Source organism: Sinohyriopsis cumingii, chromosome 2, assembly GCF_028554795.1.
Source record: "Sinohyriopsis cumingii isolate HCF-2022 chromosome 2, ASM2855479v2, whole genome shotgun sequence".
Classification (NCBI taxonomy): domain Eukaryota; kingdom Metazoa; phylum Mollusca; class Bivalvia; order Unionida; family Unionidae; genus Sinohyriopsis; species Sinohyriopsis cumingii.
In genome coordinates, this window is record NC_142962.1 from 154507993 (window position 1) to 154652171 (window position 144179).

The window sequence follows — 144179 nt, forward strand, 5'->3', positions numbered from 1 at the left end:
CAACGTGTTGTGGGGAAACACCTCCATGGAACTGTCACTGGGTAAGGTTAAGTAAAATTGGTTTTGGTGACTCATAATTCCAGAGTTCTGTGGCTTTCCGAGGGGTTACTGGACGTCAGAGGCGTGTCTCCGCCCAAAATGGGATTCTGGTTGTGGTTGTTGTTGTTGTTGTTGTTATTGGAGTGGTGACTGGCACTGGCACTGGACACAAGGTTCCCGTGCTTCCCGTTGGAAGAGAATTTGAGGGAGGGATTGGGAAGCAGGCAACCGATGCAACTGCTCAATAAAATGGTCCACAATTGTTTGTCTCCTTGTTGCAAACTCAAATTGGCAATGGCTGCACCGATGACACAATACACCACGAAGATTTGGCAGAAAAAGACGATTTGCGTTTTAGGCACACGTTCTCCACACCACACCCACAAGGGTTGTTTTTGTAAATCTTGCACAGAAGAACTAGGTGAAGGAAGAGTGGTCGACGTAGCTGCGTCTGTGTGAAACGGCATGATGGTCACTTCTTTTTATAGTCGATGACTTGCGAAGCCTCGATCCAAGAATCAAAACTGGGTGGATATCCTTTCCAACGTACTTTGACTTCTTTGACACGTCGTTTGCCCACTTTACGGGTTCTGCGTTCGAGAATGCTTTCGATGTCGTACACGTCGTCTTCTTTTTTAGTGACACGTTGTAACTCGGACAAATAAAACGTTCCTTTGAGCACTTCTCCGTTCATGTCTTCCAATTTATAGACGGCAGGATGACGGCCATGCACTCGTCCAGTGACGCGAAACAATTCGGTCGTCCAGTTAGGTAAGTAACCTTTGTCGAAAGTGCGTTTGGTTTTGCCAATGCGCACCCAATCTCCTACTGCCAAGTCTCCACTTTTCTTGGGGACAGCCCTCGTCGGGGACGTACCAAACAGGCGCTCAAACACCAACACTTCGTTGTCGGGAGTCACGCCTTGCGGGGCACGTCCGATGCTTCGATGGTAAGATTGGTTGTACGCTTGCACCAGGTGCGGTAAGATGTCGATGTACTTCAGAGTGTGGTGATGCGTAAAATATTTCCACATGCGTTCTTTCAAAGTGCGTTGAAAACGTTCCACGATGCTGGCTTTGGTTTCGGGATTCTCGGTGGTAAAAAAATGAATGTCACGTTTCTTTAATTCTTTTTGGAAAGCTTGGTTCAGAAATTCGGTGCCTTTGTCCGTTTGCCATCGAAGAGGGTGACGACAGCTTTGTTTCAACACTCGTTGCAGGGCTCGTACTAACTCGCTGCTCGATTTGGAAGTCAAGGGCACGACCCAGGCAAATTTGGAATAGACATCGATGACACAAAACAAATATTTGTAGCCACGATTGTAACTGGCCAAATGAGAGACATCGACTAAATCGGCTTGCCATTGATGATCGATGCCTTCCACTCGGGTGCGACTTCTGGCAAACTTGCGTCGAATGGGTTTGTGTAAAGTGTAAGTAGCTTGTTCTTGTAACCATCGTTGCACTTGAGGTAAACGGAGACTTTTCAATCGAGTTTTGGCAGCACGATACAATTTTTGAACTCCTGCGTAACCTGCAGGATGCGAGGGATCGTAGTAAATGCTGGCTAAGACTTTTTCCATTTTTTGTGTTCGTATGTTAATAAGACACCCACTCTTGGAGGATGCTACTCTTTTTCTCTTGGGGTACTTTCTTGGATTGCAATGTTTTGCGTGTGCGACCGGCAATAGGTATTGAAGAGGAGGATGTCTGAGCGGGGGATATCGGTTCTTGTTTCACTTCTGTCTTCACTTCTGTCTTCACTTTCTTTTTCTCTTGTGATGAAGAAGGGGTGGCCATCATCTTTTTAATCCATCCAATTCTGGAGGTAGGTGGTGTTCTTAACTTGCGTACTTTTTCTGGTGAAGTTTGAAACCCTTCTTCTTCTTCTTCTTCTTCTTTTCCTTTTTCTGTCTTGGTCACTGGTACTGGTACTGGTGATGGTGCTGGACTTTTCATCAAGGTCTTAAAATCTTTCAGAGTGGGTAGAGCTGTTTCGTCTAAAGCTTTCTGGTGAAAGAGTTGCAGTCGTTGCAAAAGTTGACCGTACTTTTGCGATTTTTCTGTTTCGGACAAATCTTGGCGATCCATCAAGGACTGCAATTCGTGTTGTAACTGGGACATCTCGCTCAAATTGGGATTGGGAGGTAAATGCGGGGTACGTTGTTCTTGCCACCGATGGTATTCCATCCATCGTTTGTAAGGTACTAAAGCTAGTTTTCGTCCTTCCATTGCGTTGTCAGGGGTCGATTCTGAGATCTTGGGACGTCCGAGGGCCTTTTTATCTTGCTCCCACCAGTCCTCCCAACATGGTTCCCAAGACTCCTTTCAGTATGGGGCCTAACAAGAGAGGCAAAATGCCTCCACGTTGGACCAACATCTTCTTCTTTTGACGAATGGGAATTTTCTTTTGAACCATTTGGCGAAGAACGTGACGATGTTTGCTTAAGCATTGTTTCTGGTGTTTGGACAAAGGGATCGTGCCTTTCAAGACGTTCAAACAACATTCGCACACGGTATCGATGACCTCTTTGGAGGCCGATTGAATGAGTTTTTTTCGTAGAGGTGGAGAAGCTTTGGACAGGACAGATAACATGTCCCCATGTTTGACTAAACGTGGTGGTAGTCCTTTCCTTTTCTTTCATTGGGGTTTTCTGGAGGGTGACATCTTTGAGTCTTCAGGAGCACCAAAAACACTGATACCCCGACTTGGTCACAGGTCTTTTTTATACTGGAACGCGTCGCCACTGATTGTCTTTACGTCGTATCAGTTTGAGGACAGGCATGACACGTCGTGCAGGGGTACGTAACGGACTAAATCGAGCCAGTTCTTGCTTGGACAAATCCAGTAAACTTTGTAACATGCCCGATCTTTCTTGGACTTTGATTTTGGGAGAAGGTACTTTGTGAGCAGCAGCCACTGCCACTAAATTGGAGGGTCCTGCCACTGGGGAAGTTCTTTTTGGGGTCATCAACGGAGAAGTTCTTGGTGTGATCAACGTCTCCAAGTACTCTTCAGTTCTTGGTGTCATCAACGGAGAAGTGGATGAACGTGAGGCTGTCGGAGACGCAGTCACCGCCGTGGCAGGTCGTGGTTTGCGAGTGTAAGGTTGCGTCCTGGCCGAAGAAGAAGTGCTTCTCTTGCGACTAGTTTTCTTCTGTGGACTTTTCTTTTTCTGGGGACTTTTTCTCTGTTTCTTTTTCTGGGGGCTTCTTTTCTTTTTCCGGGGTGGTGTCTGGTAAGAGGAGGGTCCCGCCACTGGAGAAGTTCTTTTTGGAGACCTGGTCTTTTTCTTTTTCTTCTTGGGGCTTCTTTGGACATTTTTCTTGGGTATAACTTTGGGGGCATTAGGATCCCATCTTAAGAGAGAGCGAAAGATGACCCCTCCTAGAGTACCGCTCCCTCCAGGTTTCAAAATGATTTGTTTTTTGGTTTGAGTGTCGATGCGGGGATAGGCCAGTTGGACCAAAGGGACATTGTTTCGATCGAAAAAGCGCTTGGTTTGATGAGGAATCTGAATGATTCCTTGGAGTATTTGACGTGCCGTCACCGTGAACCATCGTAAGACTTCTTTGAGACTAGCTTCTAAGACACGAGCTCGTATTTGTGGATTTTTTTCTCGACTGATGCCATACAAGGCACGAATCAATTTGACGGGAAGATGCGACTGAAGGAACGTCATGTTGACGTTGTGTGAGACAGACGAAAAAGGGTCTGAGGTTTTTATAGATTTTTTATGTGGAGTGAAATTAAGTCGAGGACGGAGACGTGTACAGGACAGGCCCTCCGTCTTGGCAATAGTGGTGAAACAAGTGGGTACGAAATCGCAAATCCTCGGGGGTCGTAGGTTTCAAATCGACGAGTAAATAGGCGTGTGGAGTTTGAGTGGCATCGTCGTACGCCTGAGTTAGCCAAGGCGTTCCTAACTGTTTGGCTAAGACTTGCACTTACGATTTATCTCGAGGGCTTTTAAACAAGACCACGTAATGCGCATTGAGACTGATGGTGCGATGGGCTTTACTTTGTTGTAACAAATTTTGAGTGATGTAAACGACACTGGCATTACGATGATGCCCTTTGCGCGTGAACCACAGTTTAATTTCTTCTTCGTCTTCTCCTAACATGTCGTCGAAAATAACCAAATGGGTTTGACGGGAGTCAGAGACGATGCCGTCGTCTTCTTTAGGAATGCCTTCCACAAACACGATGGAATCGCCTTGACTTTCTCGCAAGAGGCTGTACGCCGATTGCCACTCTGTGTAACACAACACGATCCGCTGAGGTGGCCGATCGATCAAATGATGTTTATGTTCGATCAAACGTTTGACGAATTCGGTTTTGCCTGAACCGCTAGGTCCAGCAATGAGCATGTTAAAGGGATGGCGAAGATACAAAGCCTCCCAACTGGCACGATCTAAGTGTTCGTCGATGACTTTGACAGTAGAGGAAGAGGGAGCAGAGACAGCAGAGGTAGCCATAGTGTTAGGAATGTCACTTGTGACACGAAAACAAACAAGACAAGAGTTTATATACTTTTTTTCAGAACACGTTTATTGAATGTTTTCAAACATGAATACGAAAGACAAAATACATAAAAGCCAAAGGCTTAAGTACAAGGATAAAAGGCACATGATAACCATTAACGTGGAATAAAAACAAGTGTCTGTACAACATGTTTTGGGTAATGTTCTAACCAGTTCTATAGTAGGGGGTAAGGTCACACAAGTGTCCTCCCGAAAGGGTCTTTCAGGCCTGTCCACGACTGTCCCGTCCTGGGTGACGGGTTCTTCTGGCACCGTCACTAACACGGGTTGAAAAGTAACTTTTTTCCTTGAAGAACTCTCGTGCATACTGGGCCACTTCTTGGGTCCAAGCCTCAAAATCCCATTCTTTCCAGGCACGGACATCTGTCCAATGTAAGTCACAAGCTACACACACATCGTCATACACGTCTTGGGTAGCTAAAAGTTGACGAATCTTTTTTTCCTGTTGAGGTCGAGAAGTATCCAGATGAAAACGCAAGGCTTTGAGCAAAAGTAGTTTTTCGTGACCATTTAAGGCCATTGAGGTGGTAAGTACTGATCGTAAAGAGTCCACAAAGAATCGGCTGGTAAACGAAATCCCAGAAAACAAGTCACTAAGACACACACCACTTGTCGACGCAAATTGAATGGATACAGTTCTTGTAATAATCGATGGTAATGATCCACGGTTTGAATATGGTCATTGAGTTCCTTCCGCGGAATCTGTTCAATGACATGTGACATAAGTCGTGGCATGGCAGCCTGTTTTTATATTCTCTTTTTTTCGGATGCAATACACGTACTTTCTAGCCAGAGATCTTCGTTCTCCAGTAGGGAATCTAAATCTTGCATACTGTAACCGAAACGTCAGAGTTTGTCTAGATGTTTCGTCTTCCGCTAAGCAGATTCCACGTAACAAATGTTGGTAATCCTTTAACTTGTCTTCCTCAATGCGTTGCACTAGGTGAATGTCGAAGTAACCAAAATTATGAACATGTCGATCATTGGCGACCTCAAAGTTTTGAACAATGTCTGACCATTGAAACAATTTCTGACGAATCAGTTCTCTTATACCATTCAGGTACCAGTGGTTAAAGATCTGGTGACGTAACGGATGCAATTGTTCTTTACGTTTGACTTGTATTTTCACCAGCTCTCGGTAAATCCTTTCTCTCAACTCCTCAGGCAAGCCCAAAATGTTCTCTTGTAAAGTATCCATAAGTATATACACTGTTTTTGGAATCCTTGGGTGGTGGCCAATAGCCTCGTTTACCTTTGTGCCTGATGTAATATCCACTCATAATCAGTCTTCTTATACTTTGGAACAGAGCATAATTTAAAAACGGTTCAATAACTTTGCGTTTGCGTTTCACTTGTATTTTGATCAGTTCTCGGTAAATGCGTTCTCTCAACTCCACAGGCAAAGCACGAATGTTCTCTTGTAAAGTATCCATGAATAGGTCATACTAAATCCTCTTTTGTCTGACACAAGACATGTACTGTTTGCACAGACATGGTTTTAATTCATTGTCGAATCTAAATCGTTTAGTTACTAATTTACACGTTACAATTCGTTCAGAAGTTTCCTCTTTCACTACGTCGACATTGCGTAAAAGATGTTGGTAATTCATTAACTCTTCCTCTGGAATTCGATGCAGTACGTTTACAATGTAGTAGATAGAATCATCCAGAGCAAACCATTCCTTTTTAAAACCAGGGGGTCGTTGATCAATGTCTGTCCAATGGAACACTTTCAACTCAATCAGTCCTTGTATAGCATTCAGGTACCAGTGGTTCAAACACCGGTGACGTAACGGATGCAAATGTTCTTTACGTTTCACTTGTATTTTCACCAGCTCTCGGTAAATGCGTTCTCTCAACTCCACAGGCAAAGCACGAATGTTCTCGTGTAAAGGATCCATGAACAGATTATGGTAAGTTTCTTCAATGTCTCGGTCCCACTAAGGGTAAGTAATGACAATTCGGTGACCATCGAGCATGTTCTACGTAGGCCGAATCTTGTGGCTCCCAGTGGTGAAGTGACACACCGCAACTGAAGCACTTGACTTTATCTCCTTCGCCCAAGTAGAAAAATCCGGCTCTGGCTAATTCTTCGGGGGTCGGTCCTCCCAGATACTTAGGCCATTTTCCTTTGAACGATTGAAGACGATTTTCAAAGTCGCAGTATTCCGACAAACGTACAGGAAACGAATATTCGTCTTTCACAGGTTCGTTTCGATGAGGGTTGGGTGACATGAACAGGAGTTTGCTCAGGGCTGGATGACATCCGTAGGGAGGTAGACGTGAAGGTGAACATTCCTCTTTAAAACGAAACCCAGTAAAATGTCCAAGAGGACGAGCGGCATCGATTTCGCATCCCTCAGGTTTGACACGCACAGCATCACCTTCCATGATAGGGGTAGTGAGAACAAAGTTCCCATGATGCTTTACGGCATCGCTAAGGTCACAGCGTACAGCATCGTACCCATCGCAAGGCTCACAATCGCATTCCACTTCAGAAGCCTCACACTTGAATTGTGCCTTTCTAAACAACTTGTTATGTGTTTCTCTGAAAGTATTCATCTTGTTCGCTTGGTCTTGGTAGTCACAATGAACTATCGATCTTGCCTAGGGTTCCTTTTTATATACAGACCAATACCGACGTGTCCATACGGTAAGGTGAAATGATTGGGAAGTCGAACTCGCTTCTGGTACACGATTTGACAGACTTTTTCCAAGGGCCGACTGACGATGTGGTGAGTGGGTAAACGTACAATCTTGGTCACTTTAAAGTTTCCATCCTCTCCCGATTGCAAGGCTTCTTTCAATACCCCAAAGTTGACCACACGACTGGTACGATAATTCAGAGTCAGTCCTTTCACTTTGCACGTCGTGTGCACTTCTCCTTGTTTGTCCCGGTATTCGTAGCCGTAATTTTTGGGACCGCCATTGACGAAACTTAGAATCTTGTCGTCGGGATGCTCGTCTGTCCAGGCTCCTAAACGGTCTCCTTCGATGTCAGGGTGCTGTTGACTCGGGTGATGGATGTAAATGCAACTGTCCGTGTCAAAGTACAGGACGCGTAATCCTAACAGTTCTAAAGCTTCGTACAATTTTAAGCGAGCATGAGCTGTCACGTAAGCCGCAATGATGACATTTCCAAAAGGGTCGTCTTGTACAAAGTCCAGATCTTCTTCGTAATTGACCAAGATCAAATCCTCTCGAACGACGTCCACGTGTTTCATGTATTTGGTTTTGTCGTGAATCATCTGGAAGTAGCGGGAAGGTTCTGTCAAATATTCCGTCTTGGGTAAACACGGTCGTTGTGCCATTTTACCCCACAAGCAATTTAACATCACTTTGGCAAACGATCACCTGCCTTCGTTTTTATCGATGTGGTCTAAAGAGATGCCTTCTTGTTCATAGTATTTATCTTTGAATTGTATTTGGTCTTCGGGAGTGTGACACCAGGACGGATAGCCGCTGGCTTCTTGCTTCAGTTTCAAAAAGGCATCCACGCAGTCAGCGAAAATGCCTTTCTGACTGGGATAACCCTTGTGGTATTGTTGTGTCTTGGGAAAGTGGCAAATTTCGTACACTTCTAACAGTTGGTATCCCATGTCCAGAGCTTTGAACAATTCTACGCTGACCCAGGTTCCCGTCAAGGCACGTTCTTCCTGGGTGTGCTGACAAGGTTGGTCTTGGTTGCACGTTTCGGCACAAGTACGGCACAAGGGAAACATCAGTTTGCCTTGACAATGGTGAGGTAAGACGGGATGGTATAGGTTCGTGGGAGGCAAATCTTTATACTTGATCAAGCCTTCGTATTGTCGAATGTTTTTCAGATCGATGTGTTCCGTTAACAATTGCGGGTGCCCTACAGGAAAGCGACAATATTTGCACACGTAGGGATACAGAGAACACACCTCCAAGTATTTGATTTCTTCTCCTTTCTCTTCGTCGGCTTGGTACAGCAAACAAGTGGCATTGGTCCTTCCTCCGTACAAACTATCCCTCGGGTTCAGCGGGTCCATGAACTGGTAACTTTCCACGAGACGTTTAAACTCGAAATCGGTTTTCATACGGTGATCGTACTCGTGTTCCCACATTTCCACCACTTGGTATCCTTCCTGTTCCAACTTTAGACGCCGCTGACATGTGTCCTGGTACAAGTCTTCCATGGTTCGTTGTAAAAACTGATTTTTAGTGCTACGGTCAGGGTAACAGACGGGACATCCGTGAAATAAGCAACAGTTAAACTCGTACACGATCTTTGGATTTTCTAAGTCCCAGCCATCGACCGAATACGTTCCGATGGTCTTTTCACCCCCTCCGTTGCGGGCATGCTGAATCCATTTGTCCAGAGCTTTGAACAATTCTACGCTGACCCAGGTTCCCGTGAATCCATTTGTCTTCCTTGTCGCACAAGTAATGTAACCAACGTAGGGCTTTGACCGAGTATTGACGTTTGACAAAGTTGGTCGTTTGAGGGCTGATGACAGCCACGGTGTTTTCAGCCATGAATCGTTGTCGATACACTGAGGAACACGCTTTGGCAATGGTGCAAGCTTCTTTCAAAGCATCAACCCCTCCGTGTTCCATGAACAGTTCTCGAAATTTTCCACAGCAACGCCGTAAAATGTCCACGTCGGAACGACAATACTTTAGCATTTCTTCCTGAAAGTCGAAAGGGTCCGAGGCGTGAGCCTGGTACCAAGCGTAGAAAGCTTCTCGTTGTTCGGTACGCATGTTGTCGGGGTCGTAATAGTGAGCCTCGGGCAAATGGGTAGAACAGCGTGTTGATTGGCTTCCGTATTGAAAAAGTGTGGAAAGTACCCTTTAGCCATTTCTGTCATTCCAAACGTTTTAGGCATTCGACTCAAAGGCATGGCCAAGTAACTCATCGAATCTTTAAACTGCACTTGTCCCACTTGCATGAAAATGATTTTGGCTCCGTTCAAAGTGACTTTAGGACGCTCGGTGCCTTGTTCCGTATAGTATCTCAAAAGAACTGTCCATCGTATCCGGAGAAATTGTGAGCCATCACCGTGGCATGACGATGACAATCTCCGTAACGTTCGATGTCCTCTTGGCTCCACGTCTTGTCGATGGGGTCTAAGACCCATTGGGCAAAATCGGCTAGCGTGTTCGGTCCCCGAAAGATTTTTTCACGTCCTCCGGGAATCTTGCTGCAGTGAGGGCAATGACTGAAAATAGGTTCTTGAATGCACTTCTCGCACGCTCGATGAGCCACGCAGAAATTAGGAATGTGAATGCCAGTCTCTTGCATGCATTCGAAATCGAAAAAGATGAAATTGCCTTTCTTCTTGTGACCGTCCTCTTTCTCTGGTGGAGGTTGGTATTTTTGCACGTAGCATTGGTGTTCCAAGTCTACGATGTGGTGACAAATGTGACATTTTTTCTTTCCTCGACATACGTGTGCCTTGGCAGTATTGGTACATATGCCTTGTCCACACCCGGGGCACAATCTCAGCAGTTGACAAGCGCATTTCTTCTGTGAACCTTGTGTTTTCAAATGTTGTTGGTAACAGGTAGGACTGACAAACGTGCGCAGACAAGTTGAACAAGGCACTGGTCCTTCGCTCAGACAGGGTGGAGAGGCCAAACATCCTGGGCATTTCATTCCACAATGTTTGTGTTGCTCTCGATTATTATAACCACGGTCACATTTCTCACAATAATCAATATATCCCAGGAATCCAGTGATAGCGGTAATGGTATCGAAATGGTCATCGTGATAATAAACATGAATGTATTTTCCGTCCTTAAAATCTTGGCCTCGAAACAACAGAGGCCCGCGCACTTCTTGAGGGTGCACTTTCAAGGTGTAGCGTGGAGCTAGGACATCTTGCAATTTTTGCATTTCAGGAATGCCACAGGGTGTGTCTTTGGACAGGCCAGCTTGTTGCAACAGGAGTTCTGCTTCGTTTCGTTGTTTGGCTCGGTCCGATTGTCGAATAGTTTTCCAGGCTCTTTTCCATTCTACCCTGTCGTTCTTGTTGGCATAGGTTCGTCCCACCACGATGGCACGGGCTAAACACATCTGGTCCTGAGGGTTGTTAATTTGGACGAGACTCTTTTTGGTGCTGCGAAGGTCGTCCACCAATAACATCTTTTTGCGTCCTGTCCCTTGAGGAGGAGAGACGTGGGTCATGTCCAGTGTGGCTTTTCCATCGGTGATGTCAAACTGGTCATTAGATTGTTGCACGTGTTGAATCTTGTCCATGACTTTGGAAGCGGTCAATTCTGCAGGGGTGCTAAACTCGATCCAAACAGGGGATTTCAAACCGTCATGTTGTATGGAAAGTCTCAAGCGATCGTCTTCTTTGGGTTGACATTGTCGCTTGAGTGCGGTGAGCAAAGAATCCCACACCCCAGTGATGAACACTTCTGCTTTCTCTAACGGTACTTCAGCCTTGAAATCTTTAAATTTCACCGTGTATTTGTAAGCCGTGGTTCTAAATTTTTTAGAGGAGCGCTTTTCCGTCTCTCGAATGGAATAGTATTTTTCAGGGTTGACTAGGGGTGGTGAACTTGGTTTAGAGGTTTCAAATTCTGGTTCACTCATGTCCTCTTCAAAATCACTGGCATGAATTTGTGCCAAGACTTCAGCCCTGGTACGAAGCGATAGATCACGTTTCTGCCTCTTACTTTCTTCTTCTTCTTTCTTCTCGAATGAATAGGATCGTTTCATCTTGAGTGCAAAACGTCAAATGACTCAAGTTTAAACACCATAGACTAATTTATAGTCATGGAAGACCAGCGTATATAAAAGGGTGTGTGTCTTGTCCTTTCACTATTCATTTCACTCTCAAGCCGAGCACAACGATGGAAGAGACTAGCCAAATCGAACGTTTCGTCAGAGCTTTCCGAGGGGTCATTAGAAAATTCTCTTCAGACCAGCCCACGGACTACTCTCCTTCCTTTCGAGATAAAAGTCAAGATACTTGCTATATCTGTCAGAAGAAAGGGCATTGGTCTTCAGAGTGTCCAGACCGTCAAAAAAGAACAAAAACAGGGGCTAAAAAAGACAAAAGTCAAGATACCTGTTATTATTGTAAAGAAAAAGGACATTGGTCTCCAGATTGCCCAAAAAAGAAACAAGAGGAGTCAGAAGAAAAGAGGAATTCTTCAGAAGAAGAGAGGAATTCTTCGGAAGAAGAGAGGGATTTTTCAGAGGAAGAAAGCAGACAGGTGAAGAAAAAGAAACAGGAGAAGAAAAGAAGAAGGGAAGAAAGTGAGGAGGAAGAAGAGGAAAAGAGTGTGACGGTGAAGAAATTTAAAAAACAGAGAGACTAAACAAGGAGACAGAAGAAGTCAATGAACTTTTTATTAAAGTGTTGTGTTGTGAATTGTGAATTGGATTGTAACAATGGATAAAAGAATAAATTAATGATATAAGGTAAGTGTCTTTGAGTTATGATTTTAAAATAAGAACGTACACTCACGCACTCATACACAGACACGTACTATAGGGGGTAAAATGGGCTGTTTATTTTATTTTTTTTTTGAGTTATTGGGAAATTGAAATTGTATTTCTTTTCGAGAAATGTGGGTGACCCTGAAAAGGGTCTTTTTATTTTGGTGTAGGGGTGAGTTCAAGCAATCAACTTTAACTGCCTTAAGCCTTTGCCACGGCCAAGGCCTACTTCTGGACTGCGTAATGTTGATGATGATGATTGGGTTGAAATCACTAAGGGTGGTACGGTAGGCTTAGTCACAGGGTTGACGTGTTTAGCTCGGGAAGGTCGTATTCTCTTCGGTCGTAATAAAGAAGTCTGATACATTTGTTTCAGACTCCTTAACTCCGCTAAAATGTCCAACAGTACCGTAACTGTTTGATTTTCACCCTCTTGTTTCTTTGCTGCTACTTCTTCTTGCTGTTGTTGCTGTTGTTTTTTTCTTACCTCTTCTTCTTGCTGCTGCTGTAGGAGAAAAGCTTGTTCCGCTTCCTTTTGTCGTTGTATAAATTTCTCCAATTCTTCTTTCTGTCTCTGTCTAAAATTCTCCACTTGCGGTAATGAAGAAGGTAACGAAGGTTCCGGAACAAATTCTTGCGAGGTAAGAAAATCCACAAAATCCCAATTCACCTCTTCTGAAAGTAAGTCCGGGTTCCCTTGGGCAGTCTCCCCTGCTGGTGCACCCCAATGGATCGTTTTCTGAGTTTCCGTCATGTTGAATCACTGTCGCATAGATTAACTGTACACAAGCGCTAGCGAATCTATATAGACCACGTGACGTCACAGACTGATCTCTTCGGATTGGATGCGGGCTGACTGAATTTTGTCACGCGTGTTCGGATTGGTGAATGAACTCAATCCGTTTCAATCCTTCCTCTACTTATAAATAAGCGCAGTTCACTGCATTGATTCACCTGTTCTCGTCGCTTCAAGATGTGGACCACAGTCGAATCATCCACCCTTGTGTCTTCCATGATGTTTAGGACGGACATGCTCATGTATGTCCGGTCCAAGTGGACCGTTGTCGACAAGTCAGACACCGGTCTGTGGATACGAAGAGTGTACGTAGAAAGACAAGGTTGCCTCAAGAGGACACTGATTTATGGCCCTCGAGTAAGACGCAGCTTGAGGACAAGAAGATGCCGCAGATGCCCTTTATGTTAATGGATACATTAACATAAACCCAAAGGCCCTTTTCAGGGCCACCCATATTTCTCGAAAAGAGAATGACTTTTCAATTGCCTACCCCTTTTTTTAAAAAAATTTAAAAAAAAAAAAAAAAAAAATCCCATGTTCAGTTCCCCCCTTGTCCCTAAATAGACCCACACTTTATTCTCCCATGTTCAATTCCCCTTGAGGCTAAAGTGACCCAAGACTTTTTCCCATGTTCAATTCCCCTTGAGGCTAAAGTGACCCAAGACTATTTCCCATGTTAAATTCCCCTTGAGGCTAAAGTGACCCACGATTTTTCTCCATGTTAAATTTCCATTGAGGCTAAAACGACCCAAGGGGGGTCTGTAATGCTAATTCCCATTGAGGCTAAAGTGACCCTATTCACTACTAACCACCACACAACTACTGCTGATGCAGATATTGCCCCTGCTGTTGTGATGATGAGATGATGATGACGATGATGATGATGATGGAGACGACGATGATGACGATATATATTTTAAAAAGCAAGCAAACTATGACATAAAAATAAAACCAAAAATATATGTATTGCTGTTACATCCTTGCTCTCGGATTTTTTTCTCTCTCGGACATCATGATTTTTCTAATCAATCACCATGCGCACTAGACTTTTACAACTTTGCTAACGACGATACCGCTGATTCTAACTAAATTAATATAAAAATACCAACCGGATAATATTTCGTAATTTTCTGTGCATCTATTTCTGTCCATATTTAAGCATGAGGAGGCGGGTGTTCTTTTTTATGCGTGTGACCAATATTAAATACACATCATGCCAGTAGTATAGGTTTTATGCGTGTGATCAATATTAAATACACATCATGCCAGTAGTATACGTTTTATGCATGTGACCAATATTAAATACACATCATGCCAATATTATACGTTTTATGCGTGTGACCAATATTAAATACACATCATGCTAGTAGTATACGTTTTATGCATGTGACCAATATTAAATACACATCATGCCAGTAGTATACGTTTTACGCGTGTGACCAATATTAAATACACATCATGCCAATAGTATACGTTTTATGCGTGTGATCAATATTAAATACACATCATGCTAGTAGTATACGTTTTATGCATGTGACCAATATTAAATACACATCATGCCAATATTATACGTTTTAAGCGTGTGATCAATATTAAATACACATCATGCCAGTAGTATACGTTTTATGCGTGTGACCAATATTAAATACACATCATGCCAGTAGTATACGTTTTATGCGTGTGACCAATATTAAATACACATCATGCCAATAGTATACGTTTATGCGTGTGACCAATATTAAATACACATCATGCCAATATTATACGTTTTATGCGTGTGACCAATATTAAATACACATCATGCCAGTAGTATACGTTTTATGCGTGTGACCAATATTGAATACACATCATGCCAATATTATACGTTTTATGCGTGTGGCCAATATTAAAAACACATCATGCCAGTAGTATACGTTTTATGCGTGTGGCCAATATTAAATACACATCATGCCAATAGCATACGTTTTATGCGTGTGGCCAATATTAAATACACATCATGCCAGTAGTATACGTTTTATGCGTGTGATCAACATTAAATACACATCATGCCAGTAATATACGTTTTATGCGTGTGACCAACATTAAATACACATCATGCCAGTAATATACGTTTTATGCGTGTGACCAACATTAAATACACATCATGCCAGTAATATACGTTTTATGCGTGTGACCAACATTAAATACACATCATGCCAGTAATATACGTTTTATGCGTGTGACCAACATTAAAAACACATCATGCCAGTAGTATACGTTTTATGCGTGTGACCAATATTAAATACACATCATGCCAATGGTATACGTTTTATGCGTGTGACCACTATTAAATACACATCATGCCAGTAGTATACGTTTTATGCGTGTGACCAATATTAAATACACATCATGCCAGTTGGCTAGATCAACTCGTGCTCAATGTCTACAAGATTTAGTCTCCGGCCTTGGCTGCTTGTCTAAATCACAAAGACACCTCGCTCTCGTGTCTTCGTTTGTTTGTTTGGTGTCTAACACTATTTTTTAACAAATGATAGGCTATACATGGTGGCCAGTATATTTCGTGGATGAAGAAGGCCTGGAAAACCTCCGACCCACGGTAAGCTACTGACAAACTTTCTCACCTAATCACATTGGTACCAAGACTCGAACTCACGCGGATAGAGGCGTGATCTGCGAAATGATCTGTACCTTGCAACCGGGTGGTCTATATCATATAGCCTATACCTTATGGCCAGGTGGTCTATACATAGCAGCTGGTTGGTATATATCCTGTAACCAGGTGGCCTATACCTAGCAACTGGTTGATCTATACCTTGTAGCCATGTGGTCTGCACGTAACAGCTGGTCGGTCTATACCTTATGGCCGGGTGGTTTAGACCTTAGTCTATATATTATAGTCGAGTAGTCTAAAACGTATAGCCTATACGTTATAGTCAGGTGGTCTATACCTTATAGCCGAGTTGTCTATACCTGACATATGGGTAGCTTATACCTTACAGCCAATAGGTCTTACCTTACAGTCGGTTGTCTATATCGTATAGTTTGTTGGTTTATACCTTACAGCCAATAGGTCTTACCTTACAGTCGGTTGTCTATACCGTATAGTTTGTTGGTTTATACCTTACAGCCAATAGGTCTTACCTTACAGTCGGTTGTCTATACCGTATAGTTTGTTGGTTTATACCTTACAGCCAATAGGTCTTACCTTACAGTTGGTTGTCTATATCTTATAGTTGGGTGGTTTATACCTTACAACCTTGCAGTCAGGTGTTCTATACTTTATAGCCGGCAAGTAGATTGTAGCAATTACTGACTCCCGTCAAAGTAACTGTTTCTTGCTATTCACCGTTATAAGTTGCTTGTTAAAATTTGGTACAAAGGAAAGAATAGAAACTGTAGCATTGTGGAGAATGAGACTGATCGTCTATAGCAATTCTCTCTATATGTTATATTTAGCGTTGCGACAACCGCAACGCTTGTGCAATCATTTATCTTGTCAGACATACCGCCACACGTCTTCAGTTTTGACAGTCACCGAGAGAAAACTGAAGAAGAAAAGCACGGCATATCCTAGTTGAGTAGCATAGTCCTCCAGGGTAACGAGCTGAAAACAGCTCTTCGTCGGACCCGGGATATTTTTGGTAAATAATCATTTTTATAGGTTGTGTTTTCAACGCAATCCGTTGAATTGTTACCCTTGGAGTGTGACAAAACAATTACGCAAATAAGGGAATATAGCTGCAACAGGATTTCAAGCCAAGTGAGAGAAAGGTGAGGTTATGCTTGATTTGTTTTATTTTCTCATGTCATTTTGTCCTTTAATATCAATCTTTTGTGATCTTTTATACAATTAAAATCGATTAAATGTTCACAATTTAAATTATTTTCAACGTTAGGTAGAATTATTAAATAAACTTTTGTTTCAATAAAAGATCAACAAGTATAAGTCGTTACAAAAGAATATTGCGAATTTGATTCATACATCACCATTCCTTAAGGACACATAATTTTGCACATACATACATAAGCAATCAAGAAATGGACACATAATCTTGTTCACACTTATACACGCAACAACATACCTATACGGATCTTTTGTAACTGTACCATCCGAGTTCATCACGTTGTCTAGGGACAGTGATTGTCTGGGGACAGTGATCGTCTCTTGAAAGTACGTCTCTACGTTTGTAGAAGAAATTTCCTATTTGAAATCATACTTGTCTTATAGTACGTAAAATTATACACACGTACGCACAACATATCGATTTGTTTATAAAAACCAGGTAACAATAGTATTATATATTTCGCACAGTAACGTCTCTCCATCTGTCTGTCTGTATCTCTCTCGTTTTAAACAATATCAACAGCTACATTATCAAGCGTTCGCAAACAGACGTCGTTGTTGTTATAGGGTTTAACACCATTTTTCAGCACAAGATAGGCTATACATGGCGGCCAGTATAAATCGTTTGAAGAACAACCCGGAAAAATCCCGAAAAGAACCAACGACCCACGAGAAGCTCCTGGCAAGCTTTCTCACGTACCCACATTGGCCGAGCCTGTGACTCAAACCCACGCAGAAAGCGGTGAAATGGCAGTGATCCGTAACGGCAAGCGGTAGTCATAAATAGTACACCTTCTCTGATGAAGATCTTGTCAATTCAATGCAAAGTCGAAAGATAGTTGGCGCTGGGAACATCGTGAAATATGCAGAAGAAGTCCAGTGAACTTGTGTGGTAGTTATTGATTCACTCACCCATGTACTGGACATGGTTCGTTAAGTAGGTCATTAGTATGTTTGGTCACCGGTTTGCTTGCTCATTTGTTGCTGATGTTGTTTCTTCTGGGGGAGGGGGAGGATGTCAAAACACAGTAAGTCTATGGAAGCGAGTTAGTTGTGCAGTGATCTAGCTTGTTAGTTAAATAGCAATTGTGACTCCGTTCATTGGTTATAGTTACCCAGCCAGCTAGTTAGATTTCGTGTAGTTAGTTCATTATATTTGTTTGTTCGCTTCTTTTATATGTGTCAACAAATAAGTGGGTTAGTTGAATATTCCAATAATTTTCGGGGCCCCGAGTAGCCGAGTGGTCTAAAGCGCTGTCCATTACGGATCATTGCCATCTCACCTCTGTCTGCGTGGGTTCGAGTCTCGGATTCGGTCGATGTGGGTATGTGAGAAAGCTTGCCAGTAGCTTCTCGTGGGTCGGTGGTTCTTTCCGGGGTTTTTCCGGGTTCTTCCTCCGCCATTAATACTGGCCGCCATGTACAGTCTATCGTGTGCTGAAAAATTGCGTTAAACCCTGCAACAACAACCAATAATTTTCAATCTACGAGAAAGAACGAAACATGTTTATGCCTTGTTTAAAGAATATGACGCTTAAAGCCTCTCCCCCACGCTTCAGAGAAATGTGACGCTTAAAGCCTCTCCCCACATTTCACTGGATTGTGACGCTTAATGCCTGTCACCAACGCTTCAGAGAAATTTAACGCTTAATTCCTCTCCCCCACGCTTCAGAGAAATGTGACGCTTAAAGCCTCTCCCCACATTTCACTGGAATGTGACGCTTCATGCCTATCACCAACGCTTCACAGAAATTTAACGCTTAATTCCTATCCCCCACGCTTCAGAGAAATGTGATGCTTAATGCATATCCATGACACTTCAGAAGAATGTGATGCTTAATGACTCTGCCCCACGCTTCAGAGAAATGTGATGCTTAATACCTATCCCCCACACATTCAGAGGAATGTGATGCTTAATGCCTATCCCCCACACATTCAGAGGAATGTGATGCTTAATGCCTATCCACCACGCTTCAGATAAATGTGATGCTTAATGCCTCTGTCCCACGCCTCAGAGAAATGTGACGCTTAATGCCTATCCCACACGCTTCAGAGAATGTGACGCTTAATGCACATCTCCTACGTTTCAGGGAAATGTATACACTTAATGCCTATCCCCAACGCTTCAGAGAAATGTGACGCTTGATGCCTATCCCCCACGCTTCAGGGAAATGTGACGCTTAATGCCTATCCCCACCCTTCATAGGAATGTGACGCTTAATGCCCATCCCCAACGCTTCGGAGAAATGTGACGCTTAATGCCTATCCCACACGCTCCAGATAATGTGACGCTTAATGCTCATCTCCTACGTTTCAGGGAAATGTGACGCTTAATGCCTATCTCCCACGCTTCAGAGAAATGTGACGCTTAATGTCTGTCCCCCACATTTCAGAGGAATAAGAAGCTTAATGCCTCTCCCCCAGCTTCAGAGGACTGCGAAGCTTAACGCCTCTCCACCACGCTTCAGAGAAATGTGACGCTTAATGCCTATCCCCCTCGCTTCAGAGGAATGTGACGGCTCACGCCAATTCCCCACGCATCAGAAGAGCAATATATTAAGTCCCGCTATTCAGTTTCGTAAATTGCACAGGATTTGATATTTGAACAAAACGTAATATTCCAGGTTTTTCTCACTTTTTGTCGTTGCTATTTTTAAAAGACCTTTTATATCTTTTGCATTTTTAAGTACTTAAAAACTGTAGAGCGGAACAATAGTTAGCGTATGTACGAAGTCGTGCATTTCACAATTTTTAATTTTAGAATTAATTTTAGTTAGCTCGCCTAACAAAGAAGTCGTGAGAACACAGAGCTTTACCTGTATTCTGACATAAATATTCGTATATTCATTAATCAAATCATTCATGCCTTGCCATGGCGAACCATGAGAGCAAAAGCAGACTTAAAAGTGAAGTAGCAGTCAGAATGCTAAGTAAACGTTAATCAACCAGTCATCCACTGTGATCCCCGACATGAAAATGAAGAACTTAAAATGTGTATTATAATTTTTCCCTCTTGTGTTTGGATACCTTAGAAATATTGGAAAAGGCCACATATCCCCTCTCTTTTGGTGTTGAGCTCTGATCACCTTCATCCATCTTTTAGGAGTACAACTTTATGATTAAATATACGCGCGCCTTTCGTATCGCCTCTCTCTCTCTCTCTCTCTCTCTCTCAGTAATGTTAAAATCTGACTAAAACGTCCCCTTTATAGACCAGCATGCTCTTTTGTATTCCATCTGTTCTTGTGACAGACGAATAAGCGAATAATGCAAGAAGGATTAAGGTTCTATTAAAGAAAATAATATGATTGACAGCTTTACTCAAGTGAAAGTGAAGTCATGTTTTAAAACATAACAACCAAATATTAAATAGATTATAATTTTCTCAGACAGTCATTTAAGAATTCTTTGTGTCAGCAACCAAATGTTTTCAACATATCTGATAACTAATCAAACCATCATAAATGTGTTCTTGTAACACGAATGTCACGTGACAGTAAATTGATCAGATCTACGGCAAAACGTTTAGACAGATAATGGCAAGCTTCCACATTCTAGTGGAGAATAAAAATGGACCTGTAAATGTCTTAGACACAAGCTGATTGCCTTTGTTGTAAGACATGACAGATGACATAGATAATGTGATATTATCATCGCTTCATCAAAACGTGACATGGGGGCGGGGCTGAATTGCATTTGTTCATTTCGTATATGACAGGTTTATACCGTGCCTCGGGATATATGTTAAACACTATACATATATATATATATATATATATATATATATATATATATATATATATATATATATATATATATATATATATATATATATATATATATATATATATATATATTACAATTGATGTATTTAAATTAAATTGCATCCTACAAATAAATTCCGTTTACGGTTAACAGATAATCAAGTACAGATGTCGAATGAAATCCTATTAAATTTCTTAAATATGATATAAAACTAATTTTTTACTCTGGATTTCGCTGACTTCTTATATTCATTAGACTGAAAAATGCATCAACAGAGATAACGTTACATAGTCCGTTCAATGAATGAAATAAAGTAAAAACAGCGTGGTTTTCCACCTATACTGTCTGCAAACTTATCAATCCTATACAGCACATCCAATAATTTGAAATCAGCCTTGGGCACAAGATTTAATATTTTCTGACCGGAATTAATTTTTATGAAAATTTATAATTAGTTCAATATAATCTTGTAATAATTATTAACAGATATGATATTGAAAGTAACCAAATATTCATCTAAAATACAAATTAAAATGCAGCTGTTAGATTTTAATCCCAGGATTCAATATTTTTTTTTGTTCCATCATCGCCAATCTCTCTCTCTCCCTCTTTCTCTCTCTCTCTCTCTTTCTCTCTCTCTCTCTTTATACACACACACACACACACACACACACACACACACACATGAATTTGCCTATGGGCCCCGTGTGGTCTAAAGCGCTCACCGTTACGGATTACTGCCATCTCACTTCTGTCTGCGTGGGTTCGAGTATCTCTGGTTCGGTCAATGTGGGTATGTTAGAAAGCTTGCCAGTAGCGTCTCGGGGGTCGGTGGTTCTTTACGGGGTTTCCTCGGGTTCTTCCTCCACCATTTATTCTGTGCACCATGTATAGCCTATCCTGTGCATAAAATGGCGTTAAACCCTACAACAACAACAACAATTTGCCTATACAAGTAAGGCCTTACATATATGCTGTTTGTATAGTTGGTTTAGCGTACTCAGTGCTTTTGAGGCATTAACCGCTCCTGTGGTCTAGTGGTTAGCGTGTCCGCCTCGAATGCAGAAGGTCACTGGTTCGAACCCCGACCGAGTCATACTAAAGACTTATAAAATTGTGCTAAAAGCGACTTGGCGCTCAGCATTAATAGGTTAATGTTAGGACTGGTCGCCCTGGTGTCAGGATAATGTGGCTGGGTGGGACATGATGCTACATGTCTGCGGCATGATGCCCCAGCGCTAGACATTACTATAAACTGTCACACTGCAGACATTGAAGCGATAAGACTGACAAATTGTTACAGCTACATTAAAAATCCAAATCACACACACACACACACACACACACACACACACACACACACACACACACACACATAGAGGTTTTGCATATATCCACACCATTTGGTACAGTGAAGAAAAAGACATCGACAACGTTTGTTTTGATTTTTGAACTTGCTACAAATTAAATCCTAATATCACCTGTGTCACACTTCCAATAGCATGAACATGGCTTGACCAAATTAGGCAAGGAAAAAGGCATGTCAGAACAAAATGGCTGCATTTTGACTAGCACTAACATTATTAGATTTGAAAGTACTCTTGTAACGTAGACGCTTCTACACAGTGGATTAAGCAAGCATATAAACCGAAATCAAATACCTAAATTAAAATCCCGAGAGTTCAGAGATGAGTACTGTTTAGTTGTTCCGTGGTAAAAAGCCACACGAGATTTTAAGCAATAACGGTTTATTTTACCTCGATTTCACAGCAAAATCTCAGAAAAACTAAAAACCACCCTCGATACCTCAAATGTTTGTGGAGTCTGGTTTTGTTTTGTTGTTGTTTTTCTTTGTTCGAGGACACTTGAGAATGCGAAGAAGACTGTCTACCTTGGACCTCATTGTCTTGCTTGTGTCGAAGTTAGGATTCGTTCGTAGGACCGCAGATATTCGAAGCGAGTTAGTTACAGCACGACAAACCTGTTATGTCTTGGGTGTAATTTGTAATATATTCTTAGTGGTTGGTTCCATTACCTCTGATAGAGTTAGAACGATTTATGAGAAAAACATCCATATAGACTGTTTTGGTGTGTTGTGAATTTAATACGCATTTGTTCAGCTCTACTTTGAATGAAGACATAAGAATCATTGATTACTGGCGGGGGGGGGGAGATAATAATGATTGATTATTGAGAGAGACAATGTCCTTATATCACGCGAAAAGCACGCATTATAATCCGCGAGAGTTACCAACAATCGCCCATGCATTAGGATAGTCGTGAGAAGTGAAGACTGTGACCTCCATCACTAAAATCGTAAAGTCACTGTTGTCACTAAGCTATTGTATACACATCTTTGAGATATATGACAACTGTCAGATATGATTATATTGTAATTAAACGAAAACATACTCGAATATGTGGTACAAAATATATGTACTGCAGTATTGGTTGGTAATCAGGAATTGTGTGGTCGATGATGCAAGTCGTATCGATGTTTGTCATATAATCACCAACGGTACATTGGACTATCCCGATCGTATCTGCGTTATGGTGTTGGCTCAATAGCTCCGAGTAAAATGTGCAACCAATGGATTTGCGAGATTAACTGCGATAATGTTAACGTGGTAACGCAAACCACTCAAACATCAAATACAAGGTCATCTTTCTAAACTCAGGTATGACTCATGCCATCTGCCATGTGTTGGCGATTACTGTCCAAGTCATGCCCATGAACATAGTGTGGGTCTAAGTCATTGCAGATTTTATCGATTGGGTTTGGATTACACCAACGGATAATTTTGCTTACCGAGTAGTGCAGGATAAATGTACGCTGTGGAAGCTGCTTCTACATTAACACTCGAGTGGCATTGCAAACACACTAACCTGACACAACATAATCTGTGGATTGACCGGTTTGTCACCTGGCTATTCAATCTCTGTTTCTTCCCTGATTGTATGTGCAATGTCCTCTGCCATTTTCTTGTTGCCATTTGTCCATGCCGTTGTTCTATATTATATGCCACGAGTCATCATAACAACTCAGGATACTGTAGAAATCTTTGCAAATATCTGAAATTTATTTAATATTTTTAAAGGTATAGCTTTCATTTCTGGTGTTGTCTTTATCCAGATCTGAAGATCTGATATTCTTTTGCTGGCATGAAGTAAGATAGCCATCACTGATTGAACGCTGTCAGTTACTGGACTGTAGATCTTCTTTGATACTGTCAATTACAGGTTGTAGGTCATTCTGTCCATACCAGTCTGTCTCTTTGCAGCTGGACAAGAGCATTTCATATCTGATGTAATTTGGTGGAGCTAATTCCATAAATTTCTTTCACATCTTTTACAGGAATGGCACAATGCAGGCGTTGTATAATTTGTGACAGAAAGTCTGCATGTATTTTTGACACATACTTTTTATGTTTTAAAACGAAATTACTCTACTTTTACTGCCTGTCCCTGGCTTCCAGTCTCTGCTCGGAATTGCCGGTGGATTTTCATTTCTGCCAGTACTATGTCAATAACGATCAAGTAGAATTTATTAACTGTATTTAAACTGATTTGTACCGCCGCGAAAAGCTCTTTAAAAAAAAAAACAGTTATTCGCGCATGCATCTGTGACGAGATTATTTTACCAGCGTCCTGTTGTACGCCGGTTACTATTAACATGACTCCAAAAAGGATTCCGATTGGTGTACATTTTAAAGCTGCCAGAGTTGTGATTCCCGCTACACCCAGACTAAAGGTTGCTGCTGCGGCAATTCCATAAATGGCATCTACGACCACACACAAGCGTTTGTATTTTATGAGCAACAAAGCCGTCTTTCTGATTTCGTCTTGCAGTTGTTCGAATATCTTTTTACGTAGGTAACATTGCGGTTCTGTCATAACTCGTCTATTAATAATATGATAATGTAGTTCGACAGGTCTACCTTGATCAGGTGCAATAACCACATACACTTCTAACCAATTGCTCTTTTTTACTGGTACAACTGTCAATACAATAATAGAACATATCTACCTGATGAATATTTCACACTCCGGCAATGGTGCCTCCTGAGAACGTATCACCTGGTTCATACAAAACCATAATGAGTATACCAGCGAATACTATCTGAAACTATCTTTCTAACTGTTACCCGAAAACGTGCCATCATTCAAAACTGTTTTCTAGTTGGTATTTGTACATTAAGGTGTTCCTCACTGTTGATTTCTAGTTGACCCTTAACACAATTATATTTCAGTGTACATGAGTGTTTTGTTGACACCTTTTTCATGCAGGCATGCATTTCTCAGTGCAACAAAATCACTACTGATGTTGGCATCACTGGTCAGCTGATCCAACACCCCTTCGTCACAACGGTCAGAATCCTTTGCTTATATGCAATAATAAATCTAATCTTAAACACAGACACCAAAGACGGTTAAGTACTCCTCAGGATAAATGTTAAGTTCTTCTAACTGAATTTCATACCAAGCGATTACGGATTTTGATATTTTATATGCGTAAAATTCACCGATGTCCTTTATCTTGATACGCGATATTAGTGTCACAAAATCAAGACCAGGATGCGCATATCATTTACCAACTTCCCAAGCGACAATTTGCTAAACCAATGACGACAGTTTATTTGTCTCCCTTTAAATTAATATTCATTGCAGTTGGTTCCGTCAAGTTACTCAGCGTGGTTATTTGGCCACATGTTTGATATGTTCATCCACGTATTGTTTCATTCCGTCATTGGTGGTATCAACATAGCCTTTGATAAACGCAGCCGAGCCAGCAGAGTATTTGATTCCTCTGACTTGACTGATCGCGGCCAGGTTTTTCTCCACTGCAATTGCAGCATGACAGTAATATCTTGAATGTCCACGTTAGACGTTTTAAGTTTGCCAATGCAATCTTCAGAAACCACAAGCTTGCTCGAGTCAGCATCAAAAACATCCCGACTGGCAAACTCAGTCACATCTCGCTTCGGTGGCATACCTGAACATATCTACATCTGCGCCGCATCGGTAGTCATTGGAGCATCTGTAAATATCTATAGGCATTTAACATACTATTAAGCAATTTTTAATGTGAAATCGATAAGTGTTTCCGGGGTTGGTAAACTCTCGAGAGCATGCAACGACTCAGCAACAAGACGTTTGCATATACCATCCATCAGAGTTTGCGAAAGTAGTCTTGAATATAACAGCGGGTTAGAAGAATCAAGAACTTTATCTGGTGGTGCGAGTCCACAAGAATCAAATCCCAAAAGACGAATGGATGCAATCACGAATGCGACCCAGTGCGTTTTTGGTTATATTGTTGAATCCATGTTAACGATACTAGTTTCCCATGAATGTGGAATCATCGCATGAGAGCCATTGGCCCAGAGTTCATTACATAAAAAGACACGTGGGAAAGGTTTGATTGACTTTGTCATCGCATGTAAATCAAAACTAATCAACAGAGAGGCCACAACCGTAGACGATTTTCGCTCGGGAAACTTTAGTTTCAGTATCTAGAAAATCGACGGCCTTACTTTTTTATACGGCCCGAGAGGCTTAAGCTCCAACCTCCTTCTTCAGAGCAATCCCGGATGCACGCCCGACAGAGCCTAATGCATCCGCACTTGCATCCACAGAAGCTGCAGCCGCCAACAATGTTGGAATGGCTGCGAAGAATGGAAATATTCCACCCTCATTATTCATTGCGGAAACTCTCTGCTGCTGACAATGTAATGCTTATTACAACGCATTCACGTTTGGCAGATTCAAACTGTTGCGCCTGCATCGGTGACAATATCAGTTGGGTGTTACCGGATAGCTTGTCCCGGGAATTTTGCTAATGAGCTCCTGTATGTTTGTTCTTGCGACTGAGATCTTCTAAAGCTGAACTCGGCTCAACGGACAAGGTTGCGCAGATGTGACATTTCATTTAAACGTTGCAAATCCAATTATATATTTCCTACAGTCGCATCAATAGCTCACATGAACCGCTTTAATGCTGTTTAAACGAAGCAAGGGGATTTGAATCACGTATCCTCAGGGTAAGGAATTCCGAAAGGTACATGCTGATAATTTAAAAAAACTTTTTGGTAAGGATGGTTTCCTAATATGGAATTAGGAGTATGTTGGTAGTTATTGATCTGAGAGTTAGTTCGGTATTATATAATCTTAGTTCAGTTAGTTCAGAGATATGAACTGGAGAAAGATCGTGTAAAGTCCTATATGTCATGCTTCCTTTGAAATAAGTCATATTTTGTATAGACAGCCATTGTAGACGTGAAAACAAACCGTTCATGTGGCCTAAGTAATTAGTGCGTCCGCATCCGATGCGGGAGGGCGCGGGTTCGAATCTCAGCTGAGACATGGCAAGGACTTATAAAACTGGTACTAGTTGCTACCTCGCTTGGCGCTCAGCATTAAGAAGTTAGTGTTAGGACTGGTGTCAGAATAATGTGACTTGGTGGGACAAGATGGCACATGTCTGCGGCATGATGTTCCAGTTATAGACATCACTCTAAGCTGCCACATTGCAGACAGCGTATCGATATGATAAAATTGTTAAAGCTATGTTAAGAATCTAAATCACAATCGTCGAAGCGAAAACAAAAATTCGAAGGACACGTAATAGGAAGTTTCTGAAATATTCTGGAGTATGTCAATTCGGGACAGATTATAAATGATTGTTTCCCAATATGGTACAATCATAGTCAATCAGTGGTAGTATATATCAAGAAAAATAAATTTCACTTGACTGGGAAGGTAGAACTGTCGATAGTAATTTCAAAATAATTATTCTATTTACGACATTGTATATATTTGATCGATTTGTACATTCCAGCTGCGACGTTGATAATATCAACACCAAGAAATATTGTGATTTTTAACTTAAAAAATTAAAACCAGATGCGTCTAAGCCATTTTGAATTAGAAGTAAATCCATGTGGTTAGATGCTGCCTTTTTCAGATTGTCATACATTCCGTTTTAACGGCATTAATATCATTCTGTTTCATTAATACCAAGCTGATATGTAGATGATATCGATTTAAAGTTTATTATAATGGAATCAAGAGATTAACCAGATGGAGGCAGTGTTGTGTCGTCTGTCAAATGATAAGTGTTAAAGTGCACTGTATACAAAGCTGCTATTGATAAACATAAAACGATGAGCCCCTAATATAGAGCCTTGAGGAACAGCACTTAAAATATTACTTAAATTGAAAGTATATTAATCGGTGCAAGCAAAATGGGGTCTGTTAGAGAGATACGAAGTGAGCAGAGTAACTGAGTTTAAAGTAAATTTGTAAGCTGAGAGTTCTTTAATGGGCACTGAATTGTATACCAAATATATTTTTGTACAAATCGATGAAGTAAGTTCACCAGATTCAGTCGTTAGTAGCCACTGCAACATAGACTCACAATATTATCTATGTTTTATGCTGTTATTTTTTAAGTTGTTTTACCGTATGGGTTTAGTTAGCTTTCTATGGCAATGGGAGTAAGTGCATTGCCTAAGGGTACTAAAATAGCAGTCGATCCGGTACTCCTGCATGTGTCTATCACACTTACAATTGAGCTACAGCGCCTTTCTCAAGAGATGGTGTTATATAAGCCGTGTGACTCTGCAACTGACAGTTTATGCTACATTGAAGGAGGAAAAAAGAAAACAACTGCAAGAAAACAAAAACTATCTTAAACTTTTAAAAGCTTGAGACAGAAATAGTTGATTTTTGTCTTTGATTTAATTTTCGTTATTTTGTTGGATTTGTTCGGGGACGGGGTAAATTATGTGTCCTTGTTGTTTTATCTCTTTAGTTTCCTTTTCGGTCGTTCATAATCCGATCGCGTAAGAATAGTCTGCCATTTTATCAAGTGCGAATTTTAGCATTGAAGGAATTCCCCAAAACCTTATCACCAGTCTATTTTTCTAACTAAAATATTTGAGCTATCGTCAGTTAATAGGTTGTGGAAAAGGTAAAGATTTAATAAGTAAGTGTTTACATAGCTGAAGAAATATGTAAATCTGAAAGGGAAACAGGAAGACGATTCTCACTGTCTGCTGTAAAATAGACACTCTACCTGTGATTGTTCTCCTTGGAAGTCTTCTCCGATTAATCCGAATCTTGGGAAATGCCAATTTTGATTAACATTCAAGCCTGAAATGTCTCCTGATTGTATCTGTAGAAAAGCGAATTTCATCTTCGAAACTATAAAGAAATATCCAAATAAAACTGTCGAAGCAACTTTGCAAGCTGTTATCATTTGGAGAGAGAGAGACAGACAGACAGACAGACAGACAGAGACAAAGAGAGAGAGAGAGAGAGAGAGAGATTCCGTGTCATTTATTCAGTCGGTGTCACTAACTCAGCAGAGGTTACAAAGTATATAAATCAGAGGGAACATATGATGTATTTCCCCTAAAGGTCTGAACTCTTGTGTTCTCATCATTAACTTTAAACGGGACGAACATTCCTTTGAACATGTAACGTTTTCTTCTTCACCAGCCACTACTGGTCGTATTTAAGAGATTTAGTGCGCTTCAGGTGAAACATTAACCTTACAGCCACTTTATCATGATACATTACGCATTGATGTTGATGTCAATCAACACATGGGACCGACAACTATAAACATTAAATGCTTTCATCTTCTCGGTGACGGTTTGTTTGTGTCCTTTAATTGTATCAGGAAAATTGGCGACAAAACTAAATGTACTGGAATAAAGGTCTTTTATCAAAGTTAGCTACTCATCAGAAAATACTTTTGCTTTTTATTTTGGAAGCTCGACAACTTTAAGGTCAAACAATCTCTCTCTCTCTCTCTCTCTCTCTCTCTCTCACTAAAACGCACACACATACACACTAACAAAAACAAACATAAGCACAGCAAACAGAAATTCAGCTAAGAATTCTCTTTGGATACGTGGTAATATTGAAAGACTTCAGAGTCTAAACTGAGTCTAATTGTCTTCTTGGTGTCGATATTCAGAATTAGACTTTGATGCATCCATTACCATAGCGTAGTGTTGGTATAATGTTCCGATGTTATTTTAATCAATGATATGACCAACTAGATTTAGTTTGCATAACAATTTCAGTGAAATATAAATACCTAAACCGCGAATCGAATTGTTACCCACAATATTTTTCCTAATTTTATAAAAGATTTATTTACATGATATGCAAATTCCAAGACATAGAGATTAGTATTAAAACCCTATAAAACTCTGTTTCTTTATTGTCGTGTACTCCGTTCGTAAGACATATCACATATGAGTCCCAAAAATCATAGATAACAAGTCTACTCAGTGATTTGAGGATCATTATCTTTCAAGATGGCAACCATTGGTTGAAAAGCTTGGATTATGATTTATTACTATGAATATTTTATCTCATGAAAGTCCTACTCACATACAGACCAGACGTCAAGGAAAGTTCTAATAATGTCGAATGATCAACGAAGTACGAACAGCAGGGAATGTTTACAAAGACGCAGAATTCCGCCTATCATTCAGGCGGCCATGACTGAGTTTTAACCCATTGCATGTCTAATAATCATGACAAAGTTGACACAAGAGTCACATATTTTTACTGATCGAGTGAACTCAGAATATTGTTCACGCCTTTAGTGGTACTCCTGTTCAACGCTCTTACCTCTTATTCGTAGTGCGTTAATTTCAAGGGAAGCATTAAACTTTGCTTGTTTCATATAAGTTAACAATATAAGAAAATCACTAATTTATGACAATTTACCAGGCTCTATGTGCAACGTTTCCCTCTATTGAAACATATATCCTTGTTGTTTCAGACAAATATCTACACCGTGTACATTATATTGTACTAAATATCATCAACTGCAGCAGAGAAACATATCACATCGTTTTGTTTCATTCTATGCTATTACTTCCATACCAGGGGCCCCGATTGGCCGAGTGGTCTAAAGCGCTATCCGTTACGGATCACTGCCATCACACCTCTGTTCGAGTCGAGGATTCAGCTAATGTGAGTATGTGAGAAAGCTCGCCAGTAGCTTCTCGTGGGTCGGTGGTTCTTTCCGGGGTTTTCCCGGGTTCTTCCTCCACCATTAATACTGGCCGCCATGTATAGCCTATCATGTGCTGAAAAATGCCGTTAAACCCTACACCACCACCACCACCACCAACAACAACAACAACAACTTCCATACCATGCTGCCACTGATCCAAATCCGCATACCTTCCTCGGAAGAAATCACAATGACGACACAAATTTGTCCGTCGATATATGCAGCATTGTTTTACGGAAAGTACACACTTTTAGTCTCAGATGCCATAGAAAAGATGGGCATGATAACATTTGTTCATTATACTTCTCTCCTGTAAAACCGCTCCGGTGGCCTAGTGGTTAGAACGTCCGCCTCGGATGTGGGAGGTCGTGGGTTCGATCCCCGGCCTAGTCATACCAGAGACTTACAAAAATGGTACTAACAGCTGCCTTGCTTGGCGTTCAGCATTAAGAGGTTAGTGTTAGGACTGGTCGGCCTGGTGTCAGGATAATGTGACTGGGTGAGACATCATGCTACATGTCTGCAGCATGATGCCCCAATGCTAGACATCACTATAAACTGCCACATTGCAGACATCGTAGCGACATGACTAAAAAATTGTTAAAGCTACGTTAAAAATAAAAATCACACACACACTCACACACTCTCCTCTAAAAATAAAAAAAATTATATATATTGGAATAAGACCCTGATAGGGAAGAAAAAGTTTTTTCCCTTGCAAATTTGTAATATTCTAATGCGCAGATTTAGAATATATATTACAGTTCGTTCACTCTTTCTATGGGTCAACAATTAAGTCTTGAAAACTGCATACGTTGTTGCCGCCAAACAATCGGCTTTGGCGTGGATGGGAAGTCACAAGAACATACGCACGCACACGTTAAGTAACTTTACGTGTGTTTCTAAAATATCTGGCAATATAAACTTTGAATAGAAATAATATTGACATCATATTTTCACTTCCAATCAACCAATGAAGGCAAATGGGACAGAGGTCAGTTTATTGAATAAGGGTTTTAGCTAATTTTTATGAATTGTCTTCCGCTTGGTTCTCCATCTCTCTGTTATCTTCGTTCCCAAATAGTACACATATAATAAAAAAATTCAAAGTAGACCGTCATACATAAGGACACACAGAGATTACTGTTCCCCTCCGTGAGTGAATGCCAATATTTTAACTGGAAATGTAGCAAAATTTGCCCATATTTTGCCATGGAAGATTATGAAAGCCAATATCATGGATTCAAAGGTCAAGGCATCATGTCTTAGAGGCAATTGAGATAGGAAAATTGTAATGGCTGCACTGGTCGCCTCATGGTTTCCGTTTCAGATTCAAAACTTTACAGTAAATGTATATTCCCATTTTTACACGAGAAAATAATTAAGCCCGATTGGTTAAGTCCAAGTTCACACAGAATGTTGTACAAAGTTTGAGCGCGAGCACGAAGATTTGAAATCAGATCCTAGTATTATGGAATGTTTAAGCCTTAAACTCCATCCAGAGTACATCGGAAATTATAAACCTGGGGTCTTAAAGCCTGATAAGAGTGCTCCAACAGGTTGAGCCCGAGGGTTAAAGTACATCCAAAATGCTCAGGCAATGTTGTGACTTGTGCATAATTGGCATCTCTTTAAGATCAATTGCGGCATATGATTATTTAAGAATTTGCTTAGAATTTGTGGATTTATTTATCTTTTTCAATTGCATGTGGTGGGAACTGTACTCACTCGTCGCATGCAGTCATTTTGATGTCGGATGGATGTATGCATGTTGAGGCATCGATGACACATCAGCACAATCCTAACTCTTCCTGCAATTGACTAAAAGTTTAATTCTAAATATGTAAAGGTAATAGTAACTAAAATCTTTAGGAAAACAATCCCTTCCAGATAATGATAGCATGTAATCCTACAAGATAAAAGTTAAAAGTATAAATGCTATAATTCTTTTAAATGTATATATTATGATATATACAGTTCAAGAAGCTAAATTCATAAAATGGAGGTTCAGCATTCTTTGCATATAATTTCGTTGTTTCAAATGTCTAAGATTTTTTTTTAGTTTTTCGGTAGTTCAGACAGTTTCTTTATTGAGTTCACACACACAAGCCAAAATAAATTCTTTCTAAAACCTTTGAAGTCAATATTTTCCACAATAAAGTGTTCGTTTAGTGGACGCTGGCAAGTTATGCAGTCTAGTCGAAGCTCGTCCTTCAGGAGATATGTCATAATCAAGTAAGAGTGTACTGCAAACAGATGACATATATTCAACCTCTGCTAGTTTTGTGATTTCCAAGGATGGGTTTGATGTAGGAATGCTTGACTGTGCAGTTTTCGTTCCACATATTTTGTTAGTTGTATTGAAGATTAATATAATAATCAAAGACTGTTTATGGAGTATTCCATTCCGAAATGATGAATATTGGGCACGTTTGGATGCTCTATCGACTCCATCATTACCTTTAATACCAGTGGTTCCAGGCATCCAACAGCACAGCATATTTGTTTTTGTAAGACTTGAGATATTTACTGGTTGTCAAAATTTAAGGTTTGCAAGGCTTTCGGTTTTAAAAAAGAATCCGAAATTACGATGAAATTTGTTAAGTTGCTTTGTTAGAGGTTACGCTGTAGTTTGTTGATTTAAGTATGGCTATAATTTCTACGACAATATAGATGTTGCATCCGGTAACCGGTTCCAGATGGTGTCCACCTTTTGAACTGTCTGTATTCAGGGACGTATGACCATGACAGCAGGCCATACATTCATTGAATTTTAGTCGGCAAAATTTGAGTATTGATTGAGGAGGTTTTGAATAGGCAAATATTAAATATTGTTTTGGAGGCTTTTAATACCTATGGTAGTGATTTGCAAATGGAGAGTTTGCAGTGCTGGCAACATTGATGTATGCTGCTTGCTGATGAGGGCGAATTTATATGCCAAAAGATGGAATGAAATTTTCTTCCGATGGTACAAGCTTTGGTACTTGTGCCTAAGGACGACATCATTTGCGGAATAGTTTGGTAGAATACTGAATACGTGAATTTCTTCTCTCAAAGATAAAACAACGGTTTATTTCCCTCAACATATTCGATTTCCAAAGGTAAGTTATAAATATTTTCAGACGAAATATGAGTCTAAGAACTTCGGGTCTGTTCCGCAGTATGTTTTTGCTACAACTCATGTTTGTCCTTTGTTTACATTTGTCCTTAAAGTATCTAGTGATTGAAGTAAAATTAACTGACACACTCAGACCAAGGATCTGATACTTTTCAAAACAGTTTTTGTTGACTATGAATTTTATGGAATTGACAAGTTCAAGATGTCTAACATTTCAATCCGTTTTCGTTGGCCCATTTGCGAACTCTCGTTCAGCAAATATGTAGCTAAAATTCAAAATTAGTCATACCAAAAACTTATAAAAATAGTACTAGCCGGCTGCCTCGCTTGGCGTTCAGCATTAAGATGTTAGTGTTCGGACTGGTGTCAGAATAAGTTGATTGAGTGGGACAAGGTGACACATGTCTGCGGCATGATGCCCCAGTTGCAGCATCACTATAAACTGCCTCATGGCTGACTCAAAATGTTAAAACTTCAAACGCACATCCACACATACACACACACACACACACACACACACAAACACACACACACACACACACACGCATACTTTTCGGTCTACTGCGGATACAAAATTCGAGCATCTCTTGTGAACAGTCAGTTGTTTGCGCTGTCAGACGATTGTTCGAAGGGTAGGTATGGTCCTTGCCAGGATTGTGTACTGTATCACTCTTTTTTGTTGCCATTATCGCCAGTTTCCCCACCGTTTGTATTGAAAAAGTTTTAAAAATTATTAAGAACTTCAGCTGGTAAATATATTAGAAGTTGACCGTAGATATCATCTGGTCCCATTCATGTGTCATGGTCTCCATCAAGGGAGTATTGTAGTTATCCAAGAGTGACAAATTTAAAAGCAAAGTTTAAAGAAAACCTTTCTTTCAGGTGTTTGATAAGGTTTTGCTCCATTGCCTGATAGCACTGCTGAAAGCATCATCAGATCAAGGCTTGATAGCACTTGCAGGAATGGCTAAAGCATGTTTTAATTGTATCCCCAGCAACATTTTGGAGTAAGTTAGAAATAACAGCATCGGTTCCGCTATGTTTACAAAACGATAAGCTGTCAAATTGTATTTGAAAATGAACTGTACAAATAACATTTGCGGGATTTGTTTTACTTTACATCAGAGACATTCGCGTAGAATGTGCAAGCTAATGCATGTTTGGTTATTGCGAAAATGTTTTGCCCCTACAAAATTCGTGTATTTCGTGTCTTTGCAGGTTGTATCTCCGTCTCTTGGTTCCACTTGGGTCGGTCTCTGGAGTATAAACTTTGTCTCTGTCAATTGGTTCACCAACTTTCTGTCTGGTGCATACTGGTTCTCCTCTTAAAAATATTTTCGTGTTCACCATATATCACATAGTGAAAAGACCTCGCAAATGATTAGAGTTGAGTGGGTTTATATGGGATGTTTAAGCATTTGACTTTGATCGATACAGGCAAACTGGCACAGTCGAACGTATCGGTACATATTTTGTGTGGTATGTAAATTCGTTTCACTAAGATTTTTTAGCCTCTAAGCCATGTAGATCGCACTACGCCTTTACATGCGATCGGAGATTTGTGTGATGATACCTTGATTAATATATTCCAAAAATCACTTTGAACAAAGCAGATTATCAGAATGAGCTTTGGAGTTGTATTCGACAAGTAATTGACCCAAACCAATATTTATTTTTATTTTTTGAAACTCTTTAACTGTTAAGCCTCATCTAGAAGAACTTTCGCAATTACTAACACCGAGAGCTTCACCAACCTTTGATTTTTCAGCAAACTGTACAAGGTGAAATACTGGTCAAATCCCTTAACTCTTTGTTGTTATCGAGTAGCTCGATTATCTACTTGTGATCTTTTTTATTGCCATATTCCTTACTATTGTCTGGTGTTTTATTTATTTCCCATATTGACAGGAAAGTGTTTCGTCTCAAATGCACTCAAGCAGCGTTGAAGTATAACAAGGGAAAACAGGTTCATGCTTATGAATTGTGTGCTAATGCCAGGGATACATGGGATAATGCTTATGAACTGTGTACTAATGCCAGGGATACATGGGATAATACTTATGAATAGCGTGCTAATGCCAGGGATACATAGGTTAATGTTAATGAATTGAGGGCTAATGCCAGGGACACATGGGATAATGCTTATGAATTGTGTGCTAATGCCAGGGATACATGGGATAATGCTTATGAATTGTTTGCTAATGCCAGGGATACATGGTTTAATGCTTATGAATTGAGGGCTAATGCCAGGGATACATGGTTTAATGCTTATGAATTGAGGGCTAATGCCAGGGATACATGGGTTAATGCTTATGAATTGTGTGCTAATGTCAGGGATACATGGGATAATGCTTATGAATTGTGTGCTAATGCCAGTGATACATGGGTTAAGGCTTATGAATTGTGTGCTAATGCCAGGGATATATGGGCTAATGCTTATGAATTGTTTGCTAATGCCAGGGATACATGGAACGATATATTGGAGAAAAGTAGACTTCTTACTATCTTTACCCTCGTTACCGCCATCTGAGGACATGTCTTTCATAATGTTTCACAACAATACATCAGTATATGTTTCTTTAATGGTAATGGCGTACATCAAATGTTGGGAAATATGTTGAAACTGAATTTGTCCTTGATATTTCACGTGAAGCTTGGTGTACTTTACCGATGGATCAAAACGGGCCCAGCTGACCATCTGTCTAGCTGGACTTGATGCCAAAGTAGTGTGTTGCATTGGAGTAGAAATCACCCGGTCCCACCACTGTTCAAATACCAGTGTCCTCTCCTCCACCAACATGAGGCGCAAGCCACATCAAATAAGTTGCCTCCATTGTTCGCCTGCTACCACATGCTGGAAAGCCCGTCAGGATCATTCCACATCTAGCTCTTGCGGTGGCCGATGTTTGATAACAGCTTAAAATAAAAAGTGCACACGTCAGACCAGCACGAACTGGCATGACCATAAAAAAGTAATTTCAGCTCGTACAATTAAAAGATAAAAGAGTTTTAATTGGTTTGCCTTTCATGTACATGTTGATATCATGCATTACAGTAAAGTCCTTTGGCCTTGAAAGAAATCACATTTTAAAAAGCACCCGCAGATGGTGAACATGTGGAATTTATATTATCCAGTGTAGGTCACTGAGAGTGTCACATGTCTTTGATACGACGTATTTATTTATAACGCGAATTGATTAACATTCATTGTGAATGTAAGATTTATATTCCAACTAATGTTTTATGATAGCATGAAGTCAAATGTTAGAACAATATGGTGATTTGTGTTTGAGACTGTCACTTTGTTCTGAACAGGTTATTCATTTGACCGTGTTTCTCCATTAAATCTGTCTGATAACTGCTTTTCGTAAAAATGTATTTCATATTATTCATGAAAGCTCTTTCTAAGATAGCCATTGTCTGAAGTGACCAGACACTGTATACTTTAATAACCGGACATCCTGTACTTTAATAACCAGACACTATATACTTTAATAACCGGACATTGTGTACTTTAATAACCAGGCACTGTATACTTTAATAACCAGACACTGTATACTTTAATAACCAGACATGATATACTTTAATAACCAGACACTGTATACCTTAATAACCAGACATGATATACTTAATAACCAGACATTGTATACTTTAATAACCAGACACTGTGTACTTTAATAACCAGACATTGTATGCTTTAATAACCTGACATTGTTTGTACTTTAATAACCGGACATTGTGTACTTTAATAACCAGACAATGTATACATTAATAACCAGACACTGTATACATTAATAACCAGACACTGTATACTTTAATAACCAGACATTGTATACTTTACTAACCAGACATTGTATGCTTTAATAACCAGACACTGTATACTTTAATAACCAGACATTGTATACTTTAATAGCCAGACATTGTATACTTTAATAACCAGACACTGTATACTTTAATAACCAGACATTGTATACTTTAATAACCAGACACTGTATACGTTAATAACCAGACATTGCATACTTTGATAACCAGACACTTTATACCGGACACTGTGTACTTTAATAACCAGACATTGTGTACTTTAATAACCGGACATTGTGTACTTTAATAACTGGACATTGTGTACTTTAATAACCAGATATTATGTTTTTTAATAACCGGACATTGTGTACTTTAATAACCGGACATTGTGTACTTTAATAAAAGGTTGTAATCGCCAGAATTGTGGCATTTACTTACGTATAGAAAAGTATTAGTTCTTTTTCTTCCGTTGGCACTATTAGCATTCGTCGTGAACAAAACACCATCGAAGTTAAACTGTACTCAATCAACCTTCGTTTGTGTTGCTAATCGATGTAAGCGATTGAATTTGATCACCATGACCTCTATAAACAAGTATTTCATTGTTTTCCTTGTGATGATTCTGATTTAAGTTGAGTATTTGTAAATATTAGGGGCCTCCAAAAACTACTATACTTACATAATGTAAACAGGATAAATGAGTCTGAATTTTCTAACATTTTCAAGGTTATTTAGTTGCATTTTCTTGAATATGTTGACTGACATGACAGCTTGTCGATGACTATCAATATAATAATTTGATTTACTTAGAGCAAATAAACGTTTTAAAGAAATTACTTTTCACTGAATACATTTTTTTAAAAACGCTATTTAAGATTTCTCGAACTATCAAACCGAAAACATAAAGACTCGATTTTAACAAAACAGTAAATCTAATGATTGTTTTGTTAGTAGGTATGAAAAAAGTCTCGAAGAAAGAGGACTATTCTTCACTAAAACGATTCTTTTAAAGAGATCGCCTTTTCTAAATGGCTAAATGGTATGGGAGTCATCTCCTTTCGATAGTCTTCGTACAGGAATAAATTTATAACAGTATTTTTTTTAAATACCGGTATGGAAATCATAACTACAATCTTTTTCTGCGAAAGTGGAATGCATGCTTTTGAGAAGAAGCCTGGTAGAAAATAGAAACACGATATTACGAACGCAAATAATCATAAGGGCGACGTTCTACAATGTAATAAAATACCATAAAAAATAATAATAGCGTAACACGTTGTAGACAGAAACAATGGCGAAATTAAAGTCTAAATGATGAAATATCATACCTCTACTTTAATTATTTTTTTTCAAACTCACCACCGTGCTAGTAGTCTCGAACTAATGCAGGGTTAAACTTCAAAGACAATTTTGCAATTACAACTATTAATTCGAACCATTCATGGAATTTGTGGACTCGCTGTACTACGTATATAGACAAATGGGAACCAGTTTAGAAATGGGAAAAAGATCAATTAGTGTAGGTGTGGCTTTTGGGAGACCAGGAGTTTTGGATGAGAAGTAAAACTTCAGTAGAAAGAATCTTTTCAGAGCGTATCCTATTTGTAATTGAAATATACAGCAACTGATTTGCGTTGAAAACAGGTATTTCAAACACACGGAGATCAAAAGCGTGCAGTGGGACAAATGGCTTTCTCCGCATAGTAATTTGTACCAAGGTGGGTCTATAGCAAGAACTATAGGTTTGATCCTGAGCATTCGGAAATGTAATGTTTTCGACTTTGCAATACCTGGGTATTACTATGGGTTTATTGTGCAGTTCAATAAGTACTCTGTCTCACACGTTTAAAATCAATGAAGAGTGTACTCTCTGATGCGTAACATTACGTCCTCACGAGCTATATAGATAGAGCGGAAAAAGTCCAATTATTTTGTTTGTGTGCGTACAATTGTTGTTGGTTTCTGAGCTAGCTCCTTTGGTGGAGCGTCCGACAGGATCTCTGATTTGTTACCCACCCAGACAGCCCCAGTCAGCTGTAAATGTGTATCCTTAGAAAAGACACCGATATCTCATGATCTGATCAATAATTGTTGAAAGTGCCGCTAACAGAATGTTTTGTTGTATTTCTTTCCTTTTTTCCAAAAGCCGTGAGGAAAAAAATTCATCAACAAGTTGAACTGTAGATCTTGGACCAATTTAACAATTTAAATGGCTGCTAATTGATTTAATGGTCTCGCATCGTATTTCATTTTATTTTGAAAATAATTTCCTTGAAGGCAATCACAATCTTTTCAGTGCCACACTGAAAGCGTCCCCACATCATTTACACATTACCTTGCGGATCTACATGAAACAAAGAGATCATTCTGTCAAAGGCAATGTGGAAATATGTCATGACAGATGTTGATAGTCTGTGCCATGTTTGTTGACAGTGTAACATTGTAAAATCTATCAAAGAGCTTTTCCAACTATAAAACTCCAATTACTTCTCATTCTTCATTAGAACAACAGCAGTAGCTCGACTCACTACTCAAATGACATATCAGACCACAGTAAGGGAATCACTGTCCGGAGTAGCTCGACTCACTACTCAAACGACGTATCAGACCACAGTAAGGGAATCACTGTCCGGAAATGTCTTCAGTATACGAAATAGCCCCGACAAGAACTGACAATCTTTACATTTGAGTGTCAGATATAAAAAGGTCGAATAATATGTGAAATCTGTCGAATTTGAGCCCAGGTTTATCATCATTATAAGGAAACGACAGCTTGTAAATTAAGTGTCCCATACTTCACTTATTAAGTTCCTTATATAGTCCTTTATGCATTTACATTCGTATAACATACATTGCAAGAAGTATGCGTTAACATGCACGACAACAATTTTAATTATGTTAGACACTTACCTGGATTTAACATATTCAACTCAGTATCATTTACGTTGTATATTTTAAAAATAGCTACATTTGAATGAATTTACTGCAAATTGTAGTGTAAGTGCTCTTACAGGAACCGGACGAATCGCACATGCTTGACGTATCAGTGAAAAGGCTAAACTTAGAAGAAATTTTGTTATTTAGTTCAGAGTTTAAGTTTGCTTTCTATTCATTAACAAACCACAGTGTGGTACGAAAGTTTTGCACAAACAGTCAAAACCGGACAGAATGATACCGCAATAGCATGTTGAACTGGCATATCCTTGATCCCAAAATATCTGAGTTATTAAGATCAATTTACATTAACTTTCAGACACTAAAGCCATGGTCTTCATGTGAAATACCATTACCTGGTATATACAATAAGCAATAATATACATTTAAAGTAATGTTATATAACTTGCAATAACTTTAATATTCCTCCTTATTATTACTGGAGGTATGTTTATGGCAGAAATAACTAATTTATTTTTAATGGATCTGAGCTACATAAAATTGTACATAAATAATTTGGGAACCTACACCAGCTAATGTAAATAATTTGGGAACCTACACCAGCCAATGTAAATAATTTGGGAACCTACACCAGCTGATGTAAATAATTTGGGAACCTACACCAGCTAATGCAAATAAATTGGGAACCTACACCAGCTGATGTAAATAATTTGGGAACCTACACCAGCTAATGTAAATAATTTGGGAACATACACCAGGTGATGTAAATAATTTGGAAACTTACACCAGCTAATGTAAATAATTTGGGAACCTACACCAGCTAATGCAAATAAGTTGGGAACCTACACCAGCTGATCAAATAATTTGGGAACCTACACCAGCTAATGTAAATAATTTGGGAACCTACTCCTGCTAATGTAAATAATTTGGGAACCTACACCTGCGAATGTAAATAATTTAGGAACCTACACCTGCTAATGTAAATAATTACACCATCTAATGTAAATAATTTGGGAACCTACACCAGCTAATGTAAATAATTTGGGAACCTACACCAGCTAATGTAAATAATTTGGGAACCTACACCAGCTAATGTATATAATTTGGGAACCTACACCTGCGAATGTAAATAATTTAGGAACCTACACCTGCTAATGTAAATACTTTGGGAACCTACACCAGCTGATGTAAATAATTTGTGAACCTACGCCTGCTGATGTAAATAATTACACCATCTAATGTAAATAATTTGGGAACCTACACCAGCTAATGTATATAATTTGGGAACCTACACCAGCTAATGTAAATAATTTAGGAACCTACACCTGCTAATGTAAATACTTTGGGAACCTACACCAGCTGATGTAAATAATTTGTGAACCTACGCCTGCTGATGTAAATAGTTTGGGAACCTACACCAGCTGATGTAAATAATTTGGGAACCTACGCCTGCTGATGCAAATAATTTGGGAACCTACACCAGCTAATGTAAATAATTTGGGAACCTACACCAGCCAATGTAAATAATTTGGGAACCTACACCAGCTGATGTAAATAATCTGGGAACCTACACCAGCTAATGCAAATAAGTTGGGAACCTACACCAGCTGATGTAAATAATTTGGGAACCTACACCAGCTAATGTAAATAATTAGGGAACATACACCAGGTGATGTAAATAATTTGGAAACTTACACCAGCTAATGTAAATAATTTGGGAACCTACACCAGCTAATGCAAATAAGTTGGGAACCTACACCAGCTGATGTAAATAATTTGGGAACTTACACCAGCTAATGTAAATAATTTGGGAACATACACCAGCTAATGTAAATAATTTGGGAACCTACTCCTGCTAATGTAAATAATTTGGGAACGTACACCTGCGAATGTAAATAATTTAGGAACCTACACCTGCTAATGTAAATAATTACACCATCTAATGTAAATAATTTGGGAACCTACACCAGCTAATGTAAATAACTTGGGAACCTACACCAGCTAATGTAAATAATTTGGGAACCTACACCAGCTAATGTATATAATTTGGGAACCTACACCTGCGAATGTAAATAATTTAGGAACCTACACCTGCTAATGTAAATAATTTGGGAACCTACACCAGCTGATGTAAATAATTTGTGAACCTACGCCTGCTGATGTAAATAGTTTGGGAACCTACACCAGCTGATGTAAATAATTTGTGAACCTACGCCTGCTGATGTATATAAGTTGGGAACCTACACCAGCTGATGTAAATAATTTGGGAACCTACACCAGCTAATGTAAATAATTTGGGAACATACACCAGCTAATGTAAATAATTTGGGAACCTACACCAGCTAATGTATATAATTTGGGAACATACACCTGCGAATGTAAATAATTTAGGAACCTACACCTGCTAATGTAAATAATTTGGGAACCTACACCAGCTGATGTAAATAATTTGTGAACCTACGCCTGCTGATGTATATAAGTTGGGAACCTACACCAGCTGACGTATATAAGTTGGGAACCTACGCCAGCTGATGTATATAAGTTGGGAACCTACACCAGCTGACGTATATAAGTTGGGAACCTACACCAGCTGATGTATATAAGTTGGGAACCTACACCAGCTGACGTACTAAGCTCGTATCAAGGACATTTTCATTATGGAGGTAAAAACAGTTGAATGTAAAAGCAAACACGTCATTCTCATCACAAAAATGATTGACATTTATTTGGTTACAAGAAATTCTAACCGACGAATGAACATATAAACGAATCTTTAAGTTACTAGTATTTTATATGGCCGATTACAAATATATATATTTGTGTTCTTTCGTTTTCAGTATTTTAAAGTCGTTCTTTTAATTTTGCTTTCTAATTTAAAAAGAATGTTTCCTTTCAAATGTAATTTATTTACATCTTGCGTATGTTTGTCATACATTGCAATACTTAATTTCAGTCAAATCATTTTTAATTTGTTATATTAATGTCATTTACATAACCTCCTTATTCTTTTTCTTTTTGTGTAAAAGATAATCTGCTAAACGTTTGTCCTTCATACTGTGCCCTTCCTAAATAATGTGTCATTTATTCATGTCTCTTTTAAATTTTACATGATTTAACTATTTTCATGTTTATGTCAGCTGGAACTTGAAAGAGCTATTGTTTCCATTTCCTGAATTGTTAATACGACAGGATGAATAACTAACTGTGGTGAACCCTTTGTATTACATTCATCTGCTGATTACCATCCACCCTTTGTATTACCTTCATCTGCTGATTACCATCCACCCTTTATATTACCTTCATCTGCTGATTACCATCCACCATTTATATTACCTTCATCTGCTGATTACCATCCACCCTTAATATTACCTTCATCTGCTGATTACCATCCCTTTCCTTTGTATTACCTTCATCTGCTGATACCATCCATTTCCTTTATATTACCTTCATCTGCTGATTACCATCCATTCCTTTTATATTAGCTTCATCTGCTGATTACCATCCATTTCCTTTGTATTACCTTCATCTGCTGATTACCATCCATTTCCTTTATATTAGCTTCATCTGCTGATTACCATCCACCCTTTATATTACCTTCATCTGCTAATTACCATCCATTTCCTTTATATTACCTTCATCTGCTCATTACCATCCATTCCCTTTATATTACCTTCATCTTATGATTACCATTCACTCTTTATATTGCCTTCATCTGCTGGTTACCATCCATTCCCTTTATATTACCTTCATCTGCTGATTACCATTCACTCTTTATATTACCTTCATCTGCTGATTACCATCCATTTCCTTTGTATTTCCTTCATCTGCTGATTACCATCCATTCCCTTTATATTACCTTCATCTGCTGATTACCATCCATTCCCTTTATATTACCTTCATCTGTTGATTACCATCCACCCCTTATATTACCTTCATCTGCTGATTACCATCAACCCTTTATATTACCTTCATCTGCTGATTACCATCCATTTCCTTTGTATTACCTTCATCTGCTGATTACCATCCATTTCCTTTATATTAGCTTCATCTGCTGATTACCATCCACCCTTTATATTACCTTCATCTGCTAATTACCATCCATTTCCTTTATATTACCTTCATCTGCTGATTACCATCCATTCCCTTTATATTGCCTTCATCTTCTGATTACCATTCACTCTTTATATTACCTTCATCTGCTGATTACCATCCATTCCCTTTATATTACCTTCATCTTCTGATTACCATTCACTCTTTATATTGCCTTCATCTGCTGATTACCATCCATTCCCTTTATATTACCTTCATCTGCTGATTACCATCCACCCTTTATATTACCTTCATCCGCTGATTACCATCCACCCTTTATATTACCTTCATCTGCTGATTACCATCCATTTCCTTTGTATTACCTTCATCTGCTGATTACCATCCATTTCCTTTGTATTACCTTCATCTGCTGATTACCATCCATTTCCTTTATATTAGCTTCATCTGCTGATTACCATCCACCCTTTATATTACTTTCATCTGCTAATTACCATCCATTTCCTTTATATTACCTTCATCTGCTGATTACCATCCATTCCCTTTATATTACCTTCATCTTCTGATTACCATTCACTCTTTATATTACCTTCATCTGCTGATTACCATCCATTCCCTTTATATTACCTTCATCTTCTGATTACCATTCACTCTTTATATTACCTTCATCTGCTGATTACCATCCATTCCCTTTATATTACCTTCATCTGCTGATTACCATCCACCCTTTATATTACCTTCATCTGCTGATTACCATCCACCCTTTATATTACCTTCATCTGCTGATTACCATCCATTTCCTTTGTATTACCTTCATCTGCTGATTACCATCCATTTCCTTTGTATTACCTTCATCTGCTGATTACCATCCATTTCCTTTATATTAGCTTCATCTGCTGATTACCATCCACCCTTTATATTACCTTCATCTGCTGATTACCATCCATTTCCTTTATATTACCTTCATCTTCTGATTACCATCCATTCCCTTTATATTACCTTCATCTTCTGATTACCATTCACTCTTTATATTACCTTCATCTGCTGATTACCATCCATTCCCTTTATATTACCTTCATCTTCTGATTACCATTCACCCTTTATATTACCTTCATCTGCTGATTACCATCCATTTCCTTTGTATTACCTTCATCTGCTGATTACCATCCATTCCCTTCTTTAATCCAACCTAATTATTTTTATGATTATCCTACAGCAGTCTGAAATCCCTCATCTAATAAGTTATTATTTGAAGTCTCGATGATTACTGCTTATCTTGTTTGATGATCATAAAGGTCATACAAATTGTTATCGTAAAAAGGATTTTCAAATAATTCAGAATCTGCCGTTTTCTTAATATTTAAAAGATAAGCAAATTAACTTGAAAGGAAGTTGTTCTTTTTATTGATAACGAAAACAATGATGAAGATCTAGAATAATTTAGGCATAAAATATAGCACACAAATAGAAATTAAAACTTTACATTGCAATGGAGTAACGAGAAGATAATTCATACTCATTTAACAAAAAGGGGATTAATATAAAAGCGTATGAAAACAAGCCAAGAAAACATACCACATTTTGGCACTGCTAGATCAGTAAAAATATTAGTCATTATTAGAAGTGATAATTCTTGAGAAAACATATCTGACTAGTAAATTAGTAAATATTTTGCAGTTGATAATTTAAACGATTATTAACAGAGTTTACAGAAGACCAAATAACAGCCGGTGGAATAAGACATTTTACTGGGCGTTTAGAACGTAGTCTAGGATTACCGTCTATCTGAAGGTATGTGCAAGTTTAAAAACATTTAAACATATCCATTGTAAGAGAGCAAACATAGCAAGTACAAGTTAAGCAATGCGAGAGAAAAGTTTCTGGTAACAAGAGAGAAAACGTTATTGAAATTATTCCTAAATAAATGTGCACTGCATATCTTTAATATAATTTGATTTTCCATTACAATTCGAAGTAACTTTTACAGTAATTTCTCTATATAATATAGTTAAATAGCACATATATGAATGTATCAAACACCAAAAACAAAGTAAAACAGCTTTAAATACCTGACTTCATGATCGATGTGGAAGTAATTAAGAAGGCTCTGGAAAAATAAAGGTCGGGCAATAGTTAGCGCATTTGTATTCACAGAAAGTAATTTTCTGTTTCAGTTATTGCATTAAAATGATGTAAATGATGAGTTAGTAAGGTGTGATGATATCTTTAAGGAACATGTTATATATAATCAGAATCTAAATAATTTATTATTATTTGGCTCATCTTAGAGGGCAACGTGTGATGGGGGTGGGGGGGGGGTGCAACGAAAACTTCTGGCTTACATGTTTTACACATTCATGAGCAACCTAACCGTAATGATTTTAACACCTTTCTGTGAACATTTTCTGGTGTTGCAATACGATGCAGTATTTATATTTACTATACGTATCTGTAAGAAAATCAATCTTTTCTGGCAAATAAATGGCAAAATATGCTTTAAAAAACATAATTCCTTCTAAAGAAGCAGAATATTTTTAGAAATAAACAATCATAATCCAACTCATCATTGTGTTACATAAAATCCAAGAATATAAAATATGGTCAAGGTTTACAGGAAGTGGCGCCAAGATTAGGACTTAGTATATTGATTTTACTAGATATTTGCTTTCTTTTCTTTCCGTTTTCTCGAGGTCTTTCGAGGTGAAGTTAAAAGGAGATGCCAATGAACCCGTTGTAACTAATTCTTGAAGCTTGTTTATAGTAGTGGTAATAATTCTTAACTAAATGATTACATTGTTTTCATGATACTAAAGATTGATGCCTACATCCGCATTTGGGAGAAATTGAACAGAGTAGTCTATTATGCATAAAACTAAGAAAGTTGAGCTTAGGATTGGCTAATGCGGCTAATGGTTGGTCCAATAGTGATTTCTAATTTAAGATCATTTTACAACTTCTGTATGAGCAAAGGAGAATCCTATTGCTGACCAGACAGATTATTTTTCTATTCAGAAGCCATATCTTCTTATTGCTGGACCAGATGGTGTATTAATATTTCAAAAACGATTTCGATAACATCATTCACTGATTTATATCTAGTCTAGTCATATGGATAAAATTTAGAGAATTAACAATATATTAAAGACGCTTTTTATCTGGTTAAGTAGAAACTTCTTTTTGTTAATTTCTTTCTTCAGTTATTTCATTACCTTTCAGTTGCAATATTCATTTTTCTTTTAAAATCATATTCTTTTTGGTTTCCTCTCATTAAATTTTTACGACGCTATGGTCTTAAAGAAATAGTAATAGTTGGATCACAATAATACAAGCCAAGAATGTAAATCCGTATTTGAAATTTCAGTATAAATTCAAGTCTCTATTTCCAAGAATGTCATTTTTTAAAGAGCACTTTGTATTACCATGGAATAACTATTCTGAATAAATACAATTCCAGCCAACAGGAACTAATAAACATAACAATAATACAACTGAGTTTGCTTCAAGATTTTATATCACGAATAATTAATTTCTATAAAAACAAGATCATATAGTAGTTTACCTGACCTCAGGTCACAATTAACATTTCTAAAATAAAACTATCACCTAATGGAAAGTTTCCTTGTGGAAAGTTCATGCTGTTTATAAAATAAAATCTTAGTTAATTAGAAGTCTATTACTAAAAGTATAAAATAAAATGTAGTAAACAACAGGTAGACTTATCAATTCATGGCTAATTTCCAAAGTTCTACTCAGATTGAGATAAACACGTTGTTTACGAAACCAAAATTAATGATTTAGGTCAGGTAGTAAATGAACTTGATTTTGAACAAGGTCAAGTTCAACATACAATGTGAGATTATCAATTGCATATAATAAAATAAAAACATATTTTAAAAAAAACTATCAAACACACAATGCAATTAAATATGAATAACGGGGGCCCCGAGTGGCCGAGTGGTCTAAAGCGCTCTTCGTTACTGATCACTGCCATCTCACCTCTGTCTGCGGCGGTTCGAGTCTAAGATTCAGCCAATGTGGGCATGTGAGAAAGCTTGCCAGTAGCTTCTCGTGGATCGGTGGTTCTTTCCGGGGTTTTCCGGGTTCTTCCTCCACCATTAATACTGGCCGCCATGTATAGCCTATCGTGCTGAAAAATGGCGTTAAACCCCACAACAACAACAACAACAACAATAAATATGAATAACAAAATATTTAGCGTCCTGTGTATCGTCTACCTCTTTTGTTTACATTTTTAGCTTAGCTGTATTTTGAGGAGATATCTAGTACTGCTAAGTTTTATTTGTATCCCTTCCCACATGTTTAATGCGCTTGCATGTCATCAATATCTGCCCATAATTAATCATCTATGTGGCTAACATAAATCTCTCAGTACGGAAATCATTTCTAGCTTGTTATTGTAATGTATATGTTGATTGTTCTGTTAATCAGTTTTTATGATCAGAATATTTTAGTTTAATTCGGCCGTGTTTAATTAATTTCCACACTTTATTTGATATATGTGAATGCATCTGAACGCTTTCGATGATAATGTGAAAATTGTAAATATCTAACAAGAACATGTTCTGGAAAACTAATGCCGTGTTCTCTTTTCTCACATGTAATCTCGTTATGATTTATGCTTTAAACATTTATATAAACTGATGGTGAGCAAGTTATTGTTCTTAAATCTAAAATATTTGATAAGCATAGTAATATACTCGTTAACTTCCGTAAGAAGGTAACTGGTATATCAGACAATAATACCGATCTCGTTCTAAGTGCATGCAGTCGGAGTCGTTTTGACTTGATGGTTAGGAAACAAAAGGCTAAATGAGCATTTAAGTGTGAAATACAGAAACTTATAGGCGAAATAATTTTCATATTTTTGTCATTCGTGTATCTTCATATGTCAAAAGTATATCCTTATATTTTCAAATGTGAAAATATAACATTTCTCATTTTTCCATGCGACACTTGATTGTGTGCACCAACAGAAGTTATAACTGCAGCAATAAAAAGGAACAGTTGTTCATCTAGAACAAATAAATGGAAACTGTATTATAGTTCAGACATGGAAATTATTTTTTTCCTGAAGAAATAGGACTCAACGCCGTTCGTGTCTCTATAAAGTTATTTCTCTTTACCTCATGAACAATAATGATAAACCAGCTATGAATCGGATTTCTTTTTTGTCAGATATGTTCCAAAAATTTACAAATTGTCAAAAATCTAATTTGCTGCGATATATTAGGTCGTCCCAATCCTACCGCTTTCTTAATTCACTGATATGTTTATGTCCAGTCTATTATCTGAGGTGAATTCACGAAAAGGGATGGGGTGGGGGTCTGTCTTGAAGAGTGAGTTGAATCTTCTAAGCCTAACAATTCAGGAGCAAGTTTGGTGTATAAAACGAAAATGTTCTTTTTCTGAGAACATACCGGATAAATGTCATCTTGTGGTACCAAGAACAGTACATTTTAACGAGTGGCTGCGCCATTCTTTAAAATATCACCTGTTTGTACCACACGATGAAATATATCAGGTATTAACGTACAAAAGGAAAATATCTTCTATATGCACAGTCTTGAATAATCACAGAAATTATTTCACTCTGTGGTAATGTAACACTTTTAAAATTGTAAGTCATTTCCATGAGACCAGTACCGTTTCAGTGTCTTTGTGTCTAACCTGGACTGATTCATTGGTTCACATGGCGGCTCATTTAGCCCTTTGTTTTTTCTCCATTACGTCAAACGAATCATATTGTACGCACTTAGAACAAGATCATTAACGATGACGTAATAAGAATTGGTTCACCTTCCCGAACGAGACAGGAAAAGGCATAACCTGTACAACATCTGTACGAATTTTCATCCCCTTTTTAGATATTGCGAATAGTATGTAAGTCGTGGGTTGGTTGGTGGGTTAAAGTTTTCCAACCTAGGCTTCTGCCAGTAAAGCAATCATGACAATGCAAAAGAGTACAGTAGGTACAAATTTGAAACAATAAGCCATCTATTACATTTCTTTAATTACTTAGGTCAGAATGAAAACCTGGGAAGAATAGACCAATTAAAGGATACATTGAAGATATAATATGTCTAACAAAACAGGCTCGCGAGTGTGTGTGTGTGTGTGTGTGTGTGTGTGTGTGTGTGTGTGTGTGTGACACCAATATATGTATATAAAAATCTGCAACCAAATCTTGCCGTAAAATGGCTTATCAAATGCTGTAAAATTGCCGTTGTCTGTCGTTTAAGTAAACTTATAAGGGACCTTTCTTCACCATCATTTCGTTTTCACTGATGAATCAAAACCAGATTTTGTACGTTATCAGTAATCACCTTATGACATTAACGACATTCAGTAGAATATGCTAGGGTTGAATGTTTGGGTTTTTCTTTTTAAACTAGTATTCGTAATCACCATTTCCTTTCACTGAATCTATCTAATCTGTAATAATATGAAATATTCATATGTTCAGAAGACCTTTCGATCTGACAGCAGAAATACCGCTGTCAAATTTTTAATGGTAAGCAAATAATTATTTATGACACATATGTTTCCGTACAGTTCAAATAATTGTCTTAATTGCAAGCCTTGTTGTATATTATTTGCATGATAAATGGCCGAAATGCACGTGATTAAGTAGGAAGAACACACTCTTAACACCACACCAAGTCAGGTCCAGACGATTAATTCATACAAATTATATAAATGTATATCGTCGTATCACTTTAATGTCCTCACCATGCGTGACAATATATCTTCAGCTATACCTGACTTGAATCGTTATACAATATGACTACAGTTTGGTCATATGTGCATGAGTGGTTCTATTATATTTGCATGAAATTAAATGGGCCACCATGTATATTACACTCACGCTTTAGCTTTATTCATTTCCTCTGGCATGTTTATGCATAGAAAACGAACAACTTTTGGGTTAAAAGCGGTTTCGTCGAAGGGTGTATTCCCTTGCTGTGAATCAGTTATCAGTGTGTGTGCGTGCGTGCATGTGTGTATGTATGTGTGTGTGTGGACCTAATCTGTAATGATTTGAAACATTGACATATCGAAATGACCTTTCTACTAACCAAGAAGAACGTCGCTGTCAAATTTATATTTGTAAACGATTTCACGTAATCTTGTGAAAGAACTTAGCACTCTAGCAAACGAACTAATTGTTACGTTTTTACGTATATAAAGCACCCAGCTGGTCGGTATGAATATTTTTAGCTAATACCTAACTAATTGTTACGTATATAAAGCACCCAGCTGGTCGGTATGAATAATTTTACCTACTACCTAACCAATTGTTACGTATATAAAGCACCAAACTGGTCGGTATGAATAATTTTACCTACTACCTAACTAATTGTTACGTATATAAAGCACCCAGCTGGTCGGTATGAATATTTGTACCTACTACCTAACTAATTGTTACGTATATAAAGCATTCAGCTGGTCGGTATGAATATTTTACCTACCACCTAACTAATTGTTACGTATATAAAGCATTGAGCTGGTCGGTATGAATATTTTACCTACTACCTAACTAATTGTTACGTATATAAAGCATTGAGCTGGTCGGTATGAATATTTTTACCTACTACCTAACTAATTGTTACGTATATAAAGCACCCAGCTGGTCGGTATGAATAATTTTACCTACTACCTAACAAATTGTTACGTATATAAAGCACACAGCTGGTCGGTATGAGTAATTGTACCTACTACCTAACTAATTGTTACGTATATAAAGCACCCAGCTGGTGGGTATGAATATTTTTACCTACTACCTAACTAATTGTTACGTATATAAAGCACCCAGCTGGTCGGTATGAATAATTTTACCTACTACCTAACTAATTGTTACGTATATAAAGCACCCAGCTGGTCGGTATGAATATTTTTACCTACTACCTAACTAATTGTTACGTATATAAAGCACCAAGCTGGTCGGTATGAATAATTTTACCTACTACCTAACAAATTGTTACGTATATAAAGTACCCAATGGTCGGTATGAATATTTTACCTACTACCTAACTAATTGTTACGTATGTAAAGCAACCAGGTGGTCGGTATGAATATTTTTACCTACTACCTAACTAATTGTTACGTATATAAAGCACCCAGCTGGTCGGTATGAATATTTTACCTACTACCTAATTGTTACGTATATAAAGCTCCTAGCTGGTCGGTATGAATATTTCTACCTACTACGTAACGCTTGTGTCAGTTACTTACACAAGACCATCGACATCACCGTTTCAGACCTAAGGTAATGCCGTTAAGACCTAATATAAATCAGAATCTTGTGGAAGTTATAAAATAGAAACGATTGAATTGGTGACAGGGCAGGGTTTCCTTCGCCTTTTTTTGACTATTTAACACACATAATTTGGAAAGTTTTGTGAACTTATATAATTTTTAGTAATATATAATGAACTGTAATGATTTAAATAGTCATGCTTTTTATATGGAACGAATGTAAAGAAATTTAATTCTCTTAAAATTATTATCAACTTTCAGTAAGAATACTTTTTAGTGAAACAAACAAGGATAATAATGCATTTTAAAATCGCTATTGGCAAGACTTTATCTAACAGTATCAGGCAAGGTAAAATAGGAAAAGAAGTAAGTTTCGCCGAAAACTTAATAGTGGAGTCATTTGTCTCTCTCTATAGCTAGTTAGAATTAATATGTGATCACGAGTGTGTTAAGCTCACCTGCCAATTCTTGTGTAATGTAGTTTCATGTCTAACTGCCAATCAGATCATGATAAGATGCTTTCTCTTTCTCAACGAAAGCCAAATCCACATTGAATAGTAACCCCCTACCGTTGTATACTGTGACTTCGGCCATTTAAATGCACTACGTTTCATCATTATTAGCAGAGAAAGGTATAATCGATAAGTGCAGTAAATTACTTTTACCCGTGTCCAATATCATTCGTTGTAAATCAGTAAGATACGAAAACTGTAATTTACTTACTATAAAACAATTTACACCTGGACGGTAGGGCATGAGTTACTATATGTTGTTTGATAACATTAGGACTTTACTTACTTTGGTATACAATGATACAGTTTCAAGCTGTTTTACAACATTAGGGCGTTTATATATATTTAATTAGCATAGTTTCTTGATTTTTCTGTTTGATTATGTTATGTATATCTATATTTCTTAATTTGACTCTGGTCAGTAATCGAGTTAAGAACCTACCTGATTAGTGAAATTGATTTTGTAAACAACATACTATATAGCTACTATTTCTCTATGATGATATTTTTAGTATTCAGATCCCCAGTAATGGAGGTAAACATTTTGGTAGTACCTGAGTTTAGGACATTAATTTCTCATTCGGAAATTCTTAATGTTGTTGACTACTTAGGGTATTCCAAAAGGGAAACTGACCCACATCCTGGTTCTATTACTGTGTCATAGCTTTCATATTATGTTGTTTACTACATAATTACTTATTCCAATTTTACAATCCAACGCGGAATCGGCCTTATTGTTGTGTTCACTTTTTATTTGAGAGAATATATTTATATCAATTATTCACTGGAATTATTTGTGCTCATCAATACTTCTTAGACTCAGCCACTATTCTGGGATCATTGTGAATTAATTGAAGGACATTATGGATTTTATCATTGTGATACATCAAGACTGTTTTTCACCATTGCATATTCAAGACTTCGGGCATATCAGCACATTCAAAATTGGAATTCATTTGGAACAGCGCTAGAATTCATTTGGAATACTCTATTCTTTTGTACTTATTTACTTTGATATACCATGAATTCTGATTTAAACTGTTTTATAACATTAGGACCTTGTTTACTTTGATATATCATGATTCGGCTGAAAGTGGTTTAGTAACATTATGGCTAGACCCAACTTGTATATTACATTCCCGTCGTTAATTATTCAATCACTTGAACTTTTACTACATGGTAATTCTGAAAACATGGACTGATCCGTTGGCCTAAGTGGTTTGAACTTCCATCTCTGATGGAGAGGTCGCGGGCTCGAACCCCATCCGTGTCATACCAAAGACTTATAAAAATGGTATTAACAGCTACCTCGCATGGCGCTTAGCATTGAGCGGTTAGTGTTTGGACTGGTCGGCCTGGTGTCAGGATAATGTGACTGGGTTGGACATAATGCTAGACATCACTATAAACTGTCAGACTGCAGAAATCGTAGCGATATGACTTGAAAAATTGTTTAAGCTACTTTCAAAAATCTCAATCACACACACTGATAACTTGTTTCATACAAGTTTAATACACTTTATTATGGCGTATATCACGCAGTTTATGCACTTCATTATTGCGTACATCATGCAAGTATAATACACTTCATTACAACGTATATCACGCAAGTTTAATACACTTCATTATAGCGTATATCACGCAAGTTCAATATATTTCATTATATCGTATATCACGCAAGTTTAATACACTTCATTATAGCGTATATCACGCAAGTTTAATACACTTCATTACAGCGTATGTCACGCAAGTTTAATACACTTCACTATAGCGTATATCACGCAAGTTTAATACACTTCATTATAGCGTATATCACGCAAGTTTAATACACTTCTTTATTGCGTATATCACGCAGTAGTCCGAGTCAATTCCCTGTCGAAAGTTGGAATTCGCCGACACCATTTGGTGTCGGCATGGGGTAGCCGCTTACTAGCCGGCCTAGAAAACTTTAACGAACTTTTACCTATTTATACCTGCATGAAATCGATAGGAATATGATTTATATTCTCAGATATTGCAAGTAGAGCATTTGTTATATCTTTAATCCGCTGACAGACTAGCCTGAACAATAGCGTTGATGAAATTTGACCTGGAATTCGTCATTTGCATTCCGAGTCACATGACTACACAAATCTCGCCACCTACATGTCAATGACATCAGAGTTCAAATAGTCACGTGATATCAACAATAAATCCTTTCTAATGTTGCTGCAGGAAAAAAATCGAACATATAAATGAAAGTCACGTACTATTTAGAAAAAATTAAAGAACATAAACTTCTAAAAATATTTATTCTGAAAACAACGACCAGAAATCTGTAAATGTTGCAGCAAATTGGATAAAACCATATTCAATAAGCGGAGAGCACACGGCAATGCGGTAGTCACGTGATACCAACAAAATACGTTGCCGACACATGCTTAGAACTTGATGAATCTGGTTTTCTCCATCTTGCTGCGATATCGATATATTTCTATTCGTTGTTCTCAGAATAAATATGTTAGGAATTAGGTGTATATTATATTCATGTACAAGTAATACGTGACTTTTAATTAATATTTTCGAATTATATGCACAACAACTATCGAAATGGTATATTGTTAATACCACGTGATTATTGGACCTCTGATGTCATTGACATGTAGTTTGCGAGATTTGTGTAGTCATGTGACTCGGATTGCAAATTGCGAGTTCCAGATAACATTTCATCAACGCTGTAGTTACATCTCGTCTGTCAGCGGATTAAAGATATAAAGAATGCTATATTCGCTATTTGTGAGAAAATATATCATTTTCCTATCGATTTCATGCAGGTATATCTCGATGAACGGTCGTTTTAGTTTGCAGGCCGGCTAGTAAGCGACTACCATATCTCGACACCAAATGGTGTCGGCAAATTCCAACTTTTCGATAGGGAATTGACTCTGACCCTACACACCAACATAAATGTCCAAATATCAAAAAAGGGGTGACAAGGGTCAGAGGAATCTCGGACTAATCACGCAGGTTTCATACTCTTTTTCATAGCATGTATGTGTGTTGCCTTTACACTTTTTTCTACTACGCTTTAATTCATCACTATAAAGTCAGGGTTTAGCTGATGTACCATTAAGTTCGAAGCACATATAAATACATACACACACGTACATACATACATACATATATATATATATATATATATATATATATATATATATATATATATATATATATATATATATATATATATATATATATACACACATACATATATACATACACACACATGCATATAGCATTCCACATTACAAGTGCCACATTCAACCTCAGATTTGAAAGAAGTTCCACGAAAACTAAATCTGAATGAAATTCGTTATTATTGTATTTGGTTCGCAGAAAGCTACATTTTGTCATGAGTTAAATCTGTTAATATACCACAGAAGGGGATGGGGTGTTTTCATTTGGTTTGGTTTGGTCTTTTACGTGACAAGAACACAGATGTGTTATTTAAATCCCAAGGCATTCGGAGTAAAGTACATTGCTTGAACGAAAACTACAGTAGCCATATGGGCTCTTGTGATGGGATGATTCGAACTAGAACCCTTTCGGTTGGCAGCGTTGACAGAGATAGGAATGATTGAAAGCTTCGCAAGGGTTCAACGCACTCGAGGCTAATACTCTTTAGTGAAACCCATACTTTGCTACAGACAGCGTTCATCAGCCAATGCCATCGCGCTGCTAAACATTCGTTTTGCAAATAAGTAACTCCCCCAGTTACATTAAGATGAAGTGAAATACTATGAATTTCAAGCTCTTGTCAGCACCCATTCTCCTTTCACCACGGAGCAAATTCTCCCTTCCAATCCCCCTCCATTCTCCTTTCACCAGGGAGCAAATGCCCCCTTCCAATCCCCCTCGAGCCGTCACTACTGAGATTGATACATTTCTTCATAGGTTTGCTTTGCTATCCTTTTTTCTCAGGGCACTTAAATTTGTGGTCTGTAGAAATTGCAATATCCATTAAAGTTATAAAAGTACGAAACGATTATTTAAAAGTGAATTCATCGTGGGTGTTGACAAATCAGATATGTGCAAAATAGTTTGGATGCAAGGGTGTGACTGACCGTCAGAAAACCTAATGTTTTCATAAATTGTTCCAACGAATTCCATTGACGTCATTAGACACCGATCTTGAATACAGCATGCTAATTATTAATTAAATACACAAACACCTCATTAATAAATTAAAGGATAAAACTATGATTACTTTTTACACAGCTATCCATTTGGGCTCAGGTTTTTGTTGTTTGTTCTGGTCTAGTTTGGTTTGGCTTGGTTTGCGTTTTTTCAATCATTTAAAGCCACTATTGTCGGTTCACCAACTCAGGTGTTTCTTTTTTTTTTACAAGGCATATAATTCCCTGACATTGGGGATATTGTAAATAAGTTTTATATCAAATACAAATGATTTGTTCCTGAAATGTTTCTATTCGCATTTTCTGCCTTCCGATTTTTTTAAATAACTTACTTGTTTGTCATCGTGTTTAAAATGAAACAAAAAACGATGAACTACAATAGTTAAAATGTTGTAGCATCTGTAGTTATGACAAATATTATGTTAAAAAGAAGTTTAGTGTCTTTGAACTAAGCTATATGTCAGGCAATGACGTATTTGTTGCATCGATCACATCAGATATATGAAGGAAATAGCACGCTGTACCGAATCAACTAACACAAGATGATGGGTTCACATAGGCGCTTAGAATGACTCTCAGAATGTATTTTAATCCATCTTTAACACATCGAATCTTTCACGCGATACCTCAAGGTGCAGGAAAGAAATCAAGTGATCCATATTACATTATGTGACTATTAAACAGCTAATGGAATTATTTTGCAGAAGGCAGTGTTCATTGCCACTGTTGGAAAAGTATAGAAGACACGGTTGTACATTCTTCAGACGAATACTGTTTAAAAATAAGACTTGAATATATTATCAAAGGTAAATTAATGATTTTGTCAAAAAGGTGACCCTGACTGATTTATTATTTTAATAGCATATATTATCCCAGATGAACATATTCAGTGAGTGTAAATATATCTTAATCACTGATATTATAATTAACATAAACATTGACAACAGTAATGCTGCCACGGCTACTAATGCTGCTAAAGGTTTTCTACTGTTGGTGCTAGGATGATGGCGGTGTCGACTGTGTACTGCTAGGATGATGGCGGTGTTCATTGTGTACTGCTAGGATGATGGCGGTGTCGATTGTGTACTGCTAGGATGATGGCGGTGTTCATTGTGTACTGCTAGGATGATGGCGGTGTTCATTGTGTACTGCTCAGATGATGGTAGTGTTGATTGTGTACTGCTTGGATGATGGCGGTGTCGATTGTACACTGCTAAGATGATGATGGTGTGGAATATTTTTTGGTGTATTGCTTGGATGATGGCGGCATGAATTATGTACTACTAGGATGACGGTAGTGTCGATTGTGGTAACCAATAATGCAGCTGCTGCAAATGCTAAATTAACAATAAGAAATTGTCAACTTTACAATCTTCACTACCGACACCATCCTCATCACCTCCATCACTGGTAATATCCAAACAACCTACTCACATCACTTCCTCTACGGCATCTAGTAGTTATACAGATGCAATTGTGCTGGATCTTTCATGGATTTTGAATACTTAGCTTCCTTTAAAACTTATCCAAACGTAAAACGCTGACCGTACTGATATAATCATGGATATCATCAGGCACGTTTGAACATCTTCGTCTCTTGTTTATTATAACATAATAATATCTGTTGAAAATAACACTTAACAACCTTTAAACCATTAAGGAAACATAGACACTGTAATATGTACAATTTTTGTACAATGTTTAAGTGGACAAAATCAGAAAATCATTCTGTTTCAATAGCCATACATTCTTGTTTACGTTGCTACTAGTGATTAAAAGTCATTCTGACGCTAATCAGTTTATGTGAATCTGAGAGAGAGACGAGGGTGATCCTTGTGGAGATTGAGGCAGGTCAAAATGGGATCAATTTACACCTGATGACTTTCTTGACATACGATGGAACAGACAAGGACGTTCCTATGGTGCTCTTGCATTACTAAAAGTTTGGTTTTACTTCTGGAAATTTAAAGCTCTTTCTGAAAACAAATGTAACAAATCATTTATAATATTTTTCACTTCAGTAATGATATCCATCATAATTCTGGTACGGTACTATCATCTATGGATCCCTCTATGTATATCACTGCTAATTAAAACGAATAGCAAGAAAACTGTCGATGATACGTACCAACAGATAAAAGGACCGAAAAAGGAAATTCCCTTGCAAAATATTTGGAAACTGATACTATTAAATATAATAAATTATTAAGCATACTTCTCAGAAAATTGTCCTGATGTATGATTTTTGGTACAATATCACTGAACAAGGTCATTTTATTTATAGTCTTTGTCAGTGAAAAAGTGCAAAAAAACGAAAATCGTTAATTGAATGTTGTCATGTACAGTATTGAAATCAAAGTTCTATTCCAAGTTTCTGTGCTTAAAGCTGCATATATATATATATATATATATATAGCTCTGTGTGTGTGTGTGTTAATGAATTTATGACAAGCTTGCATTCTTTGAATTGTTCAAACTCCAAATCGTTTCTGGACTGTTTGCATTCGTAAAATGATAAAATAATTGAATTGGTAGGTCTTATAGGGATAAATACTCAGTCCAATTTTTTTATAGTTCTATTATTTATCACATCGTACACTTTCACCCTGAATATCAAACATCTTACGGGCGTGGGGGTCGAAGGGGGAGTGGGGCTCGAAGGGGAAGTGGCAGTTGTCTCGTTAACGGGGATAGCAAAATAAACAGCTCATTCACCTAAGTAAAATTCTAGCAAGTTGCAAGTCATTTTTTAAATAAGTTTTACTTTTAACGTTTAAAGAAGACATACACTGGATATAAAAAATGTATATCACAGTTAATTGTATACGCTTCACGTTGCTCTATTTATGGCTGCAAAACATGGTTTTATATATCCAAAATGACGGTAATAAATGACAACGTTAATAATTCCCTTTGTGCTTCGTAATTTGTTTTAACTACACGCGTAACAAATTTTAAAAGCAGAGGATAAATGATAGTTTAATGCACAATTAATTATCAGATGACTTTAGGCACGTGATTTCTTTTTTAATTAAGCGAGGAAGAGAGGAATTAAAAGTTTTAAAATGAGAAGATCTTGATTCTCGTTATATATCAAAGATACAATTTTATATGTGATGATATATAGCCACGTAAATATTCCGTAACTATTATTATTATTATTATTATTATTATTATATCATTATTAGATTTTTATTGTTGTTGTTATTATTATTATTATTATTATTATTAGTAGTAGTAGTAGTAGTAGTGTTGATTTTGCTGTTGTTGTTGTCCATTATCGCGCAATGCCGTTCTCTTTACATATTTGGGGTCCCGGGTTTCCGAGTGGTTTCTGGCGCTCGCCTTTACAGATCCTTCACACGCCTCCCGTCTGTCGGCTTTGGTTTCTTTATCCGGATAATGTGAATATTTAAGAAAGCTGCCAGTATCTTCCAGCGGAACCTGTGGTTTTTCCTTGGATTTTCACTGATTCTTCCTTCTCTTCCAAGTATTCTGGCCTGTCATCTGCTGATAAATGGCGTTAAACCACAAAACACAAACATATCGATATATTTCCTTAAGTACGTCAATGGATAACTTTACCTGGATATAATTTATATTGTAAATTGTGTAGATGGCATTAATTTAACGTCACACTGATTTCCTTTCTTTGTTCCCAGCTTAGAATTTGGTCAAAATATTTAGGTTTTCTATTAAATAACAAACATTCTGTGATAAAATTATAAAGCAGTGAATATGCTTATTTTTAATTCGGAAAAAATGTGTACTTAAATTATAATTAATATTTGAAACTTTTTTATTTTTATATTGCTCTAGTTTTGAATTAAGCATCAGATGTTTGGTGTTTTCAGCAGACTGACACCGTTGAACATGTATAACGAAGGTTTTTAAAATAATTGTTAAATGTAAAAGTATCTACTTCTGACGTCGGTGTTTACGGTGAAATTTGAAGAATCCCACTTAAATACTTAAAGCTGTTTACGTTTGGTAATGATTTGTTCCGAATTAAAAATTATGGACTTATTATCCTGAGCACTGCATATATGCAGCTATATATTAAAAAAGAATGAAGCTATAGTATCACTCCTAAAAGTTAATTAAAACAAACTTGAGTTTGCTGAAATTTCGATGTTTGTTGATTCTATAAATAGCTCCAAGTTTATTACAATCTTTGAACAAAGAGTTACAGATGCTTCTCTATAAGTCTGGAATAATAAATTACAAAATTTTAACAAACGGTCTCTATACGGACATATAGAGTCTGGCTTCAGTATCGAAGATTGTTTTAAATTCTTGTGGAACCACAAACATTGATCAGCTTTGATAAAATTCAGAGTGTCTTCCCATAATATGAGAATTGTAACTGTGAGATATGGAAGAAAAATAATCGACAGAAGTGTATGCTCTGTGATAAACTCGATATTGATGATGAATAACATTGTCGTTTAGTATGCTCTGTGTACATTAACGTGCGTGCAAACATTAATTTAATTAAATAGTACATTATAACCCTGTGGTCATAAATCAAGTACATTAAAGAAAGAAAATAAACATGTTTTGTTAAACTTAATAAATAATTTAATTATCAAAGTTATAACATGAAAACGTAAGACGAATTTACAGTAAAATGAATCGAATTCAATATATTCCGAATAAAGTTCCATTCATGTCCAAAAGAATCAAATGTTCCGAATGAGTTTCAAATCCTCGACTATACAAATCTGCCAACATTCCCGATGGATAGAAATGGAACCGTCCAGAACCCCTTAGTTCATGAATAATGTTTTAGTCTAATGAACATTTTGTTTCCACTGAATAATCCAAACAAATGTTTCATCTCAACTAATATCTAAACACAACATAAAGTACGTTTGCAGACTTGATGTTACAACAGGAACACATTAAGCAAGTTGTTGTTGTAGTAGTGTTTAACACCATTTTTCAGCACAAGATAGGCTATACATGGCGGCCAGTATAACTGGTGGAGGACGAACCCCGGAAAACCCCGATAAGAACCACCGACCCACAAGAAGTTACTGGCAGGCTTTCTCACGTTGGCCGAGCCTGAGACTCGAACCCACGCAGACAGAGGTGCGATGGCAGTGATCCAGAATGGTGACCGCTTTAGACCACTCTGTTACAAACATACGTGGAAATATACCCCCCGTGATAGATCTTACTAATCTGTCTTCTGCAATATTTCAAAATACCTATTCATGTGACCTAAACATTGGGAAAATGGTTTTTATTTGGTCCGTTAATAATTTGTGTGTGAATCTGTGTATGGATATGTATGTATGTATGTATGTATGTATGTATGTATGTATGTATGTATATGTGGGGGTGGGTGGGGGATATTTTACATTAAAACGAAACTATGCTGATGCTTGCCGACATTCCTCTCAATGAAACATTTATCCAGCATGTGTATATGAAATATACAGCACACGTGCTATGCATATAGTTTGTTTCTGCCACATACAAATACATATACTTGCGTTTCCATCGGAGTTATTATTGACTACCGGAAATTGCATATTGACGGAGGGAGTGAACTCTTCACATCTCTGCAGAGTGTGTGCGTAACAAAACGTAGTTCTGCATCTATTCGCATCATCTTTTGAAAAATTGTAATTTGCTTTCTTTTTCTTCTCTCTTTTATTTTCGAATTCTATTTTCATTCATATTGATTATATACATAATGGACACACTTTATGATTTAAGCATGAAGTTTAAATGAAGAATGTTGAACACTACAAACACCACATTACAAGCCTCTTCAATACTGAACGGTCAGACAACTGCATGTATACAAACACGAATGGGAAACTAGGCTGAGTGAAATGACGAATCGTGAAAAGCTGTTTTACACATTTAAATACATTTTTATAGCTCATCCAAGTCACTATTATGTTTTACTTACCATTCCTACCGACCATATTATTATTTGTATCAGCCATCTCTCTTTCTATCTACATTAGTTGGCTTGTCTGTCGGTTTTTAATCATAGATTCAGAGATATTGTCGCATAACACAGGCTAGAATATATTACGCTAGTTATGCATGCAGTGTTGCCCCTAACGTGTAACTATGAGAGAGAGAGAGAGAGAGAGAGAGAGAGAGTACCGTCATATATTTTAACATATAAAACAATCTGTTTGAGAACCTTTAAATAGGTGTTAAAGATAATACAATGAAACAAAACATCAACTAGATCAGAGTATGTGTGTTCCACCTAACCAAAGAATTTACGGTACGGCCTTCCTCGTCTGCATATGTCGCATCGTATGAGGTAGAAAACATTTGTTTGTGTTGGACGTTATAGTATGGCAATGAATACTAAACATTTCACATGTGACTGTGTTTGCTTTTTCATGTGTTGGCACGTCTTGCAGTGTTTGCATCCAAACAGTTTGGATTTTCCCTAAATTTGATTTTTTGGGAATGTCTGTAAATTAACCCTGACTAGCATGTCCCTCAAAATGTTGAGGGCTACGGAATGCTACAACTGATTTGTGTGGAAAGATCAATTTTAACTGTGTTTCCAGTCACAAGACGGCATATTAATTTCTCACTCGAAGAGCCATAAACAGTTAGTTATTCCTATAACTATTCCATATGAAACAGTGTCTGAGTTCTCGTGCATCATCTCGCACGCATGCACGCACGCACTGAGACAAGCAGGCATGGAGAGGCAATACAATATATTTTTTTCCAGATGTGAGGGAGGTACCATTGTTTTTTTTCTTTTGCCTCGTTTCTATTATTGGAGATAAACATAGCCTAATTCAGATGATGATATATAACAATCAGTGTCTCCAAATAGTGAAGCTATATTTAGATGTACTAAGTTTAAACTGTTCCATTATACGTGTCATGCTATAGTAAACTGATCCATTTATCGGTTAAAGATCTACTGGAAGTACATGTAGAAACCTGCGGTTTATCAAGGTGAGAGTAACTCTACATAATATATTTTCGCATCGAATAACATGATCGATTAGGCTGTTGAAAACATAATTAATGGGATAATATACATATTCATGTTTAGAGTAAATTTCTACTGTTTTTGGTGCCGGATTTCAGCGGCATCTACGTTGCGCTCAGAATATGGACAAAAGCTATGAAGGAGTGAAACGCTATTTACTCTTAGGTTTATGGAAACTATATCAGTTTGATTTATCAAACTGCCATGTCACAGTTATGCTTAAACATTTCGGTTACGCACGAGTAATATGTTACTGTATTTGGTGTGGAGAAAGGGAACATCCACGTTCGGAATATCGCTCCACCATTTCCGTCAGATCGTGAATTAACCTCGGAAATAATTGTAGGAATATGCATCAGTTAGATGTGGTTGGTTTAATCGCCTCTTGCGGAGTGTGCCACATAAGTTACGATAGCAAAGGCCACAAATGTTTCAACTGAGACTTTGTCTCCTAACGCCACTTTATAGTTTGCGAGTCCAAGGCACCACGCTGTCAGCGAGACTGTGCCAGTGGAGAGACTGCAGTATCCTAAATTTGTTGTCTATGGGAGCGCCCCCATACCACCCCACCCCCATGGCAACCATCTTGATCGCCTTCCCCTAAGACCGGCCCTGGTATTTCAGAATATAGTTCTCAGTGACGACGTATTACATCTGTGATTTCTTTCTCAATTAGACTTACAAGGCCAATGATGTATGTTCAGATGATTAATTGGAACACGTAGACCCTTCCGCAAATGACCACGAACACACTTCGAAAACACCACATACACATCACAATGGGTTTCCTCTCTTTTGCAGCATACTTCAACACACTAAATCTGGTAGTAAATGCCAACTGGAAAAAATCGTACTCTTTGATGACAATATCACACTGAATTATGAATACAGTTTTACAAAACGGTTTTAGAAGACAAAATGTGAAGAGTGCGAAAATGTGGAGAGTTTGCCAAATACGAAGGAGAAATAAAAAATGAATTCTTCCAGTGATGGAGCACAGGGCAGACTATGTTATCACAGGGTAGACGATGGCGTAAGTTTGCACACGGCAGACGTCACAATATACCAATAACATAATAATGAAATGCCTATAAGACGACATAATAATCTGGTTCTTTTACTGTCACTTTTGATTAGATAGAAGTAATGAAGAACTAGGAATGGGATGAAAACAATTGCCTGGTACCCATCAGGGAACTTCCTGGGCGGGTCGGTTCATCCCCCTCACACCTCCATTTGTGTCAACCATACAACGCTTTTGAGTTTTTTTATATAAAGTTTATTACTGATACCCAGACAGATAGGGTGGGGTAGAACCGACCTGGCAAGATCAAATTTTGATCTCAAAACCAGGTGGCCAGGGCCTGGTACCCGTCGTCCCGACGTAAGGCGAAGTCAACGTACCCGTGTACTAATGGGCAGAATCGATGGGCTCAGGTTTAGATTATCCAGGAGTCAAAGCAGCCTTACGACAGCGATATTTTCTGAAAACGTATAAATTATGAGGAGCGTGTAAATATTACAATAGCCACCATAGTCGATTCAAATACCGTATTTTCCACGTGATTGCACGTGCATTTCACACACTACACTATTGTTTCTAACGGGTGACTCGAAAGAACCGATTTGTTCTTAGTGGAAAGATTCACATGTTACGTTTGTCAAGCATGAACGCAGTAGAGAGTTAACTTTTACTCAACTTTTGCATATAAAGGTATCATAATTTGGCTGCCAATAGCACTGTACCCTGTAATTGAGTCCTCTGCTTTTTCTGGTTATTTCATAGAGTATGTCTATGGTATTCTGCCCAATTGCTCGTTTACAAATCTGCGATTTCTGCCTTTAAACGCTGTATCACTCGATGGAAGTTTTCCAATAGAGAGATCCCAAATGGCGTCATCGGCAGCCATATTTGTGTATGCTGGCATATTTACCGTTGAGTTTAAATGGTGTTTTGAAGCTGAAATAAATTCACTGAATCTCAAGATACTGTTACAGAACAAACATACATAAACAGAACGGAAATCAAGCTTTCTGTTAGTATGTATATTTGTAATTTATAAATTGATTTTGCCTCAGTGTGCCTTGTTCAAAATGGTCAATTTTGTTGGGCGCTTATAGGGTAAACTGCCTTGTTGACCATCGTCCATCTAAACTCGACAGAATAACGTCTGCATGTGATCTGATCGAAAAGTATCTATACAGATAGTTTTTATATATAAAAGTCACGAGGCATTTCATTATTGATCTCAATAGCTCTTCAACATACTCTTTTTGTGTAATGACTGTTGCCCGCGTTTACACAGAGATAAATGTTCTCAAGGTATTATCAAAACTTGCCTACAAATTCAATTGAAATTCAGTAATCCTTGAAAAGGAAATGCTGCAGACACAAAAATCAGTAGAATGGATAACCAGGGGCATAACTCATGCAAATATTGTACTGGAATGCTGGAAATTTAACACATCCAAAGTCTCTTCAATATAAAATCCAATGTCAAATCTGGGTGAAAAGTAACAAAACATTAGCAAAGATATGCTGCAGAAACCAAAGTCACGATCACGGGCAATCGGGGGACATAACTCGTGTAGAAGGTGTCTTGGAAAAATGGAATCAAAATCATTCAAGTTCTTACAAGTAGAAAGCCCCTATCAAATTTGGTTGAAAGTCAACAAACCCTGATAAAAGATGGACTGTATAAACCAAAGTCAACAGACATAAAGCCACACGACATTAGTCTAATAAATGATTATATATGATGCCGGAAGTCGAACTCTTTCAAGCTCCTGTCTTTATAACGTCGAATCGTAAATTTGATTTGCATGCAAGACATATTTTTGAGTAATCGATTGAGTGGAAACAAGGTCAAAACGATGAGTAATGGGAAGGGGGATAACTCCAGTAAACGACATACTAAAACTCTGGAGATCATCCTCTTTCAAAGTCTGATCAACACGCTTACTTTTGCGGAAATTCATTTAACATTGGTAACGTTATACTACGTAAACATAAATAGTAGTCAGGAAAATCACGGGCATCAGAACGCTGGAAATTAGATTTATTCAAGGTCTAGTCAGTATAACACCACAGGCCAAAATTTCAATTCTGCACAGTAATATATCGTAAGTTTAACTGTCCAAAAATGCATGGCAAAGTTAGACTGTCCATCAAAACACATTAACGTTAAACTGTCCAACAATAACGTTAAACTGTCCAATCGGTCTCTAATAATCACAATAAAAGCATCAAAAACACTGAACGGTTTCAGCCTTGGAGGACTATGGGAACGGTGAGAGAGCTTGCAGTAGCTTCTCATGGGTCGGTGGTTCTTTCCGGGGTTTTTTCCGGGTTCTTCCTCCACCATTTATACTGGCCACCATGTATAGCCTATCCTGTCCTGAGAAATGGCGTTAAAACCCTACAACAACAACAACAACTATGTGAACGGATTATTGCTTTGTGTTCAACTCGCAGTGTGTTAATTTTAAAAGATATTTCAACCGTTTCATGTCTATGAATCCTAAATCCATGCAAGATAGAACACCTGAGTGACGGAGAGGACATAACTATATATCAGTGTTACAAAAAATTATTGTCTAATGCCTTCGAACCATTCTTAAGTATCAGTTCATATCACCCATTATAATGGATTATGTCTTAGAATTAGGTCATTAAAGTATGATATTTTGATGTTTGTGGTTGTTTACATCCATTTTACACTGTATATTTCACACGTATCATCACATTTCCGTGGCATTCCTGTATAGGGTAAAGTCCCTCTTTGTGGCCCATATGGGCTTAGGATTAGATTATGCTTTATTAAATACCGACAGCTTGGCTCAGTTTTGTTTTGTTTTTGTTGTCTTAGCGTCACGTTTAACACATTATTGGCTATATCAAGCCGAGGAAATAGTAACATTTCCCAAAGACACATCGAGGCAGCCGCTGCTGACTGGTCAAGGTGGGTATTTAAACCCGCAACCCTTGGATTGCAGCTTCGATGCTATACCAACTGAGGTATAGCGGCTCCCAGATTGTTGCAGGAGCGTATCACGTGTTTCGTAAAACGCAGTTTTTGTGCCAGCAATAACATAGCTTTGATGATCGTAATGACGATGATGACAACATTATCAGTTGGACATATACCGACAGGAAAACATGCTTGCGGTATATTTTGTTTGCAAAGATCCTCAAGCAAGGGAAAGCTGGGGAAGGGGAGGGCAACACTCCACGAATGTATAAGTGGTTATCTTATATCTGGGCAGCCATTATCTTTATAGCAGTCGTCGTCTTTATCATCTCCCCCAGTGCTCCAAAACCACCACCATCTCAATTTATGTTTTAAATTGTTGCTCTCGTTTAACTCTCAAGACGAAATTTGGGAAAGATATTTAAAACGTTATAGCTACCAAATCTTTCATGAAAAACCCGTAGAATACCTAAATTTGCATGAAGATTTTTTTAATGATATGTCTTATGAACAACCTTTTTTCTAAGATACATTCGTGACGGAAAGTCGGTTCTTGTGTGTGGCATACATTCGAACCCTCTTGACACTTAAGCCTGAGACATACATTTGAACCCTCTTAACACTTAAGCCTCAAGTGAAAACACATTTTGACCCGAGTTTAATTTTTTTTTGAGTTTGTCATAGATTTAGGCTAAATGCCGACAATCGGCAGATCCGTTTTGAGGACAGCTTTAACCGTTCTTATCAAGATGTGATAGCTGCCATTCGAAGGCACCTTCACAGACAAAATTCAAATTACGTGCAGTAATGGTCTTGATAGCAAACAATCCAGTTACTAGGGAGGACCATTTAATCTTTCCAAGAAAATTTCGAATCAAGCAAACTTTATCAAGTATTACAAATCAGAAGAAATAAAACCCACCAACATATTTACATCTGAGGTTTTGGAACGCGCATTCGCAAATAGCATTCTGTGTTTTGCTTGCACTGGACCACAAAATGACGTGAAAGTATGATTTCCTTTAATCTCAGTCCTGTGGGGTTGTTTAGCAGTGCCTTCGTGTGACGTCACGAATCACTACCTCGTATCGTAAAACAGAATGTCGCTCCAATTTCGGACAAACAGTTAGTAACATGGCAGGCCCGTACTATTATTTATATTATCAAATAATATACTTAAATGTAACTAATAAAGCAAATTAGCTTTCAATCAATATAACGAAGCACTAATTAAACTGAAATATGGCTTTGTAAATACTTCCTTTGCTGCCTAAGAGCCGATGTGTAAGGATATTCTGTGATTTTTATTATTATCTTTGAGACCGCTCCGGTGGCCTAGTGGTTAGAGCGCCCACCTCTAATGCGGGAGGTCGCGGGTTTGAAGCCCGGCCGACTTCCACAGAAGACTTATAAAAATTGTACTAGCAGCTGCCTCTCTAGACGCTAAGCATTAGGAGGTTAGTGTTAGGACTGGTCGGCCTGGTATCAGGATAATGTGACTGGGTGAGACATGGTGCAACATGTCTGTGGAATGATGCCCCAGTGATAAACATCACTATGAACTGACATACTGCAGATGTCGTAGAGATGCGACTGAAATATTTTTAATGCAACGTTAAAAATCAAAATCACACACACACACACACACACACACACACACACAGGGTAAAACATTGCATAGAGGCAGGAACAGTCAGTCCTTATTCCATGAAAAGTAGTTTCACTATAATTATTTAATAGACCTTCTTGGACAAAGCACACAGGTTATCATTTAGATAATGATGAAAACTACAATATAAGCTTGACTAAACGCTTATTATGTTTGCCCGAAAACAATATGGCCAGAGGCGCAATGCCTAGTGGGTAAATGACATCATGCATTATTTATTTACACTACTATTCATACCTACTCACCCTTCCCGTAATTGATGATGTTATAAAAGCAAGGAATACAAAGTCTATCTATTGATTGTTTATCGAAGTAACCTTTACTGGCCCAAACATAGGCTGAAAAAACGTGCACTTGCGGTTTGTTTCAATTGTAACAAGTAATATGTATATAAAAAAAGAATATCGCGTCATCAACACTTTGTTTGCGATATATGAATGTTGTAACCATGACTGTAAACATAACCAAGGTATGAAATACAGAGGGCTTGATAAGAATAACTATTTGTCCCCTTTATATATATATATATATATATATATATATATATATATATATATATATATATATATATATATATATATATATATATATATATGACTGTGCATACACGAATAAACAAAGGTATAACGTGCCTACAACCGTGAAAATAGTAATAAAAATACAGTAAACATGTCTGTGTGTAGTGCATGTTGATATAAAGATGGGTACTCAATCTTAAACCAAAATGGAGAACTAGCTTAATGTAATCAGAATATATGTTTCGTACATTTACCAAATTTCTTTCAGTCAAATTTATAATCTTTGGTCTTCTGTCTTCCTTATTTCAGTTGGATTTCACATTTTGTCTTCGAAAAACTCCTTCCTCTTAACGTCACATACTATGCCAGTTCGTCCCATAATGCTAAATTGCGCTTCTTCAGTAATAGCAATCAGTATTGTAATCAATAATGCACGTTAATTCTCCAGGCAATGCAAATAACTATGACCTTAACCTTTAGCTTACATACAGGTCTACTTTTTGTTTGTAAATTTACTGTCATGGCGTGAGCATCTTTTGTACAAATAAGACAGAATTGTTCATATTTAAAGAATGAAATAATTTCTAGACAAATCATATGATATCTCGTAGAATGAAGTAAGATGTAACATAGTTTTATGCAGTCATTTATTTCCCTCAGCAACAAAAAAATACATGTGTTAAGCTACCTTTTCCTGTTCCAAGGCTTTGCTTATTTAATTGAGTTAGGTTATCTACATTTACGTCTAAACTTATTGGCAGAAAAAAGCTTTATCTTTGACAGATATTTTACAGAAGAATGCAAGTGTTTCCATAGCAAGTTGAAGTGGAAACTTGTAACGAAAATGACTGCTCCGCTGCTCCAAATCATTAGAGCGTCCGGCTTGGATGCAGGAGGTCGCGGGTTAGAAACCTCAGCCGAGTCATACCAGAGACTTAAAAACATGGTACATACAGTTGTCTCGCTGGTGCTCAGCACTAGAGGTTAGTGTTAGGACTGGTCGGCCTGGTGTCAGGTTAATGTGATCGGGTGGGACTTGATACTACATTATGCGGCTTGAGGTCCCAGTGCTAGACATCACTATAAATTGCCACACTGCAGACAGTGAAGCGATATGACAAAAACTGTTAAAGCTACATTGAAAACGATAAATAAATACACAAACACACAAACGTACAGGCAATGAAAACGCTTGTTTCGACAATTAAAAAAGACCCTTTCAATTGATAATGAATGCATGCAATTGGAAAAGACCCTTTCAGTCGATAATGAATGCATACAATCGGAAAAGACCCTTTCAGTCTATAAGGAATGCAAACAATCGGAAAAGACCCCTTCAGTCTATAATGAATGCATACAATCAGAAAAGACCCCTTCAGTCGATAATGAATGCATACAATTAGAAAAGACCCTTTCAATCGATAATGAATGCATACAATTAGAAAAGACCACTTCAGTCGATAATGAATGCATACAATTAGAAAAGACCCTTTCAGTCTATAATGAATGCATACAATTAGAAAAGACCCTTTCAGTCGATAATGAATGCATACAATTAGAAAAGACCCTTTAAGTCGATAATGAATGCTTACAATTAGAAAAGACCCTTTCAGTCGATAATGAATGCTTACAATTAGAAAAGACCCTTTCAGTCGATAATGAATGCATACAATTAGAAAAGACCCTTTCAGTCGATAATGAATGCATACAATTAGAAAATACCCTTTCAGTCGATAATGAATGCATACAATTAGAAAAGACCCTTTCAGTCTATAATGAATGCATACAATTAGAAAAGACCCTTTCAGTCGATAATGAATGCATGCAATTAGAAAAGACCCTTTCAATCGATAATGAATGCATACAATTAGAAAAGACCCTTTAAGTCGATAATGAATGCTTACAATTAGAAAAGACCCTTTCAGTCGATAATGAATGCATACAATTAGAAAAGACCCTTTCAGTCGATAATGAATGCTTACAATTAGAAAAGACCCTTTCAGTCGATAATGAATGCATGCCATGCGTATTCATCATTAACATAATGATGTCAACCAATTATGAATCTTTTATAAGCATATAGAAAGCATTTTTTAAAACGCTGAAACAAGTTTATTAACCTCAGAATAAGATGCATAGAAATGTTAAAGGTGTAAATCAGTGACTGCAATGCCGGCAATATATGGTTAGAACAGTCCTTGACGTTGCAAGCACTCCTTCGTCAAAGGGCAATTGTTTGTCATCATGATAAGTAATCAGTCATCATAATGCATTAATCAGTCATTTACGTAACACACATGCTTGATTGTCCCACGCCATCAGATGACTTAGAAGATAATTGGTCAATAAAGTCAGAATGATAGACTCAGACTTTCATATTTGTTCTTGCGCTGTGCATATATGAACGTCTTACTATAACATCTGTTCTTTTCCCAGATGGAGATATCACCACGTGTTTTCCTACTGACTGCCATCTGTGTGCTTTATCTGCAGGTCAGAGTTCATGGTAAGTACGCTATGTTCCAATCAGAGGATTTGGGAGGGACCATTCTCGATTTTGAACTTTTCTATCACGACTTGTATGATTGAAAACTAATGAGGGAGGGGCTCGCCTACTCTTTGATTGTAACAAGTTAGGCACAAGCAAAACAAAATTAAAACATTGCAGCAATTATGTAATTAGAAAGTAAAACCTCACAATATTAAACAATAGAAGTAGACAATTATTTTCCAAAATTGTTTTTAATGCCCGTGTATGTTTGTCTCTATATACTAAAATTTGCAAACATAATATTTTATGTTATTACTTTGGAAGACTGTAAGACAGGTATATACGATGGAGTGTGACAATTGGAATCGGTATGTATGGGTTTTTATTTTAATTTTGCGGAAGCATTAGCTGGCGGCACAGCCGGAATAATCGCCAGACATCGAGATGATAAAGGTTTTGCGGAGTTTGAGCTTTTTGCGGAGTTTGAGCTCAAGAAAATTATACACAATTCTCCATATTTCAACAGATAAAGAAAATCTCTTGGATGGAAGACAAATTGAAAAAGTCTATAAAAAAGAGTAATTTAACAGTGGTAAAATTAAAAATCAGTCTAAATGAATTTACCTTTATTGATTTTGATTGGCATATTGTCGAAAATTATTCTCATACTCAAGCACTGACAAAAAAACCAACTTAGTAATATGTACTCTCTCTTCATGTATAGTTTTGACACTGTCATAGGTCGATGTAATGCTGTTATTAAACAATGACTTTATTTCCACTATTATTTTTACTTTAGCAATATTACTTTACAAACAATCTTTAAAATCACAACATCCTATTTACTTAAGCAAGAGGGGGACTTTTCCTCAAAATACCAATTGTTTCAAGTACTTGAATAGAATTACTGCCAATAAATGTGCTTAGTTTATTCTATTGTTTTGGGGGTATATACTCATGCCCATTCAGGGATACTAATTTTACTTTCTTTAACCCTTTGAAAGGAACTCACTCCCATTTTTAACCCGACATGCGAACCAGGCGGCCGCCTAGAGCGCCAAGATTTGAGGCGCGTAAAACGAAGTAACTGTCAGGTTATTAATTTGCTATCATTAAATAACAAATGACCAAGCCAAACTTGTATTAATACTACTGAAAGGGGTGCGGTGTTTGGGCTGTTGCAAATGGAAGGTTCGCCTAGGCGCCAAACACCCTTGCACCGGCACTGATAAAAATGTTAATGTGTAATAGACTTTACATTAAAGTAGTAGTAGTAGTAGTAGTAGTAGTAGTAGTAGTAGTAGAATAAAATTTATTATCGGTTGCAGTAGCAGTGGTGATAATATTAGTACATGTTAACTGAAGTTTTTGGTAATCGACTGAAGTTTGGGGTAATCACGAAGTATTGTGTCCGACCATTTTCGGATGAATATCTACTGGGTAGAAAAATGTGGAAATAGTGTTAGATGCAAGGTAAATAATCTCACATTTAGTGATCGTATTGATGGAACTGTTGTCTAAAATTGCCTGAATGAACATTATAAAATGAATTTGAATAATTTAACTAACTTCAGAGTCTTATTCAATATCAACATAATGATGTCACTATTCTTTGACAATTATAGTGGTGACGCTTTGACGTCATTTGTTTATGAGCCCTATGCCACGTGTAATTGATTGCATAGGTTTCAGTATCTTGTATAAACAGACATCGGTATTGTGGCACATCCTGAATTTTAAACATCGATCAGTCTAATTGAAATTAGAAATCCATGGTCGTCATACTACACACCTGTAAAATGACTTGAACAAAATACAGTAAACAGATGAAATTTAGTATGAAAAGTACTGTAATAAAAATTGACGCATGAACTAAAGTTGTTAATCTCGCCATCCCAATCATGTCAAACCCATCTGTACATGTAAATTTGGGCAGTAAAAGCTCTGTTGACCAGTAGGCGAGAAGAAGTCTGGAGGACACACATTGCGTCCGCATTTAATTTCAAAATGTGGTTTAATTTGCAAATCTGTTCTACATTAGATTTCTAGAGCCTACTGTCATTATCTGAATCCATATGAATGTTTCTCTTTATCTACACTTTACAATTATGATTTCACGTGAATCTGAGGTGAAAGGGAAGAGGCAGCCTCACGTGTGTATGTGTTTGTTGGGTAGGGAGCTGGGCTGGCATACCGCACACGCGCTTATAACGCGCACCCAACAACGAACATCTCGACCCAAATCGTCCTGTGCATAATATGCAGGTTGATCAGTGCGTACTTTGTTATCTATTGGATTAATGTTATACAGGCGAAATGTTATAGTGATAACTTCAGAAGTATTCATTTATTGCAGCCGTACAGTGATGATACAAAACAGACGAAATATAATCGGACATGATAGACCAGTCCAATGAAGTAAACGCTACTATCAACGGATGACAAACCAGAACATAATGTTTATAGTCTGACTCTACATCCCCGTTTGTTTGTACCCCCCTACCGATTTTTAAAACGAGAATGTTTATGTGACAAAAGGTGCACAGAACTAAGTCAATTGAATCATTGATTTATAACTTCTAAACTGACTCACCAGAATGGCACTAATCCTGGCATCCCCTGCACATTTCATACTTAACGGACTTTCCATACTAACACGGCGCCATATTGCGTACACTATAGACTAGTTTATTTCCATCAGACAACATCATGACGTAATTCATCATGTTCGGCAACTGCCGGATAATTCCGTAAATTACATACCGTTGAGAGTTTGGAATTATATCCCTTTGCATATATGAACATAGAAATTAAACCGCTTGTTAAATCCACATGAAAAGCAAATTTGTAGTTGTCATTAGTTTCCTTTGCTTGATTCGACATTGTAAATATCGGAAGCAGACGACTTATGTATATACATCTGTAGTCTTGGCACACCCCTTTGCTGAAAATAGACTTGTCCAGAAACTGGAAATGGATCCGAGCATGTCCGTCTATTACACTGAAAACTTCCGTTAAACATGAAACACGCATAAGATGGCGGTGTTAGGGCCACTCTACTCAAAGTCGGGTTTGAAACAATAAATCAATGAATGAATTGACAAAGTTCCTTGCACATTTTATCACATCAACGTTTCCATTATTTAAATTAGTAGGGGGTACGGTACAAACAAACGGGTTTGTATTGTCAGACTTTAGGTCATTGAAATCAATGGCTGCTATTAACGCTTGCTTACATTTATGTTGCCAATGGAAGTAAAGTACGAACATTGATGGAGGACAACAAAAATTACCTTTAATAAATATTCATTTAAATAGCCATTACATTCACACTACAACACTACAAATGGTTTACTTGTATGAGACAAATGTCACTTTTGAAGCTGTACATTTTTCGACCATAAGGAAACATATAAAACAGGTTGCTGAATATTTATCACTTATAAGACGTCAATATAGGAATAAGGATTTGGGTTATTTTTTTTCCTCGTCTCATTCGCATATTTCGTAATCTTCATTCTTATTTATGTTCTATGCAACATAGCCGCATTACCTTAACAAAATCTGCGTGGGTTCGAGTCCAAGGCTCGGCTAGCGTGGGTACCTGGGAAAGCCTGCCAGTAGCTTCTCGTCGGTCGGTGGTTCTTCCCTGGGTTTTCCAGGGTTCTTCCTCCACCAGTTATACTGGCCGCCATGTTTAGCCTATATTGTGCTGAAAAATGGCGTTAAACCCTAAAACAGCAACAACAACAACAACAACCTTAACAAAATTATTTTTGAAAAACGCAGACGACATTTAGTTTTCAAAGATATAGATTGTCTTCGGATTTCGATATCTCTACCAACGTACTCCTTTCTTTAGCTAAAGTATGTGGTCATAAATCATTTCCACTTCAAAAGAGCAATTATTATTATTATTATTATTATTATTACAGCATACAACAGAGTGTGTTACTACACGAACTGGGCCCAGTATCGTCCAGGGCAAGGAAAATTCGTACCAGAGGACATAGACCCCAATCTTTGTTCCCACATTATTTACGCTTTTGCTAAGCTCAATGGAAATCAGTTGCAGGCGTTTGAATGGAACGATGAAACAACTACCTGGATGAAGGGCATGTAAGTAATTGTTTCATCTTACGAAACGATGGTGGCACTGTGTATCATAAGGGAAAAGTCAATATACCACGTAATGAAGGTGATGTTATTAAATATATGGGGATGTCCACTTTGTATGTTTAAATGAGGTCTTGAAAGAACCGCCCATGGTCTGTAACTAAACGCACATAACTCAAAAAGACTATCCTTTATGTGTACAGTTGTACTCTATTCACTGACCGCAAGCAGGGCCTTACTTAGATTTAAAGATGGACGTTGTCTAGTCAGCATGCAATTGCCCGATACTACTACGTTTAACAGCTCATCAACATGAGTCATTTACAACTATCACCTATGAGTTAAGATGCGCCAGTATGGACGTCATTTACGTCTTGACGTGCAGTATTGCCTGTTTAAACGTCATTTGCATTCTCACATGCAATATGGCTAGTATAAACGTCATTTACGTCCTGATGCACAGCATTTATGTTATCCAATATGTTGACTAAAACGTTGACCTTAGGAATAGAATGAAAAATCTCAAAAATCATGACAGAAACAAGGTCAACACAAAACTCTCAAGCCATTTTAACTCTTTTTTGGAAACCTTACAGTACTTTCAGTCAAATCATAGATGGACTGACGATAAATGTGACCATACATAAAGAACTACTGCCGACAGGAAAGTGTGGCGATTTTGACTTAAACGAAAAAAAATCCCACCTCAAATCCAAAACTGCTCTGTTTGACTGACCGTGCGTCATTTTCTTTCCTATCAGTTTCCTCGTTGTCCGCTAGTGATACCAATTTATTTTTATTATTATTATTATTATTATTATTATTATTATTATTATTATTATTATTATTAAGTAGTAGCAACAGCAGTAGTAGTCGCAGTAGTAGTAGTAGTAACAGTAGTGGGTGTTTCCAACACCTTCTCTTGCAATGAAAATCAATAATATCCTTGTTTCTCGGATTATTATTATCGTGTGCAGTGCGTGCTCAGCCATTTAACAAGATCATCAGCAGAAACGTGCAAAGCCTTCAGTCCAACGGGGAACATTGTCAGTTGACAGTTGTTCACAATGTGTGACATTGAAGAACTCCACAGCAAAAACGAAAAGTCAGCGGCCTGGCCCCATCGGACAAGGTTGACTATATAACCACCCTGTCCTCTCCGAAAGCGGTTCAGTGTGGTCCACATATGACGTGAAAGGTTGAAGACAGGAGGGCAGACAGATGGTTCAGCTACGAGGGAGTGGTTCACAACATATGTTGAAGACCACTCAACACTCCATGCCGAAATAGCTGTCATATCCTCCGGCAACAGACCTAACTAGATTGGGCGTCTCGAAGTCATGCGGACTGCTGGATGTGAGGTGATGTCCATGTACAGTGGAAGTTTCTCACTGGCCTAGACCTTTGCCAACATTTTTGTGGTTGCTTCCTGGCGACGCTAATGTGGAGGAGGAATTTCATTGAGTACTGGCAGCCATGATAAAGGAGTAGGACGTAGTGTTCCAGAGATTATTCGCATTGTTGTAGGATACATTATAAATTGGTCATAGCAAATAGTACAGCAATGTTAGATCCAAATTGTTGTCACAGTATGGCATTGAGTATAGATGCTGTCCCAGTCTGACATTGAGTATTGATGTTGTTCCAGTCTGGCATTGAGTATAGATGTTGTACCAGTCTGCCATTGAGTATAGATGTTGTCAGAGTCTGGCATTGAGTATAGATGTTGTACCAGTCTGCCATTGAGTATAGATGTTGTCAGAGTCTGGCATTGAGTATAGCGCTAATCTTCTGATACCTGCATCCAAATTCATTCGTCTTTTTCATCTGTACTAGAACCCCGTCTTATAATTTTTATAATTATTTGTTGTTAGTTTATTCTTTTTCTTAAATTTGGAACTCTTCATTATGGATAATAGTCTTCTCTATTCCAAAATGTAAATATGTATCGTTCCTCTCGTATAAATTGTTGTGCTCACTTGTGTCTGTGTGTGTATGCTTGATTTTAAATGTCCCCCAAGCTTTGCCTTAGGTTAAAACACATGGAAACTTTTATTTACTCAACGCTGTTTTCCAACTTTTGTGTCTCAATTATACACATTTTTAATTATCCAAACCATTTTAAAGTCTCCTGACGAATTCAAATACTCAACATTCATTGCTAGAATTAGATTTTAGATTTTGAATTCAATTCAGTTAGTTATTTGTAGACAATATTGGTCGTTAAAGTTGATACGAATGACATAATGACGAGCTGAGTTAGGCGTCTGTGTTTCTTATGGCCACGCATGTATCATATTACCAGTTGTGGGACGCCTAATTTTTGCATTTTGGCATGCATTTGATTAAAGGACTACACTGCTCCAGATGCATTTAGCCTCGAAGATCCCACGAGTTTAGCAAGAAGCTGGAACTAGGGGTCAAAGTCCAACAATCTTGAAAGTGAATATCTTGAATTTAAGAATAAATACAATGATGGAATTTTCAGGATATTAACTTTGTTTTTACGTATTGCCTATTTTCGAGCTTATCGGTTTATCAGCACATTTAACGCATTCTGGGATATGTCTGGTCGAGGAAATTGAACTACTCTCATTTCACAAGGACACGTCGAGACAGCCTAACCAGGCTGACCTCAGTGGTCGGTTATCGAACCTGCAACATCTGGACTACGAATCAGGTTTTCATCGCACTAAACCATCGCGACTCCCTCTTAATTTGGAAGATATAAATATCCCAACTATTTTAGATTGTTGGCTCAAGGCGGAGGTTTGTTCTTTAAAGAGTCTCGAAACTATGTAACCTGAATACATTTGAGTTTTTCGATGTCATTCCAGTTTTTTTCAGATTGAATGTAAATTATATTATCTCAATTCACGATGTACACACTCTTAAAAGAGTGGGTTCATGTTTAAAGACTCGTGATATTCATGTGTAATATGATATGGCATTTCAACTGAACCTCAAGTGACTACAGTGGTTCGCCACAGCAAATCCCTCATCCGCACCTCCAAACATTGACTCAGGGGCACAATGCAAACTCCGTCACATGTACAAAACATCTTTCTGCATTGACTGCATACACGAAGTGTGGCCAGAAAATAGTTGTTATAATAAAAATAAATGTTATTGTAATGTTTGAACGTTGATCTCCCTCAGTGACATCGAGAGTGGAACAAATAATTACATCCATTTTGCAGATGGATACTAAAGGAGTAAGAAAATAGCAAAGCTTCATAAATTTACACCCAGCAGTCATGGAAGAGAAATCATAAAAAACACACGAACTGACAGACGAACTAACGGACTTTTGTACAGACGGACAGAAAGACAGGGAGTTTCACAGTACGACCAACACTATGTAAAAATATTTGCGAATAAATATATATTCTCCTCTTTCCATAAGTTTACCGGTAAATTGATTTTTCATACAGTTTCTAAACAGCTTGCTTAGAAAACAAACATTTCAACTGTTCCTTTTATTTACTCATGGGTCAAAAGTATTCATACTACTTAACCTTTCAGACTTTTCTTTTTTCTTGTCGTTAATTAGTACAGTCTCAAACCGCGGAGAAAACTGTTCATGTATTAACTATTCTCCAAAAACTGTAAAGTGTGAAACGTTATTAGAGCACCGTTATAATTATATGGTTGCTGTTACAATGTTGGAGACAAAAATCTGATTGAAAATGGCTCTCGTGGAGTTTCTTTTTCTCCCGTATCTTTGGAACACTGTTTGCCCTTTTCGATCAACGTTCTCACAGCTACTGAAAAGAACTGAGGTGTCCTATTTCTCTTCTAATTGTGCTTGGTAAGACAGAACACTTCAGAAACATGAACTCAAAAGGTAAAACTATCTCCCAAGAAAACTAAAAAACGTTATGCCTTTCTAGAGCAAATGACGTTGCTCGCAATAAACAAAAGTAGTTGAAAAAAGAAGTTGGCAATAAATGTGATTTTCATTGCTAGTAATGATAAGACTTCCTCATTCTCTGTCGGTGACGCCAGTTAAATATCAAAGCAATTTCGTTTCCCAATGACATACCACGTGAGATTTACAAGCGATTGCCTTAAGCCATTGTCTTAATATCTTTAACGAAGAAGTAATTTATACAGTGCACATATATCTCAAGCCATTCAGCGTTTTTTTGCATATTGTTTTAATTAAATGACTAATATTGAATATGTAGCAATATGTATATATGTATGTATGTATGTATGTGTGTGTGTGTGTGTGTGTGTGTGTGTGTGTGTGTGTGTGTATGCATAAAAACCAATACATATTCTATACTACTTCTTCAGGTTTGATAGATTCAATGCCGTTAAGTCCAAAAATCCCTCCATCAAAACTTTGCTGGCTGTTGGTGGCTGGAACATGGGTTCCGAACCGTTTACAAGTATGGTGTCCACGGCCGCTTCACGTCGAGAATTTGCAGTAACTTCGGCCAAATTTCTCAGGGACCGGAATTTCGATGGTCTTGACCTTGACTGGGAGTATCCGGCAAACAGAGGAAGTCCACCGGTGGATAAGCAACGTTTTACGGAACTTGTTAAGGTTATCTATGAAATATGCACATCTGGGGAAATTTCAAAGTGGGGAGAAATGTTTTGAATCTTTCTGTTCATATAGCATGTTCATTGGTGTCCAAAAATGTATGTAAGAAACAGAATACATATAATTTACATCTTTGATCACATTAACAATACTTACAAATCCTTAGTAAAATCCATTTTGCCGTTGTATTTGGTAAAGTCACGTGCAAAGGGTCAGCCATTACGTTGTCTGTACAATAAGATCATATAATGGATTCAGAACAGCAAATTTTTAATAATTTATATTATTTGTACGAAGATCTATTAATATTGGATTTAATGTGGTGTTTCTTTTTGCCAAGACAAGGCAAACCACTATCTTCCTATAAAACAGCAGCAATGCTCTCAGACGCAAAGGTCTCTGTCCAGAAAAGCATATTGCAGGTTCTGCCTATGTACTGTTTCTATTGCAGGGACTCCCTGTTTACCGTTTCTATTGCAGGGACTCCCTGTGTACTGTTTCTGTTGCAGGGACTCCCTTTGTACTGTGTCTGCTCATTTCGGTCGGTTCACACGATAAAGCAGACAACGAATAACGTATTCATCAGTTACTTTTATTCAACTTAGACACGTGAAAATAAATTTAAACACTGAAGGGTTCTGAGCAATTTGCTTCTCTGAAAACCTATCTTCTGAACAGGTACTTGGCCCGGATCGCCTAGAGTTGGGAATGTCTGTAGTAGCCGCAGTTCACTCAAGCTAAATTTGTAGTAATACTATTTTTAGGCTAACACTTTCCAGATGTATTCCCAAAAGTAAAATTACAATTGATTCTCATCTTGCTAGTCCAGTTACTTTACCTTTAATGTTATCATAAATTATGATTTCATTGTCCAAACAAGCAAACTAGTGTTTAGTCACTGAGTACAGAACGACTTATAATGGCTCAGTTTAGTGTAAATAAGCACACACACACACACATATATATTATTATTATTATTATTATTATATATATATATATATATATATATATATATATATATATATATATATATATATATATATATATATATATATATATATATATATATATATATATATATATATATATATATATATATATATATATATATATATATATATATATATATATAATGAGCATTTTGTCTGAAACAAGAGGTTATTTTCAGACTGGTTGATCTTTGAAGATACAGTAAGATACATAAACCATGTTGTTGCCTTTTTTGCAAAAGAAGAGTCACCGTGATCTAGTGACCAAATATCGGATGATTCTGACTTGGAATCCCGTCTCGAACCATATTCATTGCCTCTGAATCGGTTTTGACGTTTACTGGTACCGATGAAAGAAGTGAATGTAGAGGGCCCAGTTGTCTGCTTTACAGTTATATGAATGGAAATAAAGTTAACATACACATATATGCGTCCCATCTACTTGGATTTACATAGTGTGCATTATCGGCAATGTCTGAAGCAGATGTGCTCAGGAAATGAACATGAAATAGCACAGTACACCTATTGTACTATTTTATATAATTAACAACCGGGTGTTCACTGTGTAGACGTTGCTATTTTCTGAAAATGTTAAGTATCCTCACCCCACAAAAAAAACATTAAGAAAACTCTGTTCGTTTGTTTCATAATTTAGCTACTGCATGAAAATAGTCATGCAGGCAAGCAATCTTCTGAAAAATGCTCATAACAAAACCATGTTAAGTACACTCCAACCAAAATCAACCCCTATCATTCAGGTATCAAAATAAGGATAACGGCTGTTAGTTTTGTTTTCTCTTAATTTACATTTAATATATTCACATTTATTTTGTTAATAACATGGAGAACCGTGGAATACTTTTTCTTTAAATTGTATGCCTTGTGCAAACGGGACAAATTATGGAACGGATCTTTGATAAGGTACTTAGCCTTATTCGCGTCAGTTGATTCATCTCTTAAAACGTAACAACATTCTTTAAATGAAAATTGGTTTAGATACAGATACGTAAAACACAACTATATGGAATTAATGTAATTAGTGTTTTGAGTTCAATATTGTTACAAAATCAAGCAAGATATATTGCCACCTTCAGTAGACTGGCGTTTCGTCTAGGGAAGAATACCGTACGCTCTGTTAGGAATTCGGATAGGTTCAGGTGTTAGGCTTTGTCTCGGGGCTAGGAAACATAGGAATATTTCTGATTCTCAGTGTTTAAGCATTCTTGCATCTATCATAACTTGTGCAATACAAAAACATGTCTGTAACGACAGTTTCCAATTCCGTTGTCTAATAATTTGATATTTTATATAGGAATTGAAAAGAGTATTTGACGAAGATGCCCGCCAGACCGGCAAGCCCCCTCTTCTTCTGACAGCAGCTGTTGCTGCTGGAAAATCCAAAATAGATACTGCATACGACGTGCCTGATATATGTAGGTGAGTAATGACCGACCTACGACTATGTATTTCTATAACAACTGCAGTACACATACATACATACATACATACATACATACACGAGTTTCAAAGATCAGTGCTATATGATAAGGGATTTCAAACTGTATTTACATCATGATTATACGACTTGTTACATCATTAACAGACATTTGCTATGCATTATAGATCAGAAAGGTTATTTCAAGGTCTTCTATAAGACGTATATATATATATATATATATATATATATATATATATATATATATATATATATATATATATATATATATATATTTGACTTGATATTTTGAAAGCAGTAATAGGACGTTGCACTTTGAAATAACGATACGTGATTAAAATTTCAGTTATTGAAACTCTCTCTCTCTCTCTCTCTCTCTCTCTCTCGCATACGTACACGCACACACAAACTGTGTACTGTATTCTTTTTGTTTCAGATATCTAGACTTTATAAGTGTCATGACCTATGACCTACACGGAAGCTGGGAGGATCGCACAGGACATAATAGCCCGCTGTTTCCTCATGCCGGGGAAACCGGGGATGGGCGCTACCTTAACCTTGTGAGGCATCATTCTATCTAACAACAATCATTACAAGTATTAAGAGAGACAATCGTTTAACAGTAATAGCTTTATAAACAGTTTAAAGGCTCCCATATATTCAATTCTTTGTTGGGTTTATAAAGAAAGACATTTTAAACAAACAACGCCTAAGCTCGGTGAGGGAAGCAGAGACGTAGTTCGGGTAATCTGTTGAAAGCAGGAATAATGATTTCATGTTGAGCAAATGTGGGATAACTTTAAGTTGGGATATTTGTTTTGTTGTCATTGCTGTGCGGAACGGATTTCTAATGCCTAATGAAATTTGTATATCTCGAAACACCAGTGTACATATTTGATTACCTTTCAAAACGAAATTGTAAACGAAGCCTAACTTTTGTTACATACATGATAACATGCGTCCTTGTCATGTATGATGGAAATAACACAACGTGGTTTTACCGTCGCCCCTAGAACACGACTGAAAAAAATGATGACTGTTTGTTCTTAATTTTTTAGCGTGCAAAATGATAAGATTGATTGTAAATACTTTCATGCTGGATCGGATTTTCATAACTACTCTCGAACTGGGTCGGATTGATGCTAAATACTTTCCAACTGTGTCATACATTGTCAGGTGTTTATAACTCTTCGGTGTAGTACTCTCGTACCATGCTTATGTACATTTTGACCGGAAGTTCATTAATGTTCTGCTGAACATTATGTTCTCTTTACCATTTTAAGTGTCAGGAAACGATATATATTTTAAGGGACAGAAAGAATTACTTAAGAGTTCTGTATTATTTTTATAAAATTATTTTAAATTAGCTTGCATGATAACGAAGATTGAATTCAAATAGTTGAATGATACCTGTAATTAAACAGGCTAGTGCTGCATCCCTTATGCGTGTATTAAACGTTACATACCTAATGACTCGTGATTGCAGTGCAAAAATTCCCCAATGCAGATTTTATGTATGTAATTGCCACAAGAATGACTCAAATCACATGGAACCGTAGGACACAATTCCGAATGCAATGTAGATTGACATCACATGACCTCGTAAAAATACCAGCGTGTCAACACATAATCCTTGGTAGAAATACTCATGAAACACTTTTATTATGTACCAGTCTGCGATTACCGCCTTCTTAGGCAACTGAAATGTCAATTGGATGACATCCCTATGGCCCGCAGGCTCCAACAGGAGACAATACATTTGTTCTGCGTCTGTGTGTTAGTGTGTCACTCAATCCAATCCGGTGTTAAACAAAATTAATATTGGATTTTGGGAAAAATTTCGTTAAAATGGCCCAAAATGCCTTCTGAAATTAGTAAACTTTGCACTTTGACGTAGATCTTAGCTGACTCTAATGCCAATTTCTGCGAAAACGAGAGTATCCAAAGTTATCAACTGTTTGGAGCGTCTCGACAAAATTTAATTACTAACATTGCCATTATAATTACTTTTAGACGATATGCTATTATTTTAAAGGAAATCTTTTTTTTTCAGTAAAGTTGCTTTATTAGTAACTTTTAGTTTTGTCGAATTCTCAGTCTAGAAAGCCTAGTCATTTTGTGTGCAAATATGCTTTGTGAAGGAAAAGTTATTTTCTGACTATTAACTTTTCTTTCAAAAACACTGAATAATTCCCCCCCCCCTCTACTACTTAACCTGATATCTAATTGCTTTGTTTGCGTTTCAGGCATGGGCATCAAATTATTGGCACCAGACCGGTTGCCCAAAGCACAAGTTGAATATCGGACTGGGCTTGTATGGCCGATCCTTTACACTGTCTAATCCTTCTGATAATGACGTAATGGCCTCCGCTAGAGGGACGGGAGAAGCGGGACAGTTCACCAGGGAAGGTGGATTCCTGTCATACTATGAGGTTGGATTTGGTGTGGCTTTCGAATAAATGTGTGTCACTGTTCTTCAGCCATATTCCTTCAAAAATGTGTCAGCCATCTTTTGGGTCAGCTGATTATAGTGTTAGTCTTTCTAGAAAATATGTTGAAAAATGTCAGTCATTCTGATATATATGTTTAAACACGCTCCTTGTTGCAAAGGAATATAATATTCCTTTTATATACTTTGAGACATTTATGTTTAAAATACATCATGTCTTTTATAAATTGTTCAAAACTAAATGAAATCAGTTTCTGCTGTTTAAACAGTAATGTAAGAAGATGATATAAGGAAGGGAGACAGATGTCAAGTAAGGTAATTATGAAGGCATTAAACGTTATCTGGAACATATCTTTCTGCGTCATACATTTTGAAGAATGTTGACAATCCTTAATGGAAACTTTAAATGTATGCATGTTAACAGTTTCAGATAACTAAAATGTAAATGTTGTTTTCATCAGTTATTGGTATAAGATTCCTTTCTGTATTTAGTTCAATACAAAACTATATTACTAGACAATATATGCATATATTGAAAAATTTAAAGCAAAGTAGATATTCCACCTTGCTTCAACAATATGCTTAATATTGTTCATGTTCATTATCTTCATTAACTCAACATCACCGTTCAAAGAGCAGAGAAATTATTTCACGATGCCTGCTTTAGTTATATGATGTCTTGATTTCTTCTTATTTTCTTCTTTTTCTGCTTCAGTCGTCCTTTCCTTCCTATTTGTGTTAACCGATTTTGATTTACGATCATTTTCTCTTCTACCTTCTCCTCTTTTAACCATTCACCATCTATCATTATCTTCTTATTCTTCCTCTTCATCTTCCTCTTCAATCTTTTCTTTCACATTTTCTCATCTCTTAATTTGCATTTCTTCCTTCATGTCAAGTATCTTTCTACTTGTATTTTGTATTGCACCTCTATGCCTTTTAATCTTTTGTAATAAACTCTTGCTTTATATCCATTCATCTCGCAGGTATCTAATACTTTCTTTTCTGTCTCCTTCCTTCATAACCAGACTTCCTTTCACGTCTTCATGTTAGTTCCTGACTAACTCTCTTCCTTACTTGAATTTTATCCTTCTCTGAGGTAGAAATAGTATTTATTAGTTCGAGAGAGAGAGAGAGATAGAGTCCCAAAACTTTCTGCTCTCTCTCTCTCTCTCTCTCTCTCTCTCTCAAACAATTCATGTTATTCTCCGTTTCAGATTTGCCAAATGAAAGCATCTGGGGGCCAAGCACGTTACATCAGAGATCAGCAAGCGCCCTATATGGTAAAAGGTGATCAGTGGGTCGGTTATGATGACACCGACAGTCTACAGATCAAGGTTTGATGTTTCTCGATTTGTTTTTCAATTATTGCCTTCAAATATCTCTCAATCAAATGCTGCTAATCACATCACTGAAAACAATGTAAATTGGCCAATTATATTACGAATCATTACATCATCATTTACATTCCGGTTTGTCAAAGCCATGGAAAAAGGAATCAAGACAACTACATTGCAGGCAGTTTTCACTACATAAGGAACACATATTCATTTATTTGTTAACGGGACAAATACAGCAGTAATTAAAGACGTTTTACACGAGACTTTGTTTCAAACGTTATGGTTGATTGTAGCAGATATTTGAATCTATATACATATACATTTTTAGGTTGATTGGATCAAGCAAAATGATTTTGGTGGAATTATGGTTTGGGCCCTTGATTTGGATGATTTCACCAACGTATGCGGTCAGGGCAAGTACCCTCTATTGACTGCCATTAACAACGCCCTTGGCCACTCGACAATGCATATAATTACACCCCCACCAACAGCGCACATCGTCACACCGCCACCGTAAGTGTTTGTTTTGTTTATGTTTTGTTTTTGTTTTTGTTTCTTTTATAAGTTATCCTTATTTAGCTCTAGTTGACGTTTTTGCAATAGTTGCAGTGGTTGCTTTAATCAAAGCCAGTGTCGTTTAGAGTTGCTGTCAGTGTGCATCTCTCGTCTTTTTTTCATAAGAAAATGCAGACAACTTGACCATGACAAGCTAATATCTGTTAAGTATTAAGTAAATAACTTTACATTTCTTTCATATCATGTTCAACCAAAATCTTGTTTTTATATCAAAATCCGTTTGATAGTATTTATCCTTCTGCATCCATTTGGATAAATCTTTATAGTCTTTTTAATTGTTTTAGCTAAACATCTTCTCCTTCAACTTTATATGGTGCAATAATAAAAAATATTTGATGTATCTAAATGCGGCTTTTCTATTATTGGTCTTACAAATGTTCTGGTACAGCTGCAATTATTATTCCACGCATTGGTAAATTAATCCCTTGGATGCATCGTCATTTTATGGAATTAGTTCCGCCAGAATGATTAACCAATAGCATTATCTATTATACATATGTACAAATCTTAAATAGTATTATGTTGTCGCAAAACGTTTTGGTAATTGGTACACATTTTTGCATACCTTGTGTATGTCCTAAATTAGCAATGTCTGTAAATAATTAAGTTATTATTCTCTAAATTCTTTCACATAAAGCACGTGCTTTAAACTTCCTATCTTACAATTTTGGATTCCTCCACACACATACATACATACATACATACATACATACATACATACATTATTTTAATAAAAATAAAGTGGATAGCAATATTTTAAATAATTATTTATTATAAAGAAGTTTTTTTATATTTCTATCCTATTTCCAAATATAGTTATAAACATGTATCGTGTTTTGAAACTTTAAAGAACCCTAAATTACAACTACCATTAATAAATCTCCGTGCATGATGTTGCACATCTTGATGTTGCCATCCATAATGTTCAGTTTAACCGAATTTGCCATAATTTCATATCATGCATGCTTTACAGACATAAAATAATATTTTATGAAATGTATATAACGAATCCAGGCAGGGGAGGGGGTGGCACGCTTTAATTAATACATAGAAACCTAAGCAAAGAAACAAATGAGTTCAAATGTTTTGGTATTCCTATAGTATTACAAAATACTATTGTTATACAAAATGAACAAAACCGTTGAGTGATGTGACCACAATTGTATCCAGAAGCCGCGAGCGTTTTATTATTATTATGTCAAGTGTGAAGCATTAACATGGTTACACACACATGGAATATTAAAATTATGAAATGGTACGGAAGATCATATCAAAGGTTCCATTTTGTAAAATTGTATTTTCTTTATTATGGGATCCACACCTCTCACGAGTCAGTGGCATTTGCTGGTTTTCCTTGCAATATCTTGGCAAATCAAGGCAAATTTCACGATCATATTTAAATGCGATACATATAAGCTAGTTTTGAAAAAGCATTCGACATTCTGAATACCTCAAAACCCTTGGTATAAGTTTTACGTTGAGTCTATATATAGATTCACTTTCCTGTAAACTAAGTTTCAAGATTCTCTATATATCCCAGCGAGAATTACACCAGAAACATGAACTGGAGCTTTCATCAATCTCCCAAAGATGTTTGGGTTACAATCGGGATGACTGTGTTGAAATTAAAAGTAATACTACCTTTTTATTGTTCATTGTGTTCTCAGAACTCGGACTCAACCAAATCACAATCAGGCCCAATCTACAAGAGCACCCATTGCACACGAAGTTAAAACAACGCAAGCACCACCCAGTAAGTAGTTCAAAATTTCTTGCAAATTTTAGAATTAGAATTATTTTGATACACAAACTGTATACATATGCTTATTTTGCTCCATCAATTCAATAATTTATTCTATTGTTTTAGACGACTGTATCCTTTGTGTTATATCCATACTTGTTTTAAACAGTTAGTTGGTTAGCTCGATCCTCAATCAGCCAGCCCGTCCTTCAGTCTGTTTGTCAATCAGTTAGTTAAACTCGGTACAAATACGTTTTTGAACCCTTTTTCGCCGATATCTTATTAAATTTAAGCTGACAAAAAATCCAAGAGAACAAGGTTGTTCGGGACGACTAACACAAACTTCTCAAAATTGTCCGTCTTGATAGAATGCATTATTACGTTGCTAATTTAGATAACACGTTGTACATTTTTCACATTTTTGAAGGAAAACTCTCTAATAATGCCCCAAACCGACACGGTTTTCACTAAATTTATACTAATTATCAATAGTCTGCCTTCACACATCACGTGATTATATTTAGCTATAAGAATATATTAACTTCGTAAATATTTGACGTTTTTTAAGTATTATGTAGTATGGTGAATCTTACATATATTTTTATGAACAGCAAGCATTGCAAGGAATAAAGGTTGTTTGTGCTTTGTAATTTTTCTGATAGATCTGTATTCATCCAATAGCAGCCCCCCCCCCCTTAGTAATTATTAATGGATTAAAAAGTACGTGATTTTCAAGTATGCACAGCCTTGCTTCATGCTTCCTCATTCATTGATGATGCTCTTACTTTCAGGCTTATCACGAATAATGTACTTTATTAGAAACGTCCACTTTGTTCTCATTTAGTCCATATGTTGAAGGTGTTGGGCGTTGTTTACAGAAAAATGTAAAAATTATGAAATTGTTTATCTGGTTACCGAGGTAAGATTGCCTTCGATCATAATGGAACCTTTCAAATGCAACCGATATTAGTCAGTGGAACATTTCCATCAAATTACAAAAAAGAAAAACGTTATTGGCGAAAATAGTGCAAAAACGTAAAGGTGACGTTGCAACCAGGTAGTGCTGGACAGCACGGCCTAGCTAATCAATTAGCTAGTTAATGACGTAGTCACCTTTGTATAATTTTTTTCCATTTTATTCAAGTATTTTATTGCGTTTATATTAAACACGTTTGCCTTAGTACATCCATATTATTCGTTGTAGTCAAACGCAAAAGTGTAAAATTACAATTATGTTTACGTGTGTTACCTTTACCATATGCATCATATATCTGAAACACAGTCAGTGTGAAAAGTCACAAAATGATTATTTATCCACAGGGAAAACTTTTGGCTTATGCTGCCTCTTCCATAGATACATTACAGGCTATATTTGTGCAAACAGTCAACATTTATCTCGTATTTCCATGACAACTACGAAACTCTTTTGCGTTTTAAAAAAATCCTTTTTAATATTACCTATTTTGTCTATTTTCAGACATTCCATCGATCGCAAAGGACTTTACCTGTTCCCAAGCAGGAAATGGTTACCATAGTGACCCCACCTCCTGTATGCAATATTTTATATGTGCTGGAGGAACAGCATTCAAGTTCAAGTGCGCGCAAGGTTTGGCTTGGAACTCAGCTAACAACTTCTGCGATTGGCCAGACAAAGTCACATGTCCACCAGGCACGAGCATTATTGGAAACCAACGACCGGCTGAGGTTGTTAGACCACCACCAGTAACACAGAGACCAACACCTCCTCCTACAAAACCGCCAACAACTGCATTCAGTGCGAATCTTAACGCTTTTGACACTAATTACCCAGTTGCGACGTCACCACCGACACCATCCTGGATGGACTGGTCACGATGGGCGACTGACTGGCTGAACTCTGTTGCAACAACCAATAGTTACTGGAACCAACGTAATTATCACCACCCAACACCAACCCCGCTCTCCCTCTCTCTCTCTCTCTCTCTCTCTCTGTCTCTCTTTTCTGAAGCAGTTTTAAAATGACCTTTTGATAGTGACAATGTTTGCCTTTCCTAACATTATATGAAACTTAAGGAATGTTGATTACGATTAGTTAGCACAATCTGGAAGTGTTGACAGTAGTCAGGAGAACACAAAAACATTAAATTTACGAATTGGAAATGGAAAGCTTTCAAATGTCGAAGGAACTTGAAAAAGCGTTATTGTTAATAGAGTCCGTAAGCGTGGTTTTATTGCTTCAGACCAAGGCTCGAGTATGTTGAATTTCCGAGTTTTTTCCGCTTGATGTGCTCGAAATGCATATAAGAAAGGACACGTGATTGGCAGATGCGGCAGACTGACATACCGGTACGGCAGTAAACTGTTGACTTATGTAAATGTAGGCAAAGTATATGTTTTTGTTTTTCTTACTTCAGATTCATTTGGTTAAGAACCTGTCAGTCAGATTGTATTTTTGTACATGCCCACAAGGCTTGTATGTTGGAATGGATATTTACGAGACCAAATGATGTTAATCTACGATGCGACTGGAAATTGTGAAATCTTCTTTATCATGATTCTTAATGCGGTTACATCGGCAACTTGGAAGTCAGTCCTATAGAACAATACAGTCAGTGTATGCAAATACTTGCCGTTTGTATCACCTACGTTATTTACGAAAAAATGATTGATCGAGAAGTCTCGAATGCATCGAACTATTTTTTTAATTCTCAATTGCTCGGTCGATCCTGTGGTAAATCCAATCGTAGAAACAAAGTAGGTATCTGGAATGGATAGCGGTGTCCATTTGCGAAGACATTTTCTGCAAACAAAATATATGTTTTGTCGCAAATTACTGCGCCGAGATACATTTAACGCATACTTTTGTCTCATAGAAATTGCCAAGATTGTCTAGGACACACGGTACTAATAGTATGGAAAAATGGGAACCAGCCTGGAAATGGGTGAACATAAAATAGAGCATATATGGGTTAGGCTGACCAGGATTGGTTAATAATGTAAGTTATGTTGTAGGAAAAGGAATCTTTTGAGAGCTTATCCAAGTTGTAAGTGAGAATTTTTTTTAGAGACATTGTTTTATTGATGGAATTTCAGTCCTTTAACAGTCTCGAGTTTGGAATACTCATTACTAAAATTAGCACCTGACTCTTTGATGCGGAATTGAAAGGACATGTTTCAGACACATGCATGTCTAGAAAATGCCGCGGCTCATATCCTTTCCTCTACACAGAATCTGACATGCAGGTTTCATCTATACTGATACATATAGATTTGATCATGAGCACTCAAAAAATTTGTTATTGAATTTTTAATATCATGGTGTTTGCATAGGTTTACTATGGGAATTGAATTAGTATCGTGAGTCCTCTAAGTAAATATGATTAGTTTCAGAGAATTTGCACCAGAAGAAACAACCATTAATTATATTATCTAGAAAATCCACATGAAATGTGCAATAGAAGTGTAAAGGTACGATAGAGGTGTAAGGGAGGCAACTCGTGATAGCACAGGTGCCGCACTTTATGATCATATAAAATATTGTTAATATTTTTTATTTAAAAATGAGAGAAAATGTATGCTGTGCAGTACGTAAATCAAATTATAGCTGCTTGAAATGATACACCTTGGAAAACGCATTTAAATGATAGTATCAGAAGTGCCTCTAAACGCAACTTTGAAAAGACCCACGTTCATCAATTTAATATCATGTCATGTATGAATGCCCCAGTAAAGCGGTGTAGTAATTTTCATATCTGCCATTTTCATGAAAAACTCTGAAATATATATTTCTAGACCAAGAGGCACGTAAAAACAAAACAATGCACAATTGTCTATCCTTCTAGTAGCTACAAATAACACTATTTTTTTTTCTAGATGTTCACAATAATCAGCTATGAAACGTTATCTTTAGTTTCTTGATGCTTTGTGATTTTGCACATGAGGCCCTAAAGCAACCCATTTCCCAGGATGTAGCCAGCCTAGTTTGAATATTCTCGTTTTACAGATTACTTGGGAGATACCTGCTTTTGTCAGACATATTTTCATTGTCACCAGAAAAACATACTGCATTAGTTTCGTCGTGCCGGAAGTGCATGCATATAACTAAGTCTTAGATTATAAATAGTACGTGAAATTTCATAATTCAGAGAACATGCTACGTGTGTACCAAATCTGTCCAAGAAATACTATTATTATCAACAATGATTTTTTTTAAAAAATCCACATGGCCTATGTCCACTGCCCGTTGCCAAAACTGATGTGACCTTTGTGCAGAACTATTTGAAGATGGAGTTCTAGTCAGAAGGCACGAGGTTTTGAATTCCACTCCACCTTTATCATTGTCAGTGCTATCCTTTTCGTATACATGGGGCACAAAACCACACGAGTTCTCCACCAATGGCCTTGGTCTTTCGCTTTCTTCTGTTTCCCAAACCAATATTCCTCCAGAACAACGATTAAGTCATCTTTTTAAATTATTCTCTAACAGTTCTCTATGAGGCAGAACGAGGCCTAATTCTTTTCCATTTCCCGTTTCTATATTGAGTCCACATTAGGCGCTACCTTTGAAAGACTGGCCGGCTCCTTCTTAAGCAAATGCCTCATTTATCTCATAAGCTCGCCACTACAAAAGGCTTTTCATATCCAGTATACATAATGTTATTAATGTTATACGTCAAACCATGCAACTCGATGAGCTGCGTTTTGACAAGTTCTACAACTTCATCACCAAATAGGTCACTCTGACCTATATTTCAGTTTTAACTGTCTACAGTTAAGTCATGTGTTTTCAGTTTATTTCTCTCTTATGCTTATGCCAGAATCATCAGCTACACAGTAGTATGCATCTTAGTGTGTACCATGGACGTACAGCAGAAGACGGTCACTGTGACTTAAATTTCACCGTTTACTGACTGATGTTAGAGTTTGCTTTTAGTTCATGACCACATACATTTTGTGAATCCTGTATAAATACTGTTATGCTTGGAGTCATTAAACTTCATGGGTGGATGCATTTTGATGTGTACAGCAAGTACATTATGAGAGTACGCCACTGTGACCCACATTTCGTGGTTTTTGACCTGGATTTAGTTTTGTGTTTAAACAATTGATGCTAGAATGATTAAACTGGATGATTATATACTAGTAAAATACGGTAATTACATCTATTCTGCTGGCTTAGATAAAGTTTATGTCTAGCTCATAACCACACAGTCGTCTTGCACACTGTAGACATACTGTTACATCTGCAATCAAGAAATTTGTTGAGATGATGCATCGTTTGAAGTACTACACCATCATCATAAGTGTAGGTCACCGAGTCCCATACTTTGTGCTTCTCTGATTTGGATCGTGCATTGTGTTATAAATCTGATGTTAGAATCATTATACTAGATTATACACATCACAACTCCAAAAATATGCCACTGTGACCTACATTTCACACGGTGCAGGCTAGTATTTAGTGTTTAGCTCATGATTACATGTTTTATGTTCTGTATTTAGAATCATTACACTTTGTGAGGAGATGCATCTATATGGACATCGCGTCCTTCTCGCAAGTGTAGGTAATTATTGCTCGTATTTAATGCTTTTATCACTTAGGTAAATTTTGCATTTTGATGTTCATTTTGTTCAAGCACTGCATTTCATCTTTTATTGGCTTTCATAGCGTTTTACTTTAAAAATGAGGGACCCCTGTGTTTGTGGTATGCCATACACAACCTATCTTTTCTTAAACTACAAACTTTGGTGAGGGGGATACATCTTGAAAAATTACTCAAACTATTTTGCACAGCGCGGTCTGTTAACTGTGAAATCAGACAATAATAAACGGGCACCTTGAGCCTCAGGGGCCCCGCCTGGGAAATCAAACAATCATGTACGGGGCCCCTTTAGCTACGGGGGCTCTGGGCTCTCGACCATGTAAACTTTACATGGAAAGAGGCCAATATTTCGTTGTCAATATTATAATAATCTGAATTATTTTCTACATAATACTTAATCTTTACAATGGCTGCTGAGAACAGTAAAAGCTTTGTAGAGGTAAGCTGAGTAATAATTAATTGTTTTCCTTTATTGGATCTCTGGAGAAAATATTCGGCCAGAAAGTCCTTTGCATGTTAGAAGGGTCATAAGTTTTTAATTTTCATTTGTGGTAGAGTCTCAGTGCATGCAGTATCACGCGTATACACGTATAAGTAGGAAATAGTGTTTGAGCCAATAAAGTCTTGTCCTAGCTAACAGTTTACTCATCTCGTAGATAAGCGTGATAGTCATAATGTCTAATAGTCTTAATGGCACATTCCTATAAACATAACAATCAACAGGAACTCGTAATTAGTTCATTGAACAAAAAATGTATTCGCCATTTAGTTTCTTCTGGATGTTTAGTAGTAAATGTAATCCCCAAAACGAAGCTTTTCTCTAAAAGGAGACGAGTATGTGATACACAAGAGGAAAACTAGTGTTTCTTCCAATTTTCCATAACTAAAAGATTATAAAAGCTCAGATATTAAGTAGGTGGCTATGGACAAAGACAGAATAAAGGAAATATTTTCATGTACCGTAAGGAAGGCTGTTAATTTTAATTTATAAAGCTTAAATATATAGACGACAACATTCATTTTTCATTACAGCGCCATCGGCGGGAGGCACCGTTAACTTTTGCACCGGTAAATCTGATGGCATCCATGCAAATCCAACGAGTTGCCGAAAATATTATGATTGTTCCAACGGCTACGTGTACGAGTACACATGCCCTGCCGGAACGGGCTTCAGTGCCATATACAAAATTTGTGATTACATTGACAACATACCAGGATGTCGACCGTAAACCCTTTTCTCGACCAATCAGGAGTAAGCTATAACGTCACGTGACTAGTTGCTCTCTGATAATAAGTAAAAAGTCTCTCGACCAAATGGACTTTACTTGTCTTTTAGCAAGGCTTTCAAGTCTAGTTCAGATCCATGTAATAAGTGCCTTAATATTTTTCCTTTAAATCAAACTTAGTCATTTAGCCTATCCGGTGATTTCTAACAGATTTTAAAAGGAACTCTGATTTTAAACTGTAGATATAAAATGTAGATACAAAGTGCCTAATGCAGTTAATATAATTCTGTAGTGAATGTTGTGGATTCGAATTGCACACTAATTGTATTCTTTGAGAATTAAAAGAGAGTATAACATCAAGACATTTTTTCCTCATCTTTTCTCTCCATGTTGTCGACATTGCATCTAAAGAATACAGTATACCGTTGTTCTCCATCTGACAATTTTATTTTAAATTAACCATCACAATGTTATGATCACAACTGTCATGTATTAAGAATATGTCAACTTTCAGAAGACTTCATAAAAATGAACGACAACAATGTCAGCTAAAACCGAACTATCTATGAAACTTTGTATGATTAAGAATAACTGTACGTGACAGAAATAGTCCTGTGTCCGACTGTTGGAAACATCTTCAGGTGAGATTCACACAGTAATCATAATCTGAACATCTCTGAATGTTTTAGTAAATTGACCGAAAGAACCGGGGATGTTCCGCGTGTACTTTCTCCAAACTGATATCATAAAATATTCTAAGCACATATACGCTGGTCTTGCCAATACTAAAAGATGAGAGGCTAATGGCAAACATAGAACTGACTTAGTCAATAGTTTCTATGAATTATCACAACACAAATAATTATTTAATACAGAGATAATGATGGTAAAATGCATGAAGAGAATACGCAATAGCAGCAGATAAATTATTCATAACATCAAACGTAATGTGAAAAATAGAATATAGCATCTTAATACAAGCACAAACACTGATATTGTTTTTGTCCTCACCTTCACGTGCTCAACAAGCGATCGCAAATGAAAGGCGAAGAAATAACGTGATAGTTATCGCCTTCAAACGGACTGTGAACTATAGAGTCCACTGGGGTTCTAAAATCTGGTTCGAAAAAGAGCCCGACGTTCGGTTGTCACAAAACCCCGCCATATTGACTCTAGATAGTTACCCACAAAATAACTGAATTTAATATATTTCCCCTCTGACGTCACAATGGCATGTTTATGATGTGATCATAATCGGGACTTGCACGTTTTCATTCCAACCTAATTGAATTAGATTGTTTTGAAAGCTTTTAGCACCGCAGTTATTGTATTTGGGTAATTATTGAGATGAAGATGAATTATAATATATTTATTCGTATGTAATTACATGTATTTGAATTGGTAAGTCCGTTAATCTGGAAACAAACAATGAGCTAAGCGATAAGGAAAAGGCTCCTGCAACAGTTTGTTAGTTCTTTCTATAGGGAAAGTGCGCTTCCTGGACCTCTCCTTGTGCTCAGATGTAAAGACAAAATTGAGAAGGAGGAATGATGCTAATAATCGCCCAGCAACTGATGACAGTTTTATACTGTACCTAGGTTGATGTCAGTACCAAATGTTCATTTGGAGACGTCGGAATGCTTGATGATATTTCACCAATAAACTTTGTCTATGAGAATGAAGTGAATGGTACACTGAGGTCAAAACTATTCAGCATGGAAAAGTTCCTCTGTTCAATTCATAACCGACCAAGTACATCATAACGACTTGCTGACTCTAGTATACGAAAAGATTGCAACACTGTTAGCATTGGATTTCCCGTCGCATAACAATTAGCCGACTCGTGTAGACGAAAAGATTACAATACAACAAGCATCGTATTGCTCGCCCCTTCATAAGGACTCACTGACTGTAGTATACGAGAATTTGACAACATATTAAGCATCGTATTGTTCGTCCCATGATAACGATTCGCTGACTCTCGTAGACGAAACGATTACAACACAATAAACATTGTCTTGCTCGTTCCATCATAACGACTAGCTGACTCTGGTGCACGAAAAGATCACAACACAATAAGCATCGTAGTATTTAGTGGTCGTTCCATCAGAACGATTTGCCGACTCTATCAGAAATATGCATCGTATTGTTAGTGCCATCATAACGACTGGCCGACTCTAGTAGACGACAAGATAATAGCACAGTGGTCAATTTTGTGCTTGCGATTATTAAAAGAAGGTCAGTTTGAGACGCACTCACATATTTGGCTTCAGCTTTTTTGTCGCCCGCTTTTTATTCTTAAACAAATTAAAACCTTGATGAGCATGTATACAAAGGCGCAGATAACTACCCTGGCTATAAATAAATTACAGTTCTTGGGATCTCTCGTTTCGTAAATATTTTTTTCTTCTTCTTTATTTTATAAGAGAGCAGTTTTTTTCTTCTTCTGCTCTGCTACATCCCGTTGATATCAATACTTTGTGAAACATACACACTAATGAACAAGAGCATAGTAGACAGAAATGTTCACAGAAACGAAGATTAAATCGATGAAAATAACTGCAACATGGAGTCTACGGAAATAAGAGTTTAAGCTTGCATTCAACGCACTATTTCAATGAAACAAACACGACAAAGCTGCAATAATGAACTGATAATATAGTGATAAATTTCCATTCTGTTCTAGCGATAAAAATGATACTAAACAATACATTTTCAGCAACCATGCAGTCAGTTCTTTTACAAATTTAATGTGTTCGTCAAAATCTTTAGGAATCGGTAAGTAGAGGAATTAAAAACATCTTGTATTCTTCCCTGCCACCCCCATAAAATATTAAAACGAACAATAACAAAAACTGTAAATCATGCAGCCATGTTTTATAATTTTTTAAAAGTAATATTCTTCTTAGTTTTTGTCATAAGTATAAACTGATTGCCGGCAAAGAATCTCAGATTTGGAAAAGTCATCGTTACCTTCATATATCCTTTTCCGTTAGTACTGATTTCTGACCTGAATAGTATTTCCCTTCAAGGGAGTTTACGTATTTAACATTTATCTTAGATAAGGGTCCTGATCTACTTTACCCTTTGAACTTGACCTATTTAACTGCCGTTTTGTTTACGTCCGTACAACCCAAAGGAGCTTTAAAAAGTGCTTGATTAAACAAGAACCACTAGACACAACCTTTGCTGGCGTTTTGCAGTTGTAATACTTCAGGAGGCATATTATTTTATACACTAAGTGCGGAAAACAATGGCTAATGTGTTTTCGTGGCATTGCTGCAAGATCTTAATTGTTAATGTTTGAAAATGTTGACATTTTCCTTCAACTGACCAACACATGGAAAAGAGGATCATCTATCGAAGAAACATAATAGGGTACTAATGCCTAAAATTCGCCCCTGATGAAAAGCAAATGACTGGAAAATTTGTTTGTTAATAAAGCAAACTATTTTAGTAGTTTTGGGAACCTCGATGTAGGTGAAACTTCTATTAACTAGTTTACATTTTGTCATTAATCACTCTCTCACTCGCGTACTCGCTTCGTCTATCTCTCTATTGACAGACCACGAGTTTTATTCTTTACTTCGCAGCATGTACACACTCGGCCAAACACGTTATTTCCGCCAACCCTAAAACACATAGTTTCTTATGTGTGCTGCCAGTTTGTAACATCTAACGATTACTGAACTCTGCTTCCCCAAACTAGATATCTTTAGCAGATATGAACTTTGCTTCCCAAAAACTAGATATCTTTGGCTGATATGAACTTTGCTTACAACACGAGATCAGTTTAATCATCGTTCGGCGAACGTTTATATGATGACATGAGCTAACTTGTTTAGCAGAATACGTTCCAAATATAGCTGCGTGTTTAAATACTAATACCAAAGTTGAACCTTTCACTTAGAACGGACACGTGTTCCTTTTGTTTCTTATAAACAGAGGAATATATAGTCATTTATTGTTGGTATATTTCCAGAAACTGTGGAAATTAATAAATTTTCTCTGAGATATTTCATTAGGATAGACAGGAGCGGCGTCAGATCGTGGGTGAAGCATGTGGTGAGTTCTCAAAAGAATGATAATCTTATCTAAAATTTCCTGTCGTTCGTGACTCGCGAATTGCTTTCGATTGATACTCTCATGAAACTTCCAGATTTCCTATTCTCATTGCGACGGACTGATTTAAGATAAAATCGGATTTTAAAGACAACAGAGTTGATATATTTAAACATTCTTCCTTACGATTTTGCATCAAATAAATCAGGATGCCCAGTTCTATTTTGTATGTCAAGATATCAAGCTGACATATCAATATGCCTCTACCTTTAAATTAAACACAAAACGTTTTTATTAAGTCCTTTTCTCACTGAGAAACGGCAATCATCTTTTATTTCTGTTAGGGAATGCTTCCAAAATAGCCAAGTTATCAGGTGAAACATTTCTCCTTGAATGAGAAAAGAAACTAAATATTTTGCTAGTCGAGAACTGTTCGGTACCTATATATATAGCCTGGCTTATTACATGGTATTTTGTATCCTACACCGAATGTAAAATACTCCTATAGAGCAGACAATTTTCTCTGACAACAATGAAGCTCTGTTTTGCATGCAAAAATTGGATACCACGATATGAATTATAAAATCAATGAATTTTGTCAAGATAACATTCTTTACTTCTCTCTCTCTCTCTCTCTCTCTCTCTCTCTGACAGCAATCGAGCAAGCCGCCAAAGATACTGCACTCGTTTTATAAATATTTGTGTTTTAAATTTGAAGATGAAAATCGCTTTTCTAAAGATATATGCTGAGACATTTTAGCCTAGAATGTTAAATTAGTTAGTCCTTTCCAATGATTTGGATTGACTCGAGAAGACTTAAAATGGGAACAATCACAGGTAGAGTGTTTCAGTAACAGCTTGTTTCCTTTTCCGATTTACAGATTTCTTTAGCTATGTAAACACTTACTTCATAAATCGTTCTTTATCCACAACCTGCTAATTGAAGAAAATCAACATGGCTCAGAATTTCCGTTCAGGGAAATCATCTAGTGTTAAGGTTCTGTAATGCATTCAATGCTGAAACAAACCGATTATAGGTTGGCAGAATATTCTTACGCGATGTGACTTTGAACGTCCGAAAATGTAACTATAGAGTTAAAACAACAAAAACATGAAATTTACCCGCACCTGCGAATCAACCTGAGCAAAAAAAAAAAACGACAAAAGAATTAAATGCAATAGTATATTTAGTCCAGGGTCAGAATTTTAATCGTTTTTTGTGTTGCTGTTACTTCTTTTCATTTCCTCCATAGTGACATAAGCTATCAGTTGCAGAGTTACATCACACACTGGTTACTTTAACTTAGTTCTATTAAATCATTCTCCAACAAATAACGAGCATGTTTTTTTTTTTCAAAACTGTCTTAATTGAGCTGATCATTCATATAAGGATGTTGTATCAAATGTGTAGAATCTACAATTTCAGCGTCATGATAGATTTTATTTGTTGATGTTGGTGTCTCTGGAAACAAGTGCTCATATGCAAAAAATATTTGTTTTAATCCATTTCTCTCCTGGGGCAGAATATGTGAAAGTTTATTCTCCAGATTAGTTAATAAGTCAAAATTACGAAGACTGGTAATACCAAAGTCTCAACAGTCTAATTAATTTCACGCCATCATTTAAATCTCCACCGTTTTTGTTTTCAACGCCCAGGAGTGTTAATAGTGTAATAAAAGTCATTTACTTTTTCAATTGCGTAAGGACCGTACTTTTAAGCCTCAGTGGATTATAAGTTATAGACAACAGCATTCGTACTGTACTTCATCAGTCTGGAAAGTCCTCTTTGTATTTCTGTCTTATCTTAATTTAATTCTTGATTGAATAGATTTTATACAAGTTCTTGCTACTTTACAAGCTTTTGACAATTTTTATTTGAAATCTGAAACGTGATTAAAAAGATTAAGTTCTGTATTTTCGATTGAAAGAAGTTTCTCTTTTAATAACTGTAATGGTCCACGGACAGTAGGACCAAAATCTAACTCAAAAGGACTAAAACCTGTAGACTCTTGAACAGATTCGCTACCAGCAAATAACAACAAATAAACAACCTAATCCTAATCGTTGCCTACATCCAAGCAAAACGGCCGAATCATAACCTTCAAAAGTTTTGATGAAATCTTTTCAAAGCCATTGGACGTTCAGGGTGATGGGCAAAGACTTAAACTGTTGTATGCCTGATTCATGTATTCCTTGCTAAACGCATCCAAACATAAAATTTGACCCTCGATCATATTAGACAGAATTGAAAGTTTGCTAAATCTTTTACAATGGTTTTAGTTTTGATATTCCTCCAGGGAATGATCTGTGGACATTTTGTGGACATACACATTACGTTCAACACGTATGACCTGTGAACATTTTGTAGACATATACTTTACGTTGAACACGTATTAGGTGCCTGAATTGGTCTTAGATAAGAACCGACGCCGTCAACCATTATCTTATGAAAAGATTCTTTACATGCAGCAATAGGTTGCAGATGAGCTTTAAGTATCTTTTGATTGGAGTTTCCTACATCTTGATAAGTGACAAGATCTTCAGAATTTGGAAACATCACTTTTAATTTTCGGTCAATGCAGGTGGTTTAAGAGTTTGTAAAATAATATTGTGATTCCCAAATGACCATTCAAAGCATTTTCATACGGTAACCTAAGAATTTTGTGTTGATATGACTTAGGAACAAAAACCTGATCACAGTGACCACTCATCACCAGCAAATTCCAGATGAGTTCCAGCGGTACTACGTTTTCTTTTGGCATATTCTCTTTTTTTTATAAAAAAAATCACAATGAACATTTCACAACACAGCACAAAGGTCTAAGTTCTTCCTTCATTCTCTGTTTCTTGTTTTGAATTTCTTCACCGGCACGGTTGTTTCCTCGCTTTTACTTTTTTCTCGTCTTTTTTGACGGGAATGAATTATACATTTTCGAAGGACATTCCTCTTTATCTTCTTGTTTCTTTTTTGTGATCTTTTTCCTAAGGTAATCTGAAGACCAATGTCCTTTCTTCTTCATCCAATGACAAATGTAATGTTGACCTTTGTCTCCCATTCCTACTGTCCTGCTTTTACAATATGGGAGTTCTGGAGCCCAATGTTCTTTCTCCTGACAAATATAACAAGTATCTTTTTTTGCCTTTGAAAGTAGTCCATCGTCTTCTCTAATGTATACTTCCTTATGATCCTCAAAGCTATGACTAGAAGGGTAAGATGTGTTGACTTCCATGTTGGCTGTTTCAGAGCTGAATGAATAATTAAGACACTAGTCAATGGCGTGTACAACTGAGCCAAATAAAATTTAGCAATCAAGATGAAACGTCCACACCATTTCAGTGAGAAAGAGGAGATAATAAGAGGCAACGAGGGGACATATCTCCTCGCACACGTGATGAAGTACTTGCTCAAATTCATGCGAGAGATTTTGAGGAAGACATCAGCTTGAATCAAGACTTTCAACGAAGATAGTCTTCATCAAACGAAAGTCAGCCAGTAGCTCCCGAAAGTTCGAGGGATGCAGAATGCATATGTGACCAAGGATTTACTAATCTGGAGCAACATATTTATTGTTAAGAGATTCCGGGGCTGATTAGCCTCTAAACCATACAATCCCGAAGAACATGAACAAATTCATTGCTCTGCTTGAAACTCTACCTTTGGTAGCCCTACGTACTATAAGCAACACCTGATGACACAAAATCAACATCATAAATGTGCTTGTCAGGTATTGCTCTAGTTGTGGATATCTCTTGCGCTCCATTATTTCCAAGGCACACGTTTGTCTAGGAATGAAACGATAAGATTTATGTGACCAAATCGTCGCCTTTGAATATCTATGCTACATTAAAAAATGCAGCCCTGAACAGGAGGAAGATGCGACCATAACAAAATGACACATAAGGGTTTCATCATTTTTATTTGGAGCCCATGCGAGAGCTTAACATTCACAACCCTCTTTCCGATTTTGCTAAATGAATCTTAAATCCTATTGACTGCACTTGGAGCGAGGATAACATTCAGTGTTACGGAGACTAAAATCGCTATGCCACGTGATCGCTCATAATTTCTCGGGATATGATGGACAATTACTTTTGAACTACTATCTTGAACAAGGCCCCGACTGTTCCAATTCACCATAAACAGAGTCAAGATCATCTATATTGTAGTGGGACAAGTAGAGTTGAAAGATTCCTTGAGTTTATTGACTATACCTTTGAGTCGAATTGTACCATTACAAATACCACCTGACCATCAGTCGGCCTACGGAAATAAATCATTCAAATCGTGTATCTAAACCGAATCCGACACATATGAAAACTAAGTTCAGGACAGTACCATAGTCCACATCGACACAAATGAAAGACCATTGTTGGAGAAATATTAGAGATTGCCACTGATGCACAGACTTAACTTTAGATAGTGTCCCTAGAAATAATGGGACACACTTTAATCGACAATGTTGGTTATTGACTTGCTTATATCCAGTTTTGGTCTTTTCGATTTGTGTTTTGTCGATGTACTTAACTAGTTGGGCAATGTGTGTTTTTGTATTTAGAGTTTGGTTGTGACTTTCAACACACATTAAACGTGTTTGAAAAGTATAAAATCTCTTGTGTTGTCCATCTTAATCTCAGACTTTTAAACATCACAGCTTTGACTACATCATCATCCTCTATCTGTGACCTAAAAAAGTCATTGACGAAAGGTAGATCGTCAAAAATTGGGAGTCAACAACCTCTTCTTCTGTAGCTACAACGGCTGCCGCTAAGAAAGTAACATCACCCAAGACCAAAGTCCAAGAGAGAACGGGGGTGTTACAAAGTTTACTGGATTTATCCACACAATAACATTCACGATTTAATTTGTTGAAAACATCTGAACGTCGTGTGGTGCCCGTCATTGTGCTGCTACGAAGTACCGTACATCAGTGGAGACGAGTTACAGTATAAGAGCTAGGATCGCTTCCCTCTTATTTACTCTTGAATGAAAAAGATGTCACCAAATCTACCCCACCTTCAATGTGCACACCACCACTCACCTCGTTTAGCCGCAAAGGGGGATGTGTTGTCCAGATTGATGAAATCAAATCCACCAGTGCGAAAACAATTCATTCAAACAGCCCTTAAAGAAACCACCGAGACCATGTGAATCTTGATTGAATGTCCTAAAAGGAATGACACATGTTTCCATCCAAAACAGAAAGCCCTTGCGAAAACATCGGAACATTCCATGCCAGCTAGTAAAAAGGAAAATACCCATCAATCACATGTAAAAGATGTTAGTGCAACGCGGCTGATTTCTGCCAATGCTGATAAGACCATTGCTAAAAGTGTCTGTTCCATTGTTAGGATCGATTGATGGACTCCTTTTAAGAAGCATCATGAGAAGATAAAAACTGACTCATTTCCTGTAAAGGCCTCCTACTTGCACTTTGCAGTCTCGTGGATGGTTTTAGCTCCCTACGACTGATAGATGGAAGTTTGATTGTTGGTACGAACAACGGAGACTGCATTGACCTCTGAATCTTAATGTAACTGAAATCGCACACTTACATCAAATAATTACAAGCGTTAATCTCTGATTTAACAGAAAAGGAAACACCGCAACGGCAAGGCTACGTCTGGCAATGTCTACAGATTTCACCAGAAAAATTTAGACGAAACAGATAAAAGTCAACCATCCTCAGTGACCAAGACAGACGAAGTCACACTGATGCAAGAGGAGAAAGAGGAGAAAGAGGATGCACGTGTCGTGTTTAAAAACTTCGTCGGCTTCTATTGACACTACTATGTCACCCGGCTCATTTTTGAGACCTTTCCTTACCGTCGAGAAGAAATAAACGTTTTGGTCAAAAGGATAATGTGGACCCCTCCCTCATAGACGTACAAAAGAAATAAGGAACGCTAGAAAGTAAAGCTAGAAGTGGAAAAAGAAAGCTAGAAACAATTGAACATTCTATCACCGCCACCGTCATTACTCCAGTGGCTCGTCGGACATGCAAAGCCGTTCTCGGGACCGGGAGAAACGAATTGTAACGAGTACAACAGAGTCATCGAAGAATCCCAAATCTTCATGCACCTTGTCGAAGTTGCAACAAAAGTGTGACATCAGTTACACTTTGAACATAACGGCAACCAGGTATCCAAAAGGAAGAGTGTAAGAGAAAACCTTCACCATTGTCCCTGGACTCCGATCTACCTATAAAACGGGACAAGTTCGCGTGGAATTTCAGTTTGCAGAAACTCTGACCAAGACGTCATCTTATGTATAGAATTTGACAATACTCTAGAAATAAGCAGTCTGAGAGATGTGATTCATTTTCAGAGCTACCGAGATCTCTTAAAACAAACTAATCAATCTGCATACAAGTTTTGTGTGTGTGTTTTATATATGTGTTGGTGTGTCTACGTCTTTGTCCTTCTTGGTAAAAGGTCCTTTCCGTTCTTTAATGTGTGCTTGTATGTATGCGTATAGTAGTGCTTTTCAAAAACACCACTCTTGCTTTTGTAAAAGTTTTTGTTTTGTAGTTTGAGTGTATGCATAGTTTTGTATTTTTGAAGAATAGAATAGAGTATTATATGCTTGAGTATGTAGTATGTTGTCCTTGTATTATGCTGCAGTATAGTAAGTTTGTTTGTAACAGCAGGGAGATAGTTTCGTTTAGGTCGGAGCGACATTTTCTTTCTATATTTAGGTCTTGTGTGTGGTGTACATTGTAAGTTGTGTGAGGTATGTTTTCCTTCACGCCCGTGCATTAGGCATATACAGAGGCATATAAAGAGGTGCGTCCGTCAGTCGGGAAAATTATTAACCAAAATACGCACGACTCAAATTATGATTTTAGCTTATACTGAATTGTTATTAGGAAAACCCGTATTAGAGCACTGGGTTTAGTTTGGTCAGGTAACGTTCCGATAAGAGACTGAGTCTTCAATACGAGTCCATTCACTCCCTCTCTTGCTCATACACCTAAATACAAATGTGTTAATCAACTCTCATTCGTCTACCAAACAAGTACCCCGATGAGAATGTAAGTACAGAATCGTGTTAACCTCTTGACTGGGGTGTTAATCCCCACCTAGCGTCTTAAGGTGACACATAATGTATCAGTACGAGTTTGTGTGTGGGCGCGGTCAGGTGGTTGTTTACTTTCCACACGATTATTGAAAAAGCATACATTGCACGCATAAACACAAATGGACATGCAGCTCATGTTTCCTCGTATGTGATTAATTACGATACCTGCACTGTAGGCAATAACCAGTCACACAATATCATTATGTCATACAAGACGTTAATAACAGAGGAAATTAAAGAAGCATGATGGTCCCACAGATTGAAAAATGGGACTTGGAGTTGCAGTAGCAGCGATAAGAATGGAAACTGCAGGAAACACAAACGCCAATGAGGAAAACCTTAAGAATATTTCAAACGGATGATTAGTGTTCTGACGCCAGCCAGGCTCCCTCAGGACTCCCCATCTCTACCATTACATGTGGTGCAGATCGATGAAGCCAAAGTTGTATGTGGCACTAGACCAGGGAGGTGTGGGCACTAGGTACTCTAGAGTAAACAACGGCCCTTTTAAGAGCCACAATATTTCCAATAAAGATATTCTAATCAATTCGCTAAAAATGTGTATCTATGTCTTTGGTTTTGTATATTTGTTTTCAAAACAAAACCCCTTTTCCTTCTCAAAAAACACATACTAACGTCGCTTTTGTGATAGTATGTGTTTTGTAGGTTTGCTGGATGCATGCATTTATGTTTCCCTTTTCAAAAAAAAGTATTATCTTTACAAGAGTGTTTGTTTATAGTATGATGTGTTTGTATGTAAAAAGTAGAGAGTTTCTTGTAGTTCCGCGCTCTATTTTTAAAATGTTTTAATCTCGTAGATGATGTGTATTGTAGTTTGTTTTCCTTCACATCCGCGATTTAGGAATATAAAGCGGCGCGTTTTGTACATATACCATAAATTCATTCATTCATTCGGGATTCCATTCATTCAGTTGCACTCGATGAGAGTTCATCTAACTCACGCAGTCAAAAGGTGTAGCATTCACAAAAACAGGGATATACGATCGATTACCGAATCATACTTTCAACAACAATTGCAGCCAGCTCAGCAGCTATACCAGTACACGAGGTCCAGCAACGCAACCAGCAACTCGCCATCCAGTACCGACCAGCTTAGAGGCCCAGCAACGCAACCAGCAGCTCGCCATCCAGTACCGACCAGCTTAGAGGCCCAGCAACGCAACCAGCAGCTCACCATCCAGTACCGACCAGCTTAGAGGCCCAGCAATGCAACCAGCAGCTCGCCATCCAGTACCGACCAGCTTAGAGGCCCAGCAACGCAACCAGCAGCTCGCCATCCAGTACTGACCAGCTTAGAGGCCCAGCAACGCAACCAGCAGCTCGCCATCCAGTACCGACCAGCTTAGAGGCCCAGCAACGCAACCAGCAGCTCGCCATCCAGTACCTACCAGCTTAGAGGCCCAGCAACCCGCTCAGTGGCCTGCAATCTAGTTTCAACCAGCACAGAGGTCCAGCAACCCGCCTAGCTGGAGTCTAGAAAAACTAGACACCAAAATTTAAAGTGTGTGGTTGCACAATAACAATCAAGGTAGGGTACAATTCGTTCATCGTACGGGAAGAAATCTGTGCTTGTCAATACTACCTCAACTAACACTATTACCTTTATTGCTCTCACTTATTTTCTTACTGCCATCCTACAATTCTTATTCAGAAACACACTTTTATATTTTTAGACAAAATAGGAAATATTGAAATATTTTTTACTTCCATTTTTGAATATTTTAAAAATATATTTGTGCATTTTGGGTGGATTTTTCGGCATTTAGCGTCAATGACTCCTCAAATCAACATCTTCTTTACTAAACGCTTTGGCCTTGCAAAGATTATTCACATACGTAAAACAGGAACTAGGAAACATTCTCACTATCATTAACTGATGGTGAACTAAGATTTTATGCTAAGCGGACAGTGTTGCACCTGATCATCCTAATTCTTTAAATTACAGTTTATAAAGTTCTATCCTAGCATTAACTTAACCATTATCACTAAAGAACAATAATGCCTTAAGGAATACGAAGCAAAATGGCTTTAATATCAAGGCAACTAGAAGTAAACAAAAACAACAAATTAAGGAGAAAAATTGAACTGTCCAAACTAGTTCGCAATAACAATCCTGAACCGAACTTAAGCTTTGACGGTGCCATCAACATCCCCATTCATATTTCCGCCCCATCCCCAACCCTAACCAAGGTTAGGGGAAATACTCACAATCCGATCAAACAATATTAGGACTGTTATCCTACAAGCAGAGAAACCATCACCAGAAACTTGTCAGTCAAAAACCCAAATACCCACCCCTTACAACCTTCAGTGGCAACACCAGTTAGGATGAACAACAAGGAAACATTACAAGTCTGTAATGAACAAAGTGGTATAGAAACATCTTCACTGGATGACAATATCCACTCAATCATCAAATGTGAACATAACGATGGACAAATAACTTCTTAGGGACATAATTTAGCAGAATTACTACCGTCGTACACCTTAACCTTAACGAAGGTGATTATTAATGCTAACACCGAAGAAGAAACACATATGAAGAATATCAAAAGATAAATGAATATAATCAATATGGAAAACGGGTCACATGTACGGAATGAAAAATAAATGGAACTACCAAGAGACTGGTAATTAAGAATATTAAAAGCATAGAGGAAGTCCTAGAAAATCGTTCCTCATCAAAGAGCAAACCAAAGCCTATTTCCATTAACATGATACCAAACTTAGAAGAACAAAAAAGACAATGCCAAAGAAAACCAAGACGAACCAGGATATAAGACTCTACTAACTGTTGACCAGGCACAAGAATAAGTGGTATTATCTAATGGAGTAGAAGAATCATGGAAAAAAGACCAAGTAAAGGACGAAGAAACCACGATGGATCCAAACAACAAAAGAATTATGCATACGTGTTAACAGCTAATAGCAAAAGGGTCTAACGCCACCAATACAATATCACAAACAATAACAGGTGAGAAATAAGCCTAGGTACGGATAGTAGTAGTTACATTAAGGCGTAGAACGAAGAAACAAAAATGAGAATACACGAAGAATAAAAAATAGAATTACCAAGAGACTCCATCCAAAGCTATACCGGAAAATACAGAATCGAAGAAACGAATGAAAACAACCAACTTGAGACGAATCGATGCAGCAAAAAGCAAAGAGAAGATCTGCTCGACACAACCAGGGAAATAAAAAAATATCCCACTGAATAAAAAATAGAAGAGGCTGAAATAGAAGAATTAATTAAACAATAAGATAGCAAGCAATTAAGCCAGTGAAGGAACTAATACCTACTCCAGCACTGGGTGCGTTGAAAGAGCATGGCCATTCAATAGCCTCATGCTAGAATTAAGAGTCCAGGAGAAGAGTACTAATTTTCTCTTGATATGGGAACAATATGGCAACCAAAGATAACAGAAGAGCCATACAAGGAAAAATGGGAGACGATCACCAGTTCAGCGGAGTCGGCAATCGACGCAAACCACGACGACCCATGGCGAACCGGTAACCAAGTAACCCATGCCTAACAGACTCAGCCCACAGAAAGGAACTTTGTCTTACACACAACCTCTGTGATGACACCTATTACCACAGCATCGATCCCAACTATACCCCTGAAGCATCCAGCTACACAGGGAGACCAAGGATCGATAGAGTGGAAGAAAAGAAAGAGAGCATAGGAAGACCACAACAGCATACATCGCCACTAACAACAAAAGCGACGACGATGTCACCCAGTCCAAAAACCTTTGTTAATGACAAAACGGAAGCAAAAGCCAAAAGGAGGAGCTGTCAAAAGCACTTCACCAGGAAGCTTTCGAATATGTCATTGACGAAGGAACAAAGATGAGACCGAATGACATCGTGTTTAATAAGGCTATTCTACTAGGAAAAAAGAGAAGACACGGCAACAAGGCAAGGTTGCGTAAATCAGTCAACGATATCAGACATTTGGAGGAGGATTATGTAGAAAGTCTGGTTACGCTGGCATCGCTAATAGAAATCAGATTGGCTGGGGATATATAATTAAGAGCCCGATGACTACTGGCATTTCGATCACCGACTGGAACTATTAGTTGCTGACCTAGTTGATCCTGGCAAACAATGAAATCGAGAAAGGAAACCAGATATGCCACCAGAACGCTTCACACAAGTTTTTCAAAAGCCCTTCTGACAGCTGGCATTATTACATACAATAGTGGTCATCCATCTTGGCAGTGATGATATTTTGCTTGACTCTAATTGCAAAGATGGCATACGCCAAGCTGGTAATAGGGAAAGTACATTATTGATAACTGGGCAAGATTCGATATTTTTTGTACAACTAGGCTTTTCGGGTAAGGTTTCATTCAGCCGATTCCTTTATCAACCCGTCCACGCTTAAACAACTACGTCGAATAAGTGGGTCGGTTTCTACTCGTCAAGTAAACAGGTGTCCCGATGAGCGTTTATTCGCAGACTTATGTTTACTAGCGATAGTGAGAGGTGAACCTACTGGAGCAATGTTCATTAAATGTTTTCTTCCGTGACGATTTAAGTGTTTGATGAGATTATGTGACGTGTCCGTTGCGATGGGCACCCAGATTATATTCTGTTCTGATACCATGGCCGAAACTAGTAAATAAATATTTGTGATGATTATATCTTTGGCGCGGGGTCTTCTTATGTACCCGTTTTTTAGGTTTGCTGGCAAGATGAGGCCTGTGTTTGGCGCATCCTGTTTCACCGCGTTCGTTAGCTTCATAATTATTAAATACACGATACATTCTTCATGCCGTGATATATAATATAATATGGTGTCTACTTGAACCAATGCAATGGTACAAGAAGAAGAACCACAAAAAAGAAGCAAACAAGATACAGGGGCAACAACACGCAAAGCTTTACACTGACTCAGGAAAGAAAATCGAAAACCTACTGCCAAGTTTTGTGTCCCTGATCAATATAATAAAATACAACATCCGCTAGAAACAATGAGCTCCTAATTCGCCATGTATTGCTCGTACCGTTAATTTTATGTTTTCCAACTTTGACGTGCAAATTATTCGTCTATCAGGATATAGGTTTTAAGATGTCTATACGATAATCGGACCTGTCGTCATTAACATAATAATAATGTCTCATGTTTGATACCATAATAACATTCTAACTTAAATCTAGGCACTTGGTACCGTTTGGCATATTCCTATGACAGTGACTGCTATCAGAATATAATCGTAATGTTTTAATACATGTTTATTAGAATGTTATGACGCAAGATGTGCCTGGTGTCCACGTCTCTAATTAACTTCTTGTAGTTATATAACTGATGCCCCTTTATAGATAGAAAGTATGTTTATTTGTCGAATGGCAAAATTACTCGCCCTTTATGTAAAATCTATATATAAGTGTAATCATCATAGGCGGCCTAATCCAACATTTATATGCAACGTCATTATAGCAGTTTCAATTATCTGCCACCATTTACCTCCATTTTTATATAGAAACATTATACTACAATAACCATCTTCCACCATCAGCCATCATCATGTACCAGAGGAGATATTGTCAACTAAAATAGGCAGTGTAGTCTAAGGAGAGTAGACTGGACTTAAATTTGTGCGTTTTCTCGTGATCTCCCCAAGGATTTTCCGATAAGAACATTTCAGACAAAATTAATTTTCCTTTAATGTGAGCTGATAGCGGTGACATCATCTCCTTAGGAAAGAGATCATCGGCTGCAATCTCAGAATAGATAGAAAGCGATGAGAGATAATCGAGAAACTTACAGGTGACTTTACTCTCCGTTCTCTATGCTACTCATACCCTATTTGGACACAATTCAACAATTGTTGAATGATCATATATGTAGGCTCCAGGGTGAAACTGGTGTATGATGGATAATCCGATCTCAAGAAATCAGTGTGACAATAAAGTTTAATAACTGACGATGACTAGCGTCACTGCAAAGGTGTTCGGGTATTGAATCTTCAACATATTCGTAACAATCAGGGTCATGAATGTTTTGCCAGATACAGATGCAGCAAAATGCGAAGATGAACTTACTACAGTGCTTAATTGTTTGAAGCTCCAGCACTTTACAATATTAGATAACACATATACAACAAGACTGCTTAACCAAACACAATGATAAAACAAAAACAAGCTAAGAATAATTAAGGATGTCAACATCTTTAAATGTTTAAAATTGTTCTTCTATTAGAAATAGGTGAGTTTTAAGAGAACTTAATTTGTAAAAATTCTGACGTCGAGCTATGATATTTACGAGCGGATGAGTGTATAGAATGAATATATATGGCACGATAACAGAGCTTTTAGGAACACCAAACATAGACCTACTGGGCCGGAATTTGTTTCATTTACGGTCACAGTTTGTGTCTGTTGACTAAGTAAGGCTTGATGTATAGTAAGGCTTTATCGTGAATAACTTATACATGCCGGAGATGGTGAAGTAAATTATCATATTCTGATGTGGCAAATGATACGGCAAGGAGGGTGAGGACTGTAATACTGTGTCCAAAGCAGAGAGAAGATAGTTAACTCCTCAAAGAAGGACAGTTTCAGTACCTTGGCGAGGGCGAGGGCGATATGTAAAGTGTACATTGCTAAAATCACTATTTGAATTCATATGAGATTCATGTTGGGATAGAATAACTTTTTCTAAGATTGTTTTAGATGAATGAGTGGTTAGAAGCAGTGAGTTAGTGCGTTAATCGATACGGTTGTTCGTGGGTTTCTTCAATAGAGGTTTTACAATGGTAGTTTCGCAAATTAATAGGAATTCCCTGGATGCAGTGAAGTATTGATAACATCTTTTGGGCCCTCTTCATTGCCATTGTGTTTACCAAATCCGTAAAGATAGGTCCAAAATGCTGTTAAAGATACACTCTGTATCACAACTATATGGTGATAATGAGTAAATTGAAAGCGGGTTTTCAAGCTTGCCTCTAATGGGTTGAACTTAGACACGGAAGAAATATGCAAACAGGTCCGGAAGTTTGACAAGATGGGTTTGATGTTATTTATTCCTTGACATTAACTGAATGGTAATATCGAAGAGGTCTTTGCAGCAAGAACATTCAGTTATCTTAGTGCTGTTGCTGGAAAATATTTCTGCATAAACTCTATTTGTGATATTCTTATTAACCGCTGCATACATTTGCTTCTCAGTAGAGAGGCTGGTTGAAAGCCAACTCCTCTCAGACTTATGGCGTTCTCTTTTAGCTGTGTAAAACTGGTACCTAACAATACTACAACGTGGAGAACACTTTTGAAATGATACTATGCAATTTTAAATCTGGATCATGTTTATCAAGCAATAAACGCAAACACTTCTCAAGTTGTATTGCTGTAGGAGGTAACAAAGTTGTTAGGTTTTCTTGATGTCATGCATTGGTTGGTTTTTATTTATCATGAACAGACTTCTCTTCGAGATGGCATATGAAGCAGAGGTGATCTGATGCAAGTTCGTGGGACACCAATTGAAGAATGTAAATTATTATCATCAATATTATCACCTATTCCTTTAAGAATCCAGTATAAAATGTGACCATGTTTATAGCTAACTGGCTATTTGAGGTTGAAAATGCATTGTGCAATCTCTAATGTAGATCAATAAAGTCACCAAAAGCATGTCATGAGAAACGGTAAGAAATCCGAAGTAGCTGCCTCAAGCCTGTTATGGCTCAAGTTTTGCATCATCTGATTTTACTAGCATTTTCACAACGAACATGGTTTTATTAGAAGACGTGCTTAAATCATCTGACTGGATGAAACAATTGTAAACAAAAAGTATTTTTCGTGTGTATAATTTGGGTGTAAAATCTATCTCTTTTGTTTTCATATCCTCCGTTTTACCAACTAAAAGGACCCCAATATAACTCCTACACCTGTTTGTATATTGCTGTTTCATGGGTAAACGATGTACCAAATTTTGTGATTGTTGTGTCATAAAAGAAAGATATACTGAGTTTCCTGAATTTCCTTCAACGATTTAGCAGATAGACGGCCGTACATTCTGGGCCGATAACATTGTACCCGATTGTTTTTGAATTGGTGATAAATATAATCAAATATAAAATTATTAAATGGATGCATGGATTTTATGCAGATGAAGTCTGATTTATTTCTACAAAATTCAGATGTACTGATTGCCACGCATATTTATTAATTACATTGTCAATGGATGCACTCCAAGCAGATTATTGCGAGACATGAATTATTTATCTTTAAGGCGATCAACCGTCCGTGTCCTCACTACCATTGTCATGACAACCACGTATATGGTATTCCTTTCAGATCCGAACCGTGATGTTAAATGAAAATTGAAGGTTTCACACAAAGGACTTTGAACCAAACTTATTACAGCACTTCCACACCCTCTTAAATGAATCATATGCTGAATCAGTAAAATTTAAATAAACAAATTCAATATTTGTTGGAGAAAGATTTAAGAGAACCAAGTAAAAGTAACCAGTGAGTGCGTTATGTAAGCTGTGTGACTCTACAACTGATAGCGTATGCCACTATGAAGAAAGATATAAGAAAAGAAAAAAAAATAAACCTATTAAAATTGTGACCGTTAACTAATTTGTTTTCGCCTTTGTTTCTTTTGTCGTTATTTTGTAAGGGTTGTTTAGTCAGTGGGGTAAATTTTGCGTTCTTGTTTTATTTCTATGGTTTCCATTTCGCACGCTAAATTCACATTGCGTAAACATATTCTACCTATCTATAATCGGCTTATTTTAGCATTGAAGGAATTACCAAACCTTAATACTAGATTATTTATCCTAATGAACATTCTGAGCAATCTTGATTTTCTTCAACTAACCGGTTGTGGAAAATGAACGACTTATGAAGTAAGTGTTTACACAGCTCAAGAAATATGTAAATCTGAAAAGGAAACACGCTGTTACGTAAACACTCTACATGTGATTGTACTCCTTTTAAGCCATCTCGAATTAATCAGAATCTTCTTAAAGGCCAAACTGGGTTAATAGCCAAGCCGGATCTCTCTCCAGGATTTATCTTTAGAAAAGCGATTTTCATCTTCGAAATGAAAAACACAAATCTAAATGAAACCGCTCAAGAATCTTTTCGGATTAGTCGAATGATATCACCAAGATATATATATATATATATATATATATATATATATATATATATATATATATATATATATATAGAGAGAGAGAGAGAGAGAGAGAGAGAGAGAGAGAGAGAGAGAGAGAGAGAGAGGGACAGACAGACAGAGACAGACAGACAAAGAGGGAGGAATAAACACGGAATTCATGGACGTCAACTTGTCACCAATTTTGAATTTGGACATACCGGAAAGTAACCAGATTATGCAGGCATGCTGGACAATTGAGCTCGACCATTAATACGATTTCATAACACAAACATTTGTTACCGGTAGAAACAAAACAGTTTATTGAATTTTATTGTAATAAATGTGTAATTTATTTTCTATGAAAAATTATATCGTTCAAATATCATTTTCAATTTCATTTTGCTTGCATAATTGACAATATGTTGCATCTTACATACGGGGCCTCGTGTTGCGTTGTTTTATTATATTTGTGGGCTAAGCCCTGTCATTCCAATTAATATTTAATATTTTATTTTATTACTTATTCGACCCGTGGAAAACCATCGTGGTTGATCATCTTATTGATAAGAAATACCAAAAAAATCATGTTTTAGGGACATTGCCAATCCAATAACTATTACAATGCTAAGCGAAACGGGAGATTATCAGAGTCTTCAAATATTAAGCATTTCGTCATTTTCTGAGGACGTTTCTTCTGCTGAATGTTTTCATATTCAGGTAGAAGTGCGTGTCTTTGTCAATGTCATTCTCCATTGTGTTAATTTGTGAACATACTTTATTTTAGGAGCAGTCGCTTCTTTGTCCACGGCTAATATTCACTTATCACTACGTATAATCATAGCTGGAGTTACGAATTGTTAATCGAATTTTAACTAAAGGCTTTGTTTGTTGGAATTCAAATTCCGGTATACATATAATGGCTAGTTGAAATATTATAAATTGGTAATTGTATTGGTAATTGTATTTCTTAGAGAAAGTTTATCATTCAAATATCATGTTCAATTTCATTTTGCTTATTTAATTGATAATTTGTCATACCTTACATATGGCCTAGCGTTGTTTAATTACATATCTCAGTTACAATCTTTCATTCCATCCAATAATTTCATTTTTTATTTTGTTATTTAATCGACCCAGGAAAAAACACCGTGGTCGATATTGCTACGTGATTGTTGTTGGTTTTATTTCGATTCTACGAAATTTCGTGATTATGGACTGGATTTATATGTGACAATTCCACACAAAATACATGGGATTGAAGAAGCGAGGGGGGAGCGTGTTGACATCTCCAAATGTGTTTCTGTTTCTGTCAATGAATGTTTGAAATCATAATGTGGGAAAAATATGAAGTCTTTCAAGTGCAATTATCAAATAGACGCGATGGAATTTAATGCTTATTCCATTTTGAGTGCAGTAAGGAGGATGTAGTTGCACTTATCATTACTTTGCACACAAAACTGCGTTTTTCCTCTAACCCCAACACCACATTTCAAACACGATTTAGGTCCTAAACTCCCTCTCCGTACACTTTGCAAGTGAACTCTAAAGAATTCGTTTACACAAGCTTTGTTATAGGCAGCTGGAAAACCTATCATAATCCATTTACATTTATTCTTTGTTTGAATTATATATATATATATATATATATATATATATATATATATATATATATATATATATATATATATAATGATCCAATTTAAATATATATTTATCTTAATTATAATATGGATGAATTTAATATATTGTCAGAGATTAAGATTAAACGTTCTGAATCTAGATTTAATCTTGATAGGACAAGCCCTGGTCGAATTCTTGATGATCCGACGGAAAGTCTTAGATAAAGTATTCGTAATGCTAAAAAAGAATTTCGCAACGTTGATGCATCTTATGTGCGGTCAGCAGTCAAAATCATACGCAACACTGATGTTATCGATGCTACAGTGAACGACCAACAAGTGCCGATGATCATTAATTATCTCGATAATCAAAGATATTTTTCAGAGTAAACATTATTAAGGAAGTACACAATTCTTGGATTATCATTGACAAATGTGACTCTATATTTCATAATCACAAAATCGCCTTACTAAGTAAAAATTCCAAACCAGGAATATTGTTTGGTATTAACAAACCGTATTATGAAAAAGCGTGTCATGTAACCATGGTTGTCTGTGCAATATATCCGCTGAATGATAAACCCAGCTTTTATCATCTAAAACCGATGAAGTTATCAATGCTAAATTGTGTAGCCGAGCGATTAACGGAACGTTTTACAATTTTGACTCGTGAAAATGGTTTAAAAGATAAAAGACGTAAAATAATAATGATTGGGCAGAACTAGTTAAAGAAACCGGAGCGTCTATCAAAGACGTCGCTGAGCAAGGAAAGAAACTAAATTTCCAATAAAGGCAAAAGCGATAACCGGAGAGGTTATGTACGAATCTAAATATAAATCAAAAGGAACTTCTATATAAGTTATTGATCAGAATGCTCATGCGTATTACTAATTCAGTAACAATATTTCCACGAAATCGAGTAGATTAATTTTACAATGGATATATATTTGATTTTATTAACGAAATAAGTAAGAACTATCCTGCATCAGAATGGTTGTTAAAGAGTTCATATGATGGAAACTATGATCAGTTTGTAAGACCTAATGGAGATATTTATCGCACATTATCTCTCCACGAGGAAATGAAATATATTGCGTCAAAATGCACCCATGACGATGTCATGCATGAAAACGTGCTCAGTAATTATTCACGATTCCATCAGTCGAGGCTCATTTTGATAGAGCACATAATTTGTGGAAGCCTACGAGGCTCGATTTTCTCAATGATGTAATATCGAGTTGTGTCGAATACGGACTTGGTGGACTATGTAATACCAGATACGATTATAAGGATGTTATCTGGCTGATATGGTTGCATGTTATCCAGGAAGGTTTCTTGGAATGGAAGAGTTTTCTAAATATTTTGAGCGATTTTTACATCAAACTCACGAGATTACAAGAGTACCGACAAATTGACCATTGCCAGATTTTTAATTGACTGGATTTACTTGCATCGAGTCATTTAATTTTGCCGAAGATCTTCATTCAATCTGCTTTGCCTGGTTTGGCAAATAGTTTTCAGAATAAATGTGGGCACCAGCAGTAGTATTAAGATACATGCTCGATGTAGAAATACTGATACCATGACTTGCAATTGAAGCAATTATATAATATAGTTGACAGAAATAAGTTTGGTTACCACAAAAAAAATTATGATGATGAAAATCCTGATAAGACTGATTTTTAGACTTAAATCGCAAAAGATCTTGGCAGAAAAATAATTTGTAAATTCACCCAAAGAGGATCATATGATCCAATAAGACAATGTACAAGATTAATTATAGATGATGCTGATCTAGATTTTATAATAACCGATAAAACGAACAGAAATATTTTTGTTAGTCGAAGTAATGTTAATTTATCTGACGGAACTAAATTAGGTACAACTGTGAGTTATATTGATAGTGAGTCACCGCAGTTTACTCATTTAAGATCTTCAATGCTCGCGTATGTTTCGATAAATCTATTATCGATGATGAATAGTGTTTCTGAGTTTGCTGTCAGAGTCACTTTGGATTCATTTTATTGAAATAACAAAATACAGGATTGCTAGAACAACCACATTACGGCACTTATGCATCAAGGGGTGAATGGAGAATAAAACAAGAAAATATAATTAATTATTCTGAAATTAAGGATACTTATTACCAAAAACAAAAATCAAATATTACAATTGTCATCTGCGCCATCGGTTTATCATCCTGTGACCAGAAATAAGACTGTTTATCTCAACTGGCACAGATGTTCTGGTAAAACAAGTCGTGTGATCGAATTATTTCGGAATTTTGATGTAGTTTTATTAACACGTACACACGGACTCGCAAGAAAAATCAAAGAAAGAAATATTAAATAATGTGCTTCTCATAAAGTCTTTCGATGGAAGGGAGAAAAATGGACTCATGAACGAATGGGCGAGGAATATATTCCAAGGATTATTCTTCGGGATGAAGTATGCACCATTTCTAAGGAAACGTTAAAAATATTTCTTGATTGGTTATTGACAAAAAGTACTGCAGTAATAATGTGTGGCGATCGTGGTCAACCACCACCTTTTATTGGATTGTCTAAACAAAAATGGCTGAAAAACACCTGTGGATTATTATGAAGAAATAACTGATGATCATAGAGCGCTTGATCCAGAATTAAGAGTTTAAGAAATTAATCAGACTACAACCGAATAAAATTCAATGTGAAATAATGCGTGAAATAGTTTTAGAAACTGTTATAAATAATGTTTGGAATTTATGGAGACCAAATGAGTTGAGAGTGGCAAGTAGTATGATTGTTCGTGACACATTTGAAAAACAATTATTTATGTGACATAAAGAAAAAATTTCAAATCTACGCGTACCATTGTGTTATGGACAGGCAGATACGCGAGGAAAGGATATGGACATTTATATACCAAGATCGTCAGAGAAACAAACTCTTGTATTATATGATATTGTTTTATTTCCTGTCAGTGTTGTTGAGAGCGCGTTGACTATGGACAAAACTCGACGGAAGCTAATATACGCAATGACAATTCTTTCATCACAAGGATTAACCATCTCAGATACAAATCTCTTGAACGTTGATGACGGTATCAAATGGTCAAACTAAGTTTATCTAGCAGCGTCCCGAGTGAGAAGAATAACTCATTTGCGGAGGTTTATCATAGACGTCACAGAAAATAATAATCAAATTGAGGAAACTAACGACGAGAGATAAAGAAAAACATTAGTTATAAACAGTGTGACAATAAAATAAACCCGACATTGATCTCGATGCAGAATTTATCATGACATTGAAACAACCGCAAAAAATTCATTGTACGAGCAGTAACACCGTAATATTGTGGCAGTATTCAAATAATGATCCAAGACAATTTACATGTAGATATAATTGATAGCAGTCTTGGTCACACACGCGAACATGTCATGCTGACCTCTCTTGAATGTAATCGACGTCGAGGTGCTAGTTTACAAAAGTGAATGCGGTGTTAATTGTGTATCTTAAGAAATTAATTGTAATTGCTCACGTACAAATCCAAGTTGAGGAGTAGTTGAATCTAATCTTTAGACTGCAGGTCTACCCGAAGATCTTACCAAGCTGGAATTTTTATGTGTCATCAAACTCCAAATAGGATCAGTCGCTCTTATTTTGCAACCTTCAAGTTCACCAGGTTCATATAAATATCTTACAGTAATATTACCTAGTATAGATTGTTTTGAAAAGTCATGCAGTTGTATTGGTATATGTTTTATAGTAATCGCATTGATGGGTTGTTATAGAAATCGCACGAGTAATTTCATTATTTAACGCAGCTGTCACACTTGGTAATCTTGCAAGTCATTGACGAGATCTCATATCTTTCTGAAGTATTTCCTTTGCGTATTGATATCCAAATAGCCGCTCAGCAAGTGTTCAATTAAATAGTTCATCTATTTCCTGATCGTGATGAATTGCAGTATGTCCTCGTCTAATTTAAACGTTATATTTTTTCATCAGAGATGATGCTGTACCAAGACATTACTTGCCAGGATCGACCTATAGCAGCTGTTTCCATCTTTGATAAATTCGTTCAAACGCAGATACGCATTCAGCTGCTGTATTAGATGATAGGGGTTCTGCTTCTTTATATATTTATGCAACCTCAACGGCAGTCAACGCGTGTTTGTTTGTACATGATTAACAGTTACCAATGTTAATAATTTCGTGCGGTAACAATAATATATCTACTTGATGAACTACATTTGGAAGTGCTGACATCAATCTGTGCATGCTAAATTATTTTAGGTGGTGGTAATTCAACTTGCCAGATTGCCTTTCGTGCTAACAAATTTGCAGCAACAGAACGTGCAACACTTGCTGCATCAGCGAGGTTACTAATCGATGCCCTAGCTCTCGATTTCAGTATTTTATTATAATAGTTGATTGATTACGGACTCATAATACTAGTTTACCTTTCAGAGCAGATCATACTAACCAATTATCTAATGATTCTATGAAATATATTTTTATGGAATTCAACCAATGAATGAACGTAACATCTGCAATATGTTGTAGTTGTAAATCTTTACTTTTATGAGCTACATAATGAACGTGACATGCTTGAACAATTGCATTTACTGGATACTCACGAGGTCTTGCTTGATTTCTCTCGTCAAGTTGGATATCATGTCGGGTTCCAGGACCACACTGATTATATCCTGATAGTTTTCTCCTGGGTATTTAGCCCATGGAGTTCCTTGTAATTTTCCTAATGAAGTAGCGATATCTCCACTTGTTTTTATACGAGACGAAATAAATTTATATTTATTTGTACCACATTTCACACACTTGCTTGTATTTGCAGTTCTTTTTTGTTGTTGTTGTTATTATTGTTGTTAATTCACTTGTGGCAGAGGATGCTATACTTCGAACACAATATAAATCCATATTATTTATTATATTTGTATAACACTGATTTCATAGATTATTCAGCGACAGGAAAACAAGAGCCAGTAAATTTCTTTTTCGAAAAATACAAACGACAAAGAGAAAGTAACACAATAAATTAACCCAATTATAGAATATCTCGGTTTTACTTAAAGACTACAGCTTGATGTATTTGATATTTTATTTTCGTAGGAAGCTTTGTTTTTAAAAAATGGACCTTCCAGCAAGTTCTCCGTTCATCCTCGCTGTCACAGAATTTGGCCCAAAAAATAACTTGCTTTTGCCTTAGAACTATTTGACTACTTTTAGTTGTACAGGCGTAAAACGTTATCAAGGGTGAATAAGTATTTTTCCAGGTAAGCGATTGTACTAACATGTACCTCGCCGAAAATAAATTACTGCGACGAAGGACATTAAAACCACGATATGCACGGGTATTTTACCATGACTATTACTCACTCTCCAATGGATTTAAGGAAGATCAATTTCTAATTGACATATTGGTCGTTTTGGATCTCGTCAAGGAGTGTACGCTATCCATTGTTCTCCAGCCATAGGGCTGAATGTGACTATGACTATGACTAGAGCTGACTAGAGGTGACTAGAGCTGTCTAGAACTGTCTGAAGCTGTCTAGAGCTGTTTAGGGCTGACTATAGCTGTTTAGGGTGGTCGGAAGCCGTTTAGAACTGTCTGGAATTTCCAGAGTATTTAGGGCTGCGTGCTGTCGATACGTATGTATGTATGTTTGTATGTATGTATGTATGTATGTATGTATGTATGTATGTATGTCTGTACATGTGGTGGAGCCACGAATGTAGACGTAGCTAATTCAAGGGTGCTGTATGCTGTCTGTACGTGTGTATACGTATGACTGTACATGTGGTGGATCCGTGAAGGGTGCGAGAAGCCGATAAAAATGTGGGCCAACCCAAGGACTCGGTGAAACTGCGGTTCATCAGTTTATGAATCGTACAACTGTACAAGGGTCCAGAAGCATATGTTTGTTCCAATTGTTGTTTCAATTTGGTACATTTTCATTTACATTAGATTATTCTGAATCTTAGTTGTATTACAGGACATTATGTGACTCTCACTTACAGTGCATAATATTATTTGAAACACATTTGAATACCTTGAAATTATTTGAATCTTAATCGTAGTCCATACGTGAGATCATGTGAATCTCTCTTATAGTGCATACTATTATCTGAACCCTATCTGCAGTCCATGAGGTTTCTTGAATCTGTATGTGATATTGAATTCATATGTTTGGTTTATTTTCAATGTGTGAATGTTTGTATAGAGTGATTGGATCAATCGTATGTTGAGAGCATGCAAGGATCATTGTATTTATACACCACATATTTTTCTTTATTAATTCATTTAATAAATTTCCATCTTTCACACATTGTGTTTGTGTTATTCATTTAATAAAAAAACCCACTCGGTTTCTATTCTGCAGCACTCTCTGCTGCTAAAATATGCCATGCCGTTGAAATGGGTGATCCTAAAACTGTCAAAAACATCCTTATATGAATGATCAGTTGAATCAAGGAAATTTATAAAAATCAATTCAATATTTGCTGGAGAATGATTTAATAACACCAAGAAAAATGTAACCTTAGAGGGCATAATTACGCTGTTTGACTCTGTAACTGATAACTTATGCCACTATGTAGGAATTCAAAAGTAGAAAACAACAGCAAGAAAAAAAAACTATTAAACTTGTAACAATGAATTAATGTACTTTAACCTTTAAATCTTCTTTTCCGTGTTGTTTCGCGTGGGCGGATACATTTTAGGTTCGTTTTGTTTCCTCTATGCGGTTCCTTTTCGGACGTTCACAATCCCAAGGCGTTAAACTATTTTCCCTCCTCATAATCGTCTTATTTTAACAAGGAAAAATGAACAACACTTTAATAACAGTAGATTTCTTTGAAAACTCGGCTCCATCTTAATTATCTTCAGTTAGCAAATTGTAGAAAAAAAAAAAGATTTTGGAAGTAAATGTTCACATTGGTGAAGAAAAATTTAAATCTGAAATGAAAACACCCTTTTCATCAAACGCTCTGGGTGTGATTGTTCCCAGTTCAAGCGAATTAATCCAAATCTTTGTAAACGCCAAATTTAGTTAGCATTCAAGGCAAAAATATCTCAAGGATATACCTTTAGTAAAGCGATTTTCATCCTCCAGATCAAAAACCCAAATCATAAATCTAAATTAAACGGTAGAAATAAGTTAGCCGGCTTCGTCGATGGGTATATGAGAGAGAGAGAGAGATACAGAGAGAGAGAGAGAGAGAGAGAGATACAGAGAGAGACAGACAGACAGACAAACATACAAGCAGACAGACAGACTTAGAAAGGGAGAGAGACAGGCTAAAAAAGGAATACATGGACGCTAATCTAGCACCAACGTTTAATTTGGTAGGACCTGTTAGTTAAAAGATTATGCAGGCAATTTATCACGATCATTAACTCGATTTCAAAATGAAATTTATCTTACATGTATGAACAGCATGGCTAATTGGATTTTGTTTGAATAAGTTGGTAATTGTACTTCTAATATAGAGTGTATCATTCAAATATCATGTTCAATTTTTTTTTGCTAGAATAATTGACAAAATGTTGTATCTTATATAAGGGGCCTCGTGTTGTTTTATTATGTATCTCTGCCACGATTTGCTATTCCATCCAATATTTCATATTTTATTTTACGATTTACTCATCCCAGTGAAAAAATATGGTCGAGCATCTTATAGATAACGAAAAGCAAAATCACCATGTAAGCAACATTCCCTCTAAGTGAATGGTAGATGTGCGCGCTATGCGCGCTGCATTGTGCAAGTATTACGGTGACTTGAGTATCAATGTTGGATTGAATATTTGGTAATTTTGATCTGCTGCGCGGAGAACAAATCAGCTGCGCGGGGATGTCTGAGCAACTGCGCGGCCACGCGCGCGCGCAGCTTAGCGGGAACATTCGATGTAAGTCATGCGGCGGAAGCAATAAATTTGTTAGTTCAAAAAAGGCCAGTCGGATCTTATTATTAAGAATAATGAATAATTAAATGTCGAAAGGATATAATCACTTTTTGGTCATTTTGCCAACCAAATCCCTATTACAGTATTAAAAGAAACGGGAGCTTCTCAGAGTCTTCAATTCTCAAGTAATATGTCTTTTCTTGAGGCACCAACATCAACAAATGAAATATACTATGTATTTGAAATTGGTGATTCTACACCTGTGAGAAACCATTCTTATATGAATGATTCACTGAATCAAGAAATGTCTATTTTTTTAAAAAAAAATTCAATATTTTCTGGAGAATGATTTAATAACACCACGTAAAAGCAACCAGAGAGGGCGCAATGTATGCTCCATGACTCTGCAACTGATTGGTTATGCCACTATGAAGGAATTCAAAGGATGAAAACAACAGCTAGAAAGAAAAAAAATCTATTGAACTTGTGACCCTGACTTAATGTATCTGTGATTTGGTGGTCATTATGTTTTTTGTGTTGATTCGCGGGTGGGGCTAAAGTTGAGGTTCGTTTTTGTTTCGTCTATGCGATTTTCCTTTCGGACGTTCAAAATCCCATGGAGTAAGAATATTCTGCTTCCTATTATCGGATTATTTAGCATGGAAAAATTACAAACACTTTAAAACCAGTCGATTTCTCTGAATGAAAATTCCGATCCATCTTAATTATCTTCAATTAGCAGATTTTGGAAAAAGAAAGACTTAAAAAGTAAGTGTTTACATAGTTGAAGAAAATATAAATCTGAAAAGAAACACGCTGTTCAGTAAACACTCAGCTGTGATTGTTCTCCTTTCAGGCCGTCTCGAATTAATCCAAATCTTTGTAAAGGCCAAAATTAGTTAACATTCAAGGCTAAAATGTGTACAGGATGTTCCTGTAGAAAAGCTATTTTAATCTACCAAATCAAAAACACAAATCACAAATCTAAATGAAACGGTAAAAGTTTGCGGGCTTGGTCGATTGTTATCTGAGAGAGAGAGAGAGAGAGAGAGAGAGAGAGGCTAAAAAAAGATTACATGGACGCTACCATAGCACCACGTTTAATTTGATAGGACCGGTTAGTAAAAAGATTATGCAGGCATGCTGGGGAATTTATCACGATCATTAACTCGATTTCAAAATGAAATTTATCTTACAGGTATGAACAGCATGGCTAATGTAAATCTGAAAAGGTAACACGCTCTTCAGTAAATATTATTGCTGTGATTGTTCGCCTTTCAAGCCTTCTCGAATTAATCCAAATCTTTGTAAAGGCCAAATTTAGTTAACATTCAAGGCTAAAATGTCTCCAGGATATACCTTTACAAAAGTGATTTTCATCTTCCAAATTAAACACTTAAATTACAAATCTAAATAAAATGGTAGAACTAAGTTTGGTATCTGAGAGAGAGAGAGAGAGAGAGAGAGAGAGAGAGAGAAAGGGAGAGAGATAGGCTAAAAAAGGAATACATGGACGCTAATCTAGCACCAACGTTTAATCTGGTAAGACCTGTTAGTAAAAAGATTATGCAGGCTCGCTGGGCAATTTATCGCGATCATTAACTCGATTTCAAAATGAAATTTATCTTACATGTATGAACAGCATGGCTAATTGGATTTTGTTTGAATAAGTTGGTAATTGTACTTCTAATATAGAGTGTATCATTCAAATATCATGTTCAATTTCTTTTTGCTAGAATAATTGACAACATGTTGTATCTTATATAAGGGACCTCGTTTTGTTTTATTATATATCTCTTCCACGATTTGTTATTCCATCCAAGGTTTCATATTTTATTTTATTATTTACCCAACCCGGTGAGAGAGAAAAATATTATCGATCATCTTATAGAGAACGAAAACCAAAATCACCATGTAAATCATGCGGTGGAAGCAATAGTAGTGAAAGGGGCCACTTTAGCGACAATGGGAATTAGCATTAAAAACCACCCTGGGCCACTTTAGCGACAATGGGAAATTTAACATTACGTAAACCCCTGGGCCACTTTAGCGACAATGGGAAATTAACATGGGGAATAGATTTTGGGCCTGATGAGCGACAAGGGAAATTTAACATGGGAGAAAAAAAGCAATTCTAGGGACAAGGGGAATTTAACATGGGATTTTTTTTTGTTTTTTTTTTTTTTAATAAAAAAATATAAAAGAAGGGGTAGGCAATTGAAAGTCTATCTCTTTTCGAGAGATGTGGGTGGCCCTGAAAAGGGCCTTTGGGTTTTATGTTAATATTAAGATATATTAACATAAATGGCACCGCATTGTTCTTCTTCTTGTCCTTAGGCTGCGCCTGACTGCAGGACCGTAAATCAGGACTCTTTTGAGGCATCCTTGACGTTCTACATAGACTCTTCGCATCCACAGGCTGGTGTCTGTCCTGTGGATAACTGTCCAGTTGGATCGGACATACATTGGTATGTCCGTCCGGAACATCATCGAAGACACAAGCTTGGAAGATTGTACGTCGGTCCACATGTTGAGGCGCCGAGAACAGGTGAATCAATGCAGTGAACTGCACTTATTTATAGGGAAAGGAAGGATTGAAACGGATTGAGTTTGTTGACCAATCCAAACACGCGTTACAAAATTAAGTCAGCCCGCATCCAATCCGAAGAGAGCAGTCTGTGACGTCACGTGGTCTATATAGATTCGCTAGAGCCTCTGCGCAGTCAATTCATGCGACAGTTATTCAACATGACGGAAACTCAGAAAACGATAAATTGGGGTGCACCAGCAGTGGAGACCACTCAAGGGAACCCGGACTTACTTTCAGAAGAGGTGAATTGGGATTTTGTGGATTTTCTTACCTCGCAAGAATTTGTTCCGGAACCTTCGTCACCTTCTTCATTACCGCACGTGGAGAATTTTAGACAGAGACAGAAAGAAGAATTGGAGAAATTTATACAACAGCAAAAGGAAGCGGAACAAGCTTTTCTTCTACAGCAACAACAGCAAGAAGAAGAGGTAAGAAAAAAACAAGAAGAAGAAGCAGCAGCAGCAAAGAAACAAGGGTGTGAAAATCAAACGGTCACGGTACTGTTAGACATTTTAGCAGAGTTAAGAAGTCTGAAACAAATGTATCAGACTTCTTTATTACGACCGAAGAGAATACGACCTTCCCGAGCTAAAGACTCCAACCCTGTGACTAAGCCTACCGTACCAACCTTAGTGATTTCAACCGAATCATCATCATCAACAGTAAGCAGTCCAGAAGCAGGCCTTGGCCGTGGCAAAGGCTTAAGACAGTTAAAGTTGATTGCTTAAACTCACCCCTACACCAAAAACCAAAGGTCCTTTTCAGGGCCACCCACGTCTCTCGAAAAGAGATAGACTTTCAATTGCCAATAACTAAAAAGAACCATTTTACCCCTATAGTACGTGTGTATGAATGTGCGAATGTACGTTCTTATTTTAAAATCAAAACCCAAAGACACTTACCTTTTTTATACCTAATTTATTCTTTTATAAATATTTACAATCCAATTCACAATTCACAACAGAGCACTTTAAAAAGTTCATAAACTTCTTCTGTCTCATTTTTTAGTCTCTCTGTTTTTTTGAATTTCTTCACCGTCAAATTCTCTTCCTCCTCACTTTCTTCCCTTCTTCTTTTCTTCTCCTGTTTCTTTTTCTTCACCTGTCTGTTTTCTTCCTCTTCTTCTTCTTCTTCTTCTTCCTCTGAAGAATCCCTCTCTTCTTCTGACTCCTCTTGTTTCTTTTTTGGGCAATCTGGAGACCAATGTCCTTTTTCTTGACAATAATAACAGGTATCTTGACTTTTGTCTTTTCTAACCCCTTTTTTTCTTTTTTGACGGTCTGGACACTCTGAAGACCAATGCCCTTTCTTCTGACAGATATAGCAAGTATCTTGACTTTTATCTCGCAAGGAAGGAGAGTAGTCCGTCGGCTGGTCTGAAGAAAATTTTCTAATCACCCCTCGCAAAGCTCTGATGAAACGTTCGATTTGTGTAGTCTCTTCCATCGTTGTGCTCGGTTTGAGAGTGAAATGAATAGTGAAAGTACAAGACACACACCCTTTTATATACGCTGGTCTGCCATGACTATAAGTTAGTCCATGGTGTTTAAACTTTAGTCATTTGAAGTTTTGCTATCAAGATGAAACGATCCAATTCATTTGAGAAGAAAGAAGAAGAAAGTAAGAGGCAGAAACGTGATCTATCGCCTCGTACCAGGGCTGAAGTCTTGGCACAAATTCATGCCAGTGATTTTGAAGAGGACATGAGTGAACCAGAATCCAAACCCTCTAAACAAAGTTCACCACCCTTAGTCAGCCCTGAAAAGTAATATTCCATTCAAGAGACGGAAAAGCGTCCCTCTAGAAAAGTTAGAACCACGGCTTACAAATACACGGTGAAGTTTAAAGATTTCAAGTCCGATGTACCGTTAGAGAAAGCAGAAGGGTTCATCACCGAGATGTGGGATTCTTTACTCACCACACTCAAGCGACAATGTCAACCCAAAGAAGACGATCGCTTGAGACTTTCCATACAACACGACGGCTTGAAATCCCTGTTTGTATCGAGTTTAGCACCCCTGCAGAATTGACCGCTTCCAAAGTCATGGACAAAATTCAACACGTGCAACAATCCAATGACCAGTTTGACATCACCGATGGAAAAGCCACACTGGACATGACCCACGTCTCTCCTCCTCAAGGGACTGGCCGCAAAAAGATCTTATTGGCGAACGACCTTCGCAGCACCAAAAAGAGTCTCGTCCGAATTAACAACCCTCAAGACAAGCTGTGTTTAGCCAGGGCTATTGTGGTGGGACGAACCTATGCTAACAAGAATGACACGGCAGAATGGAAAAGAGCCTGGAAAACTATTCAAAAATCGGACCGAGCCAAACAACGAAGTGAAGCAGAACTCCTGTTACAACAAGCCGGCCTGTCCAAAGACACACCCTGTGGCATTCCTGAAATGCAAATATTGCAAGATGTCCTAGCTCCACGCTACACCTTGAAAGTGCACCCTCAAGAAATGCGTGGGCCTCTGTTGTTTCGAGGGAAAGACTTTAAGGATGGAAAATACATTCATGTCTATTATCACGACGAGCATTTCGATACCATAACCAGTATCACCGGATTCCTGGGATACAGATATTACTGTGAGAAATGTGACTATGGCTATAACAATCGAGAACAACACAAGCATTGTGGATCGAAATGCTCAGGATGTTTGGCCTCTCCACCCTGTCTGAACGAAGGGCAAGAACCAGTGCATTGTTCTGCTTGTCTGCGCACGTTTGTCAGCCCTGCCTGTTACCAACAACATTTGAAGACGCAAGGTTCACAGCAGAAATGTGCTTGTCAACTCCTGAGATTGTGCCCTACGTGTGGACAAGGCATACGTACCAATAATGTCAAGGCACACGTATGTTCAGGAAAGAAAAAATGTCACATATGTCACCACATCGTGGACTTGGAACACCAATGCTACGTGCAAAAATACCAATCCCAACAAGAGAAAGAGGATGGACACAAGAAGAAAGGCAATTTCATCTTTTTCGATTTCGAATACATGCAAGAGACCGGTATTCACATTCCTAATTTCTGCGTGGCTCATCGAGCGTGCGAGAAGTGCATTCAAGAACCTATCTGCAGTCATTGCCCTCACTGCAGTAAGATTCCCGGAGGGCGTGAAAAAATCTTTCGGGGACCGAACACGCCAGCCGATTTCGCCCGATGGGTCTTACACCCCATCGACAAGACGTGGAGCCAAGAGGACATCGAATGTTACGGAGATTGTCATCGTCATGTCACGTTGATGGCTCACAATTTCTCCGGATATGATGGACAGTTTCTTCTCAGATACTATACGGAACAAGGCACCGAACGTCTTAAAGTCACTTTGAACGGAGCCAAAATCATTTTCATGCAAGTGGGACAAGTACAGTTTAAAGATTCGATGAGTTACTTGGCCATGCCTTTGAGTCGAATGCCTAAAACGTTTGGAATGACAGAAATGGCTAAAGGGTACTTTCCACACTTTTTCGATACGGAAGCCAATCAACACGCCGTTCTACCCCATTTGCCTGAGGCTCACTATTACGACCCCGACAACATGCGTACCGAACAACGAGAAGCTTTCTACGCTTGGAACCAGGCTCACGCCTTAGACCCTTTTGATTTTCAGGAAGAAATGTTAAAGTATTGTCGTTCCGACGTGGACATTTTACGACGTTGCTGTGGAAAATTTCGAGAACTGTTCATGGAACACGGAGGGGTCGATCCTTTGAAAGAAGCTTCCACCATTGCCAAAGCGTGTTCCTTAGTGTACCGCCAATGATTCATGCCTGAAAAGACCGTGGCTGTCATCAGTCCTCAAACGACCAACTATGTCAAACGTAAAACTCGGTCAAAGCCCTACGCTGGTTACATCACTTGTGCGACAAGGAAGACAAGTGGATTCAGCATGCCCGCAACGGAGGGGGCGAAAAGACCATCGGAACGCATTCGGTCGATGGGTGGGACTTAGAAAACCCCAAGATCGTGTACGAGTTTAACGATTGCTTATTTCACGGATGTCCTGTCTGTTATCCTGACCGTGGCACTAAAAGTCAGTTTTTACAACGAACCATGGAAGACTTGTACCAGGCCACTTGTCAGCGACGCCTAAAGTTAGAACAGGAAGGATACCAAGTGGTGGAAATGTGGGAACACGAATACGATCACCGTTTGAAAACCAATCCCGAGTTTAAACGCCTCGTGGAAAGTTACCAGTTCATGGACCCCCTGAACCCGAGGGATAGTTTGTACGGCGGAAGGACCAATGCCACCTGTTTGCTGTACCAAGCCGACGAAGAGAAAGGAGAAGAAATCAAATACTTGGACGTGTGTTCGCTGTATCCCTACGTGTGCAAATATTGTCGCTTTCCTGCAGGGCACCCACAATTGTTGACGGAACACATCGACCTGAAAAACATTCGACAATACGAAGGCTTGATCAAGTGCATAGTCTTGCCTCCCACGGACTTGTACCATCCCGTGCTACCTCACCATTGCCAAGGCAAACTGATGTTTCCTTTGTGCCGTACTCGTGCCGAAACGTGCAACCAAGATCAACCTTGCCATCACACCCAGGAAGAACGGGCCTTGACGGGGACGTGGGTCAGCGTAGAATTGTTCAAAGCTTTGGACATGGGATACCAACTGTTAGAAGTGTACGAAATTTGCCACTTTCCCAAGACACAACAATACCACAAGGGTGACCCCACGCAGAAAGGCATTTTCGCAGACTACGTGGATGCCTTTTTGAAACTGAAGCAAGAAGCCAGCGGCTATCCGTCCTGGTGTCACACTTCCGAAGACCAAATTAAATTCAAAGAGAAATACTGGGCACAAGAAGGCATTACTTTAGATCACATCGTGAAAGACGAAGGCAGGCGATCGTTTGCCAAAGTGATGTTAAATTGCTTGTGGGGGAAAATGGCACAGCGACCGTGTTTACCCAAGACGGAATATTTGACAGAACCTTCCCGCTACTTTCAGATGATTCACGACAGAACCAAATTCATGAAACACGTGGACGTCGTTAGCGAAAATTTGATCTTAGTGAATTACGAAGAAGATCTGGACTTTGTACAAGACGACCCTTTTGGAAATGTCATCATTGCGGCTTACCTGACAGCTCATGCTCGCTTAAAATTGTACGAAGCTTTAGAACTGTTAGGGGAACGTGTCCAGTACTTTGACACGGACAGTTGCATTTACATCCATCACCCGAGTCAACAGCACCCTGACATCGAAGGAGACCGTTTAGGAGGCTGGACAGACGAGCACCCCGACGACAAGATTCTAAGTTTCGCCAGTGGTGGTCCTAAAAATTACGGTTACGAATACCGGGACAAACAAGAAGAAGTGCACACGCAGTGTAAAGTGAAAGGATTGACTCTGAATTATCGTACCAGTCGAGTGGTGAACTTTGAGGTATTGAAAGAAGCCTTGCAGTCTAGAGAAGATGAACACTTTAAAGTGACCACCTATCAACCCAACAAGATTGTACGTTTACCCACTCACCACATCGTCAGTCGACCCTTGGAAAAAGTCTATCAAATCGTGTACCAGAAGCGAGTGCGACTTCCCAATTATTTTACTTTACCGTATGGACATGTCGGTATAAAACATTGGTTGTAAGAGGATAAGCCACCCACCAGAAGCATGACTTCGAAACAGCAAGAATCGAGTGAGAAACCCCATGAGAACTCCATGTTCAAACCCTACCATTTTCCAGTCTTTTTACCTGACTATTGTGACTGTGCCCGTCGATTGGACACGTTTCAGAAATGGCCTACGGATAGGGAAGGATTACCTTCTTCGCATGTTTTAGCTAGAACAGGATTTGTCTACTTGGGACCTGAGTCAGGATTGGGATACGAAGTACAGTCTTTCGCTTGTGGCCTGAAGTTACGAATGGATCTATGTATCTATAAAGATTCAGCTATTCTGGAACATACTCGATGGTCTCCGCACTGCCCTTACCTTTCTATGGCCTTTCCACCCATGACATTACGGTACAATGATGACGGTACCTTAGAGACGGTACCTTCCAAAACAAGACATAAAAAAGGAACGATGTACAAGCTTGAGACTGCATTGCGACTAGTATAAAAAGGAACCCTAGGCAAGATCATTGGGACTACCAAGACCAAACGAACAAGATGAATACTTTTAGAGAAACACAAAATAAGTTCAGACAGGTACACTTCAAGTGTGGGACTTCTGAAGTGGACTGCGATTGTGAGCCTTGCGATGGGAACGATGCTGTACGCTGTGACCTTAGCGATGCCGTAAAGTATCATGGGAACTTTGTTCTCACTACCCCTATCATGGAAAGTGATGCTGTGCGTGCCAAACCTGAGGGATGCGAAAGCGATGCCGCTCGTTCTCTTGGACACTTTACTGGGTTTCGTTTTAAAGGTGGATGTTCACCTTCACGTCTACCCCCCTACGGATGTCATCCAGCCCTGAGCAAACTCCTGTTCATGTCACCCAACCCTCATCGAAACGAACCTGTAAAAGACGAATATTCGTTTCCTGTGCGTTTGTCGGAATACTGCGACTTTGAAAATTGTCTTCAATCGTTCAAAGGAAAATGGCCTAAGTATCTGGGAGGACCAACCCCAGAAGAATTAGCCAGAGCCGGATTGTTCTACTTGGGCGAAGGGGAAAAAGTCAAGTGCTTCAGTTGCGGTGTGTCACTTCACCACTGGGAACCACAAGATTCGGCCTACCTAGAACATGCTCGATGGTCACCGAATTGTCATTACTTACTCTTAGTGGGACCGAGACATTGAAGTAACTTACCATGTCGTTGACGAAGAAGACACCAGATTGGTTAGGAGTCAAATGTTGGACATTACTGAGACCAGTATTTAAACTTCGTTCTAAAAACGATATTGAAGCATTACCTAGAGAACTGCAAGAGAAGATTTACAAGGAAGTTTGGCAGGGACTTGCCAGAGTGAAATCTCAATGGGTGACTGTAGAACTTTTGTGTCGAGAAATTCATAAGAGGAAAGTGAAAAAAGTCAACCAGTCTGTTAGATTTCTTTGGGTCAATGGTGCATTCGTCCTATTATATTACTCTAGACCGTTTACATCAAAAGAGTTCAGTGAGATTCTTGGACGTTACCCGGAACGGCAGTGGTCAGAAATTACTCACTATGTGGATTACTTTTGCTCTAGGAGAATATTGTGAATTGTACTGACTGACCTATTCATGGATACTTTTCAAGAGAACATTCGTGCTTTGCCTGTGGAATTGAGAGAACGCACTTACCGAGAGCTGGTCAAAATACAAGTCAAACGTAAAGAACAATTGCATCCGTTACGTCACCAGAGTGTAGGTTACAGTATGCAAGATTTAGATTCCCAACTGGAGAACGAAGATCTCTAGTTAGAAAGTACCTTTATTGCTTCCGAAATAAAAAGACTATAAAATCAGGAATCCATGCCACGGCTTATGTCACAAGTGATTGAACAGATTCCGTGGAAGGAACTCAATGACCATATTCAAACCGTGGATCATTACCATCAATTATTACGAGAACTGTATAGTGTGTGTCTTAGTGACTTGTTTTCTGGGATTTCGTTTACCAGCCGATTCCTTGTGGACCCTTTACGAACAGTATTTACCACCCCATTCAACATGAAAGTGGTGCCTTTAAATGTTCACGACAGACTCATTTTGCTCAAAGCCTTACGTTTTCATCTGGATACTTCGCGACCTCTACGGGAAAAAAAGATTCGTCAACTTTTAGTTACCCAAGACGTGTATGACGATCTGTGTGTAGCTTGTGACTTACATCCACACTGGACAGATGTCCGTGCCTGGAAAAAATGGGATTTTGAGGCTTGGACCCAAGAAGTGGCCCAGCATGCACGAGAGTTGTGATCCTTCCTTTCAACGTCCAAAGAAAAATGTTACTTTTCAACCTGTGTTAGTGACCGTGCCAGAAGAAGAACCCGTCACCCAGGACAGGACTGTCGTGAACATGCCTGAAAGACCCTTTCGGGAGGATACTTGTGTGACCTTACCCCCTATAGAACTGGTCAGAACATTACCCAAAAACATGTTGTACAGACACTTGTTTTTATTCCACGTTGATGGTTATCATGTGCCTTTTATCGTTGTACTTAAGCCTTTGGCTTTTATGTATTTTTGCTTTTCGTGTTCATGTTTAAAACATTCAATAAAGGTGTCCTGAAAAAAGTATATAAACTCTCGTCTTGTTTGTTTTCGTGTAACCAGTGACATTCCTAACACTATGGCTACCTCTGCTCTCTCTGCTCCCTCTTCCTCCACTGTCAAAGTCATCGACGAACACTTAGATCGTGCCAGTTGGGAGGCTTTGTATCTTTGCCATCCCTTTAACATGCTCATTGCTGGACCTAGCGGTTCAGGCAAAACCGAATTCGTCAAACGTTTGATCGAACATAAACATCATTTGATCGATCATCCACCTCAACGCATCGTGTGGTGTTACAAAGAGTGGCAATCGGCGTACAGCCTCTTGCGAGAAAGTCAAGGCGATTCCATCGTGTTTGTGGAAGGCATTCCTAAAGAAGACGACGGCATCGTCTCTGATTCCCGTCAAACCCATTTGGTCATTTTCGACGACATGTCAGGAGAAGACGAAGAAGAAATTAAACTGTGGTTCACGCGCAAAGGGCATCACCGTAATGCCAGTGTCGTTTACATCACCCAAAATTTGTTTCAACAAAGTAAAGCCCATCGCACCATCAGTCTCAATGCGCATTACGTGGTCTTGTTTAAAAGTCCTCGAGATAAATCGCAAGTGCAAGTCTTAGCCAAACAGTTAGGGACGCCTTGGCTGACTCAGGCGTACGACGATGCCACCCAAACACCACACGCCTATTTACTCGTCGATTTGAAACCTACGACCCCCGATGATTTGCGATTTCGTACCCACTTGTTTCACCACTGGTGCCAAGACGGAGGGCCTGTCCTGTACACGTCTCCGTCCTCGACCTTATTTCACTCCAAAAAAAAAATCTATAAAAACCTCAGACACTTTTCGTCTGTCTCACACAGTTTGAACATGACGTCCCTTCAGTCACATCTTCCCGTCAAATTGATTCGTGCCTTGTATGGCATCAGTCGAGAAAAAAATCCACAAACACGAGCTCGTGTCTTAGAAGCTAGTCTCAAAGAAGTCTTACGATGGTTCACGGTGACAGCACGTCAATTACTGCAAGGGATCATTCAGATTCCTCATCAAACCAAACGCTTTTTTGATCGAAACTAAGTCGCTTTGGCCCAACTAGCCGATTACCGCATCGACACTCAAATAAAAAAACAAATCATTTTGAAACCTGGATGGAGCGGTACTCTAGGAGGGGTCATCATTCGCTCTCTCTCTCTTAAGATGGCATCCTAATGCTCCCAAAGTTCTTCGCAAGAAAAAAGAAGTCAAACGAAGCTCGAAGAAGAAGAAAAAGAGCCACGGTGGCAATACCATGTCCCCAAGGAGAAACGTGTCTCCAAGAACTTCTCCAGTGGCGGGACCCTCCTCTTACCAGACACCACCCCGCAAAAAGAAAAGCCCCCCGAAAAAGAAACAGAGAAAAAGTCCCCAGAAAAAGAAAAGCCCACAGAAGAAAACTAGTCGCAAGAGAGGCACTTCAACCAGGACGCAACCTTACACTCGCAAACCACGACCTGTCACGACGGTGACCGCGTCTCCGGTATCCTCAGGTTCAGTCACTTCTCCGTTGATGACACCAAGAACTGAAAAGTACTTGGAAACGTTGATCACACAAAGAACGTCTCAGTTGATGACCCCAAGAACTTCCCCAGTGGTAGGACCCTCCAATTTAGCGGCAGTGGCCGCTGCTCACAAAGTACCTTCTCCCCAAATCAAAGTCCAAGAGAGATCGGGCATGGTACAAAGTTTACTGGATTTGTCCAAGCAAGAACTGGCTCGATTTAGTCCGTTGCGTACCCCTGCACGACGTGTCATGCCTGTCCTCAAGTTGATGCGACGTAAAGACAATCAGTGGCGACGCGTTCCAGTATAAAAAATGTCTGTGACTAAGTAGGGGTATCAGTGTCTTTGGTGCTGAAGACTCAAAGATGTCACCCTCCAGAAAACATCCCTCTTCTAAAACCCAAGGAAAGAAATGGAAAGGACTGCCTCCTCGTTTAGTCAAACATGGGGACATGTTATCTGTCCTGTCCAAAGCTTCTCCATCCCTACGAAAACAACTCATTCAATCAGCCTCCAAATAGATCATCGATACCGTGTGCGAATGTTGTTTTGAACGTGTTGAAAGGCACGATCCCTTTGTCCAAACACCAGAAACAATGCTTAGGCAAACATCGTCACGTTCTTCGCCAAATGGTTCAAAAGAAAATTCCCATTCGTCAAAAAAAGAAGATGTTGGTCCAAGGTGGAGGAATTTTACCCCTCTTGCTAGGCCCATTGCTGAGTCTTGGGAACCATGTTGGGAGGACTGGTGGGAGCAAGATGAAAAGGCCCTCTGAAGTCCCAAGATCTCAGAATCGACCCCTGACATCCCATGGAAGGACGAAAACTAGCTTTAGTGCCTTACAAACAATGGATGGAATACCATCGTTGGCAAGAACAACGCACCCCACATTTACCTCCCAATCCAAATTTGAGCGAAATGTCCCAGTTACAACACGAATTGCAGTCCTTGATGGATCGCCAAGATTTATCCGAAACAGACAAATCGCAAAAGTACGGTCAACTCTTGCAACGACTGCAACTCTTTCACCAGAAAGCTTTAGACGAAACAGCTCTACCCACTCTGAACGATTTTAAGACCTTGATGAAAAGTCCAGCACCATCACCAGTACCACTACTACCACTACCAGTGACCAAGACAGAAAAAGGAGAAGAAGAGGAAGGGTTTCAAACTCCACCAGAAAAAGTACCCAAGTTAACAACACCACCTACCTCCAGAATTGGATGGATTAAAAAGATGATGACCACCCCTTCTTCATCAGAAGAGAAAAAGAAGGTGAAGACAGAAGTGAAACAAGAAAAAATATCCCCTGTTCAGGCATCCTCCTCCTCCTCCTCGACACCTATTGCCGGCCGCACACGCAAAGCATTACAATCCAAGAAAGTACCCCAAGAGAAAAAGAGTAGCATCTTCCAAGAGTGGGTGCCTTATTAACGCACAAATCAACAAATGGAAAAAGTCTTAGCCAGCATTTACTACGATCCCTCCCATCCTGCAGGTTACGCAGGAGCTCAAAAATTGTATCGTACTGCCAAAACTCGACCGAAAAGTCTCCGTTTACCTTAAGTGCAACGATGGTTACAAGAACAAGCTACCTGCACTTTACACAAACCCATGCGACGCAAGTTTTCCAGAAGTCGCACCAGAGTGGAAGGCATCGATCATCAATGGCAAGCCGATTTAGCCGATGTCTCTCATTTGGCCAGCTACAATCGCGGGTACAAATATTTGTTTTGTGTCATCGACGTCTTTTCCAAATTTGCCTGGGTCGTGCACTTTACTTCCAAATCGATCAGCGAGTTAGTGCGAGCCCTGCAACGAGTGTTGAAACAAAGAGGTCGTCACCCTCTTCGATGGCAAACGGACAAAGGCACCGAATTTCTGAACCAAGATTTCCAAAAAGAATTAAAGAAACGTGACATTCATTTTTTTACCACCGAGAATCCTGAAACGAAAGCAAGCATCGTGGAACGTTTTCAATGCACTTTGAAAGAACGCATTTGGAAATATTTTACGCATTACCACACTCTTAAGTACATCGACATCTTACCAAACCTGGTGCAAGCGTGCAACCAATCTTACCATCGAAGCATTGGACGTGCCCCGCAAGAAGCGACTCCCGAAAACGAAGTGCTGGTGTTTAAGCGCCTGTTTGGTGCGTCCCCGACGAGGGCTGTCCCCAAGAAAAGTGAAGTGTTGGACGTAGGAGATTGGGTACGCATTGGCAAAACCAAACGCACTTTCGACAAAGGTTACTTACCTAACTGGACGACCGAATTGTTTCGTGTCACTGGACGAGTGCATGGTCGTCATCCTGCCGTCTATAAATTGGAAGACATGAACAGAGAAGTGCTGAAAGGAACGTTTTATTTGCCCGAGTTACAACGTGTCACCAAAAAAGAAGACGACGTGTACGACATCGAAAGCATTCTCAAACGCAGAACCCGTAAAGTGGGCAAACGACGTGTCAAAGAATTCAAAGTACGTTGGAAAGGATATCTGCCCAGTTTTGATTCTTGGATCGACGCTTCGCAAGTCATCGACTATAAAAAGAAGTGACCATCATGCCCTTTCACACAGACGCAGCTACGTCGACCACTCCTTTACCCAGTTCTTCTCTGCAAGATTTACAGAAACAACCCTTGTGGGTGTGGTGTGGAGAACGTGTGCCTAAAACACAAATCGTCTTTTTCTGCCAAATCTTCGTGGTGCATTGTGTCATCGGGGCAGCCATTGCCAATTTGTGTTTGCAACAAGGAGACAAACACTTGTGGACCATTTTATTGAGCAGCTGCATCGGTTACCTGCTTCCTAATCCTTCCCTGAAATTCACTTCGAACGGGAACAACGGGAACCTTGTGTCCAGTGCCAGTGTCTGTCACCACTCCAACAACAATAACATCCCCATTTTGGGCGGAGACACTCCTCTGACGTCAAGTAACCCCTCGGACAGCCACAGAACTCTGGAATTATGAACAATAACAACCAATTTTACTTAACCTTACCCAGTGACAGTTCCATAGAGGTGTTTCCCAACAACACGTTGTCCTGTTACACGGCCAAATTACCTCAGGCCATCCAATTAGATCACGAAGCCCATGGGGAAGTGGCTTTAGTAGAAATCATTCACCCGACCCAAGTCCTCAATGTCCTTCCCAATCAAAATTTTTTTGATGTGGAAGTTCATGACGAACTATTGCAACAGTACTTGGATACCTATGGCAAATATGACAAGAAAACCCCGGCACAAAAAATCAAAAGTACACCACCTATCACTTGTTCATTCCCCCAGGTTATTCTTTTAGTGGTCAACATTTGGTCAGCACCATAGCCTCCAGGTTTCATGTCGTGTTTATGAAAGCTTTGGAAAGTGGAATACCACAAAGCAGCTCGTCGCTTCTTGATGAAATTTGACGGGAGTAAAATCGTGTCCATTTTATTTTGTCCTGAATTGTTTGACATGTTGGGCGGAGACATGGACATGAGAATGGCCATGATCAAGAAAAAGGAATTGCCAATCATTTACGACAACGAGTCTTTTACCAAGTTATTTCGTGCCCCGGTAGAACTGAACCAAGGACTGAATTTGATGTTTGTGTACTCCGATGTGGTGGAGTATAACGTGGTGGGACACACCTCTGTGCCGTTACTGCGTGTCATTCCTTTCAAAGTGGATTCTGCCACGACCGCTGACGAGGAAGGTGGAAACACTTACCACGTTCACCGCGAATTTGTACATCCTCACTATTTGCCGGTCAGCAAGTCTTATTTGGACACGGTCAACATTGCTATAAAAGGAGATCTGGGACAAAATATTCCATTTACCAAAGGAAAAGTCACGGGGAAACTCCATTTTCGAAAACAGTTCTCTCACGACTCGTAAATCATGTATACAGTGTACCGAGGGGTTGCTCGACAGCGAGGACACGGTTTAGGAGATATGCTAAAATCGGCCTTTCGTTCGGTGGCCTCGGTGTTGAAACCGATGGTGACACGAGGACTACACGCCTTGAAAGATGCGGCATTGACGCAAGGCAAAGAATTTCTCCAAAATGTCATCATCGACAAACAGAACCCTAAAGAAGCCTTCATGAGGGCAGGCTAAAATGTCTTGCTGTAAACGGGCAAAGACCTTTTGGGCCGACGAGAAACACCTATAAATGCCCTGCTCGCTACCGAGTCAGGCATTCAGCAAGGACAAGGCAGAAAGAGACGACGAAGAAAACACCCTTTCACCAGACTTCACACGTCTAAAGCTAGAAAGACAAAGAAAAGAAGAACCGTTCGAGACTTAAACGTTTTCGATTATTGAAAAACAGAAAAAAATGATGCACCGAGAGTCTTGCGCCTGTTCCAAGTCGGAACTAGATCTGTTTGCCATGCCCCCCAGCATGATGACCATGCAAGAATCCCAGTGGGTGGAATTTCATCCCGTCTCCTCTTTGACGGATTCCGCTCCCATCGAGTTTGAAATCAAAGGACAGCCCGAAGATTACATCGATCTGAATAGCAGTTACCTGTACTTGAAAGTGAAAGTGATCAAAACGGACAACACCAATCCAGGAGGCGATGCTAGTGTAGCTCCTGTCAACAATTTCATGCATTCCTTGTTCAGCGAAGTCGACTTGTACTTAAATAACACACTGGTCATCAGCAGCGTGGATACTTACCCATATCGTGCCTACCTGGAAAATCTCTTGACGTACGGAAAAGAAGCCAAGAATACTCATCTGGATGCTTGCGTGGTATGGAAACCTGACACGGCAGGTGTAGCCACGTTTAACGACACAGCCCTAACAGAAGATGACAATCCTCACAATGTGGGGTTTAACGACCGTCGTAAGAAAATTCTGCAAGGGCGAAGTTTAGAACTGATGGATCGTTTGCATTTGGACATGTGGTTACACGAAAAGTATTCGCTCAACGGGGTGGATATCCGTCTGAGACTGAATCGTAGCAGTGCCGGTTTCTATTTGATGGCCCATGCCAATGAATACAAAACTATCATTCAAGAAGCCCGACTTTACGTGCGTCGTGTGGAAGTGTTGCCTAAAGTGGGAAACGACGTCAGTCACACGTTGAGCAGTATCCGATACGACGCGTAGAAGTGAAAACGTT

General features: G+C 37.9%; 1 protein-coding gene and 1 long non-coding RNA gene across 4 annotated transcripts; one reads left to right on the top strand and one right to left on the bottom strand.

Moving 5' to 3' along the window:
• The first annotated feature begins 16336 nt into the window (after positions 1-16336).
• LOC149806143 (chitinase-3-like protein 1) lies at positions 16337-97305 on the top strand. 2 transcript variants are annotated; one of them, XM_089951042.1, is made up of 12 exons: positions 16337-16570; positions 72861-72930; positions 76851-77034; positions 81334-81586; positions 83888-84012; positions 84468-84591; positions 86278-86463; positions 87698-87817; positions 88149-88333; positions 90064-90149; positions 91615-92046; positions 96752-97305. In XM_089951042.1, the coding sequence occupies exons 2-12, from the start codon at positions 72861-72863 to the stop codon at positions 96946-96948; spliced, it is 1962 nt and encodes a 653-aa protein (XP_089807168.1). In that variant the 5' UTR covers positions 16337-16570; the 3' UTR covers positions 96949-97305. The 2 variants fall into 2 exon arrangements, with proteins under 2 accessions (XP_089807168.1, XP_089807169.1); XM_089951043.1 differs by lacking the exon at positions 16337-16570 and adding an exon at positions 64152-64229.
• Positions 36133-75837, bottom strand: LOC149806144 (uncharacterized). 2 transcript variants are annotated; one of them, XR_016419860.1, is made up of 4 exons: positions 75509-75837; positions 46381-46418; positions 45887-45901; positions 36133-36484 (listed from the first exon to the last, which is right to left on the bottom strand). It is a non-coding gene; the product is annotated as an uncharacterized LOC149806144 (long non-coding RNA). The 2 variants fall into 2 exon arrangements; XR_016419861.1 differs by lacking the exon at positions 45887-45901.
• Positions 97306-144179: the final 46874 nt, after the last annotated feature.

Bases quoted from the DNA above. Each gene is read 5' to 3' on its own strand.
- LOC149806143 (XM_089951042.1), top strand. From the start codon at position 72,861: ATGGAGATATCACCACGTGTTTTCCTACTGACTGCCATCTGTGTGCTT. The intron at 84,013-84,467 runs GTGAGTAATGAC...TTTTTGTTTCAG, and splicing joins GACGTGCCTGATATATGTAG to ATATCTAGACTTTATAAGTG. The intron at 90,150-91,614 runs GTAAGTAGTTCA...GTCTATTTTCAG, and splicing joins AACAACGCAAGCACCACCCA to ACATTCCATCGATCGCAAAG.